This window comes from Anolis sagrei, chromosome 2, assembly GCF_037176765.1.
Source record: "Anolis sagrei isolate rAnoSag1 chromosome 2, rAnoSag1.mat, whole genome shotgun sequence".
NCBI lineage: Eukaryota > Metazoa > Chordata > Lepidosauria > Squamata > Dactyloidae > Anolis > Anolis sagrei.
In genome coordinates this window covers 275,090,191-275,234,369 of record NC_090022.1, presented here as the reverse complement: position 1 = coordinate 275,234,369, position 144,179 = coordinate 275,090,191, and the positions used below count along the sequence as shown (strand labels likewise).

The 144,179-nt window shown below is 39.5% G+C and overlaps 1 protein-coding gene and 1 pseudogene across 1 annotated transcript; one reads left to right on the top strand and one right to left on the bottom strand.

Annotated features, from left to right (window-relative positions):
• Positions 1–62,255: 62,255 nt before the first annotated feature.
• EMB (embigin) lies at positions 62,256–101,006 on the bottom strand. The gene is given in 11 exon segments (XM_060761467.2): positions 62,256–62,931; positions 66,380–66,452; positions 67,287–67,320; positions 69,004–69,289; positions 70,524–70,663; positions 75,646–75,734; positions 76,853–77,048; positions 79,374–79,457; positions 82,874–82,963; positions 100,782–100,970; positions 100,973–101,006. Coding segments are annotated over 10 exon segments (1,197 nt in total). The 3' UTR covers positions 62,256–62,931; positions 66,380–66,397.
• On the top strand, positions 83,338–90,696 carry LOC137096461 (ER membrane protein complex subunit 10 pseudogene; annotated as a pseudogene).
• Positions 101,007–144,179: the final 43,173 nt, after the last annotated feature.

Genomic DNA, 144,179 nt, shown 5'->3' with positions numbered 1-144,179 from the left:
ACGACTAGTCCCTACTTATAAATGCCCAGTCCCTAGTTTGCCATACAGTACTCTTTTCTCTGCACTTCTTCCAATCCCTCAGCCCTATACTACACTGTTTTGCACTATATCATGCCCTTCATGCATAGATCACACATGCCAGCCAACATGTGTATCCAGCTGCTGAAGAGCAACTCTCCCTTGGGGAGATGGTAGCGGGGTATAAATAAAGTTATTATTATTATTATTATTATTATTATTATTATTATTATTATTATATGCTAGTGAGCAAAAGTAGGTCTTCAGTCGTTTTTTAAAGGAGAGGAAGGAGGGGCCCAGCTTTATTTCTTTAGGGAGGGAGTTCCAGAGGTGAGGGGTGAACACAGAAAAGGCCCTCTCTCTCGTTCCCACCAGCTGTGCTTGGGATGGGGATGGGACCGAGAGCAGGGCCTCCTCCGATGATCACATTGCCCAGGCTGGTTTGTAAGAGGAGATGCAATTGGTCAAATAGTCTGGTCCTGAGCCATTTAGGGCTTTAAAGGTAATGACCAGCACTTTGTATTTTGCCTGGAAACAGACCGGTAGCAAGTGGAGCTGCCGCAACATGGGAGTGGATCTCTCCCTGTATGGAACTCTTGTTAACAATCTGGCTGCCGATCTCTGAAACAGTTGAAGCTTCCAAACTATCTTCAAAGGCAGCCCCACGTAGAGAGTGTTGCAATACTTGAAGCAGGATGTGACTAAGGCATGAACTACTATGGCCAGATCTGGCATCTCAAGGTATAGGCGCAGCTGGTGCACAAGTTTTAATTGTGCAAAGGCACTCCTGGCCATTGCTAACACCTGGGGTTCCAGGGTAAGCGATGAATCCAGGAGCACCTCCAGACTGCGACCCTGTGTCTTCAGGGGGAGTGTGACCCCATTCAACACGGGCTGTAATCCCACACTTTGAGCCGCCTTCTGACTAACCAGGAGTACCTCTGTCTTGTTTGGACTTAATTTCAACTTATTAGCCCTCATCCAGTCCATCTCAGCTGACAGGCATCAGTTTAGGGGCAGGACAGCATCCTTGGTATTAGGTGGAAAATAATAATAGAATTGGGTGTCATCCACATAAATTCGATGGGGAAGACCACTTTCAATTTGCTCTGTCTGATGAATTCCAAACTTCTGTATACATCCTTATATTGACTTCCCATCTATTGGAGAAGATAAGAGATCCAGGAGTGACAAATTGTGCCCCCTTCTCATGTTCACACATACATGTATCCACTGCCATTGTTGCTATTATCTAGAACTGCTCAGATTTGAAATGCCAGAGACCATGCATAGGATACTTGTGGCAACTTCCTATGTTTCTGTACTTCTTTCCTTTCAGCTTGCACTGTTAGTATTTTGAGGTGTGCATTTGACAGCAATTGCAAGATACATTGATAAAAAAGCATATGAGCTGCACAGGATACAGGAGACAAAATTTATACTTTTGCTAAGCATAGAACATTTCTGTTGCTCTTGGCCAAACATGTGAGCACTTACAGGTTTTTCTTTCCCCCCCCTCTCTCTCCTACCCTCTCTCCCTCTCTCTCTATTTCTTTCTTTCTTTCTTTCTTTCTTCTTTCTTTTTTTTTTTTTTTGCAGTGTTGGTACCAGCACCCAGCTGTATCAAACAGAACATCTGAAACTTGGCACAAATTTGACATATCTTTCTTTTCCACACTTGCACACTATTGTAAAGCATTCGAAGCTGGCATTTCCAGCAAAACTCCTTGCGTCAGAAAAAAATGTCATGGAAATTATTTTCTCAGTGCTTTCCACAAGGGAAAGTGTGCAGATTAATGATTTCCAGCTTTCTTTATGTTCATGCTTTCCCCCCTGCCTTTTTATGTGTATTTTATGCACTTATTATTATTAATTTTTGAAACAATACCAGACAATTTCTTCCATAGGACCCTTCATCCAACCCCCAAAAGTATTGTATGTTGGCAAAAAAAAGTACATGATCTTGGCTTTGTTGTTGCTGCTGGTGCTGCTGTATGCCTTCAAGTAGTTGCCGTTTAATGATAACCTTCAGGGAAATTTATCATGGGGGTCTAAAGTGTATTTCTAGGGTTGAGAGTGTATTTTCATAGCTATACAGGGAACTGAATCTTGGCCTCCAGACACATAATCCAATGCTCAAAACCACTACACTACTGGTTTATCATGGAGCAAAGTCAATTTTGTTCCTTTTGAGGAAAACCCCAACCCTAATAAAGTACTTCTGTGTGGTTTAACCAGTTTTTTTAAAATCATGGCCTCATAATACTCATTTTGTAGCTATGGTGCCTGGATTTTGAGGGTAGGAATGACAGTTCTGGAGCAGAACATAATCCTTGCATGTAGAGATGCAAGGTGTAATCTCCAGAAAGGGTTGCAAAAAGACCTCTGCCAAAAACTGTCAAAAGATCCTGACAGGCAGTGTCGCATACTTTCCAGCACTTCATATGTGAAAATCAGAACATGTTATGCCAAACAGCATAATTGTGTAGTCAAGATAACAAAGGTTCAGGAGGAGAAATGCACAAGCTAGGAGAAGCTGCAACAGTTTGCTTTTGCCTGATTACACTGCGAATGACAAGTTTCTGACTCGGCTTCACCTTGCTAGGAAGGGCAGACTCAATCTAAGAAGCCACAGTGCTAGGCTTGAAAGATCCGAGTCAGGTTGTTGATGACAGGGTGGCTTAAAGGTCTGTTATTCATAGGATTGCTGTAAATTAAATTTGACTTGACAACAACAAATAGAAGGAACTGGGTAGGGCATTATTTTGCTTCATCCTCTCATCTCCCATCACTATGATAATTGAATGCAAAACTATTTTTGTACTTTGAACTTAGTTTGTAACAGCAGAAGTAATCTGAGGACAAAGGGGGAAAGTAGGAGGAGGAGGAGAGACAAACTGGGACATTTTACAAGCAGTGTTTGTTTTTGCCACCTTATAAGGGCAGCCTGGGTGAAATATTTTTTGATTTTACTAAGGCTGAAATGAGTTTGAACTACATCAGAATGTTCAGTAAAAAGCATTTCCATCATGTGAGAAATCTGAATACTTTTTTGTGCTTTGGGTAAAACCCAAGTGAAGGAGTCTATGGACCCTGGTTTGAGAACTCCTCCATTGGATAAATATTTTAAACAAACAAGCGTAAGTGCCAGAATACCACTCCATCTCATATTTTAGTACATGTTTTAGCACATGTTAAAAAATTAAAATTAAAAAAAATCTGGCCACCACTGACTGTACTAAAATAATATGCTCTATTTCATGCATCCAACAATATCTCTAAAAGCAATTCAACAAATGTTTGGAATGAACCTTCTGCAACTGGAGTAGGTGAGGGAATTTGGAGAGAGAGCGAGAGAAAGAAAGAGAGACCAGGTAATGAAACGAATGTGTGTATTGTATTCCCTATGACTTGTTGCAAACATGACAGGCTGTAAATAATCACAAAATGTGCAGCAGAAACCCTGGATGTCACTTTCAATCACATCAAACTCACAGCAGTAACATCTGAATTCACAGGCAACATATTTCACCACCTGTTTTGCTGAAGCATATTTGCATGCAGCCAATTTGGCTTTCCTGGGTTCCCAACCTCTGGGAACAAACACATATGTAAAAATACATGCAAACACACACACATTACATTACATTATTGCTATTGCTATATGTAATTGCTATATGTAAATTAAATATTCTTTCTTCAGAAGAGCTATGAGAAAGGACAGCTCTTAATACAAAATTAATTACTTCAAGTAGCTTTCTTAAACCAAGATGAAAAAGCTGACACTGTATTTCACTCATGTAAACACTGAGATCCTTTCCAAATATATCCTCTATTTGGCATAGAATCCATGCTCCTACTTGATGTATATCTTGTTGGTATATTTTACATATTCTATTAATACCACTAGTGTGTGTGGGATTTTGCAGAGAGCAAATGCTTGCTCCTTGGGAGTTTACAGTCTAAAATCTGGCACAATGGAAATATAGGAACTTCACTTGTCAATTCTACAAACACTATTACTCATATGGCACAAGAAGTTAATTTTATATTAAAAAATCTAATACTGGTAAACCATTAAGGATTTTGGACACATTGAGATGCTGCAGAATTCTGATTAAATTGAAGAATGTCAATAAAAATTCTTGACTGTCAAAATGAAGCTGCTAGGAGCTTTGGTTAATTTTTTTCAAACCCTGTTACACGTCCCATTGCTGGAGAAATGAGGTTCATGGAGACTTGATCTTTTATGTAGTAGAACTCAAAACTCTTAACACTACTTCACAAACTTCAAATTCATTCAGTTGCCACTGGCCTTAAAGTTTTATTAAGCCATAATCCAATGCTCATGGCAATCTCATATAAATAGGGAGATTGGAGGAGCAGCATAAGAAGGATGTAAGTTTTGGTTATCCCTGGGCTTCCTGCAGCATGTCATCCTGTTCTGAAGAGTTTGACAACTTTTGGAAGCAGATTGGGGAAATTATCAATCTCTTTCCTCTGTGTTTCCCCAAATTAACCTTTTTTTCGATCAATGACCTTTTGGTTATTAGAAGAACACCACTGAAAGAAACCAAAGGTGATAGAAATATCTATATTGCATTGTTGTAGTTTGACATTTGAAGATGTGATTATTCACAAGTTCGCCATTGCACCACCATGGCTGCTTCCCTCCCACTTGTCAGGATGGAAGTGTTGCTTTGCTTGATATCATAGTCTATAGAGCAGTATATCCAAACCTTTGGTCCTTCAGTTGTTTTGAATATCCGCTCCCACAATTCCTAACAGCTGGTAATATGGCTGGGATTTCTGGGAATTGAAGTCCAAAATACCCAGATGACCAAAGTTTGGAAACCACTACTATGGAGATAACAGTATAGACTGAGTTAAAGCCCTCCAAACCCTGGCTCAGTTTGTATTACCTATATCTATGTGCTATAAAGGATGAGGAGCATGCTCCTGATGGCCAAGTGCCACCTTCTCTCTGTTCATACACTCATCAGAGAGAGGATGAGTGCTTGTTGCTACCACAACCCTCCCAACTCCACAGCTGCCATGTGCACATTCACCAGGGGGAGGGAGGATGAACAATCTCCACTACCATCCTGAAACTGACACCATCGTGTACACATTCATAAGTCTAAGAACCCCTCTGCACCTTGCCCCTGCCTTTTCCATTTTCATGTGGTCCTGCACCCTTAATCCCCTCACATATGGGAACCTACTGTGCTTTAATAGCCATGGCTCCATCTTGAGATCTACTCTTCATTCATTCCTCAAACCTACAGCACTGGTGTGTTCTAACATATATTTGTTTAATAGTACAAATCCCAGGATTCCATAGAGTAGAGCAGAGACCATTAATATGGTATCAAACTGCTATATCTGGAGACTAAAAGTCAACAAAGCACAGTCAGAATCTACCATCACTATCTATGTTACATACATTACGTAGAGTTAGCTATGTTGCAGAGGCACTAAGAAACCTGTTAGTGCATTATGAAAATTCATAAGAGAACACTGGCAAGAGTACCTGAAGGGCATCAAGCTCTAAGGATGCACATTGATACTCCCTAGCTGGTGTCCCAATCATTTTGCTGGCTTCCCTATGTAGTAATGTAGCAACATTTTTCCTAATTCTCATAAATATAAATCCTCTTATAAAGATATACATTCCTAACAGGAATCTGGTCTGCATCTTTACAGATGCTGGAATTAACTTTTGATGGTTTTTGGCTTATAAAAGCCTCTGTTTAAAAGCTTCCAAAGGTAGAGGCTCATTCTTTGGAAGCATTTAAACAGAGGCTGGATGGCCATCTGTCAGGGGTGCTTTGAATGCACTTTTCCTGCTTCTTGACAGGGGGTTGGACTGGATGGCCCATGAGGTCTCTTCCAGCTCTATGATTCTATAACTTAAAAGATCTTTATTTATTTTTCTTAATGACAGAAAGGTTTAATTGATGCATACAGTGGACTCTGGGGTTTGGTTCCAGGACCCCTTGTGGGTACCAAAAACCCTAAATAATCAAGCCCCCATTATATATGATGTAGTAAAATGGTGATCCTTATTTAAAATGGCAAAATAAAGGTTTGTTTTTTAGATTTTTGTTTTGTCTTGCTGGGGGAGAATATTTTCAAGCAGTGGATGGTTGATGTTGTGGATACAGAGAGAGGGGACCTTCTTAGTAGTGGCTCCCCAGCTCTAGAATACCCTCCCTAAAGATATTAGATTGCCCCCACTCTTCCAGCCTTTCGGTCGAGTTTAAAAACATGACTCTTCAGACAGGCCTTCGACCCTGTGTAATCTATGGTCAGCTCAATGATCCACTGATCTGCACCTTGATTTGTTACTGCAGATAGCCAGAGAGTTATTCGCAGGTTCTACTATGTTAGGAAATTTTATATATTTTAAAATTTTTACAATTCTTACAAATTTATTAGTTGGTATTTTATGTGTGTTGTCATTTTTTTATTTATGCCACTGTGTATATACATATGTATATATATGCGTATATGTGGCACTCGGAGTGCTTGTGTGAGCCTCCCCAAGTCCCTTCAGGGATATGGTGGTGGGGTATAAAGATTTATTATTATATTATTATTATAAAGAATCTGTAGATAGTGTGGGCTAACAGTATATGCATTAAGATATAAAAATGATACAAAGACAAGGAACAAAATCTGTGGATATGTTGGGCAGATTACATTAATAAAGAAATGAAAACATAATGCAGGAATAAGGAGCATGTGGCCATCTGTATGCAATTGGACTGCAGCTCCCATCAGCCTTAGCCAGCATGTCCAATGGCAAGAGCTAAAATTAGTTTCCAGCAAACATCTGGACTCAAATGAAATAAAATATTTTCCACAGAAACCTTGTTACCCTTTATTCAATCCTATTTATATAATCTTTTCCAACAAAAATGTGTTTTCTGTGATAGGTCTGGGTGATTATAATTTTGTTTCCTTTTATTCTTGAAATGGGAAGAAACAATTTGACACTGACAGAAATGTGTGGAAACAAATGAATCAACTTTAAAACTGTGCTTCTATTTGGGACAGCAAAAATAATCTGTAATCTTTTAACGGATTGCTGCTGCTTCTTCTTTTTTAAAAAGCATGCCCAATGTAGCTCTATTTTCTATCCCAAAGCCTCTGAGCAATTTTTAGATCCCCTCATCCTAAACAATAGAATGCTTGAAATGAAAGGATGTCATGTTTTATTTGGCTGATTAGTGGATGAGAAACCAGTAAACTGAGCTGGGAAGACTGTGCTGAAAAGAAGACATAATATTTTTCACAGCTGTTCTGACTAACATTTGGAGCTGATCGTAAGAGAGCTGGCAGACTTTTATCCAAGTGTAATGTTTCATTTTATTTTTCACATCCAAATGCCACTGATGAAATGCAAAAGTTTAGCAAGAGTTTGGAAACATTACTTTTTGGGAATACAGTTCTCAGAATCCTCCAGTCAGCAGGGCTGGTGGTATTGCTGTCTAGAGAACTTGGAAAGATTTAGAGCGTGCCCAGGGGATAGTTAGCCTGGTGTAAATCTGCCATAGGTTTAGTACTTACACTCTGAATCGGGGGCAATTATCCAGATGACCCAGGACTGCTTTGCTTTCCTGTGCTGTTTCTTTCTCTGTGTCATGAGGGCTTCTGCTGATGTCAGAACAGGATGTCCATGAAACTAGCAAGAAGAAGCGGGGAGGGCAATCCCACCTCCTTCTAGCTGGTTAAGCAGGTGTCCCATTCTAAGTTCAGCAGAGGAACCCACAGAAGATGGGATGGAGCTCTATGGCATCTAGCAATGGTGGTGGTGGTGACACAGGCATGAACCTTTATATGGATTTAACAATATGTAATTCTAAAATAACCAGGAAACTTTAGAATGTTGCTGTGGATTTGTCCAAAGCATTTAGAGCACTAATACAAAGTGTGTAGAATTAAACTGTATTCGCTGCACATGGTGGGGGGAACTCAAAATGGTGGTGGCTGCATCACTGCCTTATGCAGTAACTGTATGAAAGCATTAAGGGTGACGCTGTACAAGTATGGTAGAAGAAAATCCATTCATCAGGATTCGTGGACTTAATGCGGTCCCAATGGTGAGGTAAAGGTGTGCCTCACCGGGAAGGTGTAAGTAAAGGGCGGAGCAAGCAGCAGGCGCCCGGGGCGCCCGGGGCGCCCGGGGTATGGCCCGCCCTTGTATCCTATCACCATGCCTCCTCCTCTGCCTCTCAGATATCGCTCCTGAAGACTGCAGTGAACCGGTGCAGGTGTGCATGTGCGAGATCTGAGAGGCAGAGAAGGAGGTACAACAATAGGAAAATTACCATATTGAAATCAAATCTGATACTTTTTAAATTTTTATTTAGTGTGCATTGGAAGAGGGGTAGTCTTATATGGCGAGTATATCCCAAACTCTATATTTTAACTGGAAAAGTTGGGGGTCTTATACGCCCAGTCGTCTTATATGCCAGAAAATATGGTAATCCAATAATGTGTGCTAGTCTAGAGGTCTAGAACTGAAATAAATCCACAAGCACCAAAACCACCAAAAACCAGTCAGAAAGAACTGTTCTTTCAGCAGCTGCTAGGAGATGAACAACCTGACCTGGAGAGACAAGACGATTAATTTCCCAGCATTTTCCATTGATCTCATTCCACAAGGGTTTGATTGCATGCTGGTTTGAGAGAACCAGCCATCTACAAAGATGTTACCCAGGGGATGCCTGGATGTGTTATTCTTCTGAGGGAAGGCTACTCTAATATCTGGCCCATCATCTGTTCGGATATCAGATTTAAGCCAATGCCCTGAATCAAGAAATGGCTTCCTAAGATCTACAGAGATACTCACAGGAACACCTAAACAAGTGAGAGTCCAAAAATGGCAGGTTAAATGCTGAAACCTCGATCAGTGACTGATACCAGATGAGGAACTCCACCTTGGGCACACAGAAGACTGGGCGACTTGGAAGGTGCAGAACAGACTGCGCTCTGGCACCACGAGATGCAGAGCAAACCTTAAGAATTGGGGCTAAAAAGCAGAGTCCACTACATGCAAGTGTGGAGAAGAGCAAACTACAGTCAACTTACTACAATGCAGTCTGAGCCCTACCACATGCATAATGGAGGACCTTCTTACAGCAACACCAGAGGCATTCAAAGTGGCCAGATACTGATGAAAGAAAATTTAGTATAATGCCAAGTTTTTAACTTTGATGGTGGTTTTTCTATACAACTGTATTCTCAATTCGCTTCTGGCATGATCAATAAAATAAAATTCCACAAGGGGAGAAAGCGAGGGGAATCTTTTTGTTCTTATTCACTTTAAAGATAGAGTCCCATAAAGCCCATCAAACTGAGCCCCACAGAGCCTGTGGGATTTACACTTTAAAGTGTATGGAAATGGGAGGATTGTGAAGTTGGGAAGGAATTAACTCAATTGTTTTTCCTGCACATAGAGATGGTTAAAACCAGGTATTTTACAGTGGGATGGAAACTGTTGGATTTTAAGAAGAGATGGGAACTATTGTTAAATTCCCCATTTCCTTTGGAAATGGAAGGCCACTGAATGCCACACCAAGGACCTCATCAGACAGGGTTTTTGAAAGGGAAAATAATGCTGGGCTCCATTTTTTAAAACTTTATTTTACGGCCTCGCACACTGTCCATCAGACGATGTGGGCCATGGCCACACCCCGTCTGCAAAGCCCCAGCATCATGAGGAAAGGAATAATGAATCTGAGGAAATGTGGTCATCACAGGCAGTGTCCATGACATACATAGGCTTTGCACTATTTTTTTCTTTTTAGTGCAGTTTTGATGCTTTCCCCCATCTGCTGAGGACCCCATAGCGATTGCTCTACCCTTCCTTTCCCATCACACAGGAAGGAGGAGGGTAGACACGTGGCTTGTGGGGTGACTGGAATTGACCTGTGGCCTTCCTCTCCCTACTGTAGCATTATGGAGATGGGGGATAGGCACATCTGATCTTAAGAAGGCAATCCCCCTGCTTTCCCCATCTTGTGGGATGAGGTCCTAAGTTTCTGAAAGAGGAGTTGTTTCTAGTGATGCTGGTCTTTCTCCCTGGAGTTGTTTCTCCCTGGAGTTTCTATTGATATTGCTCTTTGTCCATCAAAATGGAGGTAGTTCTTGGTATCCATCAGTTCTGAATATTATACCTTACCAAACTATAAACCCCAGGGTTCTATAGTTCTTCCAAAAAGCCCAGTTGTCTAATGGGCTTCCTCCCCCTCCCCTGCCATTTCCTGGCTTCTCTCTTTTTCTCCCACTTGCCACGTGGGCTTCCTCCCTATCTCCCAAGCCATCTCCTGGCTTCTCTCTCCCACTAGGCTTCCTCTTTGCCTCACAAATCTTGCCAGTTGGGTGCTCCTGAAGTCGTTTCTCATTTTGCTTTACCTATTATGTGAATGTAATGTACATGCTGATTTGGGCAACATAATTTAGCCAAAAAAGGTGTGTATTATATTCAAGTAAACATGGTAATAATGTTATGCCTTCCAGCTTGCTTCATTTTTGCTCTCAGCTGTTTCAGCTCAACTTAGCAAGACAATAGGATTGCTGTTCTGCTAAACTTTGCTGTCCTTTCCTGCTTCTCTTGACTCAATTTAAATTTTAATTGTGTTTTCCTGCATTTTGCCTCAATGATAAAGTGCTCACACTGTCAGTTGAAACAAACAAAGAAGTCTTCTATAATATTCCTTTTGATTTTGATTTAAGATCAAAGGTTCTTCTTTACTGCTTCTAGAGACATATGCAAAGAGAAATTTGTTTGGGCTATTTTTATAGAGAAAAATCTACACTATGGTGATAAATATGTGAGTGATGTTGTTTCTCCTGCCATATTTTGAGATGAAGTGAATACTATCTGGGATTTTATAACTTACATTAGATAATTGTAAAGCTATCACAATACTACATGGTAACTCAAATCATTATAGGCTAGATACTCTCCTTTTTGCTGATTGTGTGGGTGCCTTGTTTTGACATCAGCAGAAGTGGCCACAGAGACCAGAAGCTCAGAAGGAGCTTCATGGCCATCTGGGAGCAATGGCAATGACAAAGAGTCTGAGACAATAGTCCTGCAGGTCCAATGTGGTCTCAGCCTGTCTGGACCAGCTGGACACTAATGTGGCACCACAGTAGGTTTGGCCACTGTGGCCACCCCCGAAACCAGTCCAAAGCATGAAGGCTCCTGTCAGGGCCTAGCTTTAGCAGCCAATGTAGACTCGCCCCTAGTTCCAGTGATGTAGCGACCCACTGAATTAATAGGATTTTCAGAAGTGTTTTTTTTAATCATTTAGTGATTGCTTCAGTTGGATTTGGGCCTTTATATTATTAAGTTCAAACTAGGCGATCTTCCCTGTTTTCAGCCTTACAGTTCTTATAACACAGAGAAGAAATTCTCCTGTATGTCGGGAAATCTCTCTTTAAAAACCTGCAATCCAACCAAAACTTGTGGGTGTTTGCAAATACACCACTCTTTTATTGATATGAAAGACAAAAAAGAGAGGAAATTGATAAGAGAAAGTCATGTTTGCAGCTTCAGTAGGCAAACACATTATGGAGAATTGAGCTTCTGAATTATTAAAGATGATGATGATGTCTCTCTCTCTCTCTGTGTGTGTGTTTTCTCACATGGCATCCCAAGTTCACTTCTTAAGCTCCATCAAAAACAGTTCTTTGAATGTGAAGGCGGCATTTTTGCTTTTATGACTCATTAAAAAATCTTCCCATCAAATCCATTATGATATTATATAGTATAATATGATTCCTTCTCCTCCACTGATAAGCTCATTAACTCTGCTATAAGACTGAGTGACTGCACCTTTTTAATGCATGACCATCACAACTAGTAGCCTTATGAAGGATTATGTAGCAGAGGCATTAGATAAAACCAATGGAAAACTATGTGGATTTACATGCAATGCACATTGCGTTTAATTGTCATTTTAAGGATATGCCAGCATGGGTGGGCACAAAAAGAAGATTTGGGTTAGGTTGTTGTTGTTCATTCGTTCAGTCTCCGACTCTTCGTGACCTCATGGACCAGCCCACGCCAGAGCTCCCTGTCGGCCGTTACCACCCCCAGCTCCCTCAAGGTCAGTCCAGTCACTTCAAGGATGCCATCCATCCATCTTGGGTTAGGTAACAACAGTTTAAACAGTGATGAGATAAACTCAGTAATTATTGCTTATTAACAAATAAAGGATACAAAAATTCAGTAAAAAAAAGTATAGTAAATGGCAGATGCTATAGAATGGAATTCCAGGAACATAACTAATTTCTGCTCATTCCAAATGAGTGACATTAGAAGGTTCAACTGTACCTTTCATGAAAATCTTCTCCAGAACTGAGTGTTGCACCTCAGGGTAAAATCACCTTGCTTAAGACACCAAAGAACACACCAGCAGTAGTCTTTATGGTTTATTAAAGTAAAAGATAAAAAGTTCAAAAGGCAAAAGTATATTTCAAAAGATCAATCCAAAGTAACATAGGCAAACAAGATCCATGAAGACACAAGCAAGGCAAAGTCCCATGAGAACATGACAAAGTCTTGAAACATGAACATGAAAGCTGCAAGATAAATCCAAAGTCTCTTAGTTGAAGCGGGAAGTTGCTCTGACCCTGAGGCATATTCAAACAGCCTGTTTAATACTCTTTGGACAACATGAAGGCATCCTATGGCCCCGAGCCTCCCTCTCTCACCTGCTAGTGATCCTGACACTCCTTCGAACCTTAAATTCCATCCAATCAAGTCAATCTAAACCTCCGGCTTCATCAAGGTCAATTCCCTCGTTAGTGCTTTTTCCCTCATTATCAGGCTGAGAACTATATGGCTGAGAACTGTCCTCCCTTCCTGAATCATGCACCTGGCTCTCAGTAGTTTCACTTTCAACAGCATCATCTCTTGCTGTGGGAAATAACTGAACTTCTGCCCCCTGTTCCTGGTCTTTGTCTAACACAGGGATATCATTGCTTTGCACCTGACTGTGAATCTGAATCCCATCAGAATCATTGACACTGTCACTCTGAGATACCAGCTGAGTGACAACACTGAGGCCATGGTATCAAAATTATTATTTATTTATTTATGCCATTTCTACTTGCCTTTCTCCCGGAGGGGTCTCAACATGGCTTTACAACGCCATTAAAACAATATACAATTACAATAAACATTTTAAAATATAATTATAAAATACATAAGAGCAATTAAAACATTAATCAATATCATCACTGTTAAACATTTATATACTCTGTTTAGAAAAAAGGGTGGATGTAATTAAAGGTTACTTTTTGCTTTGGAAAGGACAAGTTCACTTTTTTGGATTACAGCTAGGCATCAGTCTCTCCTAGCATAGAGAGCAGAAAGAAATAATGGAACAAAAAATCCCAAATTCTGGGGGGCCAAGAATGATCCAGCAATCAAGCAACACATGCCACTATAAGGTTGCGTGTGCATGAGTGATACACCTCCCTCCATTTTACCAAGAAGACACATTCACAAATCATTTGGAGTAGAAAATGGCCACAACTCATTTATTGAAAACCGGAACAAGGATTGGCAGCCATGCATGGGTCCTGGATCAGAGGTCAGGCAGTGTTGGGGTTCAGCCTGAGTTTGAACTTGAACCTGATTCTCTGTTTGTTCCTCCTGATGCTAATGAAAGTATATTTACTGATGCTAGTGGAAATGTACCTTTTGATGCCAATGCTCCTGAAATTAGTGAGGAAGAAACTGCTGTAGGTTTGGAAAATGCCAATGTTCCTGAAATTAGTGAGGAAGGAACTTCTGTAGATTTGGAAAATGAAAGTACCAGTGTTCATGAGAATGTTTCAGAGGGAGACCTTGAACTTTCCCTCCCTTCTGCACCTGTTAACTGTAATGACAACAGAAGGGGCCAAATTTGGGAAGACAGAAGTAAATCACTCAGTTTGCATCGATCCCCCCGAATTCAAGAATTAAAAACATTGGCTTCAAAACAGAAGGGCGGTTCACGGAACCAATTCTTGAGTTTTAATTGCAATACGCCGAGCTGATTGTCTCAGTTCAGGCATCGTTTCAGAATTGATGAAGACCTTGGCAGTTCTCCCGGTTCCCTGGCCATAGTTTGGGAAGATTTCTAGGATATCAAGTACGGTTAGTGGATTGCTAACAGATTCCAGTATTTCCCAGTGAGGCTTTTGGTTTTGCTTTGTCCATTTAAATTCATGTTTGCTGATTTTGCTGTGGCTTTTGACTTGCATTTTTCCTTTATTTTGTAACCATTTTTCTTCAATAAAAAAGGATTGTTTTTCACAGCCAAGTGTGGTGGATAGTTATCTTAGGGCCTCGTTCCCTGCTCTGGATTGCAATAGGCAGCCCGCTGCTGTCTGATGATGCCACCTCACCTGAGTGCCGCTGGCACAATACCGGTCAACAGAAACTTGGCACCGCAGGGCCCACATGCATTATCCCCCCTTCCGACAAGGGAAAAGAAGCCCCCAGGCAACAATGGCAATGAGGACACCCTGCACCGCAACCTCCTCGGCCCGGTAAGTTGGGCCAAGCCCTATATGCAAGACCAGATGTCTGTTGGCTGGGAATGGGGAGAATAGCCAATGAAGGAACAAACATTTCCTCTGAAAATGAAATTGAAAACTTGATGGATCAGATCCTGGAGGGAGAAAAGGAAGGACCTCCATGAACATCTCTAGCTTTTGCAGATATGCTGCAGTTTGGCATAATATTTGTATGAACAGAGCAGCAAACGTTACTTTATCACAGTCTTCCAAGACAAAATATCCCCTCCTTTCATATACTACCCATTACAATGACAGACAGTTTTCTACTTAGCTATAATCATCAAGATCTCTGAGTAACAGAAGCAGCTAAAGTATCTAGCTGAGGTGTCACTCATACAAAGTTGTTTCTGGGTCTGGAAAAAAAAATAGAGTTGACAGGAGTGAAAAAGCCAACTTATATCTTAGCACCTTGAATGTATTCATAAAGCTATTCCAGGACTCTGTCTCTGCAACGGTGGATGCTCTATTTAAATCAATCCAATAAATAAATAACTCTTCACATAAAGGCATCTGCATTTCCTCTCCACAAGAGATTGTGTTTCTCACCGGCCTAGTCATGTCTCACACTTAATGTACTGCTTTGCAGAGCAAGTTACAAAACTAAATGATTTTGTCTGTACAGGGCATGCAAAGGGAGAGAATCGCAGCAGCCTGTAATCAAAGCTGAAGTGTTCGGGGAAAATAATTCCAGGAAATAAAACAAATGCAGTTAGGAAGAGCAACAAAATTGAAAAGAGAGGAAGTGAGCACAAGATACAGCTGAGAATGCATATTTTGCAGTGAAAGATCTGCATGGGAAGCAGATTCTTTGATTCAAATCACATTTAATCAAGTAAAAATCACACATTACAGAAATATGCCATTTATTTATGAGTGAGGCAAGACTAAGAGAAAGGAATTGTTTATTTGGTGTATAGGGACATTCTTTATTGTTGTCAAATAACAGGTTTGAACCATCTCTCCTTCTCCATGGGCTTCATAGCAAGATTATTTCTATGTTATGCTTAAAAGTAGGATACAATCATCTCTCCACATTCACAGGAGTTAGGAGTTCAGGATCCCTGTGAAAGTAGATTTTTTTTTAATCTGAAAGAACATCTTTCTAAAAATCTGACTGTATTGACAACTTCCACCCATCAGACAATCATAGAGGATCCTTCCAGACAGGTTCAAAACTGTGGAACCTGTTGCGCTTTTACCTGAGCATCCAAACAACGCCTCAGGTAAAAGTGGATTGATTAGACACGTGGTAAGACCCAGTTCTAAGGTAAGATCCAGGACTTACCAGATATGGACCCAGTGTGGATTGGGCCCAGGGATCGCATGACAGGTATTTGAGATGGTACCTGGGGGGGAGGGAGGTGAGAGAAACCCCCCATCCCCACTCCCATCTTCTCAGGTGCCATTCTGGCATGCCAGGAGAACTTTGCAAGCAGACCTCATGTCTGACAGCCACTTTTAGGGCTTAAATTTGGGGTTTTGGAGGTGGCTGTCTGCTATTCCGATTGTATCAGGATAGCATCTAGCCACCCAGGAAAGAAAAAAACTGGGTTTTGGGGTGGGAACTCCAATGAGGGTGAAAACGGGTTATTTTAATCCATTTTTACCCACATCTGGTAGTGCCTAGAGTTGTGCTGGAAAATCCTAGAAATAATATAGTAAACAAATCCATGAATAATCAAATCTGCAACCATCAAACCTGCAAATGTGAAGTGATGACTGTAAGTCACTAGATTTATTTTTTCATTATATTAAATTCAGGAAGGGCAATGACTTTCTTTAGAGCACTGCATTCCCAGGAGAAGTAATCTGTCGAGGGTTGCATGTAGGCAGTGGATATTTCTGAAATTGAGGGCACTTTCTGGGCTTTTCTAGATTAAGTGAAAGTAATGCAAGTTCCCTAAGTATCACTGTAAACCCATTGGAACCAACTGCTGAGTGGTAAATCATGAAAATCTCATTGATTAAATGAATTTTGTCAGTGGTACTACCATTGATTTATGCCATTGCATGAAGTTAGATAACTGCAACACCTTTCTCAACAAGCAGAAAGTTAAATCATGAGAATAATATTGGCAAGTCTATGTTTAAAAAAATAGTGTAACTGAGTAGATTATGCATTTTAAATGTGCTTCATATCTAATTTCAGGTCAGGCTCTTTTAACCTTTTCTTAATTAGTTTCCTAGATGTCTTAATGTTTCTCAGTTCATGTGGAACCAACAAACAACTAAACACTGATTCAAAATTCTTGAAACAATTATTTTCAGAGATGTCTTTGCTCCTTTGATCCAATAGAAGTCTAATAAAACTTTATTTATACCCCGCTACCATCTCCCCAAGGGACTCGGTGCGGCTTACATGAGGCCGAAGTCTATAGCCTGGGCATGCTGGTTCAGGGATTCTAGGTATTATTTACCTGCATCTGACAAATATGTCCTCACTAAGCAGTTGACAAATTACTTCTGGGGGAACTTAACCACAGAATAGAAGAGGACTTAGCGATACCTAGAGAAATACCCTCCTTATGCACTTCCTAGTTCTCCCACCAGAAGTCATTTGTTCAATACTGTTCACTATAGAACAAATGCTAACCACAGAAAGTTTGAGAATGTATCTGGTATGGATTACACAGTATGTCCAGGTTTTAACATTACCTGATTCCCACAAACTATATCACAACAATACTTATAACTCCCAAAGCCAAATTTATATTAGTACTTTCCAGGACTTATTTACACCAAATTAATCCAATAGTGATTTAAAATATTCCACCCCAGATTTAGCCTGTTACCTATAGTGTACTGCACTGTCCACAACCCAAATTAGAAGTTATTTCTTTGCTGCTGCCTTCCCAGCAGAGATCTGCTGTGAATGTCAGAATGAGACACCTAGTAATGCAATCAGTAGTGAGGAGGTAGCCAACTTCACACACACCCTCACACACACACAATGCTAGGAAGCAATAGAGGGAGGTGGTTCTTGATTCTTCTGATCTGCTAATGTCTGTTGATTCTGCTCAGAAAAAATGAGTTACTTTTCATGGTAAAATAAAGAGATCTTTCATGTAAGACAATATATACAGCAAATCGAAGTGAACATATAAAAATGGCAAAGATTTCTACCGGCCAACATGTCCCCCTCCCCTGCATGCTATCCAATCTAGATGTAACGCTGCATAGCAAAACACTACAGCATACCAGATTTTCCTGTAAACCGTGGAACAAGACATTTTTATATATTACATTAAAACCCCAAAGAAGCACTTTTGCTGCTAATAGGGTTGTATACAGTATGTCAGGATCAAGGTATCTATGACAGGAATAGGTTTTTTTAATTGTGTGTAGACATGTACTTTATCACAGATCGTAAGAGAAGAAAACTTATATAAGCCTATCCAGTTGAACTCAAAGCTGACTCGAGGTCTCCACTGGCATTACTAAAGGGTCAAATCAAGAGTGCTTTTTAAAAGACCCCAAAGCTATACTATTGAACATGGAGGTATAAGCTCAACTAGGAAATGACATATGATCTGTTCAATTAAGGTCAGTTATGGATCAACTGGAAGCCACATGCTGTCATGTTTATTTGTTTTTAAATGCATTGCATGGTATAATGCGTCCATTAAGTAACAAAGTAACAGGCTTTTCAATGCTGCTTTGACTCATAGCTTCTGCAATCATTTGCACCCTGTTAACCTAAAACTCCCATAGGGCATTGTCTGTGATTTTCTGTGTTCCTTGAAGCGACAATTTTCATTGATTAACTATTAAGCACTGGAGTAAAAAATGTTCATTTGTCATGCAGTGATGCTACAGAAGTAGCAGAACAATTATAGCAGACTACATGCCAATTATACACCTTGGAAGTACACAAAGTTAGTAAGAGATTCAGCATGGATTAAAGCATACTTTCACATGCTTCCCATTTCTCAGCACTAGCCTTGCCCGAGCCTGCCCAAAAAGTCTAGGCCCTTTATCGACATTTTGGCCCCTGGTAACTTACCTTGCACAAAAGAAGAGAGCTGAACTGGTTTTTAAATTGGTTTTAATATATATGTTGTGTTAATAGTATAACCTAAATGTTTGGGGTGGGTTGTATGGGAGAAGGTGATCCTGTATGTAACCTGGACCCAAACTATGTAGGGCTTTAAAAGGTCAAAGCCAACACTTTGTACTTTACCTGAAAACTCATTGGCAGCCAGTGGAGTCACTTTACTATAGGTGTAATATGCTCACTCCTGGATGTTCCTATAACCTTGAGGTTGCCAGTGTGTGCACTGCCATCTTTAGATCCTCCAAATCTAGGAACTACTACACGTTGTTAAACTATCAAATTCCTTACTTCAGGATGTAGTGATAACCACTGATTGGGACAGCTTTAAAGAAAATTAGACAAATCTGCAACATGAGCACATCATAGACTACTAGCAAAGTAATCTCCAGTATTAGAGGCTTCATATCATTTTCTGAAGAAGGCAAAATGGAAGGTAAAGCTGTAGTCACATCCTGCACCAATAGGCAACTTGTTGGTCACCGTGTCACTATGATGTTCACCCTCAATGGATCTTTGGTCTGATCCAATATGAAGTTTATGAATTTTTTATCCACTCCATCCCTGTTGCATAGTATTGAAGAGAATGTAATAAATGGCTTTTCAGGGCTTCCCAAAACAGATAAGACAGAGAGAAGACTGTTCTGAGCAACATCATTGCACATTTTATATTAAGGCTGGGAGTAAAATTAATTAATTTTTCTGACCTTGAGTGAAGCAAGTATTCTCAGTTACTTGAAAATGTAGACAGGGAGAAAAAACCAGAATTTCCCATAATTTTGCAGGAACTTTTGTTTGTCTCAACATAAGAAAATTGAATTATTTTGTGAAATTAGACTATGTTAAGGAGGAATTGCACACCTTTCCAGGAGAGAGAAAAACAGTACTTCTTCTTCTTCCTCTTCTTCTCTTTCTTCTTCCTCTTCCTTCTATATATTTATACCCGACTTTTTTCTACCAAAGAAGATTCAAAGAAGCTAACACTAAAAACTCTTCACAATGTGTGAATTAAAACCTTGTGCATATAAAAAAATTAAAAAATTAAACATAGAAATATTTAAAAATACATAGTTAAAAGCAATAAAACCATTAGACAAATCTATAAAATTACATAAAACGCATAATGTATTTGATTGATTTCAAAGCATGTGTCTGGTATGGACTAGTTTGGCTGAAAAGAAAATCAGAGTAGTATTGTTTTGAGAGAGAGAAAAAACAAACAAATAATATGTTCTAGTTTGCCAGTCTTGTGATTTTAATTCTCTTTAGTCTATCCTGAAAATTTTAATTTGGATTTGTAATAATGTGTGTGCATGCATGCATGTGTGCATGATGCTGTCCGATCTCTTCCCAATGATTGGAAAAATGGCTCAGTGGTGGCAGGAAGGAAATTATCAGTGAAAAGGAAAAAAAATCATGGGAGAAAGAAATTTCTTGCTCAATTTAAGGAGCCAGAACTCTCTTGTTTTGTGTAGTCGTGAGTGAGGGGGAAAAAGAGAGTCTTCATTCAGCATAATAATGAATGAGGAAAAATAGAGTGTGCATTTTATTTATGTATTTATCTTTAAAAGAAGTGTGCGGATGTGAAAACAGGAAGGGGGAACCTATAGTGACATTAAATGGAGCTGTTTCAATCAGCACTAGTTGCCAGTTTGAATAAGGCCATACATAAATCAGCCATCTGGAAAACGCAATGCATGTGAAGTAAACACTATAACTTTTGTTTAGTAATAAAGTAACTCATTTTATGCTGACATTTTTTCCCTCTAGCGAGCCTGGATTATAATAGTTGCAAATACATCACATGTATTCACAAAGCTTTCAGAAGGAAACCACCCTTTTCTCACTGCAAAGAGTCACAATGTTATTTCCCTTTTCTGTTTGGTTTAGCTCCCTGAGTCCCAAGAACAATTATGAAGATCTAAAAAGCTGCAAATGAATGTCTAAAAAATTATTTTCTGAGCTGTCAACAAAATTCAGCATTTGAATGTTAATTTCATTTTGATCAAACATTATAGCAAAAGATGGCAATTCAGTTTCTCCAAAGCAGCTATGTCCGCCTGATTACCATCTGCAGCCGACACAATTTCAAATCAATCCCATTCTTTTATATTATCTTTGTTGAAAAGGGAAAAAGCCTTTGTTAATCTTGCACTGGATTGGCAGGAGAATAATCACAAAGGGTAGAAATCTGTATGAGCACAAGGCAACATGAAATTGCTTATTGTGGCATTCATAAGCAAAATATCATATGTGACCAAAAAAATGTGATTCTACCATGGGAATGATTTTATAGGTATTGACATGATTCAGGGCAGCATGTAGCTCTAAATTCAAAAAATTAGGTTTCTTCATTGGATGTGAATGAAGGAAGGTCAGTTCCATACAATCCTCTCTATACTTTGAAAATATCCACATCATGTTCGATAACTCCTGAGGGAAGGGGGGATTATGGAAGTTGCCATCTAAAAAGTAAATAAAGACAGACTATTCAATCATCTAGTGACAGCAGCCAGAATAATATATGCTCAATATTGGCAAACAAATGAAACACCCACAAAAGAACAATGGATCTTGAAAATAATTGATAAAATGAATATGGACAAACAAACTTAAATATTAAACAACCATATTAAACAAACTTAAATATTAAACAACTAGATTAAATGGATTGGACACCAATAAGGGACTGTATGAAACAAGAAAAAATAAAATTGATAATAGAACAAAATTGAAATTAAAGAGGAAAATTGTTACCCAATGGACAACATTGAAGAGGATGGGTGACCATATAAAGAAATTAAAAAGGAAATTGCAGACAATGGTGGAGAAGATTGGAAGTTGATTTTTTCCTGCTACCCCCTTTCCTTGCCTAGATCCCTAGAACTTCAGGACTTTAACCCTCTTTTTTTCTTTTTCTCTTATTATTCTAACATCTACTAGTTGTTCACTTGTGATAGTTTCTCCCTATCCCCACTGCCAATACTCCACTTTTTAAGATATTATAAATATTTTTTCAATAAAAATACTTTTAAAAATAAAAAGTAACTTTTCCCTGATCTGCTTATCTTCGCAATCTATGAGGAAAGATATTGATGAAATCCAAGATCCCTCCAAGACAAGCTTTTATAGTTTTGCAGAGAGTTTGTGTGAATTTCTATCTCTTAGTGTTTATTTATATTGTAGAATTTCAACTTCATCACACAGGCATTCTTACCCATCCAAGAATGCTTCCAGCACAGTCGTCCTGTGTTTCCCAGGCTTGGGCAGCCCAGGGGCACAGGGTGACACTTAATGCCACCGCCCGTTTTCCTTTTTGCAACAGTCTCAGGGTGTGACATGAGCCATCATCTGATGGAATGTGGTGGCTGTGTAATCCATACTGGGGCTGATCCAACATATGTCATCCCAGATCAATCGTGGGATAAGGGATCAGTGTAGATCCACTCCTCTTCTGCTTAGTAGACCCACTTTTTCAGATGTTAGTCTGATCTCAAGCATTGCAGCAGATTAGTCTTATATGGTTCTGAACATAGCTTATATGAGCAAGGAGATGAACAAGCATGCTTTTAAAATCTAGAATTGATACAAAGCTCTTACATGAGAACGGCCATGTATACATTTCTCAAAACTTTGATTCTCCTGATGGTTTGTGCATCGCTTCCCAGAAGCCTACATCGATGGCTAATTGTGATTTTTTCATGAAGAGTGAGAATAACATGGTATTGCTATATTTTTGCCACATGTGCATATTGAGATAATTCCTCCTATTATCTCTGTGGAGATGAAATCTTGCATGAACATCTCACAAGAACAAACGTGTCTTCTCTCCCCTGGAGACTGTACCTGTTCGCTGTGTAAAGAAAATGAACACGGACATCCTGCTCTTGCTTCACTTCAGAAAGTAAAACACTCCTAAGTCATATCAACAGTTCCTTCTTTGCTATGACAACTAATGAACACATTGTTAAATGCATTAGTAAAGCTTGCTAATTCTCTAAATCAGCCAATTCTCAAAGCAACTTACATATCAAAATAATAGAGTGTCAACATTTTAAATTAACAATGCACTAAAAAAAAAAAGAAGAAGTTTAAATCCGATGTTATGTAAGATTTCTGGACAGTTATGAGAAACCATTTAATTACTGTACTGGATGTGCTCCTAAAAAGATGGCTTTCCGATCTCATTTTGAAGAGATCCAAAGAAGTATATTTCATTCTTTGTTGTCAAAAGTTTTCATGGCTGGAATTGCTGGGTTGCTGTGAGTTTTCCAGGCTGTATGTTTATGTTCTAGAAGCATTCTCTCCTGACTTTTGCCCACATCTATGGCAGACATCCTCAGAGGTGAGGTCTGATGGAACCTAGGCAAGTGAGGTTTATATATCTGTGGAATGTCCAGGGTGGGGGAAAGGACTCTTGTCTGTTTGAGGCAAGTGTGAATGTAGCAATTGGCCACCTTGATTATCATTGAATGGCCTTGCAGCTTCAAAGCCTGGCTGCTTCTTGCCTGGGAAAAAATCCTTTCTTTTTTCCTCATGTTTAGACAGAATCTTTTTTGACCCCATTTTAACTGTCATGGTTCAATGCTATGGAATCATGGTAGTTGTCATTTCATAAGAGCTTTAATATTTTACCAAGTGTGCTGATGCCTCACCAATCTACAGCTCCCCTGATTCCATAGTATTGAGCCATGGGAATTAAAGTGGGGTCAAAATGTATTAATTCTACAGTGTAGAAGCACCTTCAATATAGGACAGTATTCTGTACTTAGTATACAATGAACTGTTGTTATTATACTGTAGATTTAATCTTGTTTGGCCCCATCTTAATTGCCATGGCTCAATGCTATGGAATCATGGGAGATGTATTTTTTCAATGTCTTTAGCCTTCTCTGCCCAAGTGCTAGTGCCTCAACAAATTGCAATGCCCAGAATTCCATTGCATTGAGCCATGGAAATCAAAGCTGGTCAAACTGGATTAAATCTACAATGTAGACGTGCCCTAAGCCTTTGAGGATGTCTAGTGCAAAACTCCTCTGAATACAGTTTTGCCAGGAAATCTCCATTTTTCCATTCACTTTGCAGTCACCATAACTGTGAATCAACTTGAAGGCACAAAAGAAGAACAATCTTAGCTGCAACATGATTCACTTATATTTCATTAAATGTCCTATAGCTTAGGTAGCTAGACACTGCTGCTGGGAATTATCATTACTAGAATAACTATAATGCAATACAAGTTCTCTATACACTTAGTATGCCACTTTTTAAACAGGATTTTTCCTATATTGACATTCTCTTGAAATCTGTTAAAAATAACATCTTGCATTCTCTAACATGCTCAAAGTCCAAAAGATATCTGCTGGCTTTCTAGGTAGGTCAGTTATATAACAAGTACATTTGAGAGAAAAGAAACATCTCAGCATGGCTATTTCTCTTCTCCCAAAGATTCCACTGTTTTCTTCTCTCTTTTTTTGATAGTCATATCTGTGGTTTGCAGAGACAGGTGGAACACCTCCAAGGCCAAATAAATGAACCAGGAAAATGGTGTTGGCAGATTTTTACTTCTCTCGGCAAATTGTAATGCTGTGTTCCTTCACAGCCTACAGCTTGTGGGTCTTGTAGGTCATCTACTTCTCACTGAGGGCTGAGCTACAAAATGGCTTTCTTCATACGTTTCTGAGATCTTCTTCCTTGTTAGTGACACAAGGCATAGGCAAACTTCGCCCTTCAGGGCATTTAGAACTTCAACTTCCAGACATCCCAGCCAGCTTACCAGCTGTTTGGAATTGTGGGAGTTGAAGTCCAAAACACCTAAAGAGCTGAAGTTTGCCCATGTCTGCACTCATCACTTCTTTTGTCCCTGTGCCCCACAGTCATGTTCACTAATAAAAAATGAATATGATATGATCCCTCTTTTTCCCTGGTCTAGAATTAAAACTGACTTAATGAAACATACTGGAAAATATAAAAATACACAGAAGGCCCCTTGAGCTGTTAGTCATCGGAGGTCTGATGAAGAAAAGAACTCTAAAGTCTTGACCTGCCTTCAAAAAGACAAGAGGGAGGGGTTCTTGTTTCCAGAAATTGTGAGCATTCACCAAGAAGACCGTCTCCCATTTCCCCATTAAATATAATGAGCGAGAAGGATCATATGCGAAGTAGGGGTTAGGCAGTTGGATTTGGATGGAAATTATATATGAGGGTTATCTAGAAAGTAAGGTTACAAGGCATATAGCTCTCGTGTGCAATCAATGCCATGGAAAGTGCCACCTTAAGAAAAATGCCTTAAATCTGCTTCAGTGGAAGGGTCTTGAAGACATGCCTTAAAGGATACCTGTTTTAAAAAGTGTGCTGGTATCCTTGAAATGGGAGGAGTCGTTGTATGCCCATGTGATGGGAATTAAGCAGATGGTTGAGTTAGAAGCTGGAGGAGGTGATCTTGTGTGATGGAAGTGAGTAAAATCCCACAAAACTCCACCCTTTCCCTCATTTTATCCAATTCCTTGTGAAGGAGTCAGACAAGATGTTGCCAAAGGCAAAGGAGGGAGATGGTTTCATGTGATATCTTTCTGAGATGGAGTGAGTGAGGATGGGGCATCTGGATGGGGCTCCAGGTGGGATGTGGTGGTTTTGGGCTTTCACTTTCAACGTGGATGATCAAATGTTTCAGATGTATACATGGCTACAATAATCTTATCCCAGTGCTTTTAACATTTGTTTCTAATGCTTTATCCTTTCGAAAAAGGCATTAATCAATTCTGCTGCAATTTTGCGACCAGTGTCCAAAACCATCTGAAGTGCCACCAAGTCCTCTAGTGCACTGCACATTCTGATTTAGGACATAATATGAGCTTGTCTACCCTTACAACCTTCACCAGTACCCATACTTACACTGGCTGTATCCATGATTGTATCCAGTATTGTGACTGTATCCATGGCTGTATCCATGACTGTATCCAGTATTGTGGGTGGGTAAAGTAAAAAAAAATATGCTAGAGTTTACTGGAAACCCTGGAGAATCCTGGGCTTCAGGGCAATCTGGACAGTGGAACTGCATCCAGTTTGGCCTGATCCATTATATAGAATGGACATTGGAGCAACCATCCTTTACATTCATTCATCAGCACACAAAAAAGGGGATAGATTGTGCCCATGCCACTGCTTTCACTCCTATCCAACCACAGATTTCTGTCTGAGTTGGCCATCTCATAACATGGTGTCCATGTAACCAGCAAGGAGAAGGGGGCACTGCCCTTCTCCTTGCTGCTGGTTGTATAAGCATCTCTTTCTGACAGAGGCACCTGCAATGGCCAGGAATTCACATTACAATTTTATGTTTAGATAGGGCAATGGTGACACGGAGGTGAGATGTGAGGCAGATGGCTGTGGATTCCCCACAAATGTGCCAGATCTGGGGATTCTCCAGTACATATTTACACCAGCTTAAACTGCCTGAGCCCCTAGACTCTCTGTGTTGGGTAAGTGGACTAAACTGTGTGTGTGTGTGTGTGTGTGTGTGTGTACATAGGTGCATATTATGGGATCTGCAGATCTCAAAAACTCTCCTTCCTGGCACAACTCCTAGCTAAACTACAAATAAAGTATTTTTTTGGAAATACTTAGATACCAGTTCTAGCAGCATGCTCTATTGTTCTTTTTCTTGCATCATGGGTAATCGGTTTGTTTAAGCTTCCAAGCAAAGAACAAATAGAATAACTCCTGCCAACAACAGATGGACTTGAATGAAAATTCAGAAATTACAGCACCAGCTTATGTGTTTATTTATTAGTTAGACTATTACACTGAAAATAGTTTTGAGTAAAACATTTCCTTTGGGAATAATTTTAAAATAAATCCTGCAGCTTAGTAAAATGTGAGGGGGTGGAGGTTGAAACAATTTAAAGTTTCTGTGAATTATGGATTTTGAGAGGAGTGGGAAAATACTCATTTTACATTTATTTAATACACAAACATTGATTTATATTTAATTTCAGAAGGGTTTTATCTAGGACATCTTGTAGATTCTGCTGGTCCTCTTTAAATAGATAGAATCATAGAGTAATACATTTGGAAAAGATCATATGGGCCACCCAATCCAACCCCCTGCCATGCAGGAAAAGCACAATCAAAGCACCCCTGATAAATGACCATCCAGCCTCTGTTTAAAAACCTCCAGAGAAGGAGACTCCACCAAATGTGAGGTAGCATATTCCATTGCCAGATAGCTCTTACCATCAAGCAGTTCTTCCTAATGTTTAAGTGGAATCGTTTCCCCTGCAATTTGAATCTATTGCTCTGTATTCTAGTCTCCAGAGCACCAGAAAACAAACTCCCCCCCCCCCCTTAATGTGAAATCCTTTAAAATATTTAAACAGCCTTCTTTTCTCTAAGCTCCTTCAGCTGTTCCTGTAGGGCTTGGTTTCCAAACCTTTGATCATTTTTGTTCATCCTTCTCTGGACATCTTCCAGCTTGTCAATATCCTTCTTGAATTGTAATGCTCAGAACTGGTCACAGTGTCTTAGATGAGGTCTGATCAAAGCAGAATACAGGGGGACAATGACTTTCCTTGATCCTGTCACTCTTTACCTATTGATGCAACCTAGAGTTGCATTGACTTTTTAAAGCTGCTGCATCATACTGTTGACTCATGTTTAGATTGTGGTCTACTAAGACTCCTAGATCCCTTTCATATGCATTGTTTTCAAGTCTGGCATTACTCATTCTATATCTGTGCATTTCATTTGTATAGGTAACGTGTAGTACCATACATTTCTCCCTGTTGAAATTCATTGTGTTAGTTCTCTGTCATGATCTCTAAGGCTATTTTCTTTGGAAGATTTACACTGGGACACAGGGATCCTGGGATTTGTAATGGGATGAGGCACCAATGAGGCACCAATGCTCTTTAGCATCTAAAACAACAACTCCCATAATTCCATATCATTGAGGCATAGCAGTAACGGTGTTGTCAAACTGCATTAATTCTATAGTATAGTTGTATGCTTAGGTTCTTCCTCTTTCTCATCTTCTTCACAAGAGATGAAATTTGGTTTGATTTATCCATTTCAGCTTGTCTTGGATTCATTCTCTTCCCATCTACTCCTACTTTAGATCCAAACACATTTTTTTTTTGGAGAACATGTTGATATCTAACTATGCATGTCCTTTTGATCAGACTACTGATTACAAATTAATAACAAAAAGGAGCCCATTTGTGATAGTAAAGATGCTTTGGCTGATTGTAAGAACTATAAATATGCCCTAACCTTATTATTCATTCATTGCTAGAAATTCTCAAATTACAGTCATTGAACATGCGATTGTCTGTCAGACTGCCTAATGAAAGCATATTTTGGGTGTGGAATGAAAGGTGAATGCTCACTAATCTTTGCTTAGTTGACTGGCATAAAGACAGTTTATCTAGTTTCCTTATCTTACCCACTGGAAAACCTGCATAATGTTCAAGATAAGGTTTAGTTCCTTAGCATTCACTTTGACCTTTTTTGACAGTGGCTTTTCCTCAGTCCAAACAATGTTATATGAAAAAGGGATATCTAGTTCCTTCTTTCAGTATAAAAGATAATTAGGACACTACATGGATTGAGTGTGCTTTCTTTTTAGACATACTTAACTTTAATGAATGTCTTGATTATTCTAAAGGCACCAGGTCCTATTTGATCTTGGATGCTAAGAGAGTTGCCCTCGGTCAATACTTGCATGGGAGACAGCCAATAATTCCAGATGTTATAGGCTATTATTCAGAGCCTGAAGAAGTGTGAGACAGCAGAAGCAATGGTTTTAAACTATCAGTAAAGGAAATATGGAAAAAAATAGTATTTCTTTTCAACATTGTGAGTGTATATGTGAGTGTGTGTGTGTACACAAACACACACACACATTTTTTAAAAAAACATTATTCACACTGAAATTTGAGAAGGCAAGGTCACATCTGCAGGGGTCCCAATATTCAGAAGCCTAATTCTCGAGTCCCGTGTTCACTTTGCCTGTGATTGCATGCAATTTAGGAACAGGACCAATAAGTAGGTTGGGAGTTGTAGTTCCAAACTTCTATGGATCCTTCAGCACAGCCATATAAGGCAGAAAATCCCACAATATCTGCTTTGAATTGTGATGTCTGAGTTCATACTGCCTTATATTCAGGTTCAAAGCAGGTAATGTGGAATTTTATTCAGCTGTGTGGAAGGAGCCTAAGGGCCCATCCAGACAGGACCTTTATTGTGGGAACACCTGCAATAAAGGAGGGGCTGTCCAGACAACATTCTGGACAGACAACATTCTTGGAAGGCGCTAAATAAATGCACTATTTTCAGGTCTGGACATACATTTCTCCCCGTTGAAATTCTGCAGTCTAGATATTATTCCCACAATCTACCAGACTAAATAATCCCGATAAACTGTGGGAATATCCACCCCATCTCCCCAAGTCCCTACATCCCTTGGAAAACTAAGAAAATCTTATTGTGCCCTCCATTTGAAGCCCCGGCGGGCTCTCCCGGCATGTAGAAATGATGCGCCAGGAGAGCGGGGGGGGGGGGGGGAGGAAAATCACACACACACACACACACCCCGCTCTCCTGGCACATCACATCATTTCTATGCACCAGGAGAGCTCATCAGAAACATCCACGTTATTTTAACACCGATGCTTCTGGGACAAGGGCCTGTCTGGATCTATCCTGAGTCTAAAGGTTCCCTTTCACTTGTTTATAGAGTTTTAGGTAAAAGAGTTCCCTGGTTTGGTCCAATCTTATGAATGTTTACTCAGAAGAAAATCATTGAAGATCAGTGGGACTGACTGTCAGGTAAGGGAAAACAATTCCAAATAGGGTTTGGTGTTTTGTTGAGCATACACACACACACACAATAGTATGACTGCTGTAATGATTAACATTAGAGTAAATGTAATTTATTGTCAAAAGTAATTTGATTAAAATAATGGTTTCAATTTGCAGGGTTAATAAGAGAGACTGCATCACATAGAAATCAGGCTAGGGTTTACAAAGTCATCAAAGATAGGCTAGATAGTGATAGTACCTCTTTTCTCACTTTTTTTTGCTTCAGTTGTCAAAACAGAGAACAAAGAGTCTGTCACTTGTTCATTGCGTATGAATAAAATAAATCTGGCAGTTCCAGAACCTGCTGTCTAGTGAAAACTTTTAATGTATATGCACAGATTTATATAAAATGCTTTTCTACTTCATTTTCCTTGGATCCATATATTTGTGAACAATCCTCTCAAGAAACAGATTTCACACCATGCAGCCATATATATCATAAAGTCGCCAGGTGAAATAAAGGAAAGGTTCCTGTTCCTTTAATAGTTGTGTAGCAGAGGTAATTTCAGCCAGTGTGTCTTGTTATGTAAGCAGCACCTCCTGACATTTTCCCTTCTATATACCTATTTAAACCACAAGTGCCCTGTTCCTTATTGCACCTGGCAGCACTAATATAGCAACTGCTTCCCACAGGTAGAGGAAAAAATCAAAGAAATCTTACATGTCAGGAGTGACTTGAGAAACTGCAAGTCACTTCTGGTGTGAGAGAATTGGCTGTCTGCATGGACATTGTCCAGGGGACATCGGATGTTTGATGTTTTGCCATCTTTGTGGGAGGCTTCTCTCATGTCCCTGAATGGGAAGCTGCAGCTGACAGAGGGAGCTCAACCCACTCTCTCTCGGTTTGAACCGCTGACCAAATCACGACTTTGGTCCCATCTACATTGCCATATAATGCAAAGTTTAAAAATGTACAAAGATAAAAACTGACTACAGTTTACAATGCTAAATGCAATTAAACGAAAGCCAGTGTTGGAAGAGTAAGAAGCAAATTAAAATCATTTTCAAAAATTCAATACCTATCTATAAACTCCTTTTTGTCATCTGTATGAGAGTGGGACATCTATGGAAAAACATCTTTAGATAGGGAGTTAATGGTAAAAACTAAAAGTACTTGGCAAGACCATATAATGAGTAAATTTCCATGTAAGTGGGGCTCATGAATAATTTCAGTTGGCTTCTGAGTGATTCATCAGCGACTCTTATTCAGTTCATAGGGAAAGAAAGGATTTTGTAGAAAACAAAAAGCTTCATATCCCCAAATTCCAGCTTCCAATGGAAGGGCAGCTAAAAATAAACATCAAAGAAGCTGGGATGATTTTTTGCTATTGTATCTGCCTCACCCAGTTTGTCTTGGTAGGGTTTGGTGTGCATTGTGTATTTTGTAAGCAGCACTGACATGACGTTTGTAGCAAATGTAGAATTCATCAAGAATTGGCTCACAGCCACATCTGCTTTCTATTTGAAATGACTTCAGTCTGCGGTTTTTAGTGGTACAGTCAGGGCCCTAGTGGAGACTTGACAGTGATACCATGCAAAAAAAAAAAAAAGCAGACAACTTCCTTTCATGGACAATTAGCTCTTATCCACAGAATGAGTTGGTACACTGAAGTGGTAGAATTTTGTATTGTGGAAGGAAAGAAATTAGGTCATCAGTACAAAAACAAAACAAAAGATTCTACAAGATCAACTAGGACTGTTCCCTAAATAGTTTCATGTTCTAGCTATACAGGCAAGATGATTATGAAGTCCTCTTTGCTTGAGTGTTAGAGTTGATGGCAGTAGTGACAATGCACAGAGAAATGGACAGACAACTACAGATAGCCCTCGTTGCCTCTGAGCAAAAGATAGCCTTATCAGATAATGATCATCATCATCATCATCATCATCATCATCATCATCATCTTTATAGACCACCCTATCTCCCCAGAGTCACCCAGGGCAGTTTCCAAGAAATATGGTAAACATTCAGTACCAAAAGAAAAAAAGGTTTACATCAGGACAAGACACATTAGACAATATAAAACAATGTAACTGTAACTTAACAAACAAAATAGTGAAAAATAAAAATAGAATAAAAACATCATAAATACAAAAACCCTCATCAAGAGGTATCTAGTACTTTATTATTCTGGTTGGTCCTCAGGCTGGGACTAGAAGTCCATTTGCACAATTAAAGCTTGTGTGCTAGCTGCACCCATTCCTTGAGATGTCAGATCTGGCCATAGTTATGCACTCCCTATTGATATCCTGCTTGGATTATTGCAATGAGCTCTATGTAGAGTTGTTGAAAAACCGACCCGCCCCCTTAAAAGATGAATTAACTTCATGGTTTTTATTAAATATATTTTTATTAATTTATATGAGGTCCACATTTGTGAAACTGTTCCATCCCAGTCCTTCGAAAATGTACATTAACCCACAGCTGCCCAGAGCTTGGACATTCCAAGAAGGATTAATCAATCATTGGCCTATTCCAGTGGTTCTAAACCTGTGGGTCCCCAGGTGTTTTGGCCTTCAATTCCCCAAAATCCTAACGGTAAACTAGCTGGGATTTCTGGGAGTTGTAGGCCAAAACACCTGGGGATCCACAAGCGGAGAACCACTGGCCTAACCCAAAGCCCCAGAGGAGGTGGAGGGGAAATATGCCTAAACAATAGATCAATCCCCTCACAAAGGGGATTATGAACTATACACAATCAGTTTTCCCCTTTGTTTGATTTATGATTTATGGTGTACAGATAGTTATGAACAAAGAGGGATTCTTACATATATGCTTCATATTAAAGGGGACTAGAATACACTGAAATGGATATGTGCAGATACAGTCTAGAGCACATGGGAAAGTCTTAAAATATAATATCATGTTTGTGTTTGTGGAACTATTCCAATGCCCTGCGCTGTAGGGTGAGCTCCCTCAGGGAAACAGAGTGAACAGGAAAGGCCTCATTTAAAATCAATCTCCTGAGGTAAACCAGGTGGTGTGAGATGCCAGATACAAACAGTACCTTGATGAAATCTGTATTAATCTGTATGCTTTCCATTGAATTGTTTATGCTTGCATAGCTTCCTCATTGTCTTAGAGGCTTGCTTTTTTGTGTAAACTGGACGTGACCTATAATCCCATCCTGGACTAGTTACATACAGCTTCCAACCATTTAATTATTCCAGCTTGAACAGGCTCTCTGAACAGTTCCTGTTTCAAATGGGCATATACCAGCTCTTATTTTTTCCTTGTCATAGGACTCCATTTATCTCTGATGTCGGTGAGATTCCCCAGCTAACGAGGACACGGATCCTAACTTGACTGCTTTTCAGCCAATCAGAGGAGGGAGCAGGAACTTTGAATTGCTGAAGAAAGGAGGAAGGAGCTGAGACATTTTAAAAGCAGCCAAAATTGGGATCATAGAGGATTAATCAAGACTAATCTTGACAGTGGAAGAGCAATGCAATTCCTCAAATAGTTTCTTCTTCCTTTCAGATACCAAATGTGTGGACAAATCTTACACTTCTATCCAAGTGCTTTTTGTTCAGTGCTGCAGGAGAGAGTGAGGCAAGATGGGGGAGCACACTGGGAGAACTTTTTTTCCAGATCATGAGCAGTAACATCATCCATGCCAGGGTTATAGGGAATTTTCTTTTGCTTTCCTAAAAACAAGCTGATAGCAAGCTTCCAGGTTTTAGTACAGGGTGAGGCAGCATAACTTCCTTTTTTAAAATGCGCACCATTCAGTCGGTTGAAGACGGAGCGGAGCGCTAGTGGTCTTGTTCGAGAGGCGGGAGTATAAAGTTTTGTCCTGACACAGTTCAGTCACCATCATGCGTTGGAACAGTGAGGAGTGTGCTTTTGCCGTTGAGGCCTACTTTTCAAGTGGATTTGGAGTGGCTGGCCCGCTCTCCAGATTTGGCCCCTTGTGATTTTTTTCTACGGGGTTTTTGAAATCCCGTGTTTATGTGAACTATTCAAGGACCCTGCGAGATTTGAAGACCAACATCCAGGAAGAAATTGCCAACATGATGTCTGCTATGCTGCAAGAGTCATGGCAAACGCCAGAAATCGGTTTACTCAGTGAATGGAGAATGGAGAATGGGGGACTTCACCTACCTAATTTGATCTTCAAAACTGCATAAAACAAAACTTTAGGTATATATTATATTATAAAAATAAAAAATTCTGATTCATACAATGGGTTTATTAAGTTTTGAAAAAAGGAAGTTATGCTGCCTCACCCTGTATTAAGAGTGATTAGTGTCAAGGTATTCTGATATTTGAGGGAAAATCCAAGTAGATGGTAGATATTTCTTTCTTTCATTCATTTAGAAGTAGAAGTGACAATCTTTCTCTATAAAATTCTTTTTATTTCTAATTAAAAGCTTAAGGTTGCATTTTAGCAGAACCAGGGTCTTTTGTTATAACTTGATGGGTTTTTGCAGTTGAATCTATGAAGGCAAGCACACTGTTTTCAATTACCATACTTTCTAGTAATTGTTTATAGAATTGCATTCATACCCGGTAATTGCATTTGTTATTAATTATGTGGGTGCTTTGTTTTTGTTGTATTACACATGTCAGTGTTTCACAATGAAGTTTTTAATAAAAGCGTTTGTTTTCCTCAACCCACCCCTCTCAGAGAGCGGTTCGTGATAAAGTGGGTCACATGGGTTTTCATAGCTGATCTGTTGAGTTGCCTACAGTTCTTCCAATTATTCTTTTTTTTTCATTCTTCCATGTGTCTTTAAAGACTTCCTCTATTTCAATACAATCGGGAAGTCAACTTCCCCATCTATGCAGTCTAGTTAACTCAGTTCTCTTCAGATCTCTTCAGTTCACTTTAGGCATGCTAAAATCACTCCTCACCTAATGATGTGGGAATATGCTTTGTTCCTTCGCCTGCTGTGACAACTGCTGATTAAGTTCGGCAGCCACTTTTCCTGGTTTGCGCAGACAGAAGATTTGCTCATATCAGCAAACTACCAATTGCAGCTGTATGAATAGTGTCAGCTGACATTGTTTTTTAAACCATTTCCACCTGATCTAAAAGGAGAAACATATTTATGTTGTTAGGCCAAAAGAAATAATGGATTCTTAGTGTTTAAACTTCCTACTTTCTAGATAAATTTAGGCTGCCCTGTCTTATTGTCATTGCGAGTTTGAAATACTTGAATTCCAAACACTGTTGTTTTGAAACTTCATTTCCTGAATTATTTATATGTTGTTTTGTTTTTAATGAACACAGAGTGTGAAGTAAGGTGAAAAAGGAAGAACGAATTCTTATGGATTAGACATCTTGTGGTTCTTAAGTGTAAGTTAAGTGACTTAGGATGAACCTATGGTGTTTTATTGATAAGATTTATTCTAATGAGATTTGCCATTTTGCCAGTGCGTACAGCTGAAAGAAGGGATTGCCCAAGGTCATCCAATTGGTTTTCATGGCTGAATGATGATTCAAATCCTGATCTCCCAGAGACTTACTCCAACACTCAAGCTGGCTCTCATACATAAAAGCTGGTATCATAATAGAGCTGAAAGAGTAGGCAAAGACTATGTATCCCATCTGAAATCCATTTTGAACTGCTATAGCTGCAGTTCGAATGATGTGCACTCTAGATATTGTTGAGTCCAGCACATAACCAATGGTGACAAAAAGTGGAAAATTGTGGTGGTTGCATTTCAGGATCTGAAATGTTGCATGGTTTCCACCCTAATACTGTATGTGCATGCCTCTAGAAGGATTTCAGAGAGGTGTAAAAGAAGGAAGAAAAGGAAAGCTAAAGTAATCTATATATAAGTCAAAATATGTAGGTTTGTTTGTTTGTTTGATCTACAAATGCTCCTACATGGCATGATGGGCCAAACTTGGCACACATATAATTTAATAAAGACTTATATTTTGAAGGTGGGGAGGGTGATTGCATCTTTCTCTGATGCTGCAAAACTGTGACAAGGCCAGGTGAAGGAAAACAAAGGAAAGGGGGAAAGGTATGAGGGAAGGGAAGGAAAGAAAGACAAATAAGGGAAAGAAAAAAAGGGGGGAAGGGGCCCAAAAATGAGGAAAGAAAGAAAATGAACAAAACAGAAAGGAATACAAAGTAATGAAAATATGATGATGATGTTGATGATGATGATGATGATGATGATTATTATTATTATTAGGTTTATCACACTTTTTCTCTCCATAAGGAAACTCAAAGTGGCTAACATTATAAAAGCTTTACAATACAATTTATTTTGTGATTAATATGTTTTTATTTTCAATTCACATATTCATAAAAACAGTGAAACAAATTATGAAGCCTTCTATAAAGACTTTTTTTCTTTTTTTTTCTTTTGGCATAGTTTAGAAATTGTTACCAGTCCTTGATGAAGTTTTTTGTGATTTTTCTTTGTTTATCATTGCTAATTTGACTATTTCTGCTATTTTAAAGATTTTCACTATCCTTTTTTTATTTTTGGGAGGTCTGTCTTCTTCCAGGACTGTACATATACTGTTCTTGCTGCTATGATCATGTAGTGTAATACTTTCTAGCTTAGTGATTTTGTTTGGTTATTTGACATTCCCAATAAAAATATTCGGGCTCCAATTGTATCTTTGAATGAAAAAAAATATTGCAGTGTTTTTGTACATTGCCCTAGAATTCTCTTGCTTTTTACAGGACCACTACAGTTCCTTCCTGTTTCCTGCATTTGTTGTTTCTTCCCTTATACATTTTAGCTAGTTTGCTGGGTTCAGGTACCACCTGTTCATCATTTAATTAAAAAAAAGCTCCAAGAGCATAACACGGAATTTTCTTTAAGCCAATAGTCAACATTTTTCCCATTTATCTAGTTCTATGTTGTGCCCAACATTTTGTGCCCATTTAATCATTTAATCTTTTATCAATTCTGTTTACATTTCCATCTTCAATAATATATATTTTTCCAATAAGGTCTTCTTCATTAGTTTAGTATACAGTTCATTTTCAAATTCCAATCTTTCTTTCAGTTGTCTATATCTGTATGTACGTTTGCCTTTTGATACCATGTATAGGAATGCCATACAAAATGTAGATTTTTTTATCGTGTCAGGAGCGACTTGAGAAACTGCAAGTCACTTCTGGTGTGAGAGAATTGGCTGTCTGCAAGGACATTGCCCAGGGGATGCCTGGATGATTTGATGTTTTTATCATCCTTGTGGGAGGCTTCTCTCATGTCCCCACATGAGGAGCTGGAGCTGATAGAGGGAGCTCATCCACCTCTCCCTGGATTCGAATCTGCAACCTGTCGGTTTTCAGTCCTGCCAGCACAGGCGTTTAACCCACTGCGCCACTGGGCCATCTAACTTTAACAGTCTCATTTCTTAAGATTAGCCAATCTTTCATCCAAACTAAATATGCATGCTTTGAAGTACAATTTCAGGTCTGGTAACCCAATCCTGCTTTTTATTCTGAAGAATCTTGGTTTTAATTCTGGGCCTCATGTCTTGCCATATGTATTTGGTTAGGTCTTTTTCCCATTGTTTAAAAGGTGCATCATTTATTAAATTTGGAATGTTGTGAAAAAGAAATAGCAGTTTTGGTAGTACATTCATTTTGATAGCAGCAGATATTCTTAACAATATTGACAACTTTACTGTGCTCCATCTTTGTAAATATGATTTTATTTCTTTCCATGTCTTGAAATAATGTTATATTCTTATTTGAGAGTGTTATTCCTAAATATTGTACTTTTTTCAATTTGTAAGCCTAATATTTCTTTTACCTTTTTCTTCTCTTCTCCTGATATTTTTTGTTTGTTTATTTTAAAATCTGCTTTTTCCAAATTCTTTTAATGTATGTAGTAAATTCTCTTTTTTCTGTTGGGTCTTCTATTATAACCACTAGATCATCTGCAAATAGTCTCTGTTTGAATGTTTAATTCTTAATTTTTAGCCCTTTGATTTCTCCCTCCTCTCTTATCTTCCTTAATATCACTTCAAATGCCAAGATGAAGAACAATGGAGACAATGAGCATCCTTGCCCTGTGCCCTTTTGTATTTTACATTCTTTAGACAATTCTCCATTGGTATTCACTAAAAAATTTGGAGGTTTGTGTTTTGTAAAATGCTCTAATCAATTTTGTTATGTTAGTTACAAATTCCATTTTTTCTAGTTGCAAATAAAAACTCCCAGTTTAAATTATCAAATGTTTTTTCTGCATCTATGACCACCAGTGCTGCTTTTCCTTCCTTATGTTTCTCCAGGTATTCAGTCATGTCCAAAGCTGCTCTCAGATTGTCCCAAATCATATGAATTTTATAATCATTATTTAATGGGATTTGGTCTATAATTACTTGGATCTGTCAAATATTGTCCTTCTTTTGGTATAAGTGTAATTATGGCCATTTCCCATGTATCTGGAATTTTATTTGTTTCTAAAATTGAGTTGAATAACTCCTGAATGGGCCTTATTCATTTTACACTTGATCTTAGCCAAAAGGCTGAGAAATGCTTCTCGGCCTTTTGGCTAAGATCAAGTGTAGTTCATTTTCAAATTTCTTATAATATATTGCTGAGAATTTCAGTTGTAATGTTATTGGGTCATGGTCAGAATAAATTCTTGGGTAATTATCTTTTATTTTTGTTGCTAGTGTTTTTGAATCTAAAAATACATATCAATTCTTGACAAAGATTTGTGGCTTTCTGAGAAAAATATGTACTTTAGGGCATTTCCATGTTTGGTTCTCCAGGCATCTTCTAGTCCTACGTTGTCCATCATTTCAAAAAGAAAAAAAAACTTTTTTGAAGTTTTCCTTTTTCTTCTTTGATTATTTTATCCAATTCACCATATTTGGTGAAATTACTCCATTCTAATTTCTCATCATTACCAAATTTTCACAGGAGGTTTCTAAAATATATCAAAAAACACTGTCTTATTTCAGGTTGGTGCATATAACAGTATTAAATATCATTAGTATTAAAAACCATTCAGATTAAATCCATAAAAACATATAGCACACAGCTCCTGACATGATCTTAAAAGCCCTCTTCTTTAAAAGCCTACCTGAATAAAAAGGTTTTAACCTGCTGCTGGAAGGACAGCAGGGAGGGTGCCATTCTGGCTTCCCTGGGCAGGGAGTTTCAGTGTTGAGGGGCAGCCACTGAAAAGGAAGGCCCAGTAACCGAGATTAAGATGGAGGTGGGACTGAGAAAAGAGCCTCTTCTGAAGATCTCAGGGCCCAGAAAGATTCATACAAGGAAACACCATCAGCCAAATAGCCAGGACCTGAACCATCTAGGGCTTTAAAGGTCATAACCGGAATGAACAGAATTCAGATTTGCTTAGCTATTGTGGGACACTGCCTCAGCACATAACCCTTAACAGTTTTCTAAAATGGCATAATGTGGGAAAAGTGCAGAGAGATATGCCTGCTCCTCTTTCACAGAACTAGATAAACTGAAGATGTAGGTCAAACGAAGTATTCCTTTACCCAACACATAATTCATTGGTGGATTTTGGTGATTGTCTTTAAGGGGATGAATCAAGTTCATGCAGGAGAAATTTACCAACAGCTGCTAGTTACAAATGGAATATCTACATTTCAATGCACTAGATATGTAAAAAGTTGCTGGAAAGCAGCAAAAAAAAAAAAACAAACCACGCCATTGTCTTCATGGCTAGACTTTCTATATGCATATATTTACTTTGGAAGCAAGGTACTGGGCAAAATAGACCTTTGGACTTTTCTTTTGTTCTCAGAAGCTGACTTCTCAGGAAATCATCTTGGTTAGATGAAAGATTTTAGACATCAATGAATGCTGCACATAATGATCCCCCCTCAACAGTCATTAACCAAAGAACTCCAAGAGCCATAAAACAGCATAGAGGAGCACACACTCAGATTAATAGGTATACATTGGTACCAAGTTCATGTGACAGACTTTGACATGTGCAAGCTACCATTTGGTTGAATACTAAATTCTTCTCTGCTTTAGCTTTGATTTTTGTTTTCACTGAATGATATTAACTACATTTAAAGAATATATTTGCCAATGTGTATCCTATTCTGTTGTCATTCAAACAGCTCACACAAACAGAGCATTGTTAGCTAACTTTCTTAGGTAAGTTATTTAAAATGCTTTGATGGATGGGAGGGGAGGCTTATTAGAAGCATTTTGCTAGAATGTTTTTTTTTTCATTCATTCTCTTTATAAGACCTAAATTCTTGCAAGTTAACATTTTTAGAACAGATGGTTGATTTTTAATACTGTTTTTTGATCAGGTCTTATTTTACCTGTTGACCCATCAATTCCCAGCAGCAGATGGTTGAATGATTTAATTTGTTTCACTTTTTTTAAAAAAAATGGTCTCCTAGGTGGCTTCTAGACTTGAAAAGAATGCTGAGCTTCATGTTGGTCTGAGCATCTGCTCAAAACCAGGCATACAATTACACAGTTTACAGTATAATTGTGGACTTATGGAAGAACCATTAGGAGAGGAGAACAATCCATATATCAATGCAGCACTTAATGTTAGACTAACACTCAACGCTATAGAATCCTGGGATTTGTACTTTGTTGAGGCACCAGCACTCTGGCAAAGAAGGCTAAAGACCTTGTAAAACTACAACTCGCATGACTGGTGATATGGCCTAAGGGCTAATCAATAAAATGTATTTATTTATTTGCAACTCCCATTATTCTGTAGCATTAAGCCATGGCAATTAAAGCGATGTCAAACTGTGGTCCCTCCATTTTGTCGAGGTTAATGGCAAAGGACCTTGACCAAGTGGAAAAACTTAATTAAAAAGTTATTTTCTTTTACCTGAGATAACATCTCTCTAGGAATATTTAGATCTTCCAGCAAGACCCTATGATCAACATCTTCCAGAAGCTGACCATAAAATACTGGAGAATCTAAAATGTGCAGGGAATTGCTAAATGTTCCAATGCAACTCAATGGCCAATTTCCTCCTGAAGCTGATGAAATAATTGCGCTGGGAGACCTAGAGATTCCAAGAGAAAACATATTAATCAAATATATGAATAATTGAACACACAAAAGTCAAATCTGCATATATAGTGCTGTACACGACCAAATTATAGATCCAAGAATTCCAAATGCCAGACCCATGACAACTAAAGTGAGATTGAATAGCCATAATGGAATATTGTAGCTTCAAGGGTCAAGGTTCCATAAATATGGAAAGCAAGAAAGGACAGCTTTACCTATTAGAGAAGTAAAGAAATGTTATTGTGGGGTAAGAGGTAGAGAAATGTTATTTTGTCATATGGGGTATAGCAAAATCCAGAACTCATCATGTAGGGTTAAATCAGTGTTTGCTTTTTGTTTTAATGATACTTTGCAGTAAATCATAGCTTCTAGCAGAAACTTTTAAGAAGCGAGGAAGACATGTTTCAATTTTGAAATCCAAGCCAAAAGGTTCACAGTTGCGTGCCTGCAATTAAGCTCTTTTCTCCATTCCAAAGGCAGGCAAATGAAAAGGAAGGCCTCCCCCCGTTTTCTGGCAACAGTGGAACATATGCAGATCCAGTCTGCTTTGGTGGGATTTGTGAGAGCCTGCCTGGTCACTTTTATGTAATACTTCAGCATGGAATTAAGTAAGGCACCCGGATTAGAGAATGTGCAGGCTCAAAGCTTTCACAACTCATAACTGTCACATACCCTCAGGGCAGATTCAAGAATTTCGAATTGCCTACAATGCTGGACAAATGATTTCAGAGAAGGGACAATGAAAGGATAATGGTATCAAAGATAGACCGTGGTAAATGACTCTATCAAGAGAAATGTCTTTACCCTTCCTGTTCGGGCTTGTCTTAGGATGAAAGATGCAGCAGTACTGTAGAATTAATGCAGTTTGACATTACTTTAACTACTATGGCTGAATGCTATGGAATCCAGCACTCTTTGCCAGAGAAGGCTAAAGATCTTACAAGAATAAAACTCCCATAATTCCATTACATTGGAAAATGGTAATTAAAGTGGTGTCAAACCACATTCACTCTTCAGTGCAGGTGCACCTAGGGGACTGCCTCAATTCACAGCTTCAGACTGATAAAACTCTTCACCAAAGACCTAAGCAAACCCCCTCCTGATAAATCTTGCCAAGAAAGCTCCAGTACTAAGTCTTCCTTAGGGTTGCCATAAGTGAAAAATGATTTGAAGGCATACAACAATGACCTATTTGTTCTGTATTCAAACCGAGAACTCATATAAGAAATTCATTCTTTCTAACAATTTATTGCAAAGGGTTGTTGTTGTTGCTGTTGTTGTTTTTGTGTGCCTTTATATCATTTCTCAATTATGGCATCCATAAGGAGAACCTATCATGGGTTATTCTTGCCAAGATTTATTCAAAGGGGTCTTTACCTTTCTCTGAGGCTGAGAGAATATGACTTGCTTAAGGTCATCCTGTAGGTTTCCAAGTCTGAGCAGGAATCTGGAGCCTGGTTTCCGGAACCATAATCCAATGCTCAAACGACCATGCCACACCGTTTCTGATATGAAGATACATTTCATGCTCAAATGGTGGCTCAATAACAACAGCAACAACAACAGCAACAACTTTATTTTTGTACCTCACCTCCATCTCCCCAAAAGGACTCAGGGTGGCTTACATGGGGACAAGCCCGGTCCACATAGTTTAAAAAAGCACGTTAAAATTAATAAAACAACAACATAAAACAAAATGAAAACAAAACTATAAGCCAAGCGCATAACACAATATAAAAACAAAGAAACATCACTATCTCATTAAAATCAAGAGGAGAAAATTGTGTATTTCATCTTCAAGCCCAGCATTTATTTATTTCTGTGTTGAGTGTCTGGTATGACCAGGAAAAAAAATGTCAGTCACAGACAAGATACGCTTCCAGTGCATTTGTTGATTTTTCTGCAGGTGCAATCTTTTTTCATTTCCTACACCACAGGTCAAATTCTTTCATTGCTGTGTCATATCTTGAAGGCATTTGCTGTAAAGTTTTGTGCACTTGTTCAAGTTGGATTTTAAATGGCTGCAATTAATAGTGAGGAACACTTGCAGTTCCTGAACTACTTCTCTGTGCTGAACTACTTTCCTCTGTGGCATAGCATTCATGACTTGAGAAACTGTGACTCATCCAGGCAACAACTTATTAAGAGTTTATTCTAAAGCCGGTGGGGGGGGGGGGGGGGACCTCTGCTACAGGATGGGCCTTCCTTGAGATAACCCAGGAGGGGAACTCTGCTTAGTGCAGCCACTCAAATCTCCAGGCCTTATGTTCTGTTGGAAAATCCCTGCTAAATAATGCCAAGGGCAGAAACTGTCCAAATTATAGGCTGAATCCCTAAGGCAAAGGCATACAAATGGGAACCCTACTATCGTCTGGAAAAGGATAGTAGGGTTCCCCCTTTCCAGAGAATAATAGGGTTCCCATTTGTATGTTTCCAATTAGGAACCTGCCTCCTACCTCAAGCTGAAGCAAAGAGCACAGCAGGGTGGAGTGGCGCTTAAAATAGCCTGCAGCTCCGGCCCTGTCAACCAGCCCCATCAAGTCTGGTCTCCTTCATAAGGGTCTTCAAATTCTCCATGTGCCTTAGGTTTTGCCTGCCAGTTGTGGGTGTGCCAACTTGGTTGCTTCCACCATATTGGCTCTTGCTTCTATAGCTATATTATTATTATTATTATTAATCGATGGAATAGTAGGTAATGACAGTGTGAATAAATTATCAAAATTTGGTTGAGATACAGCTTGCAGTTCTGGAGGAACTTTTATTTTTTTCTTCTCATAGGCAGCATGGGGATTTGGTTAATCAGATAAAATTCATGAGTAATTAAAAAAAAAACCTGAAAAATTCGGGGGGGGGGGTGGTGGTGGTTAGGGTTAGGGTTAGGATAACTACAGGCTTGCATCTACCATGATAATAGTATTGCTGATTGCCATACACATAAATTTTCTATGTGAAATGATGAACTAAATTTCTTCAACTGAATCTGGGAGGATATTTATGACATTTCTTGTTTCAAGACTAGATGAAAATAGAAAACACTAGAAATGTCAAGTGTCAACAGAAGAAGAAAAAACCTAACAAAAATACCAGAATGAAAGTCAGAACGGGAGAGAAATTCTTCTTTTCTAGAAAGGTTGAGCTCAATGATGCCATCACACAAAGCACAATATTCTTAAAGAAATGAATTTGTGGAGAAGGAAGATCCAGTAATTTTTTATTTCACATGCTGTTTGTTATGCTGTTGTTTGCACAATTGTTCCATCATCACAGAGTTTATTTGTTCAGGTAGCATCACAATGAATCTAGGCCTTAATGTTTAATTGATGTGACATTTATTCTAATGGATTTTTGAGACTAGTTTTTATTTTAAAAACTATAAAAGAAAAAAAGCAGTAATATTTAAGGCACAGATCCAGAAGTGAAGAAAAAAACAACAAAAAACAAAGAGCAGCTTTTCTTTAATTTTCTTTAAATTAATTTGTGGTGGCAATGAAAAATCTGAAAAAGGTTGGAAATATAATAATGGCTTCCTGCTGGTGTACATAGAATCATACAGCTGGAAGAGACCCCCCCCCCCCCCCCTGCCAAGAAGTCGGAAAATCTAATCCCCTGACAGATAGCCATCCAGCCTCTGTTTAAAAGCTTCTAAAGATGGACCTTCCATCACACTCTGGGGCAGAGAGTTCCACTGCTGAACAGCTCTCACATTCAGGAAGGGTTTCCTAATATTCAGGTAGAATCTCCATTCCTGTAATTGGAAGCCATTATTCTGTATCCTCAGCAGAAAACAAACATGGCCATCATGTCTCCTCTCAGCCTTCTCTTCTGAAGGCTAAAAATGCACAGCTCTTTAAGCCACTCCTCATAGAGCATGTGCTCCAAACCCTTGATCATTTTAATCTTGCAGTTTCTCAAGTCACTCCTGACATGACAAAAAAATAATAATCACCTTCCTCTGGACATATTCCAGCTTGTCAATATCTTCCTTCAATTGTGGTGCCCACAATTGGACACAGTTTTCCAGGTGTGGTTTCACCAGGCAGAATAGAGGGGTAGCATGACTTCACTGGATCTAGACATTAGATCAAAATCCCATTGGCTTTTTTCAGCTGCTACATCACATTGTTGGCTCACGTTTAACTTGTCCACTAACAGAATGACAAAACAAGACAGATGGTTGCACTTAGCACTGCATCCTATACCCTTTCCACCCATGCCCATGCTCTGGTTTATCAATAAAGCTTGGGAAAATTACTTTTTGGATTACAATTATAGATATTCATGGAGACAGGCAGAGGCTGTGAAGTGGATTATTTAAGTTCTGATTGATTCCTTAAAGCTTTACCCAGACTTCAAACTTGGCATGAGAAATGTCCCTCATATGAAAAGGAGATAATTTAAAACCTGTTCTTGTATAGACAGCTATCTCACCCATGTTGCCAAAACAAAAGAAAACAAAAGCTTGTTTCATTTTTCATCCTTTATCTATCCATCTGATATTTTGTCTGTTTCCTCTGAGATGTATAATAATTGCATACAATTCCCTTCCCCACAAAACATTTGTGACCTTCATGACAGGTTGAGTACTTAAACACAGTGCATGTCTGCACAGGTCCATTATCCTGAAAGAGGTGTGTGTGTTGGGGGGGGGGGGTACCAATCAGCTCCATGATGGCTCCATAGTGCACAGAGCTGATTTGGGTTAATGTGAGCCAAGGCCATGTAATGCGGTCTTCAACCACATTTTAAAAAGTCATATGTTGTTTCAAAATTTCCCTGAGAATCCAGAGCCGACTATGACTTCACACTTGGACCGGCTCTGAGTTAGGATTGGCTGCAAGTGTTTACACAGCCGTCCCGTATACTCTGAGCTCAGGTATCTTGGTGACATAGAATGGCACTTAGCGCCCCTTCTTTTCACATTGTAGCAATGGTCACTGGGCATGAAATGGCAGGTGTCCATTGCTCATCACCTAGTAGAAGGGGTGCAAAAGTGATTGAAGAAGGGAGGATGGAAAGGGAGGGGTCAACTCCTCCTTTCCCCCTTTCTTCCTCTCACATTGCTCTGGCACTCAGGCTGACATCAGTCCAGTGATGGACACCAGCCATTTTTCTCCCAGTGGCCACCAATATTAGTAAGAAAGGAGGAAGGCTGTAAAGGTGGCCATCCAGCAGCACCAAACTGGGCTCAGTAGTACTGGATGATCAGGACTCTCCACAGCAGCCTGGGGACTGGCAGTAAAAACCATCCCAGAACCAATTTGGTATTTGACATTCCATATTATTCCCAGGAGAAGGTGTCCATGTAGAACTGTTCACAGAGCTCAGTGTTCATTCTCTTTTACACTGCATAACGGTGTCTCTTTGATACCACTTTAATTCCCATAGCTAGGTGGAAATTTTGTGAGGCATTTAAAATGCTCATCTGGATAACTTTAGTGCCTCACCAGGTTACAAATGACAAGATTGTATAGCATGTGCCCATTGATGAGAGTTGAGGTGGAATCAAAGTATTATAACTGAGTAAACTCCTTAGTCCAGATGTGGGCAAAATGTGATCAAAAGGTAGCCTCTAGCCCCTAAACCTTACTTTTGTGACCCCTGAAGCTTCCAGTCCTTCCCTTCAATTTTTAAAATTAAACACTTCAGCACAATTTTTGAATGTAAATACAATTTATAATGTGATAATTTATCTCATCCTCTTCAAATGGAGAAGAGAGTGATTGCAATCCAATACATCATGAAGATTCTTGGTTGTAGAAAGTTGACACACAATGTAAAAATCTATGTCCTGATTTTCACCTTTAAAAAATGGCACCAGAGCATCTTGTAAAACAGAAATACTGATTTTGGCTCTCCATGAAGAATAGCTGATGATAATAAAATGCCATCTCGCTTTTACAGGGGCACTATATTTCTTTCAAAGGAGTTAAAAGACCTCAGCTGCTGTTACCGTTAATACAAATCTGTGAGCCTAGGGTGGCTGCAGAATGATTTATTATCAGAGATAATCTGTCAGATCTTTGGAGTTTTCCTATGGAAGCTATCAAATGTGATCAGGATTTTGTTTTCTTTCCATACTGAATATTTTCTCTTTAATACAGGAGATACAGGGGAGATGATGCCAAAGATATGATGCAGGAAAACATAGAAACTTTATTAGAATGTTGGAATTATTTATGTCCAAAGACAGGAAACTCTCCACCTTATCTCTCATTTGCCCTGGAATGTTCCACAGCACCTCATAGAACATAGCCTGGCAACGACTCCAGATTACTGACTTTAAGAATACCAGCAGTAAACATATACTCCAGAAATAATACTTTTGAGATGAACAAATATTCCCCCAAGCATCAAGATGGTGGAATGTTTAAACAGAGAAAGGACTCAGAATTCCTGACTCTTGGACAAGCTTAATAGGGTTTCTGAGAGTTAGAGTCCCAAACACCTGGAGGGCCACAGGTCCACTGGCCTACAGCATTGTAATGTACAGCGGTTTCTTCATTGTGGTTAGGAGTATAGAGGAGAAAATCTCTGGTGGGGTTGGAGAACGGAGGCACTTAAGTAAAGGAGGCTACCTGCCATGGACTTGGGTGAGGAGGAGCTGGCCTTGTTAGTCATTTCACTTACCAGTGGATCCAGGTCCTTTTCCTCTGCTTGCATGCTGCAAGTGTCTGTTTTGCTTGGGCAAAGGAAGGAAAAAATACACAACTATGCATTTGCCATACAATGATGGTTGGCAACTGTATGGGGATGTGAGCAATTTTTCTCTCCAAGCACCTTCATGAGGTGGGCACACACACACACATGCACAGAGCAAGTGCAAATAGTGATACCTTAACTTACGAGTTATTCAATTTAAGGGTTTTTGAGATACGAACCATCAATAGGATTTTTTTTTGCTTCAAGATATGAACAGACATTTGAGTTATGAGTTAGATATTCTGTTTTGAAGCCTCTTCCTCCATCTCCCCTTTCACAAGTCCCTCTCAGACCCTCCTGCCACTTGAGACACTTCTGGTCTCAGGACTTCTGGATGGGGAAACACAACCTTTACGTGGTTCTAGGGTGCTTAGGGGAATAGGATGGGGCATATTTGAATGTCTTCACATGTTTTGGGGTCTTCCTCTGTAGGCTGGGGACAAAATTGCTTTTTAAAAAAAGGGGTTGGGATGCTTGGGGGGGGGGGAGTTTTGTGTGTATGTATGTATCTTCAAGTTCCTTGTTAATGTGTGGTACAGTATGGTGACCACATAAATGTCTAAGATATTCTTAGGCAAGGAATACTGAAAGCTGGTTTTGCCAGTTTCTTTCTTGAAATGTAACCTACAACACTTTTTATTCATTGTTAGTTTCCCATCCAAACACTTACAAGGGCTAACTGTACTTTTTTTTCCCAAAATGAGACAAAGGTTGGTACCTTTAGGGTATTTAGGCTGTGGATAGTGAAGAACTTTAAGGGCACCAAAAATAGAGTCCAGTCCATGGGTTGCACTTTCCCCCTCTGCACTCTATTGTGTAAAATAAATTCAGTTATGTTTTAGCCTTGTAAATATTGCTCAGACTCTTCCCAATTGTTTCTGGACAAGGGATTCTCAGCCCCTACAAAATATGAACTATTTATGTAAATCCCTCAAACAAATGACAAATAGTAAGCTATTTTGTCTATTTTAGTAATGTTTTGATATCCTCTGGGGCTTTATATCCTGATTTTTTTTAAAAAAATAATCTTCCTAGTGCTCCTCTGAAAACCATTTCTGCCTTGAGAAAAAAAATAGATGCTGTAGCAAGAATTTGACTTGCAGATATTGGAGATTTACTGCCCCCAGGTGTTCACATATGAATTTATTAGATTAGAAGAGATAATTTCCTCTTTGTTATCCTGAGGCTCAAAAAAATCTTCCTTTTTAAAATTCCCCATGTCATACAAACTATCACTCGCTTCTGTTCAAAGCAACGCAAAGCTTTTCAACTTTGTTTTAAAACCGGTGGCACAAAAGGACATAATTAAGGAGTATGGGCACAAAACACTGGCACTCTGTTCGCTGAAACAGGTCTGACTAAAGAAATCAAATTGGCTTGAAGCTTGGATCAAAATTAAAAATGAGGAGGTGGGGATTAAGAGTCTTCAGAGGGGCTTTGCAGAAAAGAAAACCAAGAGGGAAAGGTAAAGGAGACCTGCTGGTTGTTTTTCAGGATTGGGATAAACAGAATTTTGAAATACTGAGCCAGGCAGAAAGTGGGTTCAAATGAGGTTTTCCTCACCTGCCTCATTTACCCAGTTTTAGAGGGACTTGAGTAGATGTCATCCTTTATTTATAGCTCTTCATGTCAGTCTCTTGCAGCATAAAAGGGGTTGGCTTTAATTCTAAAGGAAAAGAAAAAAGGCAAACTTTTTCTTTTACTTCAGGCACCAATGGTCTACAACAGAAACATCATCAACTTGAACAATAATATTGTAAAAGTTTCCATCCACACACAAAGACATGCAGAGGAGGTTGTCCTTTCATGAGGCCTTCCTGCCTTTTGAAACCACACACATGATTCAGTTTTGTGATGACTTGTAGAATGTCTTCCACCATCTACAGCTCAAGGAATATTTGAAGAAGAGTGTGACACCAGCCAAGATGACAGCTCATAAGCATCAGTCTGCATCACATGGCAATGGTAACTGCACCAACACACAATAACATATTCCCAAGTGCTATAAAAAGAGCTCTAGATGCTATCATCCACATGCTCAATATGAGCTACTTTTCAAGAGAGACAATTTATCACACAGTGTCAACTAAGGGTGTGAAAATCTTCATTTTTAAATAATAAGTCATATCTAATTTGCAAGTTTTGTATATAGAAAAAGATTTCTATATACAAAAGAATTCTCTAATGCTCAGAAGTTAGTTTCATTTTCAGAGGAAGTGAGGCGAAGCCAAAAAGGCTGCCATCCGTCTCCATGAGGAGATGAAGGTGCAGGGTGGGATGAGCTGAGTGAGCTGGGAGAAAGACTGAGAGAGCACAAAATTCTGGGAAATGTAGTTTGGGAAGGCGAGAAGCCCTAGTCCAACCTTGTAGGGGGTTGGACTAGATGGCCCATTTGGTCTCTTCCAACTCTATTATTCTATTATTCTAAACTATATTTCCCAGAATTCTGCTCAGAATCAGAAAGCCTGAATTAGGATAGGGAAGAAATTTGTGCCTCCTAGTAGCAGCTGGAGTTCCAATAAATTGGTGAATCTGCAAAGAGGAGAACTGACTGATACTTCAATACTAGTCAGTAAATTTGTGCTGTTATGTCAGCTCCATTGGTTGTCAATTTGCAATTGAGCTGACGTTGGCTGATAAAGCCCTAAATGGCCCCGGCCCAATCTACCTGCCTGAACGCATCCCCCTCTATGAATCATTGCGGAGCTTAAGATCCCCCTAGGAGGCCCTGCTCTCCATCCCGCCATTGTCATGGGCGTGGTTGGTGGGGATGAGAGAGAGAGCCTTCTCAGTGATTGCTCCCTTCCTGTTGGTATTAGAGCAGCCCTCTCCCTCCTGTCCTTCAGAAAGATGGTAAAAACTTGACTGTGGGACCAAGCCTTTGGGACAGTGCAATATGGCAGCAATAGGAAACCTTACTATGCCAACCGGATTTGATGCGGATTATTGAGACAGTTTTAAACATTGTATTTTATCATCAAGATATTTGGTTTTAATGTTTATATATGTGTATAGTTTATGTCCTGGCATTAAATGTTTGCCATTTATATGTTGTGCTCCGCCCTGAGTCCCCTTCAGGGTGAGAAGGGCAGAATATAAATGTTTTAAATAAATAAATATTCCTGAAAATATTTATTTCAAGAAGAAATTTCAAGAAGATAGATCTTGTAGGTTTTTTTTAAATGTTGTTTGTAAAACTTTGAAAATTCCCTAAAACTCAGTGGATAAGTGAAACATTCTGAAACTTGATGGGCTAATAGTGGTAAATGTGTTCTATAATTGTAGCAAGTTTTATGCAAATAGCTCTAACAATGAGGGAGAAAGGAGCCCCTGAAGTTTCCCCATTGACACAATTACTTAAGGAAGAGTAACAAAAAGCAGTTATGATATGGACCCCGTCCAATTTTGGAAACACTTTAGAAATGATTTTTCCCCACCCCCTAATTTCATAATTAGTATTGAAACATTTTTTCCATTGATCACACAGGCCTAGTGTAAACTGTTTCGAATGTGATATCATGCATAGTGTTTTTTTTGCCTGAGTCCTCAATACCACTTGTTACTGCAGCCAAATAAATTGGTTTATATCCTTGAAATCTCATAAGAAAAAAACAGTTTTAAAGGTGTTACCACATATCTCCCTCCTCCTCAAATCCTCCAATTTCCACCAGATTTTCCATCTTTTTCCCCACTGCAGAAAATTTCTTTCTAACTACCTTCAGGTAACTCTAGCTTCTTTTCAATAAATAATGGTCAGTTTGATACCTTCCTCCCACCTCCTATAATTGCTAATGAGGGAAGTCATGGGTGTCTTGTTTTGTAATTTTATGTATATAATGTGATTGGGTATGGCATTTAATATTTTCAAGATGACTTAGACTTATAGTGAACCTAAGAATTTGAGACATCCAATCCAGATCATACTATCATCTACAAGGTTTCTTGCTGGAGTCTATTTACTGGCACTGCAGTGCAGTCTTCCTCATGTCCTAATGACATCTACCTTACCAAGTAGTATTTCCTTTTCCAGTGAGTCATGTCTTCTCACCTCTGAAGTAAGACTGTTTCAGTTAGTCATCTTGGCTTCCAGGGAGAGTTCAGGCTTGATTTGCTCTAGGACACATTTATTTGTCTTTTCAGCAGCAGTTCGTGATATCTGTAACTCTCTTTTCCAGGGCCATGTTTCAACTGAGTTGATTTTCTTCACTATCCAGCTTTTACAACCATACATAGAAATTGGAAACATTCTCAAATCCTGCCAGACACATGTAAAGCACAAAATTGTTGGGCAGGAAGGATTCAGAGGCGATATGGGTTTGAGTACTGCAGAGAGGGGAAGGAAATACAGCTTCAGCACCCTCAAAATAAAGAAACTTAAGCATGCATGTGACATTAAAAGAATGTCAATTAATGTGGCCAGTGGTCAAGAATTGTGAAATCTGTCATTATTCAACTGTAAGCTAGCAGACTTCTTACCAGTTCTTCAACACCACTTCTGAAACCCTACATTTCTAATTAAGTCTTATGTTAACTGGCATATTAATGCCAATACAACAGCATTTTAGGGAAATTTGTACTACTGATCTAACCTATAACATATGCATTCATTTTGCAAGGTGATCTGAAAAACTGGATGTTTTTAAATATCTCATGACCTATTTCTTTTGTTCTGGGACCACATCCTCTGCCTTACTGGTCCCAATAAGCATCAGCTGCCACTTCTTTTAAAAAGTAAGCTTAAACATTAACTGGAAGACATGATTTCCATGGTCTGAAAGGATATGTATGAAGGGTTCAGCTATGCAATTCCTCAGTATTCTGTGATTCACTGGTGTCTTTGTTACCATCTAAAGGTTGGAAGGTGGCACTTTGAATTCTCATTATATACATAGTTTCATTATATGCATAACATTACAACCTCATACATGTGTATCCAATACAATACAAAGTTAGCTCTCTCCTCTTTTGCCCTCATGAGCAATGTCAGGAGAGAAAGAAACAGTTGTGAGTAATGGGAAGAAATCGGGAGGGGGGGGGGGAGTCATTACTGATCACCCATATCAGTTAGCCTCAGAAGCATTGCTATGGAGGACATCAGATTTTTCATGTGTTAAAAAATATTCAGCAAATGCATTGAATTGTCTCAAAGTACCCTTTTATTGATGCCTAAATATCATAAAGGCATCAGATCCTGCCTGATATTGGAAGCCAAGCAGAGTCATCTCTGGTTAGTAACTGAATGGAAGACTATCAATGAATACCAGGTACTATAGACTATATTTCAGAGGAGGAAACAAATAAAACTACCTCTGAATATTCCTTATTTAATAAAAAAAACCTTATGAAATTAATGGGTCTTCACAACAAAAGATAAACATTGTTTGAGTTGGATTATCTGCAGGATGGAACCTTCTTGGGGGTCATTTCCATTGCGGGGGGAGGTTGTTACTCCTGCAGTGCAATTGCTGAATACATTGCTATTAGTAATGGTGAATACTAACAAAAATGCCTCATGACAGTCTTTGAATACATAATATGATACCTAACAGAGACTTTTGAAATGAGATACGAGGCATTATAATCAACAAGAGTGTTCCCTTCCATGATAGGACTGCAAATGGGCCATTAATCATTGTCTAGTTTCTTGTTCATCAGAAACCCAAACAATGGTACAGAGTTAATACAGATGATCCAAGCTCTCAGGTAACTCCAGCTTCTTTTCAATAAATGATGATCAGTTTGATACCTCCCTCTCACCTCCTGTAATTGCTAATGAGGGAAATCAAATATTCATGGGTCTTTTTGGGATAGTCACAAAGGGAAGAAGGCCCATCCAAACATGTGTTGGCAAGATTCCAGCTCATTTTGCAAAGCAATCTTTAGGGACTCCACTTGCATTCTGTAGGTTTTCTGGGCAAATGGGATAAGACAGCAGAAATTGAAGTGATTTCATTGGTTAAGGCAGCTTTGTGAGGTGGCTTGTAGAATATGCACAGTTTTGTGCTGCCTTCAGGTCTGTCACATAAAATTAATGACTCACTCTGAAAATGACAAAGGACTATTGTGGATTGCTATTGGACAAAAAGAGTCCTCCAAGGTCACTAAGAGTCTGTACGACATATACTTGATTAACCTCTGGCTTGGACTAATCGGAGGGACCAAGTAAATGTCAGTGGCAGACATTTGGCAGAGCTTCCGCAGTATTAAATTATTTTTTGCAGAGCAGAGCAGGCTTAGGGCTGATTTCTTGAAATTATAATAACAACCATAAATAAAGTTTTCAGTTATGTAATCAGATTTTTACCCTCCAAAAATGTGGAGACAAAGGAATTAGGACACCTCCCCCTACACCAACATACATACTGGAGGGAAGCATTAGCCCTATACTAGCCCTATATTAGTAACATGCAATGTGATGTCTTTGGGACAGGAATCTAAAATAGATTTCGTATAGAAAAACAAATGAAAACAATGCTCACTCGTTGTTTTTTAAAATGAGCAATATTGTCTATGATGCTTGTAAAGTAATATCAAGGCTCACTCATTAATTTTAGTTAATTAATGCTGTGGTACATCAAATACTTGGCTGAGAGCAGGAACGGCTTGAAGAAATAGCCAGGATTTCTGAATGCTTCCACAAGATATTTCCCGCTGCTTTTTATTTTTCCTGAGCTCCTGTGAAGTGTAGTTATAGTACTTATTAAAATTTCCATCCTGCTGCTGAACCAAAATGATTCCTACAGAGGCATAACATACTATTCTTACCTGTAGTCAAACACTGCCAAAACACAACCACAAAAGGAATAAAAAATGAAGAGGATGTATTTCAATACATGATTATTGTCATTAAACACATATACCTTCTGTCTTCATAAAGAGTTGGAAGGCAAAGATGGCACAGTTGTTTAAGGACTTGCTTTCCTATTCAGCAGAGATCAGTTCCATCACCACTCAGATGGTACAATACCATTGACTTTTGGTGGCCAACCCACCTGATATCTTGATGCTGCCTCCCTAACTATGCCAGTCTGGGGCTCTCAAAAAGAAGACATCATCTAGATGGTTGTGCCCTCAAGGTCATGTTTGGTTACTCCCCTCTCACAGTGGCTGGACATTCTAGACACACTTTCACAACATTCCGGCCATGCCAAGTAGCTACAAAGCAGCTGGGTGGACAGCACAGGGGACAGAAGCAAGTTGGTGATGTGCTCTTTGTGGTCGGTCATCTTTGGGAAGTGACTAGATCAGCACTGTTCATTGGCTGCTTCCATCTACATAGCTGGGAAAGTATTGCCACCTTGTTGGCTGCCTTTTTCTCCAAATCATGTGTGGTTGGTTCCATTGCAAACTGATATGTGTGCAGAGTTTGTTAGTCATATCATCATTTCCTTATAATTAAGGTATTTATTAAAACAGCATTACTACCTTCATATGCTAGGCTGAGCTGGGATGGAGTGGTGCCTATGTGTCTGATGGTGTGCCTGTGACCCAACACAAATGAGCAAAGGATCATTATGTCACTATGCATAGAACTGTGTTGCCATTTCTGTTAAGACTAGGTACCTTAAGACCTATCCACACAGTTCATGTTCCTGTGATGATGTAACAGGTTAATGCTAGATATTTATTTGTGTGATGTCTCTCTTTTGTCATTAATATCTCACCTTTTTAGAATGGTGCACTTGTGTGCGGGCACATATAAGAGAGAGAGAGAAAGAGATTCAGAGTTACCAAATCATAATAAGAAGGCGACATCTTCTGTTCATGGAGGAAACTACACTGCACTTTTAAGACTATAGCAAAAGGACACATTATTAGTAGGCCTGGGTAACAACGGAAAAATTTGTTTCTAAAATCGATTCGTTTTTTTTGGGGGGGGGGTTGCGTTTCGATATTTAAAAGAATTCCAAAAATTTTCTTTGAAAAAGTTTGATATTTATGAAATTTCGTAAATGTTAAAAAATTATGAAACATTAACGAAACAAATACGAAACAATAACGAATCAATTCGTTAATGGCGGACGCGACCACGCAATATGCTAAAAAACCTCCAAATGGGACAGGGGGAACTTCTGAAGCTTCCCTCTCCCTCTGTTGTTGACTGTTGGTGTGATATTATAATTTTTTTTCACTAATTAAACAAAAAACAACTATAAAACTTGCCCCATACATGCGGAAATAATAACGAAACGACCTCAAACCGATAATGAAACGAATACATAATGAATCCGAAGCATTTACAAAATGAATTTAAAAATTCGTTTCGTTTTTAAGTTGCTCCAGAATGGTTCGTTATCGCTTCGTTATAAAAAAAAATAACGAATCTTTAATGAATTACGAATTAACGAAACGAAACCGCCCAGCCCTAATTATTAGCCTATGCAGACTCAAAGGTGTTTTCTGTCATGCTCCCTACTTAAAAAAAAATATTGGCCGAGATGCTATATTGAGATGGATGGTAACTTCATTCACTAATGTGTGTAACAACTGTGCAACACTGTCTTATTTGTGAGCAATACTAATAAGACAGTGATGAGAGCTGCAACTCAACTTTTATGTGGCCACATCTTCTCCTTCATTGTTGTACATTTAAGAGATGTTCTCTTTATGAATTGTAAGTAGAACTTCTCTTAAATGTATAACAAGGAGATGTGACCACATAAATGTTGACTTGAAATTTGCATTATCCCCCCATCTCCAGAAAGCAATGAGTCTGAATGGGAAATGTTCCTTTATTCCCTCTGTGAGATGAGAAACAAAAACAAAAATTTAGGACCCTTGGTTGTGTACACATACCAGTGAAGCTTTCTTGTTAAGACTAACCCCTTTCCGGGTAAAGGGAGTGATGTGATGGTACTAGGGATGGAGCAGGCAGGTTTATCCTTCTCCCCTCTTTGCATGCCTCCTTGTATAATGAGTGACCAGGGCTTTAAAACTTTAGTCAACAAAAGATAGTTTCTGTTTGGAGAATATCAGTTTCATGGTTGGGGTAGAGATTAAAAACAAGGGACAATGGCTTGGATCAACCTGTAAGTAGCACAGGTGTTTGGCATTAGCATTAGTAGAGATTTCACAATGCTGCTTTTTAAAGCTACTGATTAAAGATAAAGGAGAAGATGCAAAAGCCGCTACAGGTCAAATATTAAGAAGACAGCAATAATGACCACAGATAATTTCCACAATGGAGTTGGCAATGAAGGTGCTGAAATAAAGGGACCAGTTTATTTCAGAAGACTATAGTCAAGAAACAAGAAGTTATTTAAGACTTGGGTATTATATAAGATCCTAAGGTGTAAAGACATACTATTAAATATCAAAGTCAGAAGTATCTGGGCCATAGTATTTCCTATTTCTTATGTATAGATGTTTCATCTATGCTGATGATTGTGCCATTACCACTCAAGCAGGGAGCTTTGAGATGGTTGAAAAGAAGCTCTCCGAAGCTCTAGGTGCTCTTCCTGCCTATTACAGGGAAAACCAACTGATCCCTAATCCATCTAAAACACAGACATGCGCCTTTCACCTTAAGAACAGACAAGCATCCCGAGCTCTGAGGATTACCTGGGAAGGGATCCCATTGGAGCATTGCAACACACCCAAATACCTGAGAGTCACTTTGGACCGTGCTCTGAACTACAAGAAGCACTGCCTGAACATCAAGCAAAAGTGGGCGCTAGACACAACATCATACGAAAGCTGACTGGCACAACCTGGGGATCACAACCAGACAGAGTGAAGACATCTGCCCTTGCACTATGCTACTCTGCTGATGAGTATGCATGCCCAGTGTGGAACACATCTCACCACACTAAAACAGTAGATGTGGCTCTACATGCCGCATTATCACAGGGTGTCTGCGCCCCACACCACTGAAGAAATTACACTGCTTAGCCGGTATTGCACCACCTGACATCCGCCGGGAAGTAGCAACCAATAGTGAAAGGACCAAGGCAGAGACATCTCCAGCTCATCCCCTGTTTGGGTATCAGCCAGCACGTCAACGACTTAAATCAAGACATAGTTTTCTTAGATCTACAGAGACACTCGCTGGAACACCCCAGGAAGCGAGAGTCCAAAAATGGCAGGCCCAAACCCAGCACCTCAATCCATGGGTGATACCAGATGAGAGACTCCCCCCTGGGCACACAGAAGACTGGGCGACTTGGAAGGCGCTGAACAGACTGCGCTCTAGCACCACGAGATGCAGAGCCAATCTTAAGAAATGGGGCTACAGGGTGGAATCCTCGGCATGCGAGTGCGGAGAAGAACAAACCACAGACCACCTGCTGCAATGCATGCTGAGCCCTGCCACAAGCACAATGGAGGACCTTCTTGCGGCAAAGGACATTTAACCAACTACCAAGTTTGCAAAATCTGTATTTTTTTTCTTTTTCTTTTTAATTTGTGTGTTTGTTTTGTTCTGTTAGAATTGTAACACAATGGTATGGTTGCTGATGACACGATAAATAAATGTATAGATGTGGAAGACAAATAGTTTTAAAAGGAGACAGGAAGAAAAATCAACTCATTTAAAATATGGTGGTTGAGAAGAGTTCTATGGAATGCTACCAGGGAATACATAAAGGACAGATAAGGCCCCTTCTACACTGCCATATAAAATCCAGATTATCTGCTTTGAACTGAACTCATATAATCCAGTTCAAGGTGGATTGTCTGCTTTGATAATCTGGATTATATGGCAGTGTAGATCCAGCCTCACGCTAGATTGACACTGCCCTATATCCCAGGATCTGATCCTAGATTATCTGCTTATTCCAGATTATCTGGCAGTGTAGACTCATATAACCCAGTTCAAAGCAGATAATCTGGGATCAGATCCTGGGATATATGGCAGTGTATAATGGGCCTGAAATGAGTACATGTTTCTCTGGGCATATAAAGCTGGATTTACAGCTCCCTGTATCTTAGGGAAAGATATTAGAGGCAAAGATGAAGTAGTGTACTTTGGCTACATCATGAGAAAACAGGAAAGCTTAGAGAAGACAATGATGCTTGGGAAAATGGAAGAAAAAAGGAAGAGGGGATGACCAAGAGCAAGATGGATGGATGGTATCCTTGAAGTGACTGACTTGACTCTGAAGGAGCTGGGGGTGATGGTGGCTGACAGGGAGCTCTGGTGTGGGCTGGTCCATGAGGTCATGAAGAGTCGGAAGCGACAATGAATAAACAACAAGAACATCCTAGGATCTGATCCCAGTCCCCTTCCACGCAGATTTATAAAATAGCAAGAAGAACTACATACCTGCATATAGTGTACAATTGCTTGTAAGGTTGTACAAAATTTGAAGTTTATTGAGGAGTTTACTGTACATTTAAGAGAACAAAATTCTCCGCATTGACAACTAGTTAACAAGATAATGTGACTTCATCTAGTAAATTTAGGTAAAGGTAAATTTATTTATTATTTACTGTCCTTGTATACCGCCGTTTCTCAGCCTAATTGGCGACTCAACGCGGTTTACAACAAAATATACAGTAAAGGTTATCTCCTGACATTAAGTCCAGTTGTGTCCGACTCTGGAGGTTGCTGCTCATCTCCATTTCTAAGCCGAAGAGCTGGCGTTGTCTGTAGACACCTCCAAGGTCATGTGGCTGGCATGAATACATGGAGTGCCATTACCTTCCTGCTGGAGCGGTACCTATTGATCTACTCACATTTGCATGTTTTTTAACTAATAGGTTGGCAGAAGCTGGAGCTAACAGTGGGAGCTCATGCCGCTCCATGGATTCAAACCTGCAATCTTTCAGTCAGCAAGTTCAGCAGCACAGTGCTTTAACCCACTGCACCCCCAGGGGCTCCTATTCAAAGAGTTCTATGGGTGAAACATATCTCATTCCTTTAGTAGTGATGCCTCAGTTTGTAGCTTGCATTTTTTAAAAATAATTAGTTACGTTCCAAGTTTCAAAGCTAAAAAGTGATTAATTAAGATTATAGTTCTACTGTTTTTAAAAGTAATGCTTTGCTTTGCTGTTTCTCAAAAGTAACTGAAATAAAAACTTTTATATATATATATATATATATATAAAAATAGCTGTTGCAAGAAAATTCAGCCTCTGTCCAATCTGCTTAATGATGCTTCAGTATTTATAGCAGAGCATTAAAGAAGAAGCAGCACTGATCGCAACATGAACCAGCATTTGAACCTTGTGCCAGACCCATGCAAGTACAAGAAACTAAAACATAGGAGTGAAGTTAAGTTACTTATAGCTTTGATTTGTTGTCAGAGGCAAGCTGGATGCTGTAAAAAACATTTGATGAAGGACATTACCATAAATCAAATAAATGCCTGGGATAGTATCCAAATATTTGACACATTTGTTATCTTTATTGCTGTTTTACTTATCTCACAATCTAGTGCCAGTTAATTAGCAATCATTAAAGTCATTTCCTTGTTCTTTATTAAAACTTGGTCAGACAGGGATATTGATTTTTTCCTGCCTATAACACAATCAACGCTCTTCTAACCTTGTTCAGCATGACATGAGTTATAAATGAAATCCCCTTTGGGTTATTCACTTTCTTCCTGAAACAGAAGGACAAAATAGTCATTTCGGTTTCACCATGATCTGCCCCGATTGATTACTCTCTCCTTACAGCTGAAGTTCTAAGTTTAATAAGTGGAGTTTTGTTGTTCTGAATGGAGTTTTGTTGCTCTTTATGTGTGATGTGACTGAATGAAAAGGACGCCACCACTGATTATCTTTATATTAGGTTATGATACCTCTCACCAGGAGCTGTGGTGGCACAATGTGTTAAACACTTGTGCCAGCTGAACTGCCGACCTGAAGGCCGGCGGTTCAAATCCATGAGACAAGATGAGCTCCCGTCTGTCAGCCCCAGCTTCCCATGTGGGGACCTGAGAAAAGCCTCCCACAGGATGATAACACATCTGGACATCCACTGGGCAAAGTCTTTGCAGATGGCCAATTCTTTCACACCAGAAGCGACTTGCAGTTTCTCAAGTCGCTTCTGATATGATAAAAATACCTGTCACTAACACTAATTTGGTGGAGAAAAGGGTTAAATGTAATGTAACACACTGTGAGACTTCCTTCCTTTTCCCTGCTGCTGTTGGTTATGGAGCTGCTTAAAAGCCATCACCAGAGGAAATGGGGTGTTAAGGGAAGTGGTAATGTAGAGATTACCATCATCCATCTCCACTGGATTCTACTGTTGCATGAGATGTCCAGGGATGGATACAGTTTAGGCAGGGCCTTTTAAAAGTGCTGAGCAGGCCAGGACAGGCTATTTGATGATCATGTGTCAGAATCACTGTGGTGTTGAGGTTAAGAGTGTTGGACACATTTGTTCCTGAATTCTCACTACACTCTAGCCTAAATCCTATTGTTTATACAACTAACATAGAGCCATTGAATCAATACCTACATGTCAATTCCCCACTCATGTAGATTTATTCTAATGGACTAACCAACAAGATTCCTGACCATAAATATTATAATATGGATAGTTTTAAAGAGAATTGTGCATGTTCAATAACACTCTGATGTATATTTCCAGTTTGGTTCATCTGTTAAGGAAGACTAAAAAAATAAGAAGACATTTTCCTCTGCTGTGAAATCTGGAAGTAGTGAAGTTGGACATATAAATTTCAGACAATGAGACCCACAACCCTGTTGGCTTCCTTCTCCAGATGATGCCATATTTACTTACATGCCAAGAAAGTATAGATTAGTGTTCTCTAACATGTTCTATAGATATACTGGATGGTTAATTCCATCCTGAGGTGAACAACCTTTTCCACACTCAATGCTATTTCTGGTGTTGCCTGAAGGACCACACCTACACACACATGCCATACAACCATGTAAACACACATTCTGCACACAGACACTTTCCCATATCTTAGGGTGTTCCCATCATCCAATCATCTGTACTGGCCTGTGGATAGATTGCCACTTCCACCCAAATAGTGGGGTTGCACACAAGAAATAACCAAGGGACACAGATTATGAACTCTTAAGTGTACAAAAAATATTTTGATTATTTAAAAAATTGGAAATGACACATGTTTTAAAATGGGATTTCTGAACCATAATCATAACTGGCAGATTTCCATTGAGGCGAATGAAGAATACAGTTAGCCTCTTCTCACCTGAATGCAGTTAAAGGGGGTGTCATATGATTTCTAGAGGATCACCCAGCCCGTGCTCCTAATATCTGTGTGATACAGTGTGAGAACAGTGTGCATGGAGGAAATCTATGCATAAGGAGCTACTCATGGCTATTGGTAAGGCTTCCTCCATGCAAATAGTCAGTGGTAAGGTGGAGGAAGCAATGAGATGTAATTCATGCCTATGAAGGTTTTTTTTTTGTTGTGTCAGAAGCAACTTGAGAAACTGCAAGTCGCTTCTGGTGTGAGAGAATTGTCCGTCTGCAAGGACGTTGCCCAGGAGACACCCGGATGATTTGATGTTTTTTATCATCCTTGTGGGAGGCTTCTCTCATGTCCCCGCATGAGGAGCTGGAGCTGATAGAGGGAGCTCATCCGCCTCTCCCCGGATTCGAACCTGCAACCTGTCGGTCTTCAGTCCTGCCGGCACAGGGGTTTAACCCACTGTGCCACCGGGGGCTCTTGCCTATGAAGGGTAAATATCCCTTATAAATCTTAACTTATAAAGCTTATAAAGTCTTTCTGATATGCTAAACTTCTTTGCATATTTTTACTGAAATACAAAATTAACTAAAACATTTTGAACATCTAAAGACAAATCGTACAAGTTGCTGATTAATAAAAAATGTTCTATTATATCTTCAATGTGAGTATTTAAGATTATAATTTCATGGTACAGAGATTTTGAGCGATGATAGGAAATAGGGCAGACCTGCAGTTCAACATGTTAGAACAATGAAATGTGGATCTTCTAGTATTTTGCACAGAATATTTGATAAAGTTTCATTCCTTTGGTCCATCCATGAGCATTACAGCTGTGTTTAGCTCTTTATGTATAGATTAGATATACCCTTTTTGTCTCAAAGGAAAACATTTCTAGCTACATGAGCAAGAATTTATGCATACCAATAAAGCAATTCAACTGGGTTTAATAATACAGCTTAACCGTCCAAAGGCAGAAACTGTTGTTTTCTAATGTTCAATTGCTATCCTAATATTCCAGTGAGCTTTTCAAACATGAGTGTTAGCAATTTATTTCCTTACAAAAAGCAAAATTCAAAGAAAAAGAAAGAGAAGATACTGGAGACTCTAATAAAAGCCCCACCAGCTAACAAAATATTTTCAACAGCTGGAGCATTTTTGAATAAATTGCTGCTATGTTAAATATCAAAAAATACAGATTCAAGACTCATACAGATTAATCTGTTGCTGCCCTAATTTCTTTGAATAAAAAAGTAGCCTGGGGTAAGGTCTTTGACTGCAGTTGGGCATCATATACAATAAAACATAGTAAAGCAAAATAAATGTCTCCATATATACAAATCCAGACTAATGGCTAAACAATTAAGGCTGGGTTATTTCTAATTGAAGCCAAAAGGCTCCAATAGATAGAACCATGGGAACACTGACAACACCATGGGTTCATACAGTACATGTACACTGATGTGCATAACAGTAGCATCATTGCATAAATTCATTTCTAAAAAGGCATTTTAAGCATATTTTTTTCTTAAGACATATAAGCTGAATTCTTTCCTCGAGTAACTTCTGGCTGAACTTTTCTTCTGCCATGGATATTCATCTGTTGCCTAGATTGAAAAAAAAAGCAAATTATCAATATATATTCAGCAGTACCAATTGATCCATAATAGCATTATTTCTATTCATTGATGAGTGCCTCTTATGGAGATGGGAACACAGAAATAATGGCACTGCCTGACTGAGAAGAATAAGCTTCACCCATCACTTGTATTTGGGTCTTGATGCTGTCATACCCACAGATATACTTTACCCTGTAGAGCAGTGGTTCTCAACCTTCCTAATGTCGTGACCCCTTAATATAGTTCATCAGGTTGTGGTGACCCTCAACCATAAGATTATTTTCTTTGCTACTTCATAACTGTAATTTTGCTACTGTTATGAACTGTAATGTAAATATCTGATAAGGTAAAGGTAGTCCCCTGACATTAGGTCCAGTCATGTCTGACTCTGGGATGAGGTGCTCATCTCCATTTCTAAGCTGAAGAGCCAGCGTTGTCCGTAGACACCTCCAAGGTCATGTGGCCGGCATGACTGCATGGAGGTTGTATTTTCATTCACTGGATCAAATTTGGCACAAATACCCAATACGCCCAAATTTGAATATTGGTGGGGTTGGGAGGGGATTGATTTTGTCATTTGGGAGTTGTAGTTGCTGGGATGTATAGGTCACCTTCTATCAAAGAGGATTCTGAACTCCACCACCAATGGAATTGAACCAAACTTGGCACAAACATGACAAACAGAAAATACTGGAAGGGTTTGCTGGACATTGACTTTGAGTTTTGGAGTGTGTGTGTGTGTGTGTGTGTGTGTGATGGGTGCCTGCCCACTAAAACTACCTCCTCATGTCTAAGATTCTCAGCTCTCAGGAGGTGAGTATGTTGCCTTGAAAAGTGTGCAATATGTATTCATTCTTCAACTGTTAGACTTGTTTGTTGTTATTATTGGGGCTGGTCTTGGAGCATCACCCTTTTTATGTCAGCAGGAATCATTGTTAACATTACAAGGCATCATCAGAGTTTGATCATGATATGTTAGGACTTGGTACAATTACCCACATCAACTTTACCCACAGCACAACAAAGTCAACCTATATAATTTGAAGCTTTTATAGGTTGAGCCAAAAGCAGTGTGCACACAGCACATGTTCTTTAGGGACATATTTTGCAGCACTGCAGGGCAACTAAAAAGGACCTCATGGTTTTCTCCTCACCCAAACTCCCCAGAGTCTCCAGGAGTAGTCAACAACTCATCTTAAAAGATTTTCCCAGACTCAGGCAGACCTTCAAATGCTAATGAAGGTGATCAGCTAAACATTAACACCTAACTGCAGCAGGGAAGAGCTCCTTGCCCCACCCCAGCCATTCCACAGATATATAAACCCATTTTTCCTACTTCCAACAGACCTTCTCAACCTCTGAGGATGCTTGCCATAGATGCAGGCGAAATGTCAGGAGAAATGCCTCTAGAACATGGCTCCATAGCCCGAAAAAACCCACAAGAACCTAGTGATTCCAGCCATGAAAGCCTTCGACAATACATCTTAAAAGATTCTGTATTCTCAACTTCATATTTAAATTTCAGTGTTTCGATTTAGCATTTTCTTTCTATACTATGGTTGCATTTGTTTATGAAATATTTTCAGAAGAAATCCCACAAAATGTGTACTTATAGTCTGGAATAAGACACACATTAACATTTAACAGAATAATAACATTTATTCCAGCATACATCTGTCTGAAACAGAATCAGAGATTTTCAAGGAAAATAATAAGAATATTATAATACGAGTTTTTAAGGCCATTTTAGTTTATCTACTGTATTTTTATTCTGTTTTTACCTTTTGTATTGTACCCTTTAAACTTGTTTAGTGTGGAATGTTAGCCACCTTGAGTCCCCACAGGGAGAAAGGCGGAGTATAAATAATGATGATAATGTGTTGTCAAAGACTTCCATGGCCGGTATCACTGGATTGCTGTGAATTTTCTGTGTTGTATGGCCACGTTCCAGAAGCATTCTCTCCTGACGTTTCACCCACATCTATGGAAGGCATCCTCAGTGGTTGTGAGGTCTGTTGGAAACTAGGAAAGTGATGTCTATATATCTGTGGAATGTTCAGATGCCTGCCACAGATCCGATCAGAATGGATGGGAGACCGCTCAAGACCGATAAGCAGGGACAGCCATGGTTCAGACTTGTATGAGAGAATGCCAATGGGTTCTATGCAAGGCCATCCCAGGCTCTGTTTCCAACAGCAACAACAGAGAGAGGGGGCCAGGGGACAGTTCCTTCTTGTCTCCTGCATATGTCATCATTTGGGGACATATGCAGCAGCAATTGCTGCTCTGGGCCAGAGTGAAGTGAGAGGGGGCCAGGGGACAGTCCCACCTTGTCTCCTGTGTTATGCTAATAATATAATATAATATGATATGATATAATATAATATAATATAATATAATATATTGTATATACATAAAATATTTAAAATATTATAATGTAATACAATATAATACTACCACTAATAATATGATATTATAATTATATATTTTATATTACATGTAATATTACTAATAATATTACAATATAATGGAATAGTACAATATAGTAATATATAATACTGATATTGTACTATGCTAATAATATCATATATTGTATGTATATATATCTTGTAAGCCGCTCTGAGTCCCTTTCGGGATGAGAAGGGCAGCATATAAGTGTTGTAAATAAGTAAATAAATAATAGATGTAGGTGAAACATCAGGGGAGAATGCTTCTGGAACCTGGACATACAGCCCAGAAAACTCACAGTAACCCAAGGATGATAATAATAATAAAGCCTCCAATCCCCAGATAAACCTGGATGTGGTTGTCTTACAACTTCCTGTTTTAATTTGTTCTGTACTTTAACATTTTGGGCAGATGCAGAATATAGTAAATCATAAGAGCAGAAAACTGGTCCCTAGATCAGCAAACTCTGACTACACTGGCCTTAGAACTATCCTGCAGTTGTAAGGTATCAATTTTTCAAAAAAGGAAATGGGAACGTGTGTGACCAAATAATGGTGTTTGCTTAAAAGGGCAAAAGTTATTAGTGGGTAAAAAAAATGCAAGCTTCCTCATTAATATGCTTTTGCCTAAACCTACAGAGAAAGACAACCTTCTCCCCCCCTCGCCCCCCAACTCTTGTCCATTCAATGCACTTTGCAGCAACTAAAGTAAACAATGCAAAAACTGGAAAGGGGAATAAGTAAAGACTAACTAGTACATTTTAAAAGCAGCTCAAACAGTGGTATGACTAAAGAGAAATGGGGAGTGTTTCTGCCAAATCAGAACATTAGAGGAATATGGTATCAACAAATGTCCTCAAAAAGCAGAAGTTTGTCTTTTTTTGTGAGCTGCTTGTCAAGGTTGAGTTGTTTGTTATAAAACTATCATAAGAACCACAGTCCTCATCCATTCATAACCTCAGAATCTCTGAAATATATTTTGCACTCACCTTCCATCTCCAAAGCACTCAGTTTTTTCTTTGCCTTGTATTGTTTTCCAAACCGTTGCTGTCTTCTGATTTTCTGCATAGAAAAAGTGGAGTGCATTGAAAGATCACAAATTCTGATTTTATTTGCATTTAGTACTGTCTTCTCTGTTTCCCACCAACTATTAACTCTCATACTGTTAATTTGCTTTGCCAAGCAGGGTTACCAATTCAAGATCGTGCCAGTCTTTGGGATTTCCAGGCCAGGACCTGAGTCCTAAGGACAGCAGCAATGATGTCATTGAGCATTAGGCATTAAGTACCAAACCACAGTTGCTCACAGCTTGTCATTCAATCACAAACATGCACACACAGAACATATTTTCCTGTTTGGCATTTCAGGTAGAAATCTTAGCTAAAGTGGCTAGTCTAAGATCAATGTGACATAAGGAGATTATTCCTTCTCATTTATTTAGAGAGACAAGATAAACAACATTTAATTTAGCCCGCATCCTTCTAGCCAGAAGGTACATAAGGAGCAATATAGAGGGTGAACCCTGATACTACCAGAATGGAGAGGAAAGTGGGAATTTAACTAGGTCAACACATTGGGGGTCTGCTCCTAGCTGCTCTCCTAGCTGAGTTGGGGACTTGCTGAATCAGGACAATTGGAGAAGTAATGGCCACACTTGAACTTTAAAGAAACTGATGTTCATCTCCCACTGTTTAATACAGAATTGAGAAATATTTGCTAATTCCAATATTTTAGATCGCAATACCCATTATGGACAATGGAAAAGAATTCAGTATTATTTGAAAACACCACGGATGGAAAAATAATATCCCCACTGCTGGTGTGAACTTTAGACCATTTCCTATAAAAGTACAGATTACAAAAACACCACATATAGAATAAAAGGAGATTACTTACAGTGTTTCTGCTTGTTCAAATTCCTTTTCGACTTCTGTGAGACAAAGAGAAACTCTATATTATGTTTTTTATTATATAATGTATCAATAAATCAGAGATCACTGTCAAGTAAAGAAGAATATCTGCAATATGTTAAAGTAATAGGACATCAGTACATTTCTTAGTGACTGCCACATGCAGAAAGCAAAAGCTGACTGTCTATGACATAACTCAGAGCTGGATTGCAGGATTGGTCATCTAGACAGTGAAATGTAGAACCGGAGGATAATCCTCTCTAACCAGATGTTGTCTTGAAATGTCTTAGAAGGAACACAAGCCCTCCAGGCATTAAATAATGCTGTCAAATTTGGCTTCTTGTGGTTATTCACCTAGAGTGTCATCTAGAATTATGCTCCAGATTAATAAGTGTGAAGAATATTGCAAAGAATACTGGTACTGGAGCCTCAAGGAACAGTCAAAGATTTTTGTAATTCCTGAATCTTCCAGATTCTACCCACCCTTACCAATCAAAGAAAAAGACTGAATTGCTTTTCCAATAAATAGACCACTTTTAAACAGGTTAGTGTGTGTGTGCTGTTTAAAATCCATGTCCAAAATATTTTTTTTGAAATCAGCATTAGATGTCTGATTTAGTGGCTCCACTCTATATGAGATTATTGATAGGATTCAAGTCCTTGATATTATTGTTTGATATTTTGCCATGAGAATGTGGTTGTTCATTCCATCTGAAGGGTTTTATTACATTTGCCTCTCCACATTTGTTAACTTTGATTCTTCATGAACTTGAGTAATATTTTACCTCTAAGAGTCTGTAGGCCCTCCATTATGACCCTATGCTCACGTTCCACTGGAGGACCTACAGATTCTCAGAGAAGCACTTCTTTGTGCATTTGTTGGTCCTCCAGCATAATTCTGTGGTCAACATGTGGAGAAAGGTGAGTTCTGAGTTATTCTGGAGAACTTAGAGATTCCTAGAAGATTGAAATGGTTTTGATTTGTGGTTTTCCCACTTTTGTGAGGACCCATGAAAGTGGAATGCACACTGCAATTAAGGTTCATATAATTCAGCCTCAATCACATTCACTGTGAAGAAAGTTCCACTAATCTTGATAAGGCAAGATCTAAGGGAAGACTGCATAACAATGCTGGGCAACATTAATCTCTTTAGTGGCTCATCAAACCACCTCCACCCCTAATGAAATTGCTGCTATGATGGTTAAAGTAACTGCATTTCACTTTGAGGTCAAGACATGTAAGGGAAGAATTGTGTTTCAATGTGAATGCAATTGGACAACTATATCCGATAGCTACAACTCCCTGCCTTTCTGGCTAACATAAACCGTCACCATGTAGGCTAGGAATGATGGGGCTGACAGTTCAAAATGCCAGGTTGGGGAAGGTTGGAATAAATGAAACTATGCTGGAAAGTCTATCAGTCTAATTTTCCATAAAGCAGGTGTGGGTAGAAATACAAGATCTACAAGATCTTAGAAAGCCTATATTTGGGTGGATACTCTTTAAAGTTTCCATTAGTAGTTGAGGGCTGTTGGAACTGTAGTCCCACTCCTCCCCCCCCAAAAAAAAGTGGTAGCTGAGGGGTGTGGGAAATGTGGCCCCAAAAACGGAGTAATTTTCCCAAATTCTGTAATTTACAAATATTAAATACATGCTTACTTTTTAATAAGTATGTATCACAAAATATACTTCTGTATCTTACCAACTTGAACTTCCTTCCTTTTGGTGCATACTTCATACATAAAAATGGCAGCAACTAAAACAATAACTTCAGCGGTGACAGCAAGAAAGGGTTTAAGTGGTGCCAGATAGGTGAGGACTGTCAAAGACACCTTCCCTTTGCTTTTGCCTAAAGGAAAGGTGGCTTCACACCAGTAAGAACCACTGTCTTTCTCCGTAAGAGTCATGATCTTCAGTTTGGTTACATTATTAGCATGATTATTGATGATGGTGTATTTCTCTGGCATGGCAGTAGCATTAATAAACTCCTGGAAAGACAAGTTTGAACAATTTAGTAGGATGATAGACACTGAAGTATTCCATCATTATAAAATCTAGAAAAAGAAATTAGGCATGCGAGTGAAAAATACAATCAAGAAAATAGTATAGGGAAGCTATTGAAAAGGAAAATGAATACCTGACCCATAGGGATATTGTTTCATGCAATGTTCAATCAAATATGTTGAAGAAAATGGTATGTGGTTGAGAGAATGTTTCACTCTCCTTCAAATGAGTGTGTGTCTTTAAGACGGACAGAGAACTTAGAGAGCCCTTCAAATAAAGAATTCTTCAAAGTCTCCACATGACCATCCTAATAATGGTTCCCAGTCTTTTAGCAAACAGCATGTTTCCTTCACCCCATTTAAATTAGGATTGTAAAATGAAGAAAATGGAATTAAGGGGGCTCAAAGATAAAGGACTAAAAACTCAGTCCAGTCCTGGGACAGCAAACAAATTCTTCAGCTCAATTGTCTTAGCTTAGTGCCCAAAGAAAGGGGAAATGATGAAACTTCTTTGTTCCATGGACCCTCAGTTGTGGTATTTACCCTCTCAGGGCATTTTGGGAGTGTCTCTTGAAATATGGTAGAGATTGACTTGCTACTGCTGGAATCTGGGAACCATATTCCCACATTCCATATGAGAAGGGACAAATCAGCATTGGCAGTGGAGTTTCCAGCGACAAGAAGGTGGAACAGCATGGGTGGAATGTGAGGCCTAAGTTTGGAATGTGGTCCTATCTTTGATATAGCCCCTGTAGCCTCTCAAGACATCCCACAAACTCCAGAACACCTGCAACCATTTGTTTAAAAATTCAACTAAAAAATCACCTTACAAAACACTGAAAAATACACTAGCCCTCCATCTCTCCCTTCCCAAAGCCTCCAAAATATTTTCTAAGCAAATCAATTTATGGATAATAAAACCAGAATACACTTTGATGTGGTGGTGTGTGATGCTGCCAGAGCTGTAAGAAGTGGGATGAAATACCAATCTTAATGGTGGTTCAGCTTAGTTGTAAGTTTTTCGGGCTGTATGGCCATAATCCAGAAACATCCTTTCCTGATGTTTCACCTGCATCTATGGCAGGCATTCTCAGAGGTTGTGATTCCAGCCATGAACACCTTTGATGGTCCAGATTAGTTTTAATTCAGAAATGTACAACTTATGTAAAAATAATGTGGAAGAATATTTTTTTCAATAATGAATGAAGCAGAAATTTACCTCATTACTTCCGTTGGTTGCATACCAGGCCCAAGAAGAAGGGGTATAATGCTTTGCATCCTTGCCAACTGTACATGTTTGGACCACATAATCACCTACATAACTGGTGATTTTCTTGGATTTTATGTGTATCTCGGGCACTAAGAAAAAACATAAGACACTTCTGTAGTGACTATACAAGTGTCAGCAGTTTATGCACATTTCTTATGTCATATACTGTACTGCTATTTTGTCGTATTTGCAGAGTTAGCTGGTGTATTCTCTCTGTCACATCTTTAGAGAACTTGCAATTAGGAACGTGATTTCTAATGTTTGCATATTACCAGGGAGAACAAAAAATATGGCTAGATTATCAAGTATAAAATTAGTAACACTTTAAAAGCGTCATCCAGTGTTCACACAATCCTCCTAAATCACAATGGAAATAACCTTTCAAAGTCTGAATGCAAAAAGAACTGAATGTGTGAGTACTTAATGCACATGAAATGTTTGAGATCAACAGTAGTCCAACAGACTGAAATAACTATGCTTGAGAAGTTCTTACAATAACACAATTTTTTGATTACAGCTCACAAAATTTCCCAACCAGCATGGTCTCTGAGATTCTTTAAAAGTAAACAATTCTGACCTTTGATAGACCTGTTTTTTAAAGTAAACCTTTTAAACCTTTGATGGACCTACTAGAAGCCTCTTAACACAAAGTCACTGTTAGGAAAAAGTGGTGCAACTTTTTCAGAACAATTGAGATTTATTTCATGGCCTCCTCAGAGGTAAGTAGTCTTTTCTGAATTGTACTCGCATTGCACCCCTTATTTTCAGTGGCAGGTTTGTCACATATGCACAGGAAAAAGTCCTATGCATACAGTCCTAAGCCTACTTTTATGGACATCAAATGTCACTAAAATCAACATGATCAGCTTCTTAGAATCAAATTTAGCTCTGATGCATATCTGTGCTTAAACCAAACTGCCCCTGAAAACTCATATGTACTGTAATTTCCAACCAAAAATTGAATATACTATCTTTTCTTCTTTCTTTTTCAACTGAATGGAGCACATCTATATGTTATGTCCTGATGCAGAATTCAGTTTTGGATGACACTGCATTTGCATTGAGAATAAGTGACACTCAACTCTTCTCATTGCTATAGAAGTGTCATTCCGGTTCTCCGTGTGATCACCCCTTCACACAGAGGCCTGACTTGCAATATTTCCCTCCTTCAACAAAGAAGTTAGGGAAATCGTATAACATAAGCAGTCATGCAGATAACTTGATTTCCAGAGTAGAAAAATGAATATTTTAAAAAGACGTTGGTATTCCCTTCTTCCTTCTACAGTGTCCAAGTATCCCCTGCTTCAGCATAATATATGTATGGCTACTTGTATGGCCTTCTGTGCATTGTGGGAAGTGGGTAGGATTATAGACACTTTAGGATATGTCATCATAGCCAGATGCGAAATAATTACAGCAGTGGAAGACCCTTGCAGGTCTCAGATCTTATGCCATCATTTTGCTTCTGACTACAGATGCTACACTCACCACAACACACAATGGCATTAAAAGGGGCTTCAGAGGCTTTTCAGGAAGTCAGGGTGGTGGTTTAAGGTCCAACCTGACATAGGTCCACATGTCAACCTACTCTACTATGTTGAGGAATGCTGGATTGCAGTCATAAAGTTAGTTGGTGCTTCCACACTATCTCTGTTGCAAAATGGAATGTGCAACAAATGTGCATTGTACAATGTGTATCACATGCATAACCCCATTTCTACTACCTTTATTGAATCCACATCACACAAAAATCCTACCCACTTCCAGAGAATCCAGTGAGATTCTATAACTCTGAGAATGACCCAACCAACATGGTCCATGGCTGTGCTGGCTAAGGAATTCTGGGAATTGCAGCCAAAGAAGTAACTCCTTTAAATTCTATTCAGCCAACACTGTGCATTATGTATGCCTGTTTGGAGGCCTAGTGTCACTTTTTCCTATGCAATATCAGCTCCATTCCCTGTTTAAATGTATGAAAAAGGAAGGCAAAAACAAAAGCAAATCAGGCTCTATAAAGCCAAGGAACAGCAACATATTCAGAATGTCCCTATCACACATTCTTAACTCACATAACTGAAAACCCAGCCAACTGAAAAGTAGAAAAATGTTAAACATACTGCTTGCATCGCACAAATCAATTATGGCTAAGCAAATAAACCATGAAATAAAATATATCTGATTATTATCACCACATCTCTATTTGATTAATATTTTTCAGCCAAGCATGGTCTCTTTTGTCATGGTCTTTTATTTTAATGGAATTTCCTACAGATAGCACACACTAGGGTTTTAGAGATGGAAGAGACCACAGGAACCATCTACGTCAACCCCATGCCATGCAGGAATACACAACTGAATTGCTCTTGAAATGTCCATTTATCATCTTGTTGTTAAAGATGTTAAAGGTGGAGTGTCCACCACCTTCCAAAGCAATCTATCTCACCACTGAACCATTCTTATAATAACCCCCCCCCCTTTTTTTTTTTTTTTTTTGACGTTGAGGTAGAATCTTTTTTCTTGTAATTTGATTCTAATTACTCGTATTCTAGTCTCGGGAGCAAAAGGAAATAAGCTAGCTCCATCTTCTACATGACATTTCTCCAGCCATGAGTATAATGATGCATCTCAGTTTTTTTCCAAGCTAAACATATACAGCTCATGAAGTCTGTATAAAGCTTGGCTTCCAGACCTTTGATCATCCTGGTGATCATTTTCTGATCATGTTGCAAGTTGTCTATATCTTTTGTAAACTTTGATACCCAGAACTGGACACAGCATTCCAGGTGAAAATACTGGGTCTTCTGTTTAGTTGCAAGATTTTGGTAACATCAGCATTGAAAGGATGGTAAAAAACAAAACAAAACAAAACAAAAAACCAAAAAACAGGGATGGAGAAACACAAGCTTTTGGTGTTGAGTTAAGGCAATATGCCCTCAGTAAGTAGTGCAATAATATATAAGCTGGGAAAAAATGGGATTATACTTTAGCCAATACAATTTTAGCTGGGTATGCCTGCCTCCATCCAACAAGCAAGGTAAATAGTAGCAACCTCCAGAATCCTGAGTATGCATCAAAAGCAAAACAGAGAAATGGGGACAGTAGATAGGTTCACCTTACCAGAGAAATGGGGACAGTAGATAGGTTCACCTTGCCCCATTGTGTATTTTAAAAGCCTAAACTAATACATTTGGCACAAAATGGAAATCATAACAAAAACAGAGAGGAGTGAAAGAAATAGTAATACTTGGGTGCATTTTCTATAAAGACTTCAGTTGTCTCTAAAACAGCATTTATCAACCTGGGGGTGGGACCCAGGGGGAGATCACTAGGGGCGGGGTGTCAGAGGGGTCACCAAAGACCATCAGAAAACACAGTATTTTCTATTGGTCATGGGGGTTCTGTGTGGGAAGTTTGGCCCAATTCTATTGTTGCTGGGGTTCAGAATACTCTTTAATTTTAGGTGAACTATAAATCCCACCAACTACAGCCCCCAAATGTCAAGGTCTATTTTCCCCAAACTCCACTAGAGTTCACATTTAACTTTATTTTTCATTTAAATAAAATTGTTATTATTCACATTTGGGCATATTGAGTATTTGTGCCAATTTTGGTCCAGATGTATCACTGTTTGAGTCCACTGTGTGCTCTATATGTAGGTGAACTACAACTCTAAAACTCAAGGTCAATTCCCACCAAACCCTTCCAATATACTGTTGGTCATGGTAGTTCTGTGTGCCAAGTTTGGTTCAATTCCATCATTGGTGAAGTTCAGAATGCTCTTTGATTGTAGGTTAACTATACATCCCAGCAACTGCAAATCCCAAATGACAAAATCAGCCCCCTACCCCCAATCACATCAGTATTCAAATTTGGCCGTATCGAGTATTGTTGCCAAATTTGAATGAAAATATATCCTGCATATCTGATATTTACATTATGATTCATAAAAGTAGAAAAATTACAAGTATGAAGTAGCAACGAAAATAATGTTATGGTTGGGGGTCCCCACAACGTGAGGAACTGTATTAAGAGGTTGCAGCATTAGGAAGGTTGAGAACCAATGCTCTAAAAGGTTCACAGTGTTTTAGTTTACCTGTTTGTTTCATTCCACTGGTGCAAATTGTTTGCTTTAAAATACTCAAATATACCTCAGTTAATACTGTTAACTGAGGTATATCTATATCGTTGCTGGTAATAAAAAGCAATTCCTTGCTCTTACATTCATCCAGATAGTCCAAAGGTTTCAGTTAAACTCAGGAAAACCTGTGGCATGTGAAAAATATTGCCATTGGCCCTACTAATGAAAAAGACCTAGTCCTCCAAATCTGTGATCCCTTGTTTCACCATACCATTGGAACCTATTGTTGTCTGTCATTTTGTTGCAGCTTAAATGGAGAATTTGACAGTGTAACAGTGCGATTCTAGTACAGGAAAGGTTTGGCATTTCATAGAGAAAATCAGGGTGTTGTTATTTTCTTTTATAAGTAAGCATACAATGAAAAGGACAATGGCTCTATTCATAGTCAGGAGATAGTTCTTCTAAACATTCTTGCTCAGATCTAAAACTGTAACTATATATAAGGCAACAAATAATTAATGGCGTATCACTATTCTATATTTAGACACATTTTAATAATTCATCAACTTGTATCTTCAGTAAAATATAATCTTATATCTGGATACCTTTAATTACATCTGGATACCTTTTATTTCAGTAAAATAGACAGCATCAGTAAAAACTGTACAAATGTACAAAAGACAGAAAAATCGTCAGAACTAGAAGATTTAACACATTTTTTAAAATAAAAAGCTATTTATGTTCCCTCCACCCCACCCTAAAACGGCTAAAATAATATATCCTTTGCACAGCAGATTTTCTCGTGCATTTATCACTTACATAAATGTTCTAGCTATGGCTATAAAATAACAGTTCTATACGACTGCATTTATTTATAAGATCATGTTCTATACTCTCATCCACAAACATCAGCTAACTATTAACAAAATTTAGTCATATTACTTTACTATATATTAATTTGATCATCACAGAAGCAAAATTTTGGAATCTTACCTTGTAAATTAAATGTTGCATTTATTTCTGGGGTAGTTTTGTAAATGCAAGTGTAACTTTTCATTTGGTCCTCCTTTTCAACGTTTATCCTGAAAAGATTGGTTAAATAATACTTTGTAAAAAGGATGGATTTGTTCTAATGGGATAATAATTTCAAGGATTTAATTCTGAGAGTTAAAAAACTGCAATTAACATGGGAGAACAATTGCTGAAAGAATGATAAAGTATCGTGATTTTATGGAGGAATCATCCCTGTTGTACTGCTTAAGACAAAATACAAGTTCATCAGCTGATGGAAGAAAGGTTTTACATGATGGGTCATCAGGATGAAATCTTACAGACTTAGTGTGGGTTTAATAAGGGAATTTCTTATTAATGGAGAACATGGCATCCCTAGACTGAATTTTCTGCTTGCACAGAGTTAAAAATATAGTAATACATATGCTGTCAGAACATGGTGTTCAAATGTAATGAAATATTGTTTGTAGTTTAAACTGTGTGATGTAGCAATGTAATGCAAGAATTAAATCATAGAGCTCTGATTGATTGCTAGAGGGTAACTTTGGAAAGTTCCTGTGATGTATATGTGTGCCAGAAGATCTGATAAGCACGTGCTTCCAACAATGTATGGCTAAATGATCAGATGTGTTTTCTCTGCTCCTTTATATAGTATATAGTTTATAGTTTAGATTGCAATAAAGTTGTGCCGCTCCAGGCTTTGGAGCTGACTTAAGTAGCATGCTTCGTTTATTTCCCTTGTGCTTTCCAAGTGGACACTGGAGAATTGAGAAGTATTGAGATAAGAGAGAAAGGTGATTTATCTCAATAAATCAATATATGATGTGGCACATCACAATGGCTGCTATATCACTAACTGCCACAAGTGTAAAATATTTATTTATTTATTATTTACTGTATTTGTATACCGCCTTTCTCAGCCTATCGGCGACTCAAGATAGCTTCCAACAAAACAGTATACATAATATCATAGTACAAATTAGACATTAAAACAACATAAAACACAACAAGCAATAAGCAACACATCTTTATAACATGATGTAATTATTTATTCTACAACTGGACTATCAATTGATGCAATATAGCAAGCAATACAGATCGACGTTTTCTGTATGCGATTTCCTTCTTTGCCTTGTTCATATACATATGTTTAAAACCATTCCAATCAAATTTCATGGAAGCCACTCACGTATGTCGAGTGCACCACTTAGTATGGGTTTCTGTCCTGTTGAGGATTTCCTCTTGTATTGTTGCATCACCTGTCTTCCATGAAACCTCCATGATTTCCCTTTCTGTAGAAGGCTTGATAACCAAACTACACAACAGTTCAAGTTCAGTTGGCTTCTCTAATGTGATGTTTGTTGTTAATGTAGTGTCAGGAAATCCTGTTGGAAATAATTCGAAAACAGTTTTCTAATTAAAAAAAAGTAACTTAAAATACAGAATCTATCCCTTGGTTCACCTCTCTTCACTAAATTATAGTTTGACTTACATCTACATTAATTTTGCAATTAAGATGACAGAACAATGACACATTCCTGAAACACTTCAGTCATCATGCCTAATATTCCTATACTGTTCTAAGCTTCATGTCATTTACAGATGTTTGCATCGAAGTAAATGTTACTAATCCATAAACAATCTATCACAAGAAAGTGTCATATCAGCCTTCAAAAGATGGGCATCAGACTTTATTGACAAAAGTTTGGGCATAAGATTCATCAAGCCAATGCAATATGAAGCTGGAAAGACCAAGAGAACCCTGTGCTGTTGACCTATATTTAACAATGTTTCCCAAATACTTAAACCAAACTGTATCATTGAGTAATGTAGAGAAAACTGGGTTTTCCCAGTTTACTTCACATTAAATAAATACCTGAGAAAATCAGGACCTTAAGCTAATGTCCAGATCTTTCGCAGTATGGGCCCTGTGGGGACTGATTCCCAAGGCTGCATTCCACAATCCCAGGGGTCAATCCCCACAGGTATCCCAGTTCTTCAGGTTCCTGGAGCAGGAGGGTTCCCTCCTCCCCATCATTAATCCCCCAAAAAAACAAACTTTAGGGGTGTTCAGACCACATAGGCCCCTCTGCATAGTCCTCCTGATGCTGGAAAATGAGTGTCAGGAGGGATTTCTCTCCTCCTCCCCACCTTCTCATGAGTTTTCAAGCATCAGAAGGACTGTACAGAAGAGCTTGCACTGTTGACTGGCCCCTTCGGTAAAATTTTTTGGGGGGGATGGGGGATGGCTGGATGCATCCAGACCACCCCCACGGGAAAGCCCAGGGTTCTGGAAGGGGGCAAGGACTGATACCCAGGAGAAAGCAGGTTATTAGAGCTCACTTGGGTTTTATGTTAGTGTAGAAGGGCCCTTTAGTAAGTGGAAGCTAGGTACTTTGTTTTCTTCACCTGGGGATGGGTTACTGTCAGACTGGAAACAGATGCAAGTCTATATTGTATTCCTGAACAAATAATAGTTTCCAAACCTGCAGATATCCATATTATGCTCTACTGAATCCTCTTATCTAGCACTGGGAAATATAGAGTGTCAAGTTAGATGTGGCCTGTTTTCGAACTGACATGAGAAAGGAGAAATACTTCAAAAACAAAATAAACAATGCTCCCATTTCTCCCTAAACTATATGTAATAAATAAGAGCTTGAAAGTGTTACTTTTGAGGACTAAAATTCCCAAAATCCACTGGTCATGTTGGCTGGAAGGTTTTGGGAATTGAGGTACAAAAGTCTGACCTTTCCAAGCTGTGAAACAGTTCCCCACTGTTATGATTTTGACTGTAGCATAGTTTTCATTAGTTCCCCCCCCCCCCCTTAATGCATGGTTTATATCTGTTTTGCAGTTCCATTACAATTAACTTCTGGGTGGAAAACACATCTTTCAACAAAGAGAAATCTGTTCAGAAAATAATCAGTCGGGTGGGCTATGAACATTTTCCACATTTTTTCTGTCTAAGAGAAAGAAAAAACACTCTCCAAGTCCTCAAAATGACAAGAAAACTACCTGGTACGGCTGAAAAAGGAAACTTGACAAACTGGTTTAGGAAAAGTATTTCTTGAAGTGACCCAGATAAAAAACAAAACCATGAATCTTGTAGCTGGTATCAAATAAAAGGCTTGTACAGCTGCCTATAAGCAGTTAGTTATTTGCAGACAAAAGCTAGTCTTAGACAAGTAAAGCAAAATATAATTTGCCTCTCTGTACAGTATAAACAGTTATCTTATGCCAAAATGCACACCTGTGGTTCAATATCAGTACTGTAACTTAACTCTTATCAAAATGACTCATCTGCTTCTCTGAGCAGAATGGCAAATGGCATCTCTACTGTCCCCACTTTGACACTGTTTCTGGTCTTTTTGAATGCCTGGGTGGGAAAATGGCTGCAGTGTAACTTTCCTCTCTCAGCTTGGTTGGCCTCCGGAGGTAGTATTGACAATTTTCCCTCTCTGTTGAATGGCCCTGAAATTATCCATGAGTCATATCAAATTCCATACTTTTGGGCCCCAAACTTGCCCTTGATTTACACACGAGGTTGACTTATACATGAGTATATATAGAACCTCTGTTTTTGTTAGATGCTTTAAGTTTCAAAGCATTCATAGTACTTAAGAAACTTACTAGTAATTTGTTTTTAAAAGAAAGGGATTAGTTTATCTACTGCTAGCCAAAGTTCGTAATGGAGATGAAAAACTTACCACTTATGGTAATATTCTCTCGTCTGAATACAAGGGCAGGAGTCTTCTCAGTTTGACTAAGATGTTGTGTGCTGCTGGATGATTCTATCAAAAGGAAAAAATGAGACTGGATTTTTTTTTTCAAGCTATGATTTAGTGAAACATTAATTTGAAATCTTCTCAGTAAGTTGAAGTGAAAGCATAAGGGCCACAAGGTTAGAAATTCATTTTATAAAGAAGATGGATCTGTCACTCAGTGTATGACTTATGTATGATCCCACACTTATGACCTCATCATAAATGTCCTAGGATGCTTCTGCCCTGGTTTACTCATGGAGCCCCACGCCACCCATCAGATGATGTAGGCTGACTTCTGATGGGACTCAGTGGGTGAACTGGGGCAGTAGCATGATAAAACGTTGCATGACCAACACTATGGTCTCTCTGTGCTCCATTAGGAACAGTGGGGCTACTGCGGAATTAAGCTTGGTGGTAAAACTTCCCCATGTATAATGGGGAAGTGTCAGCTGACAGCTGGGGCACTGGGATTGCTCTGCTGCCACCCCGATTCACAACGAAGGCTGCCAAATTGCAACACTGGGCCTCATCCATGTGATGAGGTCCCTAGAACACCAGCTTCATTTCTGCCACAATCCTCTTCAGACATTGAGATTGTTCTCTTTGTGGACAAATATTGGGGACATGCAACATCATCACAAAAGTCACTGGAATTGTCATGGATCATGTCAATTCTGGTGGTTCCCATCCAGGTGCATGGGAACCTGTCGCCCCATGCCCCACGCTGCCCAACTCACCACTCCGGGGGGAAGCGTCCATTGCCCGGCTTCCCCTCATTGATCCAAGACAACATGGGAAGTTCCTCATGTTGCCATGGTTTTGCCTACCCTTTTATGATGGAGCCCCACTGGAAGTTGCAGTGCATTATGGCATGGGAGCTGGAGGGCTCGGTCATAAAACGATGGGTGAACTGGTGCATGCCCCTGAATTTGCCCTAATGTGATGGAGCACATCCATGACTGCTGCCAGAGTTTAGGAAAAGTTACTTTTTGAATTCAAAGCTCACATCCAGCACAATCATTAGCCAACTTCCAGGAGTTATAGATCAAACAAGTAAATTCATCATGCTCTGGACACTGCTATGCACTCTGTCACAAATGTAGAAAAGGTTCAGCCTTATCAGGAAAGGACTAAGTTTATATCTGCTCTTTGTTTAAGAAAACTGAAACGGGATCAGGCAGACCAACATTTAAATCAAGGACCTCCCCAGTAGCAAATGGAAGCACTTATGTTATGGAGGTGGAAAATCATTCTGAGCACTAGTCTGAACTTTGAAGGAATAAAGCCAAGTATTGAATCTAGGCTCCAAAACAACTTTCCCATTTTGGATTATGGAGTAAAGCTCAAAACAGATTCACAATCTTCCTGACAGAGCAACCAGACACTGCTGATTCAACTTACTACTATCCTTCGACCTTTCAATCTCATTTCCTTCACATGTTTCTTGTGAGCATAGTATTGGCAGTGGGGAAAATCTTTTGGCAAAGGAAAGAGGAGAAATGGGCTTGATAACACAAACACAGGTGCCAGCATCATATAGTAATTTTAATGTTGGACTATAACTCTGGAGATCAGTGTTTGAATCCTTGCTTAGCCATGGAAATCCATCAGGTGACCTTGGGCATGTCATACTCTCTCAGCTTCAGCAGAAAGCAAAGCAAAATCCCCTCTGAATCTCCCCCCCTCAAAAAAACTCACCTTGAGTTGGAAACAATTCGAAGGCTCACATCAACTATAATGAAGCTACCCCATATGTTTGGGTTTTTCTACCCAACTGTCTATTTTTTACTGTGACAGCCACTTGTTTTCCAGCAGAGATCTTTCCCATTAGGGTCTACCAGATTTCTGTCTCCAACAGAAATATCAAGAGTGGAATGGACATTATGCATACAAATCCATGTTCAACTCTATCAAGTTAATGGGAAGCACGATGATTATTCAGTGAGCTATGACTTCTGGCTGCAAAGGGGTCTTTAATTGAGAATCTAGCAGAGTAGAAAAAGTTAACCATCTCTTCTTTTCCTCTTTTCTAGAAACCCCAAACCAATTTGCAGTCCTTTCACCTGTAACCACATATGCAAAAAAATAATGTATGTTTATGTACATATTAAAACTCATGTTTACTTTGGGCTTGTATCTGTCTTCATAGTGAGAAGCTATGTTTAAGGGACTAGATCTAAGCTGTTAAAATTGGTAACACCCTTATTCAGAAAAATAGATTTTGATATAACCAAAAACAACTTCCAGTCTTATAGGCAGACTTCCAGTCTTGTAGGACAATTGTTTTGTTCTAAGGCTGGGTTTCATATAATATTTCAGTTCCTGTTTTGAGAAAGTTCCTCCCTTCCTGTAAGTGAGTATAAATGTTTGGTAGCTAGGAAGACACTTTGTTCCAAGCAATCTTTTGCTGACCTCCTGTGGATGATGGTTTTCCAAGGGAAAGAGAAGCCCAATAGCTTGGAGAATGAAACCTCTGAACTTCAGAAGCATCCTGCTGGGTTACAACAAAGCCACATTTGCTCCTTTGTCCTGTTTCCCTGAAGTGACAAACCTGAAAGAACTCAGTTACACTACAGGAAATCTGTACCAGAAGTTTCTAAACTGAGAAGTAAACATCTAAACTTTTCTTAGCTGAAGTCATGTTACACAAAAAACACAACCAACTCTAAAAGCATTTCCTACAGTCACTGAACATTCAAAAGGAGACTAAACTAATTTTGTGTTTAGAAGGGCCATTAGTCTAAGAATGTGGAAGCCTCTCAGTCTTGATTTTGTCAAGTTTCTTCAAATTTCGTGAAGTTTCATCTTGTCCTTGTTTCATAACAGATTATGAGAGATTATGTCAGCTGTGTGTCTGTCATTAGTATAAATGGACTATGAGTTGCAGTCTTAGGAATTTTGCTTTTTGAAGTTTCTGCTTCATTAACAAATGCCTTATTTACTGCCTTACATACATATCATTAACAGCAAAACTACCAATATCTGGTCCAGTGGTCTATACTGAAAAAAAAAAATTCATCACTGAAGAACAAGGTGGACACTTTTCCTTTATGAATGACAATACTGTTAGATGCAAAGTCACACACATAACATAAAGCATTCCTCAGGCTTATCTTTTTTTTCTCAGGAGTACAGAGTGTACACTCCTGTTGAGTGAGATTATTTTGACAAGGGCATGAATCCTGTGGCCCTGTAATTGTTGTCGTTACTGCTCCCATGAGAAGAGCCATGCCTGATCAGAGCAAAAGCCTTGCTAATCAATCACTGTGTTCCCGCAGAGTCCAACTACATGCTTACAGGAAACCCACAACCAGATCACGACTCTTACTTCCATCAACCCCTGTCAACAAAGGAAAATACAGTGCAATTTCTGCAGGATCAGAACATCTGTAAGATGTGAAAAGTAGTCATAGCTCACCAGACAAAAAGGAATAGATTATTACCTGAGGTGGATTTTCCTGGAAGTGATGCTGCATTATCAGAAGTGCTGTCTGAAGTTTGCTGTCTGGCACTTTGTGCTTCCAAAGTGGTAGCTATTTTAAAGGGGAGAAAGAATAACAATATTTGACAATATCTTGTAACAATACAGGTTATAAAATTCTGCTTATCATTATTTCTATTTGTATAAATAAAAAACAATCAATATAAAAAAATACCAACACCCTGGTAACAAAGTGGCCTCTTCAACCAAATATAATAAGCAAACCTCAAAATCTTTGATGAGCAATTATGGATAACAGCCATTTAATTATCAAATGCTGAAGTGTTTAGTATATGAGATCAAAGGAAATGAGATTTCAATTACCATTCAGTTGTGAAACATAGCCTCAATTGTAGAGGTAAAAAAAAAACATTGCAAGGATCACCTATGACCTTATCACATGGTGGTTGAGAAGTCCATCAGATGATGCAGGCTACTTCCAGCAGGGCTCTGTTGGGCTTCGTGCTAGCAGCATGTAGGCAGCACAGAGCCCTGAGGATTCAGATGTACACCCAACTTCTCTTAGAAGAAGATGTGGAGGTTGTGGGAGGAAGCCAGGAACAGCGGGGGAACATTGTGGGATGGGATATCACAACCAATCATGTAAGGGGACAAATTGGTATGTTGCCCCACAGTTTCCCCTGATGTCCTTCAGCTTCCTTAGTCTTACATTTGCCAAAGTACACAGCCAAAGTACTTCTGGGAGATGGCCATTCAGTCTCTGTTTCAAAACCTCAAAAAAAAAAAAAGGTAAAAAGAAGATAGTCTCACTCCGAGGATATCTATTGCTCTGACAACCATAAAACAACAAGTGGTCTGGACTCTTCCACATATTTACTGTTTTCATTTGTTCCTAGGCTCTGCTGCAGCATGAAACAAGGTTACTCCATTTTCTATTTTAAATCCCTACAGATATTTAAAGATGGTTATCATGTCACCTCTGTCTTCAATAAGCTATACATCCCCAGTCCCAAACCATTCTTCACAGGATTTTGTTCCTAGGTCTTTTATCATCTTGGTTGGCCTTCTATAACCACATCTTGCTTCCTGTTACCATCATAAAGCACACCTATAACTGAAAGCAATGGAATACAAGTGTTCTTTCTCCAATGACTCAAGAAAAAACACTTGTATTCCATGGATTTCACATGATTAAACCTGTTACTGCAACTTTATAATATTATAATCTAGAAACCTATTAAGTCATGTGTAGATTAATACTTTTGAAAGAAAATGAAGATAGACGCAATTAGAATTCTCAAAGGGATCAAATGTCTTGGTGGCTTTACATGGGATACCAATTACACTAACTGAAAATGCATTTTTCACTCCAGCGTAATGGGTGATTTTTAACTTGAAAAGCAGAGCTAGAAATCATGTTGGCCATGGACTATACGTGGTCTTTTCCTCCCATATTCAAACCAGTAGCATCCCCACAAAACAAGACTGGAAATCATCTGGAACCACACAAAAACACAAAACACACTTCTGGGGGACCAATTTAAAAACAGTGGGGAAACGTATTGTCAAAGTCTTTCATGGCCAGAATCACTGGGTTGTTGTATGTTTTTTGGATTGTATAGCCATGTTCTAGAAGCATTCTTTTTAGAAGAGTTCTTTCTCCCACCCGGGACCTTCAAAAGATATATAAAACCAGTTTCCAGTTTCCAACAAATCTCACAACCTCTGAGGATGCTTGCCACAGATGTAGGTGAAACGTCAGGAAAGAATGCTTCTAGAACATGGCCACAAAATCCAAAAACCTACAACCACCCAGTGGGGAAGACATGCCCAAAAGCTCCCTGAAATGGCCAGGAAGGATGAAATATAATTTCTGGTAATTCAGATTCAAAATAGTGACCTCATCAGTTGTGTTCTTTTCAAAGATTTAGACTCACTTGGATTTGCTGGCCCTTCCTTAATTGTGTGAGTATGTGTACTAGTCTGAACTTTAAAACAGCTCCTGTGAATGCTTTCTCAAGTGCAGAACTTTAAGTTGTTGTGTTAAAGTTCTAAAGTCACAAGTGCTGTTGTTCATTCGTTCAGTCGTCTCCGACTCTTCGTGACCTCATGGACCAGCCCACGCCAGAGCTCCCTGTCGGCCGTTACCACCCCCAGCTCCCTCAAGGTCAGTCCAGTCACTTCAAGGATGCCATCCATCCATCTTGCCCTTGGTCGGCCCCTCTTCCTTTTGCCTTCCACTTTCCCCAGCATAATTGTCTTCTCTAGGCTTTCCTGTCTCCTCATGATGTGGCCAAAATACTTCAACTTTGTCTCTAGTATCTTTCCCTCCAGTGAGCAGTCGGGCTTTATTTCCTGGAGGATGGACTGGTTGGATCTTCTCGCAGTCCAAGGCACTCTCAGCACTTTCCTCCAACACCACAGCTCAAAAGCATCGATCTTCCTTCGCTCAGCCTTCCCTAAGGTCCAGCTCTCACATCCGTAGGTGACTACAGGGAAGACCATGGCTTTGACTAGGTGGATCTTTGTTGTCAGTCTGATGTCTCTACTCTTCACTATTTTATCGAGACTGGACATTGCTCTCCTCCCAAGAAGTAAGCGTCTTCTGATTTCCTGGCTACAGTCTGCATCTGCAGTAATCTTTGCACATAGAAATACAAAGTCTGTCACGGCCTCCACGGTTTCTCCTTCTATTTTCCAGTTGTCAATCATTCTTGTTTCCATAATCTTGGTTTTTTTGACGTTTAGCTGCAACCCGGCTTTTGCGCTTTCTTCTTTCACCTTGATTAGAAGGCTCCTCAGCTCCTCCTCGCTTTCGGCCATCAGGGTGGTGTCATCTGCATATCTGAGGTTGTTAATGTTTCTTCCAGCAATTTTCACCCCAGCCTTGCATTCATCAAGCCCCGCACATCGCATGATGTGTTCTGCATACAAGTTAAAAAGGTTGGGTGAGAGGATGCAGCCTTGCTGTACGCCTTTCCCAATCTTGAACCAGTCTGTTGTTCCGTGGTCAGTTCTTACTGTTGCTACTTGGTCCTTGTACAGATTCCTCAGGAGAGAGACAAGGTGGCTTGGGATGCCCATCCCACTAAGAACTTGCCACAATTTATTATGATCCACACAGTCAAAGGCTTTAGAATAGTCAATGAAGCAGAAGTAGATGTTTTTCTGAAACTCCCTGCCTTTCTCCATTATCCAGCGGATATTGGCAATCTGGTCTCTCGTTCCTCTGCCTTTTCTGAACCCAGCTTGAACATCTGGCAACTCTCGCTCCATGTATTGCTGGATTCTTCCTTGAAGGATCTTGAGCATTACCTTACTGGCATGAGAAATAAGGGCCACTGTACGGAAGTTTGAGCAGTCTTTCGCATTTCCCTTTTTTGGTATGGGGATATAAGTTGATTTTTTCCAGTCTGATGGCCATTCTTGTGTTTTCCATATTTGCTGGCAAATGGCATGCATCACCTTGACAGCATCATCTTTTAAGATTTTAAACAGTTCAGCTGGGATCCCGTCGTCTCCTGCTGCCTTGTTGTTAGCAATGCTTCTTAAGGCCCATTCAACCTCACTCCTCAGGATGTCTGGTTCTAATTCATTCACCACACCGTCAAAACTATCCTCAATATTATTATCCTTCCTATACAGATCTTCTGTATAGTCTCGCCACAAGTGCTACCGCTATAGAAAAAGCCCTCAGTTTTGCTGTTCATGAAAATGTCAGTCATAGGGCATGGGCAGTTTGAGTCTTTGTGCCATGCCAGTATCAGGTCAGTTCACCTCACTTCTTCTAGGTTCTACAAGGCAAAGTATAGGGGAACTATTTATTCTGTCCTGAACTCCATGGAGGAAAGTCTGGATAAGAATGAATCAAGGAAGTAATATCTATATTGAGCTCTAATTTTATGTTACTCTTTGAAATTTAGTCCTGATCCAGTACTTAGTCCTGGCTAAAAATAAAACTGCTGAATCTCCATTGATTCAGTGGGTCTACTTTACTTGGAATTAACAACTGGATTTAGGCCACAGGCTGCTTAATATTCATGCTCTTCTTTCTCTCTAGCTCCACTTTGTGTCAGTCTCCTGAAATGCTGCTGGAAGATGCTTTACATGCAACAAGATCTGGGTCAAGCAGGTGTCCATAATTTAACAGAGACGAAAATACTCTCTCCTCCTTTTTTTTTTTGCTTTGCTTCCTTTTCTTGCATAGTCACTGAAAAAATAATAAAACATTGTTCTGAATTTGCATGGGACAGTGTCTGGATGGTACAAAGTTTTGGATGCCATTCTTGGATTTTGGAGTCACACAGCTGCTGCAATTCACCTCCATATGATGTCCAGAATCACTGCTCCTCTTTTTCTTCTGGCAGTTGGCAAAGTACATTTTGTGCCAGTACCAGACTAATGAAATCATCCCAGTGAGCTTCCCAAAGTAGAAAGAAGACAGAATGTCTTATCTGAGATCATAATTGCTAATGATGTCTTTCTCAATAACTCACTTGGAAATTAAATTAGTTTAATACTCTTCTCTGAACTATTTCATGCATGTATGCATCTGGGGTTGACAACTGTGTGAGGAATAGGGAACAATTTACACCCCAGACTCTCCCATTGCAGATTGCACTGCAACAGCAAGCGGAAATGCCTTCATTTCCCTTTACAGTCTCTCAAAATAACAATGGATGGGACAATATTTGCTGCTGCCGTTTTGAGACTGCAAAGGAAAATGTACCGTAGTTATAGAGTGTGCCACAGGTCCTGGACTGAATGTGGGAGTGGGAGTATTTTTTTGTGTTTCCATGCATTTGGGGGGCTTTCTTGGTAGTTTTATGTATTAAGCACTTTGGGAAACAAGTAGGGGGCTTCAGAAATCACGGAAATGGGGTCCAAATGAAGCTCACAGACCATTATTTGCTTTTCCCTGATGAGAATGAAGAAGCCCTGGGTCTAGAGTGTTTATTTACCACATTTCTCAGATTTTTAACCCATTGTTCATTCCAAAAGTCTCCCTGAGAGCCTCACAGATGTCAAAAATCACACCGTTCTTGCCTGTAGGGTTATAATGCAAAAGGCACAAAACAAAGGGACTGAGAGATGGAGGGGGAGGAGGAGAATAAGTAAACTTTGGGACTAAATTATTGGTTTCACTTTCAGGAGGCCATTTAAGTGGGCAGGAGTGTGGCTCAGGGAATGTGTACAATGTCCACAAGACATTTTGAGGCCCTCATTGACCCCAGAGACCAAATAATGTATTCTAAATGCCCTCTAAGATCCTTGTGGGCATATTTTACACCTCCCCCCCCCCCGAATGTTTTAGGCCCAGAATAGTCATTTTTTAACAAAAAAACAAAAAACACTAAGAGATTCCAAGGTACAAGAGCACAATAAAGGCGATATGAAAGAAATAACATCCAGCACTTGATTTGAAGTCAGCATGGACAAATATACAAGATTTATCTTGGTCTCACCACTGACACAAGCCCATCTGCTGAGGACATGCGATAGGGTCTTTTTAGTGGCTGCCCTCATACTCTGAAATCCTCAAAGAAGGCTACGCCCATACCCTCATTGTCTTGCTTCCACCAACATGTAAAGCTCATTTTATTTAAATACTAGTAGACATTTGGTGAGTTACCTGGTTATACAGCAGAAGGGATTTTTCAAAGGGTATGTATGTTGATGTTTTATTGGTATAATGCTTTTAAAATGCTTTTATACAGGATAAACATGATGGGTAACCCCCCCCCCCCCCACACACACACATACATTTGATGATAAGGTATTCAGATGTATTTTGTTTTAACCTTGTCATAAGTCACCCTCAGAGAGGTAGGAGAATTAAATTAAACCAATCAGTACTTCAATGCTAATCTCACTTGCAGTACTATACTAAAAAAAACCCAGAAGTTTGTGGTTTCCTGCATGTTTCAGCTTTTTTTATTCACAGGAAGAATTGCCAAAGTTGGACAGTGCCATCTGCAAAAGAATAGTGAATAATGTAATATATCAACCTTTCTCAAATTGATATTTTTCAGATGTGTAGTGCTATAGATCCCATTATCCTAAGCACCAAAGTCACAGTTGTACTCACATAACAATAGTGGAAATCCACACTTAAAATAGCTGGCTCTGCTTTACTGCTAACTTTGGATAAAGGCAAAAAGAACATAAAACATTTCAAAATCAGGGGATACTTTAGACTTGATTTACAGTATTCACTCCAAATGAAGTATTGGAGGACCAATTTTCTGTTTAAAAATACCAAGTTTTTAGCAGAAGCTGGGTGTGTCAGCACTGATTGGCTGGTGACCATAACGTTTCCAAGCAACTTTCTCCTGCAATTTTTACATCAGTTTCATAATTTTATGGTTTTGTATGTATGGATTAATGTCTGTAAGGTTGCAAACCTGTTCTGAAAATAAGGAAGAAAAACAATTGGTTTGGCATGTGATAAGTAAGGGATTTGCAATGGATACCTTAGACTGCCAAAAAGATAAATGAGCACTAGATCTGATCTTAACTCTTCCTAGAAAGCAAGATGACTAAATTGAGGCTGTTGTATTTTGAGCATATCATGACAAGACATCATTCATTAGAAAAGACAAGAATGCTCAGTAAAGGGGAAGACAGTAGGAAGAGACGAAATGAAGAAGACCACATTACAGATGGATTAAATCGATCAGTGAAATCATAGCCCTGAGTTTGCAAAATAAAAGCAGAAAAATTAATGACTAGGAGTTTTCTCAATTGTTGTGTGGTCATATATTAAGGTGGATGACAAATAACAGTAACGAAGACATGGCCAAATAGATAATTCCAAATAATAAAGTGGAAGGTAGTCCTTATAAAGTATTAAAGGATGAGTAAACCTAAAAGGTTCACAGGAATGAACATCACTGGAAAAAAATGGGAAAAATCATCAGTTCTCTTCATAGCAGAATGTTTAGTCAAGACTTCCAAAGGTTATGGCTCTAGATCAGATATGCACACCAAACTTTTATTTTAACATTTTATGAAGCAACTACATTTCACATATAACCTATGAATCATTTATGGGGGTGGGGGATGAGTAATTAAAAGAGAATCAAGTCAAAGGATGTATGAGACTAGTTCATATACTGTTTTCTTAAAAGAGTTATGTGGATTATTAGAAGAACTAGAGGCTTTCAATGTACAGATACATTCAGATATATTCAATTGAATATGTTGTGTTTCGGGAGGTTTGTTTGTCTGTTCTCATTGACCAAACTCTTGCATCAGGAATGGAAAACTGTGATCCCCAAGGGATGCCGTGGAATCCGCACACGATAAAGTGCACCCTCAGCAGCCACTTCCCTAAGTGATCACTGAAGAGAGTAGTGTTGAATATGTCACCTCTTTTGTCCGAGCATGCTCTATGGTGGAGTCCCATCTGTCAGATAGGCTGACGGTTCACACAGACATTGCTGGGAATATAATTGGCCTTTCCATCGTCACTGTGCCAGGCTCTTGCCATGGGGCAGAGGTGGAGGATGTGGACCTGGAACTATTTAATACCACTGTCCTCCTTCAGCAGCCCATCCCAGCAGCAGTACCAGAGACAGCAGCATTTATTGAGCGTATGGAACAAGAGCAGGCCCAGAAAGCCAAGAATCCACAGGAGCAGAAATCCTTCTTTGCTAAATATTGGATGTACATTATTCCCATTGTCCTTTTCCTGATGATGTCTGGAGCACCCGATGCAGGGGGGCAAGGAGGGGGCAATGGAGGCAGTGCTGGGGGAGGGGGCCGGTGAGTGGGGATTGCATCTTTTCCTGGGTTGTGGAAAGGCATGGTGTAAATAAATATTACCAAGGGAAAAAAAAAGGAATGGAAAACTGTGATCATCCAGATACTGTAGCTCCTATTATTGCACTGCAATGACAGTAGTGGTAACTAGGACTGATGGGAATGCTAGGACTGATGGAGAGCCACATACTTCCTGATCTATAGATAAGATGATGATAATGATGACAAGTGGGGAGTTGTGGATGGTAGAAAGATAGTTACATGGATCGTAGAGATCTGGTTTAAGGGAACTGATTTGACTACACAGCATTACCCTCTCTCTCATTTTCTCTCTCTCCTTCTCACTCTCACCATCTCTCTCTCTCTTGTCTGTCTGGTTATGATAAATGTTAACAAGGTACAGATTTCGTGTATACTGGAACAAAGAAGTAAACATACTCCCCAAACTCATCTTTTCAGTGATATCTCTGTGTCTAAATGTATCCCCAGTACTAGCTTTGGATGAAAATGGACCAAAATGGATACATACAATTTAATCAGTGAACCAAGAAACACAAATTAAGATTACTGGAAAACTGACTAGTAGTTATGAAATTTCACTGAAATTGAATACCGTCACAAAAATGCAGAGATACCTCTCATTCTTAGGGTTTTAAGAAATCACCAGCTTTAGCAAACAGCAACTTCTTAGCTAACTGTCTCCATATAATGTGAAATGAAAAGGGAACATTGTGTATGTTCAAAGGTCAGAGCTTAATTCCTAAAGAAAATGCCAGAACTCAGACATGTAAAGCTGTCTAAACTTCATGACATCTACCCTGGAAATCCCGCTACGTATTTGGATCTTGTGCACAACTCTACAGCTCTCTGTTCCAGTAAGGGAGTGCCCTGTTCTCCAAATAAGGGTAGCAGATTAAAAAAATGAAATGTTCCTATACATGTAATAATTATATAAGAAGGGATTTCAGCTTGTTACCTGATGCAGTTTCTGCTGAACTTCTCCCTTCTCCACAATCATTGAAAGCAGTGGAGACCTCTCAACTTTTCAATCTGGTGGCCCTATTCCAAATATACTCAGATCAGAGGTTGGGCCCAGGTGCCACATTTCCTCTCTAGATTCTCACCCCTGCCTCAGGAGGCCTAGAGGGAGTTTATTTTTAGTGATTCAATTTGCTTGTGGAAATCACGTTGCTCCAGCAGTAAAACCTACCACAAATTAAGCCTGAGCATGTCCTGAGGAAACTGGGGCACAGTCACTGTGTTTATGTGTGTACACATGGGAACCAGGGCAGGGGGAGGGAGACATGCATCTTCACATGCAAAGCATTGTTGGGATGGGGACAAATAGGTAAAGTATTGCTCTGGCTGCAGTGTGTAGAGATGAAACACATATTAGTTCTCACAATGTTGCTTATCCTACCACGATCCTTATGTAATCTGCTGGCATTAAAAGGTTCAGTTATTGTGCAGTATTATTTTAATACCATATTGCATTTAGTGAATAATAATGCTTCATAAAATGTTAATAATAAGACAAATAATAAATGATAATTATGATGTTCTAGGATATTTGCATTTTAACTATTTTTTCTAAAGTCTGAGGATTAGGGGCTATTTTCCTTTGAATTCATCTATTAACTGGAATGGGGAAGTGAGGAGGTTCCATAGTTTCCTTTTTACGTAGTATCATTAGTGTATCAATACTTGAAAGTCCATGATTCATTCCTACCTCCAGGCTGCTGTTTTTATACCCCTATGTTTTATTTAATTGAGTTTTATCTGATTGATATGTTTTGCTAGGTTTTATTTTAATCATATTTTTTGTTTTAATTTATTGTTTTTGCTTTGCTGTTTTTTGCTTTGATGTTCTGTGGACATTTTGTCCCATGTGTAAGCCGTCCCAAGTTCCAAGTTTGGGAGATGGAGGTGAGGTATAAAAATTAAGTTATTATTATTAACTCCAGCCTTGATAAGTATATAAAAATATACATGCTATCAAAATTAATTCAAAATTGTTTTGAAAGACTAGACTACATGGCATTTAGACAACTGAAATATCTAGACAAAAATTTTCAATTTGTTTCTACATGTTGTAATTCAACTTGGACACTCTTATTAGACCTACAGATGGCAGTGGTGGCTGTTTGCTTCCACTGTAATGGAAATTCTGAGTTTTAGTTCAGTTTTTAAAGGAGTTATTGTCAATGGCAATAACTCTGATTTGTCAATGGCATTCAGTATCTTGGATAGCGTCCTGAAAATTCAGACTAAACCCAGGAGTGAATTCACCAGTCCAGTAACATGGAAACTGCTGATACCACCGATACATGGAGTATGGGGCTGTGAATGTGCATTCAGAGGCAGTATGCAAAGGGAAAGAAAGCAGGACTTACCGGTACCTCTTTGCCATCATTTTCAGTAACTTGGAAATAAAGACACAACAGCAACCTTCACATTTTATTGGTCTTGATTTTCCATAAAGATGCATATAAAAATGTGTAGTGTTTTGCTTGTATTTTCATTGGCTCTTGCTCTCCACACTCCAGCTCAACATGTAGCACAAAATAATAAATCAGAGTGTTGTCCTTCCCTTGGCAGGCAATGGCATTCAGGCAGACTTTCGGCAAATGACTGGCTGCCAAAGAAGAGTGGTGTGTGTATGCTGTACTTCTGACCTTGATCCATGTGTTTCCCAATTGTTTTCCCTTTGTCTCTTGTGTTAATATCCTAACCCGTTTAACTATATTTTAATAATCCAAATTGTATTTGTTTTTAATCATGTTGTGAGCTGTTTAGGATCAAACTAATTTGGAAAATGTAGAATAATACTAATTCCTTCTCTTTTAATGTTCTGAATCAAAGTGTTAATGCTATATATAGTACACCCATTGCATTAAAAGGAACCAGGTAAATCAACACCTATAAAATCTTCAGGGTGTAATCTGACAAAGTCCACCTGCCTTGTTTCTAAATACTTGTAATGCAGTAATTTAACAGTGTATAATGGACATGAAGCATGGGGACTTCCTCCCCGAGTCCATCATGTCTTGTTAATAAATTGTTTCTGAAATATCTGGAAATTGGGGGGGGGGGGGGAGAGAGATGGTCTTCTGATCTCAAGAATTGCTATACAATTGGAGAAAACTGCAAAAACAAAACAAAACACCTGGGATGGGATCTTTCAGGTTCCCCGCATTGAATTGAATTGATGATGTGGAGTAAGGACCATTCCTATGGGCAGTCTCCTACCAAACACTGACATTTCTCTTCCATAATCCTGCTTCATGAGACTGGCATGGCAATTTTGAAAAATTATTTTACTCATGAAAAATACCAAAATTTCAAAATATCACCACTTTTTTCCTGTCATTTCTCCTTCATAGTAATCCTGGTTTTTGAAATTTCTCTGTGGCTAGCTTGTAAGCTTGGGAGGGAGGAGAGGAGCCCAGAGAATGGGATGCAGATCAATAACTCCTGTCTACTCAAGAGTTGCAGGATTGGAAGTAAAATCTACTATCTCTCAAGTAGTGTGTGTATGTGTGTGTGTAATAATAATAATAATAAGTGCGGCTTACATGGGGCCAAGCCCAGACAACATATTATAGCAATAAAATCAGAGCATAAATGACAAATAACTACAACATCCAAAAAAAAAGTCATAAAATAACATTCTAATAAGCACAATAACGATAACAATGGGCGGGCCACATATACAGGATAAAACAATTAAAAGACTGTAATGAGATAAAATAGGAGCAGGACATTAACGGGGAACTCATAAAACACATAGAGTTGTGAGGCTAAACTTCCAATTTGGGGGACGCGAGCTTCAGTGGCAAAAAATGTTGAGGGGTGCAAAATTTCATAATGTGCACCAAAGGCGCAGTGGAAGAGCCAGGTTTTAAGCGGGTTTTTTTCTTTTGAGTGTAGTGGGTTGGAACAGCACTTGCTCATGTAATAAATCTGAAAATGGATGATTTCAGGAGAAAAGGCAAGAAAGAACAATGTGTGATGAGACCTGATAAGTGATACGATTTGCTTTCTAATACAACTGGACATAATGCCACAGATAAATAATGCTTGACCCCCATCCACCCCCCCCCCCCCCCACACACACATACATGGGATAACATCTTCAATAGGACCAAGAACAGGAGTTAGGGGAAAATATTTGTGGAAGGATAGTGTTCACATCGAAAAAATTGGAATGGGATTATGATGCTTTAAAATCAAATAGTTTGTTCGTTGGTTTACTGGTTGCAGTTTAGTTCAAAACAAAGACCTTTCGACACCATGGTGGCTGCTATTTCTCAAGAGTGTTTTGGACACACTAAAGCTGATGAAATAAATGCGTCATTAGAGGCAAAAACACAGCCTATGCACATTGGATTTTATTTCATGAGTTTTAAAATACATTATTTGGGGGAAAGGAAGAAAATGCACTGTTTCAAAACAAATGACTAGAAAAAAGCACCACTGTAACAAAGACAAAACCATCACTAGTGATTTTGAATAGTAGTTGCTGAGTGGGCGGATGCTGTAATGCTCATGACCTATTTGTGGGATCCCCATAGGCCAAAGTGAAAATAGAATCGTAAACATAAGCCTTTGGTCTGATCCAGCAAAGCTTTTCTTGTTCTCTTAATGGAGGTGGGTGTGGTAATGATGGGGATCCTATTGGATCAAGCCAAAGGCTGTAACTGAATGACTTGTGTAGGGAAGGAGGAGTTTAGATCCTTTGTTTACTATGACTCACTTTCTCCCTCAGGAGTTTTACATTAAGTAAACCAGAGCTTCAAAAAGATAAGTTGGTGAGTTAGTATATATAATGTCCAACTATCATTGAGTTAGACCTAAATCCAGTTATTATCTTCAAGTTGAATAAACCAATCAAACAAATGAGTTCTTGGTAAGTCATTATGTTAGCTGTATGAATTGAATGTCTCCATTTTGGGTGGGTATAATTGGATTTAGGCCTAAGTCTAGTCTCAGCCATATGTTTTTAATGACACTGGTATTCCAGCGATTTCAAATCTAGTTTCTGTTTGTCATCTGCCACCTGTTTTACAAAGCATTTACAGAAAGAGGATTATCATATGTAGAATGAAACTTTAAAAGCCTTCAACCTGAAGTCTAAATCCAACCATTTATCTCAACCAGCAGTAGCTAGCAGCTTTCATGACAGTGAATCGACATACATTTAGATGATCTAGCCAATGTGCTGAATACGATCCCCAAAATACGTTTAGCATCTTGGCTAGATCATTTAAACTGCAGACTAAAAACAGGAATGGATACACAATATTACTGATATGAAAGTCACTATCCATGGTTTGTCCCAACTAGAGTAAGATTTAATAAAACTTATCAAGTTCCCATTAAGATAGTCAGCCTACTTTATGTAGAGAGAACTCTTGGATTTATGTCCTAGTTCATCCTAATGAATGTTTATCCATTTAAAAAGTCATTTTTCCAATCCATATGATCTAATGATATGGCTTCTCAATTCACTTTCAGACAGGAAACCTGATAATTCATGGAGCAGCTCCTAGATATGATGATTGTATATTATCTCATCTATTAGAGGAAATATATTTCCAGTTAACAGATGGTAGGGAACATAAGTGCATGGCAGGGTTAATGTTATATTGATTTTCTCCATGTGGGTTGAGCATGCTGTGAGCTGAATGCCAGTCTAGATAGTCTTTTATCAGATCCAGTATAGTTCTTCCTATGTTCTTAGGTGACCATCCAATCTCTGATTGAAAATATCAGAGGAATGAGAGTCTGCCATCTTATGACACTGTTCATCTGCTGAAAAGATTGTTCCCTTGAAATGTAGTTAAAGTGCCACTCTCATGAAAAGGTGCAAAAGAAAACAAGTTTGTTCCATTGTCTTTGACAGTGATTCCTAAAATTTAGTGCTCCGGGTATTTTGGGCTTTAGCTCCCAGAATCACTAACCATTAAGCCAGGAAGGCTGGGGTTCCTACAAGCAATTTATTTATCGAGTCATAAGAAAATTGAGGGTACAGTTGTATTTATAAAGACAAACCAAGTTAAAAACTTGGCATTATTCTAAATGTCCTTCGATCAGTAGCTGGCCATGGAGTGCATCTGGTATTGCTGTAAGAAGGTCCTCGATTGAGCATGTGGCAGGGCTCAGACTGCATTGTAGTAGGTGGTCTGTGGTTTGCTCTTCTCCACACTCACATGTCATGGACTCCACTTTGTAGCCTTATTTCTTAAGGTTGTCTCTGCACCTCATGGTGCAAGAGCTCAGTCTGTTCAGTGCCTTCCAAGTCACCCACCCTTCTTTGTGCCCAGGAGGGTGTCTCTCATCAGCCACTGATTGAGGTTCTGGGTTTAAGCCTACCACTTTTGGACTTTTGCTTGCTGAGGTGTTCCTGTGAGTACCTCTGTAGATCTTAGAAAGCTATTTCTTGATTTAAGGCATTGGTGTGCTGGCTGATATCCAAACAGAGGATGGGCTGGAGTGTCCATGCCTTGGTCCTTTCATTATTGGCTGCTACTTCCCATCAGGTCGTGCAATACCACCTAAACAGTATAATTTCTCCAGTGGTGTGGTGCATATACATCCTGTGATAATGCAGCATGTCTCATTAAGAGCCACATCCACTGTTTTAATGTGATGAAATGTGTTCCACACTGGGAATGCGTATTCATCATTGTGCCTCTTAAATGTCTTTTCTCTAAGCTAAATATGGACAGTAATTCAAGCTTTCCTCATAGGCTGGAGGTAAACAATTTTAACAAGGGAGCAATCTTTGCCTCCATTTGAATCTTCAGGAGTGATAACTGACCAATGTTGGGTTCTTTCCCTCAAATGGGGGAATGCGGAACATTTGGAGGTTGTCTCCTTACCCATTATGGTCCATGGTCCATAGTCCAAAGGAGTGGTTGCCTCTAGACTGTTATCTCTCCTATTTGTTTCTCTGGTAAGCTTCAGTAAAAAGGTTAATATTTCCCTGTGTCCCAGTAATGGAGCAGACAGGAATCATAGGTGACGTTTCCTAAACATCTTCCACCCTCACATATGTATAAATATCTGCTTCCTGGGCCTACTCTACAGGAATGTAATGGATTCACAAAAGTTTATACCAAATGACACTTTTAGGTTTTTAAGGTGCTGTGAGGTCTCTTGGTTGTTTTGTCTGCAAGGCACTAACCCAGCTCCTCCACTGGGAATGAAAAAAATCCTGAGTCTTTATTACTACAGGGGTGTAAGACAAAGAGAAAGAAAAATAAAGAATCCACTTTGAAGGAAATAATAAAGAATCTTCTGGCATTATGAAGACTATCAGAATGTATAGGACACAAGATTTGAGAGGTTAGAGATCACCCAAGCTGATACATACTTTCCACCCTTATCCCCCCCCCCCCAGCTGAAACTGTGAGGCCAAACATACATTTATTAGTTATATTTATGTCCTGCCCCCCCCCCCCCCCCAAAGTGTTTGATTAACTTTATCCACACAACAACCTGTAAGGCAGATCGGCCTAAAAGAATGAATGTCTAGCTCAATATGACCCTGTAAGATACCAACATTTTCCACGTCCCTTGTCTAACACTCTGTCCATTACACCATGTTGACCCTGAACAACTCAGAGGACTCAGGATTTCCTATAAATAATTCAACTGCCATTTCTATAGAAATTTGCAGAAAAGCTGAGTGTGTTGTACTGACTGCCAAAATCCAGCTGCAGACCAAGCATTTAAAGAAGAAACAACAGCCTGTGAATAACTACTGCACCACGCTGGTTTTGATGCCAATAACAGGAAAAGGGTTACCCAATCACAGAGTGACATTGGGTCAGAATGTGTGTGCCTTGAGAACATTGAGAGCAAGGTTTTGTGGTTTGAACATTGGTTGATGACTATGGCCCCTTCCACACAGTTGAAGAAAATCACAGATTATCTGCTTTGAACTGAATTATATGGCAGTGTGGGCTCGAATATCCCAGTTCAAAGCAGATAGTGTGGGATTTTCTGCCTTGATATTCTTGTTTATATGGCTGTGTGAAAGGGCCCTACAGGGTTCAAATCCCCACTTGGCCATAGAAACCTACAAGTTGACCTTTGGCAAGTTACACTCTCTCGACCTCAGAGGGAGGCAAAGGGGAATATCATCTGAACAAATATTAACCCAAACTCCCAGGGTAGGGCTGCCTTAGGGACTCCAAAGTGGGAAATGACTTGAAGGCACACAACAACAAACATCATGAATTCTGCTCCCCATAAGACAGGAGAAGAATTCAAACTATCATAACAGATTAGAGAGATGGGCCAAAAATAACAAAATTAAATTCAACAGGGACAAATGCAAGAAACTCCATTTAGACAGAAAAAGTGAAATACAAAGATACAGAATGGAGGACACCTGGCTTGACAGCAGTACGTGTGAAAAAGATCTTGGAGTCCTCATGGACAACAAGTTAAACATGAGCCAACAATGTCATGCAATGGCAAAAAAAAGCCAATGGGATTTTGGCCTGCATAAATAGTATAGTGTCTAGATCCAGGGAAGTCAAAGCACTTCTCTATTCTGCCTTGGTTAGACCACACTTGGAATCACATTGTGTCCAATTCTAGGCACCAGAATTGAAGGGAGATGTTGACAAGCTGGAATATGTCCAGAGGAGGGCAGCCAAAATGATCAAGGGTCTGGAGAACAAGCCCTATGAGGAGCAACTTAAAGAGCTGGGCATGTTTAGCCTGCAGAAGAGAAGGCTGAGAGGAGACATTATGTTCATGTATAAATATGTGAAGGAAAGTCATAGGGAGGAGGGAGCAAGCTTGTTTTCTGCTTCCCTGGAGACTAGGAAAAGGGGCTTCAAACTGCAGGAATGGAGATTCCACCTGAACATCAGGAAGAACTTCCTAACAGTGAGAGCTGTGCAGCAGTGGAACTCCCTGCCCCAGGGTATGGTAGAGGCTCCTTCTTCGGAGGCTTTTAAATGGAGGCTGAATGGCCATCTGTCAGGGGTGCTTTGAATGCGATTTTCCTGCTTCTTGGTAGAATGGGGTTAGACTCTATGATTCTATGAAGATATTGGCCTAAATGAATTTTTCTTTCAGTCTGCTAATTTCCAGCATTGCGGTAACTTAAAACTATAGATGGGCTTTTAGTATCATAATTCAGGTTTGGTAACCAAAGTTACCAGAAGGCAAATAAAGGAGAATGAAGAGTTCTAGATGTGGACAATTTTTAGTGTCAGAAATCTGGGGGAACTAAAGGAAACATTGGGTGGAGGAGAATTTGTATTTGAAGGGAACAATGCCTTCATTGTGCCTCTCTCTCTCCCATTCTCGCTCTCTTCTCAGGTAGATTTCAGAGTAATGAGGATCAAGAGAGTAAAGTAAGGCTTGAGGCGGCCGTCCTGCACACTCATCTTTGGCACCGAATGCACCTGACACTGCTTATTGCTGAGTAGTCACGAGAGACTCCTGTTGCCAATGGGGTCACAGGAAGCCAACTAAGGTTGCTTCCAATCAAGTTCCTCTGCTACGTTAATTCCATAGGAAATGGTGCCTCCAAAGCCTCCTCTTCAAGTTACCTAAACAACCAGTCAGGCCATCATTAATTATTTAATATGGGGTTTGAAAACTAATGGATGTGTGTGTGTATGTGTGTGTGTGTGTGTGTGTGTGAAATTTATGCTTAGTTAGGAGTAAAATTATGTGTTAAGAGATAGAACTATAGTTATTTCGTTGTTCGGGTATGTTCTGTTTCTGTTTGTATAGGCATTGTTTTTTTTATTTGTATCTTTTCTTGTAAAGAGTTAAATTAAAAAATAAACAAAGATAGGAAAGGCTCTCTATCACAAAGTAGGAATTAATTTGGGGGTGTTTTTGGGGGGATTTGGAGATTGACAAATGGGCAACTGCAATTGATGCAAGCCCTGAACCTCACTTCACCAAAGCACACAGACCCATATTAAATAATTTGTCTCTGTTTGGGATGAATGTCCACACGATGAGGTTGGATTCCTCCCCTCCTTGGACCAAACCTTCTCAAGGTGACTGATCGTCTTTGAAGGAGAACCAGGCATGATGCCCATCCGGCTCGGTGCCGCACAACCCCCGGTCGAAAGAGGAAGGGAAGGGGGGTTAAAGGTATTTACCTGTAGTGCTGCCGGCATCGGAGTAACCCAAGGCGGCGAGGAGGAGGAGGAGGAGGATGAGCCGCAGGTCGCTCATGGTCGCTGCAGGGACGGGGCTGCAAATGATGAAGGGTGGCACCTCGCTCTGCAGCGCCTCTAGTGGCCACTCGCGGAACACACCCGGGCGTCTCTGCCTGGCTCTCTCGCTCTCTCTGAAAGGCCGCTCTGCTGGGACGCCAGGCTCATCGCTGGGATCCTGACGTCAGCAGCCTCCGCCAGCCAATCGCCTGCCTTTGCTCCCGCTGCTTCGCATCTACACTGCAGAATGAATCCAGTTTGAGCCCACTGTGCTATGGAAATGTAGGAGCTGCCCTTTGTGGAGGCTCCAGCACACTTTGGGGGAGAAGTCTACAGTCTTGTGATTTCATAGCATTGAGCCATGGCAGTTCAAGTGGTGTCAATTCACTTTAGGCCAGACCTTAGCAAACTTTGGCCCTCTAGGTATTTTGGACTTCAACTCCCACAATTCCTAAAGTCTACCGGCCCCCTTGTTGACCAAAAGGTCGCAGGTTCGATTCCAGGGAGCAGCGTGAGCTTCCGCTGTCAGCCCTAGCTTCTGCCAACCTAGCAGTTCAAAAACATGCAAATGTGAGTAGATCAATAGGTACCGCTCTGGCAGGAAGGTAACAGCGCTCTATGCAGTAATGCTGGCCACATGACCTTGGAGGTGTCTATGGACAACACCGGCTCTTCGGTTTTGAAATGGAGATGAGCACCGCACCCCAGAGTCAGACATGACTGGACTTAATGTCAGGGGACAACCTTTACCTTTACCTACTGGCTGTTAGGAATTATGGGAGTTGAAGTCCAAGACACCTGGAGGGCCGAAATTTGCCCATGCCTACACAAGCATTTGGTGTAGCCAAGGCATGGGAAAACTTTGGCCCTCCAAGTGTTTTGGGCTTCAACTCTCACAATTCCTAAAGTCTACCAGCTGTTAGGAATTGTGGGAGTTGAAGTCCAGGACACCTGGAGGGCTAAAGTTTGCTCATGCCTGCTTTAGGCCATTGGATGGGCAAGCGTTTGGTATAGCCCAGACATGGGAAAACTTCGGCCCTTAAGTGGCTGAGGTGAAAAAGGAAAGGGCCTGAGGCTGTTAGGAATTGTTGGAGCTGAAGTCCAAGACACCTGGAGGGCCGAAATTTGCCCATGCCTGCACAAGCATTTGGTGTAGCCAAGGCATGGGAAAACTTGGGCCCTCTAAGTGTTTTGGGCTTCAACTCCCACAATTCCTAAAGTCCTAAAGGGTTAAAGATCACTCATGTCTGCTTTAGGCCATTGGATGGGCAAGTGTTTAGTATAGCCCAGGCATGGGAAAACTTCGGCCCTTAAGCGGCTGAGGTGAAAAAGGAAAGGGCCTGAGGCTGTTAGGAATTGTGGGAGTTGAAGTCCAAAACACCTGGAGGGCTGAAGTTTGATGGATGAAAGCGAGGAGAAGCTGAGGAACCTTCTAACCAAAGTGAAAGAAAAATGTGCAAAAGCTGGGTTGCAGTTAAACATAAAAAACCCAAGATTATGGCAACCAGACTATTTGCGAACTGGCAAATAGTGGGAGAAAATGTGGAGACAGTGACAGACGTTGTATTTCTAGGTGCGAATATTACTGCAGACACATATTGCAGCCAGGAAATCTGAAGACATTTACTTCTTGGGAAGAGAGTAATGTCCAATCTCGATAAAATAGAGAAGAGTAGAGACATCACACTGGCAACGAAGATCCACATAGTTAAAGCAATAGTATTTCCTATAGTAACCTATGGATGTGAGAGCTGGACCATAAGGAAGGCTGAGCAAAGGAAGATAGATGCTTTGGGCGAAAATTCTGACAGTGCCTTGGAATGCAAGAAGATCAAATCAGTCCATACTCCAAGAAATAAAACCGACTGCTCACTGGAGGGAAGGATATTAGAGGCAAAAATGAAGTACTTTGGCCACATAATGAGAAGACAGGAAAGCTTAGAGAAGACAATGATGCTTGGGAAAATGGAAGTAAAAAGGAAGAGGGGCTGACCAAGGGCAAGATGGATGGATGGATGTTATCCTTGAAGTGACTGGCTTGACCTTGAAGGAGTGGGGGTGGTGACAGCTGGCAGGGAGCTCTGGCATGGGCTGGTCCATGAGGTCACAAAGAGTTGGAAGTGACTGAACAAATAAACAACAAACAACAAGTTTGCCCATGCCTGGTTTAACCACACCTCTAAGGAATAAAGTTTGGAAATGTTACTTTTTGAACTAAAATTCTCAGAATGTCCTCTTGTAGATGACCTCTCTTCACACCAGTTCCAGGATTCTGGGGTTTTTCCAGGAAAAATGAGTGTTTCCAAATCAACCTTTGCCATTACACCAGTAAGTAATGTTTATAAGTTAATCTGGAATTGTGCAAAGAAATGCTTCTTTCCTTTGTAATAAGGCAACCTTATGTTGTGACAAAAGGAGGGGAAAATTAATGACAGTGCTATCACTGTCTCTATCTCTTCAAAGGATTTTTCCACATCTTATTCATCATTTATATTTCCTGTCTGGCACTGGCCAACCATCTTTTCCTCGAACACAGAAATCCCCAATCCATGTACCTTTCCATGTACTATGCCTCCTGTCCTTTAGTGGACTTACCAGCTTTGTGACCTTCAATGGCATCTTCTGGCTTCTGTCTCACTGTGGCAATGTGTCCACTCTGGGTTTGAATCTAAACATTAAAGGAACGATCTAAGGTGCTGAACCTATTTCAGTAATTAATTCAGCATCTTTAAAATTCAGGTGAAAATGTGGAGCACATTCTCTGACCCAGTAACATGGAAGCCACCAGTCACCGTAGGGCAGGCATGGGAAAACTTCAGCACTCCAGGCGTTTTAGACTTCAACTTCCAGTACGTTGTTAGGAATCGTGGGAGTTAAAGTCCAAAACACCTGGAGGGCTGAAGTTTGCTCATGCCTGCCATAGAACCTACCAGATGTTTCAGATTATAATTCCTAAAAGAAATTGGGGAAGGGACTTTTTTCTTAACCTTGCCATGGATTACTGAGAATGAGAGTAGACCAATATCAGTGTTGTTTGGCCACCTGAGGACCTTGCTGTTAAACTATGCATTTTCCTATTTTTTTGTTTTAATTGATTATATTGCTGTTATTGAGCTACTGATTCTGCTACTGAATGACATTTTTATTGTAAACTAGCCTGGGTCCTCAGTGATGCCCAGGTTACTTGAAAAAGGCATTGTTTATTATTGGATGTTAGGCAATTTTGGTTAGGTAATTTTAATGCTATTTATTAGAAAAAGAAGTCAGTCTTTACTTTTGTTTTTTTAATAAATTCTCCCAATAGAGTGAACTGCAATTCTCAGAACCATGGGTTAATTCTCCCCAAACACTGCCACTATTCAAAGTAGGCCATGTGGAGTCTGTGTGCCAATTTGGTCCAAATCCATGGTCGGCTGGTTTCAATGCTCTCTGGAGGTGGGTGAACTACAACTCCCAGAATGCAAGGTCAACTTACCCCCCCCCCCCAAAAAAAACCCCTACAATATATTCAGGTCATGGGGGTCCATATTCAAAGTTTGGTCCCGGTCCATCATTGGTGGGGGTTGCAGTGGTATTTGGAAATGGGTGAAGGTCTGCAAATCTTATCGTCCATGGTCCATTGTCCCCCAAACTTCACCGGGACATAAAGTGGTTGATGGGGGGGGGGGGGCGTCTGTGTCCCAGGCTTGGTGCAGATCCATGTCTGATTGGCTTAGCAGTAGTCTCTGGAAGTGGGTGAAGGGACTGTAAATCCCATTGTCCATGGTCCATCCTCTCCCAAACCTCACTAAGATGTAAAGCGGCTCATGGGGAGGGCGTATGTGCCCCAAGTTTGGTCCAGGTCCATCATTTGTGGGGATCACAGTGGTCTGTTGTAGTGGGTGAAGGGATTGCAAATCCCATCATCTACAGTGCATCCTTCCCAAATCTCGCCAGGACAAAAAGTGGGTTGTTGTTGTTGTTGTTGTTGTTGTTGTGTGTGTGTGTGTGTGTGTGTGTGCGGGGGGGGGGGGGTCCTGTGTCCCAAGATTGGTCCAGGTCCATGTGAGAGCTATTCAGCAGTGGAGCTCTCTGCCTTGGAGTGTGGTGGAGGCTCCTTCTTTGAAGGCTTTTAAACAGAAGCTGTATGGCCATCTGTCAGAGCTGCTTTGAATGTGAATTTCCTGCTTCTTGGCAGGGGGTTGGACTGGATGGCCCACAAGGTCTCTTCCAACTCTATGATTTTTTGATTCTAAGTTAAAAAGACTGCTTTGTCTGAATTGGTTATGGCTGCTTGATGCCGATTCCTTTGAGATGTAGATTGCTAATTAACAGCCCAGATGCAGATGTGGTTGTGGTTGATTTTCCATCAGTGGAAGCTAATGATGTGGTGATGGTCTCCTTAAAAGCTAAGCAATGGCATGCCTATGACAGTTTACCAATGAGACACCCAGCAGAGCTTGGAGGAAGTAACTCCCTGCCTACTGAGGGGAAGCAGCAGATGTGTGAACAACAAAGAAAGGGGAAGGATGGGGCAAAGGAAGTTCTGATAAGATGTAACTCCAAGAGGAGCCTCTTTGAGCTTCTCTTGCAAAAATTCACTTTTTACTCCTATCTCATCCAGGGTTTTATCATTTTATCTTGTGCATTTGGTCCACTCACTGTGTTCTACTTTTATTATGTTATTTTGCACTGTTTATCTTATTTTGTTAATTCATGTATCCTTTTGTGATGTAATTGTTGTTGTTTTTGTATTTCATTTTGCTGTGTTGTATCTTCGGACTTGGCCTCATGTTAACCACTCCGAGTCCCCTTTGGGGAGATGGTGGCGGGGTATAAATTATTATTATTATTATTATTATTATTATTATTATTATTATCATCATCATCATCATCAATATAGCTGAAACTAGGTTTTGAGATCACATTGAAGGGTGCTTCTACACTATAGAATTAACACAATTTGACACCACTGCAACAGCTGTGGCTCAATGCTATGGAATCACAGGAGTTGTAGTTTGGTGAGGCAACCAGCACTATTTGGCAAAGAAGGTAAAGACCTTAGAAAATGACAACACCCATGATTCCATAGCATTGAGCCATCACAGTTCAAGCGGTATCAAACTGCATTAATTTTACAGTGTAGATGCACTCTTAGACTACTGTTCCCATTGCTGGGGGAGCTGGGGAGCTGGAGACACAAAACAAAAACAAAAATGCATTGCTAAGGTCTAGCTAAAACTAGGACAGAGCCTTGGGGAACTGTCTAAGATACTCTGAGGAATCTTTTGCTTTGTACAAGGTTCTTGTCTCTGCTCTGTTTGTATATTTGCAGTAAGCCATATATTAGGACAGTTTAATTGTGTAGTTCTGGTGCTCCACATTCCACGGTTCTGTCTCTTTCAAAGGAAATGAAACCTGAAGGCAATGTCTCTAGAATGCCTTTCAGCCCAGAGAAGTAAAAAGTAAACAGATAACAGCTTATTTGTTGTTGCCGTCTGTTACGTGACCTCAAGTTTGCTCAAACTTTTAGCTACCTTCTCCTAGGGCTTCCTTGGCATGAGGGTTTGTTGAAAGTCTTCTCTGCTGTGGCCCTTCGGCTCTGGAACTCACTGCCTGGTGAAATTAGGCAGGCCCCTACATTGGCAGCTTTTAAGAAAGATCTAAAAACTTGGCTCTTCTGATGTGCCTTTGGCGAGTGAATATATTTCCAATATGCAGTCTGTTCCAACTACTGCTCCATCCTCATGAGGCACTTTCCCCCTCCCACCCTTAATTAAGGCCTAACTCTACTGTTCTGGTCCTTTTGTGTTCCTCCCTCAGAAATCCATTCTCCCGCAGAAACACGTTCTACATATCTCATCCAGGGTTTTATCAATTTTTTTCAATTTTATTGCTAATACTTTTGGCCTGTCCACTGTGTTCTATTTCTCTATCATGTTATTTTGAAACTGTTTATTTTATTTTGTTACTTCATGTATTTGTTTTGATGGTATTTTGCTTCTTGCATTTTATTTTGCTATACTGTAATTTTGCCTCATGTTAGCTGCCCCGAGTCCCCTTTGGGGAGATGCTGGTGGGGTATAAATAAAGTTGATGATGATGATGATTATTATTATTATTATTTGTCCTGCTTTCTCCTAAAGCTGAGAAAGTGTGACTTGTCCAAAGTCACCCAGTGGGTTTCCATAGATGAGCAGGGTTTCGAACCCTAATATACGGTTCTGGCCCAGCTTACTTGTCCGAACACATCTGCCTCTACATCCCACCTCATAACATAAGATCATCTGGGGAGGCCCTGCTCTCGCTCCTGCCAAGATCGCAAATGCAGCTGGTGGGGATGAGAGACAGGGCCTTCTTGGCTGTAGCCCCCAGCCTGAGGAATATGCTTCCAAATGAAATACAATCTACCCCATCCCTCCTGGCGTTCAGGAAAAAATTAAAATCTTGGTTTTGGGACCAGGCTTTCGTACAATAAACATAAAACAGCACTTTGACTGGAAATGGATTGGCAAGACGATATGTATGAGGATACGGTTTTATGGTTTTATCAATGGGTTTATGAACTGAATATTGTTTTAATGACTGTTATGATAATTGGTTATAATTAATTGCTATTGTTTTAACTCTGCATGTATTTATGGTTTTAATACTGTGTTATTGATTGTGGCATCGAATTGCTGCCTTTGTTAGCCATTCTTAGTCGTCGTCCCCCCCCCCCCCCCGGGGGGAGGTTGAGAAGGGCGGGGTAAAAATGCTGTAAATAAATAAATAATAAATAAATAAATATTCCTGAATTCTACTCCACCACTCAAGCCACTGTAATATGCTGACTTGCTTAATCTTGATTATATTGTGGAAACAGCAAATTACATGACTATCACAAAATATAACTCAAGCTTTCCAAGAGGGAAGCTGTGCTAGGAGAGGAATGCCATGAGTGTTAGACTACAATTCTAAATACAAGGGTTTGAATCCCTGATTGGCCATGAAAGCCCACGGGGTGACTTTGGACAAATGACATACTTTCACCCACCCATGATAATTTTTTCTTAGTATCTCTGTAAGTTGAAAGTGAAATAAATTGGAAGCAACTGTGTTAATTCATATCTACCAACCAGTTATTACTAGTTTAATCTCCACTCAGAGCCAATATATGACAAAGTCAGTGCATCGTAATTGTCCCTCCAAGATCAAACTACTCCATGATGGCATTGGCCTGGCCTTGTTGACTAGGGGATGCTGAGTGTTGTAGGCAAAGAGTATCTTTTTCTGAGTCATGGAATTAGATACACATTAGAAGCAATAATTGGGAGACCAGAGAACCAAATAATAAAAATAACTGATATTATTAGTGAAAACCAAAATATGGGAATGCATCCATCAAAATCCTCAAGGTCAAGAACTTTAAAGATGAGCCAATGTCCATGTTTAAAGATTTCTCTGAAGAACATTAGATTGTAAAGCTTTATTACTTACTGACAGGAGTGTTTTTAGAATTTCATTTATCACTCAGTAAATGACTGGGTGCAACAAAACACAGTGAGTGAATCCAGGAATCATCCAGCAAGAAGGGGGTAGAAAAATGCTATATGTGTCACCTCCATATCACTTTATCAGTTCTCAGAGTTCAACCCTTGCCCTTCACGTTCTTTTGAGAATCAGGTCCCCTTGCTGAGTGGAATGGATGTTGCAATAGAGCAAAAGAAAAGAGCTGTATTTCTGACATTGCAGCCCCATCTCAAAGTAGATAAAGTTTATACAGTGGGTCTTTGGTTTCCACTGGGGACCCTCTATGGAGATCAAAATCTGTGGATACTCATATTCCATTATAAGCATTGGTGTCGTAAAATGTTGTTCCTGACATAAAATGCCAAAATGAAGGTTTGTTTTTCTGACTTTTTAAATAAAATATTTTAAAGCTGTGAATCATTGACTCTATGGATTGAGAAGACAAGGATACAGAGGGCTGTATCCTTGTTTTACTATGACAACAAAATTTCCATGGGTCCATTCAAAGGTATGATTTGAATCTAAAATCAGTTCAGCAGAGTTTTATGTTGTTAGAGGAAGCCTTATCCAACATTCAAAGGCCTGAACTATAAACAGATAAAACAAACACTGTCAAAGTCACAGCATATCATTCTCAGCAGGTTGCAGCGCCAAATGTACTCCACCCAGCAGCTTAGAAAGCTTAAGAATTTTTCTTGATTCTGGCCATGTCTCTGCAGTAGGGCTTGATCAGCAGATAAGGCTGCCTTGTTTGTTTATTTCAAGAAATCTGCATAACACATGCTTCATCGGAGTGTTTAAAATATGTGGACCTCGAACCCTTTAGTCTTCTTTTTCTAACAAAAAAGGTAGAGGTGGATTACATCTTTTAGATACAGCTAGGAATGGCAATTCACTTTTTAAACCTGTCACAGCTTGCTTTTGTACTCTTTGAAGTCAAGTGTTAATGAGGTCAAAACTAAAAATGATATTTCCAGCACATCCTGTTGATTCCTGCCCCATCATTGCAGTTTTACCAAGTCTCCGCAGTGACCCAGTCCTGGTTTACAATGAAAGGAATAAAATAAACTGAAATCTTATAATTGCTTGTAGAGCAGCCTTTGGATAGATCAAAACACTTGAAATATTGTATTTACTTATATGAATTTGCCGGAGTCTTTACACTTTGATCAGAGGGCTTTCTTCAAGTCCCACCACTGCCACGAGCTGATCTAAGAAGGACATGTGCAAAGACTTCTTGGTGGTTGCTTCCAACTCAAGGAATCCCCTCTCACATGAAACTGGACCATCCCCCTCACTCTCCTTTTGCCAGCAGGCAAAGATCTTTATATTCAAATATATGAATTGGTTACACAGAGTCTTTTTGAGGGCCATGTATGTGATCTCCTTAACTATATTGCTATATTTTTAAGGACCTTGCCATTTTCCTAGAATGAGAAGATATGGGTTCTGTGGTTAAAGGAGTCTTCTTGAAAACACATAAAGAAATAAAACCTCATCCAGAGTTGGACACAGAGCTCAGCTGCCTTTCTCAGTTCTCCCATTGCCAAAAGATCTGAACCTCTCAACTCTCTGGCATCAGTGGGGGGAGAGGTGATTTTTGGGGGGAATGTTAAAACATTTGGGCACTGGATATTCTTACTTCCCTGCAGCAATTTCTTAAAACAATCTTCTTCAATGATGTACTAAGGTTTTTTAGTGCTGAAGAAAGAAGGGAAATCCCTTTGTTCCACCTATCAGCAACAGTGGTGGGTCTGATGGGAATCTCCTGCAGGCTGTATCTGGCCCTCTGGACAAAAGTTATGATTCCTGTCTTATATTCTTACACACACATACATGCTCACACTTCCAGTTATGCATTTTAATGCTCTTACCATCGACACAGCTCCATATGAATAATTGTTTAGCTGTTTATTCGTTCAGTCATTCCATCTCTTCATGAGCTCATGGACCAGTGCATGCTAGAGCTCCCTGTCAGCTGTCACCACCCCCATCTCCTTCAAGGTCAAGCCAGTCACTTCAAGGATAACATACACCCATCTTGCCCTTGATCAGCCCCTCTTTCTTTTTCCTTCCATTTTCCGCAGCATCATTATCTTCTCCAAGATTTCCTATCTTCTCATTATGTGGCCAAAGTACTTCATCTTTGCACCTAATATGCTTCCCTTCAGTGAGCAACTGGGCTTTATTTCCTGGATTATGGACTGGTTTGATCTTCTTGCAGTCCAAGACACTCTCAGGATTTTCCTCCATCACCACAGTTCAAAAGCATCTATTTTCCTTCACTCAGCCTTCCTTATGGTCCAGCTCTCATATCCATAAGTTACTACAGGGAATACAATTGCTTTAACTATGCAGATCTTTGTTGCCAGTGTGATGTCCCTATTTTATCAAGTTTGGTCATTGCTCTCTTCCCAAGAAGTCTTCTGATTTCCTGGCTGCAGTCTGCATCTATAATAATCTTTGTGCCTAGAAATAGAAAGTCTGTCACTGCCTCCACATTTTCTCCCTTAGCAATGCTTCTTAAGGCTTATTCAACCTCACTCCTCAGGATGTCTTATTATTCAGAATATGAATAATACCTCCCATCATTTCACAGATAAAAACCAGGACACATGTTGCCAAGTAACATCAGTGTAGTCACAATGACAAATAAATACTAATGAGGGAGAATATACAACTATTAAAGCAGTTTCCTTCCCCCCGTGCTTCCTAGGAAGTGGAAGACTACCCTAATCCTCTATGATTTTACTGAGTAAAAAAACCTGTACTGAACTCACCCTGTAACAATTGATTTAAAATGAGGGAGAAAAGGCCAATGGGAAGAGAAAAGAGAAACTGGTACTGAAATTTTGAAATGGGAAGATAGAGGATTTATCAGGTTTGCCCTTGCCAGAATGAGACAGTTGGAAATATACATGCACATGCACACAGAAAGACTGGTTGAAGATCTTATAGCTTGGTGGTTTGTGTACATTTCAAGGCAATATGAAAGCATTAAGACATTAATTTATAAGCACGATGTATTAAACCACTCATTTTCAATTTTTTGGGATTTAGATTCTGATGAGATCAAATGTATGTGGGATACAGTAGAGACTACAGAAGAAAGCAACTTGAAAAACAAAGGATTAGCAATAAAAGAGGAGCAATTAAAAAGCTCTAAACCAGAGATTTAAAATGGCTCATGCCCAAATTTGAAAGCTTGTTAAAATGTCCAGGAAGCCTTCCTGTGCAGTCCCTGAGAGCTTAAAACATCAATAGAAGTTTTAAAGGAAATTGTCTTGTAAACTTAATACACAAATATGTGCAAAACAACCTAGGAAGGCAGAGAGGATCAATGGAATTTAATCATGAATCTTGATATTGATATAAATCCCTCTCCTTGAATAAAATTTACTCTGTCCCCAAGAACATCCTTGTAAGCTTCAAAGGGGCATGTTGAATCTTGCCTTTTACCAAGCATTTAGGATCAAGGGCTGTGTATGAAATGTTCAAAGGGAAGGCAGAGACAGGATGGATAAAAGTCTTCTTCTGATTTTATTCATGGCAGAAACAAAATTTGAGCCTTCGACAATACAACAAAATTTGACTTTTTGATGTGTCTGCCACCTTGTGGCCAATATAAAAAATTAGACTAAACATGATTCAAGATACAGAGAATGAGCTAGTGTTCCAAAAATAATTGGGGGGGGGGGTGCATTTGGGAGGTTGAAAGCCAAACTTTTATCTTCCACGTATTTTTCACTTCAACTCTCATAATTCCTGATTATTGGCTATGCTGGCTGGAGCCTCTGGGAGTTCAAGTCCCAAATAATTAGAATTCTAAAGCTGAAGCGCTACTGCTCTAACCACTACCCTACCCTGACTCTCAAAACATTACCAACAAATGCAAGGTGATGCCTCAGCGATGCCTGCCCACAATATTATCTTTACCTTATGGAGCACATAACATATAAACTGGACTAAACACTAACAGTGTGCATTGTGTAGCCTACCAGATATTGTTGAATTGCAACTCTCATCACCCCAACCATTGGCTATGATAGTGAACACTGATGGAAATTGTAAACTGAGTACATCTGATGGGCTACAATTTGTTTTCTGCATAGGACTGACTCAATGCTCATCAAATATATAGAAACTGCTTTTAAGTATCTGTTCTGGAGAGTGTCACTCTAAGCAATGACTGGAATGTATGTACTTCAGATTCCAAAGGTCTTAGCTGCAGATGCTGATGATTGGATTTGTTGCAAAATAGCACGTTGGCTGAGGGTACAGGTGGAGAGAGTATAAGCTGGGGGTCATATACAGCTCTAGCAACCTTTTTATGAGCCCAAGACATTTCAATAGTCCATAGTCCCCATTTTAAGAAATATGAAAAACACAGAAGTGGCTGGAGTAAACACACCAAAATGCAGAAACTGGACTTTATCTGTCCTCACAATTCCATGGGTCAACTCTGAAAATTAGTCCCTATCTCAGATCCTTAAGGCTGACCCCCTTCACACACATTTTAGGATTTAGGAATCACAACTCTGATAATTTTCTGCCATTAATGAATGGCCAGTTTATCCAGTAGACGTAATTCAGAGTGGAAGAATCAAATGTTAGACATTCCTTTATAGCTACTGGCCAATGATCTCCTCGGAATCAAATCACTCACTTCTTAGATGATTAACATTATAGATAACCAAGCCATATTTACAGGCAATAGGTCCTTAAGTAACAACCAAGGCAATGCTTTAACCTAATCCAAATATCTATTAGTAGGTCCTTCCTTGCCTAGTTAGGGAGACAATAGTCAATTAACAAAGCAGAACCCTGAACAATGTTTTCTGCTGACTAGTAACTTTATATATTAACTTGAGGAGACAGTGGAACAGTTCTCCAATTCTTTAATTAGCCAAAATAATCCTTTCAGGAGACTCCATAGAGTTTCAAAACTCAAACATACCTTTGATCTGTGCATGAGCTAAGCTAATCTCAGCTTCCTCACAACAATAACGTCTGCAAAAACAGCTCTGGTAATCTCTCCGGCAATCAGGATCCTTTGGGTAAATCACAGAACACCACTGCTTAAAGCCTAAGCCTTTGTGCATGCAAGACTGGAAGTCTGGTTTTAGGTCAGATTGAAATCAGGAGGTGGCACATCTGTAGCACACAATGTAATTAATGCATACTGGGAGAGGAATATCAGTCCAGATACGGCAAGGGCACAAACACATAGCTGCTATCAGTTCATTGCAGTCAGTTGACCCAGTTTCAACCTGCTGCTAACTCTAGGAGGATTTTGCAGGGAAGTTTTCAGACTGGTAATAGCAACATAGAGGTGTTTACATGTTATGTGCCAACCCACAGTGATAGTAGGTCAAAGGGTTCCCAGTCCAGCTGGGAAGAAACTAATTCAGTCCAGCTGCATTGTCATTTTACCATCCCTGTCACCCTCAACACTGCCGGATGACTGCAGAGCTCCAGGTGAGATCCTGACCTTTGCAGGTGCTCTATTCTGATGTCAACAGAGGTACTTGACTGTCAGGGAGAAGGAGGAGGGCATTTAAGAGTATTTATGGGGACTAATAGCAAGACATGACCCATTTTAAGTAGCTAGCTATGTCCACTGCAGGAAAGGATCCACAACACACACTCATTTGCAGTCAGTTTCATAAGATCAGATGGCAGAGATGTAACAAGCCATGAAAAAGAGGAAGGAGGAGTAATAGTAGTAGTAATGGAGAGGCTGTCCTAGTTTTGAACTTCCCCCCATGTAAACCACTAAGCACAGCAAAAAACAGTAAAAATGCTTCCTGAACCTCTGTATGGAAGACTTTTACAAGGAAGAAACATGGAAGCATCAGGCATAGGTCATGCACACTGTTGGTGGACACTGAGAAATAGCATAATAGAACATTAAGGAATTTCTATATACTGTCCTTCTATATTAAGCTCATTCCATAGAAACGTGCCTCAAAGGTGGTATATCTAGTGAAGTCTGTGGGTGCATCTTCATGGCAGAATTAAAGCACTTTGGTGTCACTTTAACTGCTATGGCTCAATGCTATGAAATCATAGAATTTGTAGTTTGGTGAGGCACCAGCATTCTTTGGCAAAGAGGTTGAAGAGCTTGTAAAACTACAGCTCCCAGGATCCCACAACATGGAGCCATGGAAGTTAATGTGGTGTCAAACTATTTTAATTCTACAGATCTCTTTCACAAGTCCCAATATCCTGTAATGCCACATTAGTGTACTGTATACACTTAACAGAGCTTTCTCTATAGCAGCACCCACACTGTGGAACTTCCTTCCAATGGGATGTGAAACTGGTTTTGGCTCTTCTCAGTTTCCAATGGGCAGGTAAGACAGTGCTTTTCTTCATGGGCGTTGACCCACAAATTTATCTGACAATTACTACTATCTGATTTTAAATTATTTTAGTTCAAGAGCTTTTCTCTATTTATTTGACTTGGGATGGGGCATGGGAAACAATCCCATTCTGAACATAAGACCTCCCCCCCCCCCCCACACACACACATGCATACCTGATTTCAGAAGCTAAGCAAATTTAGTTCTGCTAATGTTTGGAGGAAAGACCATCAGGAATACTAGTAATCCCCAAATAGGGTTAAGAAAGAATCCTGCTTGAAAACTTGGAGATCTGCTGCAAGTCCAAGTTGACATCTACACTGGATAATGATCTAGATGGAGCAATGCCATCTATGGTGCAACCTCTTACATTCCTATAACATTCCTCCTTTAGCAAGTTTTGTACTGGGTCCAGCAACAGCAGAATCAGTCATTTGCACTGCTGTATAATCTATAATGCATTGGGATAATTTTAGACTCTGGACCAAAGTATCACTGAACTCTCTTCCCCACCCCTTTATTCTAAGCACCTGATTTTACTTTGGGTTATTTTGTCTGTGCTGCTTTATTATTCCTTCATAGGGATTTATATGTTATCAATTTTAATTAACTTGCCACACCACACGGGGAAACTCTGGTTACCAATGCTCATTCATGGCTATCTTAATGTCTGCTATTGACTTGAAAAGGTAGAAACCCTGCTGTGTTGGAGGACTTTCTTGCTCATTGCCATGTTGGCTGCAGAAGACTGGGAACTATAGTCCAAATAATTTTTCCAGAGCTCCACATTATGAAAAAGAGTACTTGGAGAAGTACTTACTTGCTTAGGCAATCCCTCGTTGGCCGAGTAGGATAGTCTTCCAGGATTAGTATTTTTGTGGGTCTGTAGATGACTGTGGAGCCCTATTCTTGACCTACATCTTCTACCACAGTGAGGACATTGGTTTCCAGGTGGAAGGCAATCTCGGTCGGGGTTGGCTTGATGCGCCTTCCTCTTGGCACATTTCTCTCTTTCACCCTCCATTCATGCCTCTTCAAATTCTGCAGTACTGCTGATCACAGCTGACCTCCAGCTGGAGTGCTCAAGGGCCAGGGCTTCCCAGTTCTCAGTGTCTATGCCAGAGTTTTTAAAGTTGGCTTTGAGCCTGTCTTTAAATCTTTTTTCCTGTCCACCAATATTCCGTTTTCCGTTCTTGAGTTCGGAGTAGAACAACTGCTTTGGGAGATGGTGGCCGGGCATCCGGACAACGTGGCTGGTCCAGCGGAGTTGATAGTGGAGGACCATCGCTTCAATGCTGGTGGTCTTTGCTTCTTCCAGCACGCTGACGTTTGTCCACTTGTCTTCCCATGAGATTTGCAGAATTTTCTGGAGGCAGCGCTGATGGAATCGTTCCAGGAGTTGCATGTGTCATCTGTAGACAGGTCACATTTTGCAGGCATATAGCAGGGTTGGGAGGACAATAGCTTTATAAACAAGCACTTTGGTATCCCTACGGATGTCTCGGTCCTCAAAAACTCTCTGCTTCTTTCGGAAAAATGCTGCACTCGCAGAAATCAGGCGGTGTTGTATTTCGGTGTCGATGTTGACTTTGGTGGAGAGGTGGTTGCCAAGGTAGCGGAAATGGTCAACATTTTCTAATGTTGCACCATTAAGCTGTATCTCTGACATTGGAGAGGGATTGGCTGGTGACTGCTGGAACAGCACTTTGGTTTTCTCGATGTTCAATGACAGGCCGAGCTTCTCGTATGCTTCTGTGAAGTGTTTAGAGTGACTTGTAGATCTTCTTCTGAATGCACACAGATGATGTTGTCATCAGCATACTGGAGTTCTATAACAGATGTTGTTGTAACTTTGGTTTTGACTTTCAGTTTGCTGAGGTTAAACAGCTTGCCATATGTCCGATAGATGATTTCCACTCCGGTGGGAAGCTTCCCATCAACAAGGTGAAGTATCATAGCGATGAAGATGGAGAATAAAGTTGGGGCAATAACACTGTTGGAGAAGTAATGTGACCTGATCCTTGATAGTCCTGTGGTAGGAAAAGGGGACAGATTATTTAAAAAAAGGAATGGTGCCTGACTATAAGAGATACACAAAGAGAAATCTGTGGCAGTTCCTTCTTCACACCTATGTACCCCATTTACTATGTTTCTCTGGTGCTTCTTTGGACATCTTCCTGTTGTACAGTCTGCAGCCAGCAGAGTGCCTCCGTGCACTAAAAGGATTGCATGCGTGGGCTATGATGTCCTGGAAAGGCCTTTCCTCCTTTACCTAAAATGACTTGCTCATCGGTGAAATCACCACATGGTGGCAATGTACAGGCACCAATTGAGCAGGCATGAAGTAAGTCTCCTTTAGAATTGCTTGGCTGAAAGCCTCACTTCTTCTTTTCCACACGTTTTCAACCTATCCTCCCACTCTTTACATGGTGGATTGCACAGTTTGTAAACAACAAGTTTGGAACAACAATTTGTGCCCAATTTAGAATCGCAATGGTAAAATAATAGAAACAGAGCTGCAAAGGACAGTGGGGTCATCTCACCATGCATGAAATCATAACTAAATCACTCCTGAAATATGCACAACTTACTTCAATTGAAAAACACCCAAATAAGAGTTTTCCACCCTCTGAGGCAGTCCATCCACTGTTGAACAACTCTTACAGTCAAGAAGTTCTTTCTAATGTTAATTGAGTCTTTTTTTCCCCTTGTAATTTAAATCAGTTGGTTCATTTTTGAATGTCTGGAATAGCAGGAAACAACTTCTCTCTATCGTCTTCTACACAACATCCCTTCAGGTATTTAAACATTGCTGTCACATCTGAATATTCTCGTCTCCAAGCTAAAGAAATACAACTTCATAAGACATTCCTTACAGGGTTTAGATTCCAGGTCTTTAATCATTTTTATTATTCTCTTCTGGTCTGAATGTCATGGTACTTTGTTTCATTCATATCCTGCCCTTCTCTCCAATAATCTAAAGAGGGAAGGTTTGGCATTTCTCTTCCCTTTTCTTCCTGTATCATCATAACAACCCTATGAAATAGGTCAAACTGAGAGAGAATGCATGGCCCAGATCACCCAATAAATTTTACCACACAATAGGAATTAGTTTTTGGCTTGTCCAAGTCCCAATCCAATCCTCAAAATCCCATTCCTATGTCTGTGAAAGTACTTATGGAAGTGACGTGTTCTGTTGAGAGGGAGAAGAGAGCTCAAGACCAAGCACAATCCTTTTATGAGAGAAGTAATTTGGAAAGATGTTTGGCATGCACTAACAATAGCTTTAAAAAATAAAGTAAAACTAATTTTACTCTAATTACTATTGATCAGTTTGTTTTACAGTCTCTATGTGACCTGTTAATTGTTGATGTCAATAATAGCTATACTTTCCCTTAAAGCATGACCACAAGGAATTATTGCTTAGATTCATTTCATGGCTGATTCATAGTTGAGGGAGCTCTTGGCAAAATACATCTACATATTGGCAGTGTGCTTACCAGCTTGGAGCAAGTGTTGGCTTGAAGTCTACTGCAGATCCATGAAATTGCTAAAAACAGCTCACAAAAAGAATGGAATGAGTGGACCAGGAGGCAAGAACTGCTGGCAAAATCTAATAAAACGTTAGGAGCTATGTTGCAAGATTCATGCTTCTTTAGGTTAATCTGGAAGAACCTTTACTCAATATTGAAATCTTAGTAGATCTGCCAGGCCCAAGAAACTTGGCTGCTTGAAGAGAAGGAGAAAATTATTTTCCCTACTCCTCAACCAGGAGCTCGCTGGATGGGCATAATAATCTTCACTATCATTGGAATAGTATCTTCTAAGGCAGCAAACTAGTTTAGGAGGCCTTGGAGACACTGGGAGGCAGACTCATCTCTATCCTTCAGAAGTGGTCAAGGACAGAGTTTAGGAGAAGAAATCTGGTGGCAGCTATTATTCTCCCTCCTCCAACATCTGTTGACTGAGATCACTGCTCAATCTGTGTAATGGTTGAACTGATCCTATTGTAAATGTAAGTGGTTGTTGCATTCCTAGAGTTTGGAAAAATTATTTTTGGAATTACAATTCATGGCAGGGATATTCTTGGAATTGTAGTACAAATAATCTTCACAAGATTATGTCCTTGCAGCTCCAAAAACTCACAGCAACCCAATCTTCACAACTTCATTTGCTTAGATTTATTACAGGACTATATACTAGGCATGTGTAAAGATATTGGAAGTTTCAAAAATTGTAAGAAAATTGGAAGTTATGTAAGTCAGAAGCCATATTTGAAGTATTTGCATGGCCCACATCAAATATTTTAGAATTAAACTTACTCCATACTTTCATTTTTGTTTTGTAAATCTTGGAAGGTTCCCAGCAAACAGTGGTAAAAGTCTGATTCATATTCAATGCAAGGCAGGGAAATAAAGCCAAAGGCTGCCTTAGTGCCCTGCCATTCCTCTGTGAAGTAAATGCAGCCTTGTCATTAGCAACAGGCAAAAGAGAGAGCAGTGCATTTTAAGAACAGCACTGAACTTTGGGAAATGTAGCTTGGGAAGGGAGGAGCCCAATGCCAGAGAATTCAAAAGCCCCTGCCCTAAACTACATTTCCCAGACAGCATCAGCATCAGAAAGCACTAATCAGTTCATTACTTTGAACTGCTTTCAAAGTAAAGTCCACACAATTAAAAAGGAATTAACACTTTCAAACAGTTTATTAATTAAAACATTTTTAATAAAAATTTTGAAAATTTGCCAAAAATCTATCGATAAGTGAAACGGTCAGAAATTTGGTGGGCAAACAGTGGTAAATGTGTACTACCATTGTAGCAAGTTTCACCTCAATAGCTTTAAAATGATGGCGATAGGGGCCCCTGTTTTCCCAATTATTGTCATTTAATTATGTGCAATTACTATGACAAAATAGTAACAAAATTTTGTACTTTTGTTATAGTAATGAAATTTTCACTAATTATACTTTAGAAACAGTTTAGAAACAAAGTGCCAGCACATCCCAGTTTTGCAATGACTTTTTAACCATTTTTATGGATATCACATCTCTACTATATACATAAAACAACAGCAATTATTAATGTAATTGTTATGTTGGCACCAGTTCTCAAATTAGAATGCTTGTTTCAGGGTACATAGAATGGCCTCTCTCTCTCTCTCTTTCTCTCTTTTCTTCTTCTTTTCACATATCCTTTGGGAGTCTCTTATACATTTACTAAGAGTAATTTAGATTTAATAGCCTTTTGTGGAAGACTTCCCCTTTTTGGTAATGCACCTTAGGGCATGATTTGGTATAGCTATTAACAACATAATAATACCTTGGGAGGCACAAGAGTTAATTATATCATTAGTAAGTACTTGTGGAATTTTATACTTAAGGGAGATCTTGAAATGTCATATTGTACAGTTAAACATTACAGGGATAAATGAATTTGCTTAAATAGCCCAATGCAATAGGGGTGAAATTACACATGCTTATCCATCCATTGTTGTTGCTGTTGTTGCTGCTTTGAATGGCTTGCTTCTTAGGATGTTTGGGGTAGATTTTCATATCTCACTCAGATATTAAGTAGATTTTCATGGAGATAGCTAATTAATTACTGTTGTGCCTGCAATGCCCATCTTGACATTCAAGGCTAGCTTTTTTTTACTAGGCAGAGTGTGGGATCTGTCTTAAGAGGAGGAACACAGGAAGTGGTGAACCATATGTCTTCGATCTGGAGAATTGTGCTATTGGGTTCTCTCTGGCTACAGCAAACATTGTAGTCAAGGGGCATCCTACTCAGCAATCCAGAGTGGGATATAGATTGGCTCCTGACCATCCAGGTGACAATACCTGTCTCACAATGCACTGTTCTGAGTAGTCTTATGTTTGCATGGATCCCACCATCCAAATGGCTGTGCATTCTTATATCCATGGCTTGTAATCATCCAGTTTCAGAGGAAAGAGATCCTATGTGCAGAAACCAGTGCACATTCAGGTGGATGTGTACAAGGTCTACATAAACATGAACCCGGAACATATGTGATTTAGGATTAGAACCAGTGATTGCAACCACACTTTCCTCATTTGAAAGTTTTGAATATGCTTTTATTTGAGCTTTTGAAGCAGAAGCTGGACCTCACACCTCTGAGGATGCTTGCCATAGATGCAGGTGAAATGTCAGGAGAAATGCCTCTAGAACATGGCTCTATAGCCCGAAAAAACCCACAAGAAACTAGAAGCTGGGCATTGGACAAACACCCAGAAGGAATGCTGTAGCATTGTCAAGTGATGGAACAATTCTGTCAGTGAAGACTTGAACAGATATACAGTGAGCTGGAGCAAAAAGTGAGTACTACCACTAACTATATTCAAACTGAGGTCTGGCCTTTGGTCTGCAGTATGTTTCTCACCTCTGAATTAATTATTTGGTCCCAAATTCCCCAAAATGTTCATTCAGAGTACCTTAGCTTTAATAAGTGTATAACCAAAGACACCAAATCCCATATAATCTTGGAAGCTAAGTGGGGGTCAATTTTGGAGGCCACCAATGAATATGACATAAGTTTTATTTCCACCTGGAAGCTGATGTCTTTACTGCAGGAGAATATGCAGATCAAGAATAGGGCTCCATAGCCATCTACACATCTACTGCCAAGACACTGCACTTGGAGGGCCATCATCCTTGGGCTATGAGGGATCACCTAATCAGGTTATATTTGAGAGGAAGGAACTGACAAAATCTTCTCTGAGTATTCCTTGCCTAAGAAAATGCTATGAAGTTCATCAGGTCTTCATAAGTCCACTGATTACTTGAGGGCATACACACACTGTAGAGAACAAATGTGAATGTTTCGACTAAATTATTACCATTGTTTGATAACTGCAGAACCATGGGCAACTCTTATGAGTTGTCCCAGATCAAGCACTGGAGATATGACATTTGTATTATACCATCTTCACAAAAGAATCAGTTAATAGATTAAGGTTATAATTAGATACTACACAAGAAGACATACTCTGTGATTTATTATGATTACTAGTGTTTGTGGTTTGACCAAATAAGTATCTCATCCCATATTTTAGGTTGAGGTTTGCCCTTGCTCAAACCACCAATTGCATTGGATTATTACTTTTAATTATCAGTGCAAAACACCATCTCCCTTTTCTGCCAACAACTAATAACTTTTTCTCTTGTATTGCAGAATCCTTTTGTCTTTTCCCATAAAAATCAATGAACACTCATGTCATCTTCCCTCTTTCTTGTATAGGAAAAATGGCTGACACAAAAACTTTTGTATTAATTAATGGACCAAATCTGCAGAACACAAAGCCAGGGGCATGATTGTCAGCTTTTTTTCTTTTTCTACTTTTTCTTTTCCTCTTATTCCCAAACTTCATGAAGAGTAAAAGGGACTGTTAAGAGCAACTGAGCACATCTTACTCAGTTTTACTTCATGAAACTCAGTAACAGTATATGAAGAAGTGCAGAGCCACTTAGAAAAGATCTGAGCATATAAATCAGATTTTCGTTTTGCCTGAATGCATCTCCCTTTTCATTAAATGTGTGCCATAAAGTAAGATACATGAGATTTTTTTCACAAGTACAATGTTAAGGCTGCACTCCTGATCCCCCTTCATTTAGTAAACACAGGAAGCACAGTGGAATTGATTTTTGACATGCAAAGATTTATGATGAAAATGTGCCTTTAGTTCCTTTACATGGCACCTGTGCACAAGTGTGAATATTAATAACTGCATGTTAGAGCAGGCAAAACAGAGCCAATTTAGTACCCATTGTAAGTATCACAAAAGACTTGGAAGTAGAATAAATGACAAATCCATTCGTTTTCTCGGTTTAAATTGGAGATTTAATTTGGATATTCCTGGAGCTATCCAAAGTGCTGACCTCATCACCAAAATAGATTCAGGACCTTGGATAATTATTTGAAAATTCAGATTAAAATATTATCAATGCAGAAGGAAGAATTTTCATCATAAATTTTTGCATGTCCTTATTCCTGAGATACATCTCTTAATTTCATTGAGGGGGAAAGTATTTTTGTGACTCCTTTCATGGGATGATGCCTCAAAACCTTCTTTACCTTTTTCCTGCTTCACCACAGTCTTTTTGGAATGAGGGGAAAATATCCAAAATAACAACCAGACTTATAATCATTTTTTTAAAATAATCTTTATTGAAGTTTTTTTTATAAAAGATAAAAGAAGAAGTAGTAGTATGGGTAAAGAGAAAAAAGAAAAGGAAAAAGGGGAAAAAAAAACAACAACCAGACTTATAATCATGTGCATTGATAGGTCAACTGTTAGAATCTTTTAAAACAAGAGTGGGCAATGTGCCTATTGTCAGGAATTCTTGCACACTACACAATTATACCACTATGATTCCAATTTAACTGTTATAACTATATCCTATGAAATTTTGTGAGTCAGTAGAATCCCCTGGCAGAAAATTCTAAATATTCTTCCATAAATTCCAAATTTTAGAATTCTATAAGGTGGGACCATAGAAGTTGACTTTTAGTCAAAATGTGTAGGGTGAAAGGACCTCAGATGCTGATGGATCATGACTCCCATTACTCCAATCCAGCATATCTAATGGTGAAGTATGACAAGGCTTGTAGTCTAGCAACATCCATAAGTTATCTGCCCCTAAATAATTTATAGAATATGTCAGTATGCAATATAATATGCAGGTGATTCTCCAAATTTGCAGATTTTACTTTTGCAGATTTGATTATTCAGATTTGAATAAAATATGTTCTCCAGGAATCTCTAGATTCTTCAGTGCAACTCTGTAGACAGCTTTTACTGAAAATCAATCATAGATCTATGCTGGAGAACCTAGCAGTCCTTTAATACAATCTGGTTGAAGTTGACCACAGACTCATGCTGAAGAAAGTAAATAATCCTGGAGAGGCTTTTTCTCAAGTCAAAAAGTAGTAATTGTATCATTTGTAGATTTTCACTTTTGCATTTGTGGCATGAAACCCCCCTGGGCAAAATTATTATTTGTTCCTTTTGTGCCTGCAGCAGAGAGTTCCAAAGGCTGCAGATACTTAAAGTGTACTGGTTTAGCTCTGTGCAGGAAACTAATTACAGACTGCTTATGATCCCTTAATAAATTGGTTACCTTGAACTCTGTGCTTCTCTTGCCCTTTCCTTGCTGTAAAGTACCTTTCCCAGCCATCATGTATCTTTCCTCTTCTCTTCTCTTTCTGGATAGCTGGTTCCCCCATTAGAAAGCCTCTGATAGTTTAAGCTCTCTCTGCTCAATATATTTCTCTCCTGCCACCCTCCCTGTCTCAGAGCAAACTCTCTGGCCTCTTCTGGGGTGTAACTCAACCCAGGGATTTTGAAGACTATGTTTTCCAAGCCTGAGAAACTATGTCTCCCAGGACTGCTGTTAAAAAGAACTCTTTACCTGCTGAATATCCATATCTTCTAAAGTTGTTTTTCTTATCTGTTCCCATCCTTGCAATGTGTAACCATCCTGCCTTTTTGTTCCAAAGTCCCCCTAAAAGCCCATTCTGCATGCTTCCCTTTCCCCAGTATGGAATTGTTTTATTTTTATGTATTTTCCCTTCCTCATGCCTTATCTGCATACAAGGGAGCCTGGCTTGGATATCTGTGTGTACTTGGAAAACTATGTCTCTCATGTGCATGAAAAATGCCTTAAAAATTCCCTGCCTTTTCCTATGTTTTGTTAATAATAAATTTTGTGCTTCTGAGATTTTCTGTTCCTTTACCTGGGTGGAAAACTGTATTGGTGACCCCAAAAGGAATTCCTGCATCTCATATTATCATGCGGTGTGTGAGAAGAGACTCCAAGCTGGGGATTTCCTCAATCAATTACCGGCCTCGCCCATCTTATGGACATTATCTGGACATATGTAACACATTAGGCCAACAGATAGGACAAGATGGCCCATTGCCTTTTCCTGCCTGCCTCAAGGGAAGTAGCTAGTCTTCACAATGCACCTTTGTGTGCAGGACCTCTTGCCACGTAAGGAACCTGATTGTCTTTTTCTATGCCCCTCTCCTCTGCCATTGCATGATTGTACCAATATATCCTGCTTTTTACTACCATGATCCAGAACCGCTGGGTCACCCCCCCCCCCCCCCCTTGGTAGGGTTCTGCCATGACCATCCTGCACACAACAAACTTTTCCTGGGTAGGGCTAAGTGCCCTCAATCATTTTTATTATTTTTCCTGTTGAATAAAGGGAAACCCATTCACTGCCACTCAATGCCCTTTTTCTCTTCACAAGCCAACTGCTCAGCAAATCCCCCTTTCTGTGATTGGTCAGAATTGGGACACTCGTCCAATGGGCTTCGCTACAGCTAATATTGCTGCAGTGGGAAATGTGAAATTATTGTGTATAAAAAAGGCTGTATTTCTGTTTTCTGGCTATTCTAGATTTTTTGTGAATGTATCTCAAACTAGGATCTTATCTGCAGATAATAAAATCTTCCTTGGCTGAAATCACCTTCTCAACTTGCTGTTGAATAATTTTAATTGGGGCTGATCTGTATGCTTGCCACAGCAAGGACTCACAGAAAAGGGGCAGCTCAGACTTATCACTTGTCTGGGTTTCTGCCAACAGGCTTCTTCTGGTCTCACTGCCAGGGGTTGCCTCCTAAATTGGGGCCAACACATATGTCCTATGTCCCTAACCTCAACAAATATGGAGGTCTGGGTGTATATAGGCAGTGAATGAGTTTATACAAAATTTGAAAATAATTCTGAAATGATCTGCACAGTTTTCAGTATATTTAAGTGGGAGTGAGGTTGAACAGAAGCGTCTCATGGTTTTCTATTTTTTGCATGTGCAATGGAGGCTATAAAAATCAAAGATGGGGCATCAGAAAGGTCAAGCTCTTAAACTGGCAACATGCACCTAACTTTGGAATGCAAGTGGCTCAGAAAATCTCTTTTCTGCCAACAGCACAGCTTTTCTGACTCAGTTTCAGTTAGTGAAAAACAAGAGTTCCATTTTCCCTAGTTATTTTTAGAATTAAGCACTTTAAAGAGAACCACAGTTCTATCAGAAAAGGCAAATATATTTTGATTCATCTAAACTGTGGCTCCTGAAGAATGCCTAAATATGAATCACATCAAACTGCTATATATGAAGATCAATTGTTTTTCTCAGCTTTCCCCAGTCTATCAACTTCCAGGTATGCTAGAGAACGAGTCATATCATGGGAGTTGTAGTTCAACACATCAGATAGGGGTTCTCCAGCCACCATTAACTTAACTTTCTTGTAATTAACAGTAGTTACCAGGGGGAGAACCAGATGATACAGTGGTCTAAATTTTGAACTATTATTATATTATATTATTATAACTTTATTTGTACCCCGCTAGCATCTCCCGAAGGATTCGATGCGGCTCACAATAGGGCGAAGCCCAACACAATACAACAATACAATATCTAGCAAATAAAAACAGTTAAGCAGAAAAACAATAACAATAGCAATACGACAAGACATTATTAAAAACTGAGTCAGCCGGAGTAGGATTATGATTATGACTATGATTATGGAGACCATGATTTGGGTCAGACATGGAAATCTAGTGAATGATCTTGACCAAGTCACATGCTCTCAAATTCAAAGGAGGGCAATTAATACACTCTGAAAAAATCTTGCCAAGAAAACCCTGGTATCGGTTTGTCTTAGATCATCTTAACTTGAAGGCCGCTAAGAAGATGTAGCTGGCAGCTGCACCTTATGCATGGGGTGCAAGACCAAAGAATGAACACAGTTTAATATCACTTTAATTGTAATCTCAGCCTATGTGATCATGAGAGTTGTATTTTTAAAGGATTTTAGGCTTTTCAAAAAATGTTTTTGCCTCACTAAACTACAAATTCCAGGATTCCATAGCAGTTAATGTGTTTCAAAACTGCATTAATTCCACAGTGTAGATGCACCCATGTAGTGTCTATCTGCTACCATTAAGCTTATGTTATGTCTTCATAGTACAAGTTTTGTTTATAGAGTATGCATCTTTAGACTGTATATTCTAGCATTCTGTTTATAGTTTTTGTCATGATTTTTGCTGTTACAAAAATGGCTGAAACAAATGGCTTCTATTTACTATTAGGTTACTTATTTATTTATCGTGTTAGGGGCAAACCAAAACAGTTGTATTGCATTAAAATCAATCAAGCAAACAAACAAACAAACAAAACACAAAGTTTGCAGACTTGGTATTCTGTTAAATGTCATTTGACCAGTAGCTGGTCACTTGGAGTGCCTCTGGTGTTGCTGCAAGAAGGTTTTCCATTGTGCATGTGGCAGGGCTCAGGTTGCATTGCAGTAGGTGTTCTGTGGTTTGCTCTTCTCCACACTCGCATGTTGTGGATTCCACTTTGTAGCCCCATTTCTTAAGGTTGGCTCTGCATCTCATGGTGCCAGAGCGCAGTCTGTTCAGCGCCTTCCAAGTCGCCCAGTTTTCTGTCTGCCCAGGAGGGTATCAGTCATTGATTGAGGCTATGGGTTTTAGGTTACTAATACTACAGCAAAAGTGGAGTTTTAGTGCACTATGAAGTAGACTGCTACTACAATTAGATAGTCTCTTGGTTTACTGAAATCTTATCTAGGGTGGCCATGCAAGCTATTTTACATTGAACAGGATCCTAGAAACCTCATTTTTTGTTTTTGCATTTTAAGGGATAACAAAAAATGGATGGGATGCATATGGCTCCTCTAAATGCTGTTGGACTAGCATCCCTTCCCTTTGGCTATGCTGACTAGGGCCGATAGGAGATGAAGTCCAACCACTGCTTTATGCAACTGTCAGAGTCCTACAATTACTCATGCAACTTTTCATTTTCTTAATATCATCTTCTGTTTGCTTCTCTACCTTGCTCAAGAGCTTCCTCAAAAGGATCTAGATCTGGCATGGGCAAACTTCAGCCCTCCAGGTGTTTTGGACTTCAACTCCCATAATGCCTAACAAATTTGCATGTTGTCATTTAGTCCTGGAATGTCTATTCTGACTCCAGGGTCTAAGATTTTTCTTTCAATCTATTACCTTATATTGAAACCTGGAGATTTTAGAGTAGGAGAGGGATCTTAGCACCCTCTACATGTTAAACATGCACTCTTCCCACCCTCCCCAGTGATGGTGTTTCTTCTGGAAATTCTTCCCATTAATTTTTCTGTATTCAGAGACTGTGCAATCTGGAAGTCTTAAATATACCCCAAACAGCTATAAATATGGCAGTAAACCTCTTGTTTGAGCACAGAGTGTAGTATCTTTTGTTTAGGTGAAAGGTACATTTTTTTTCAAAGGTAACCCATAGCAGGCTATATCTCAGCTATTGGTTTGGAAACTATTGGTTTGGAAAAACTACTTTTGAGACTAAGCATCCTGGAATCTATAAGCAGCAAGACCATTAATATGCTATTTGGGATTCTGAGAGTAGTACTCCAAAACATAATGTAAATATGTGGCCTACATAGGGTCAGACCTGGCTGTTCTTGGATGGGAGATTGCCAATGAATATCAGGTGCCGTAGGCCATATTTCAGAGGAAGGAACTGGCAAAACCTTACCTAAGAAAATTCTTCTATGAAATCAATGGGGTTGCCATAACTCAACAGGTGACTTGAAGAAGACACATGCGTACACAGGTAACTTTTTGCAATTCATAACATGGCTACATATTTTGGATGCTGATTTCTTGCATACTTTTTGTTACCCCACCACTCCACCTATTTTCCTCTCTCTACTTAACAATTTGCTAAGGGAATACCAGGCTACTTTTTCTAGACATCTGAAATTATTCTTTGCAACCCACCCTTGCCAAAGGACAAAGGGTGTGAGAAATTTATGATTTTCTGCTCCCCAGACAGCCCTATGGTACTATTGTGGGTAATACGTAAATGCTTTGGAAGGAGAGTAGGTTTGAGATTATTGTCTTCAGTTTCACAATAGGCAAGGCAAGGGAAGGGCAGTGCCTGGTCATCTAAGCTGATGTACAATAAACTCAATTGCGCATGTGATGCACCACAATTATTTATAGCAGCATTATAATACTTAGAGAAATGTGCCTACTTTTGAATGGGGATGCATAATTTGCAATTCTGCCAACTGTGAGACACAAAAAACAGGTGCTGTGCAACAACAGAATGAATCTGAACCAAAGAGATTGGAAATCAGTGTACTGTATGTTTGATGCCAGTGGGCAGGAAGGTGGAAAGATATCTGAGAAGGGACAGATTTTTCGCACATCTGTGCATGTCTCTTTTGGAATAGCCTCTGCTTGCTCTGGTGCTCAGACAGGAAATTTGGATTGACAGGGGAAAGTCCATTGTTGTTTAAGAGAATGGGAAGAGAAACATCAGTTACCAGTGTTCTGAATATTTAACACAATTGTTCACTGTTGAATGTGCTTACTGTCTTCTGCCTCATTTTCTGGAAATGTAGAGCTTGTTTGACAATCTTTTGTATAAACATATAAAAATGTGGCTGGAAGTACCACATTCTATTCTGGGGCATTGGCATTTTTTTCCTTTATTTTAGATCTTACAAACCCCCCCCCCCCCCCAAAAAAAAAACCAAAGCTGAAAAAAGCATCCATATATGGTATCCTCCACCCACAGTCTGAAGATAACCAAGGTATTTTGGTTGTTGTTGTTTTTCTCCTTCTCCTTCGTCTTCAAGTCATTTCTGGTATATAGTGACCCTATCAAGGGCTTTTCTTTGGAAGATTTCTTCAGAGTGCAATTGTCTTTGCCTTTTTTTTGAGGCTGACAGCGATAGCTTCCAAGGTTGAGCAGGATCTGAATTCTTGTTTCCCAGTGTCTTGGGCCCCTTCTACACTGCAATATAATCCAGATTATCAAAGCAGAAAATCCACATTATCTGTTTTGGATGATATGAGTCAACACCGCCACATAATCAAGTTCAAAGCAGATAATCTGGATTTTTATGGCAGTGTAGAATGGGCCTTACTCCAACACTCAAATCACTACACTATGCTGGCTCTCAGAATTCTACTGGTTCTGCTCCATGCAGTACTAACCCTATAACTGGGCAGAACAAAAAAAGCTATGGTAAGCCAAAAGATCAAATGGAGGGGAGGGGGTTAAGGAAGACCATGATAGCAGTGCTCCTGTCCATTTTTCATGCATTCTTTTTTATGATGGCTGAAAAACTCTGTAGTGCTGCATAGTCTGTTCTACATTCCCAACCCATCCTGCTTCTCTCAAGTGTGGTGAAGGATATCCAATGGTTTAAGGAAAATCCAAATACCACATGAGAAGGCTACCATAAGTTGAGTGGGGTGGATGGGCAGAGAAAGTTCTTGTCCTTTAAGCAACAAAACATCTCAGTCCAAACACATAGGGCTGAGCTTCTTGAATCTTTACTTGGGCTTTATCACTGAAACCATTCCTTGTCTTGATGGAAGCCATCAAGTTTACTACATAAAATATTGCTAAAATCTATAGAAAGTAACACATATTTTGGTTTCTTCTTTAAAGAGATTATTTTCAGACCAAATGGCAGGCTAATTCTTTAATCTTCTTTGATGATGTTAGTTCTGCGAAGGGATCTTGTAATACCTTTGAGAATCAGAGAAAGAAGTTGTAGCATAAATGTTTGTAGCTTAAGTCATATCTACATCAGCAAAAAAAAAAAAAAAAAACCAAAGTGGACTCACTCTAAAACTGATGCTGGTAGTCCAGAGGATGTGTGGCTTCATCCTTTTTTGTCCTTACCTTTGCTCAGAGCAAGCATAGTTAGAAAAATTCTAGTGTTTTCTGGAAATTCTGGCATGTGGTCAACATGGGGAGGGGAGAGTGTGCCCTTCTTGTCAATCACATGTCCAGAGGTCCATTTCAGACCTCAGCAGAACCAACAGCTTGATGAACAGACTTGCCCTGGACATCCTAGGTGGACAAAGAAATGGCTAAAGAAATGCCAAAAATGGGGGAGGGGCCTGTGTGGAGTCGCCATGGGGTTGGCCAAGCTGGTCTGTGTGGACATAAATGTAGTGTCTCACAGCATTCAGTCTAGTGCGTGTGCCCACCATCATAGCATAATGCTCCTTACTGCTCCTGGATTAAGCAATTAATATAGATACAACTTCAGTATAACCTTCAGTGTGAGTAGTCTATTAAGTCTCCAAAAGTTTATGCTACAATTTCTTTCTCCCAGTCTCAAAAGTGCCACAAGATCCCTTTGCATACTGATATTCCAGACTGACACACCTATGTCTTTAAATTCTACCCCCATATTAGTTCTGCTCCACAAATGACAAGAGTACGGTAGTTGCAAACACCCACCAAAGTGCTGACAGGAAATGTAAAACAATACTATGGAAAACTGGGATGTTGAGATGGTTTGTAGAGCAAAATAACACCTGCATCTAGAATTCTGCTCACTAACTGTTTTTAAGCTTCACTAAAAATTGCTGAAGTGGTTTCATTGTCAGCAGTTTGCCTGAAATTTTTATGTACACAATTTGTCATCAGTTTGTTTCTCTTTTCGATTTGGCTATGATTGTTTTAAAATATTCTTTTCCAGCAGCAATGATAATTTGAAATGCACTTGTTTTTTAACAGTCTCTGGCAACTAACAGAATGAATATGGAGTGATAGTGGAGCAATTATAAACTAGGACAGGTGGCATCCCAGACGGCGTTTATAAAATGAATGTTGCATTCAGTGTCGCAAAGTTAAACTGCCCTTGTTATCCATTATGCTTCTCATTCGACACAGAAGTACTGTCGGGTCTTTCAAGGAGAGGAGGGTGGCTCTTTGCATCAGAAAATGGGCAAGTGGGCTCTCTCAAAATAGAAAGATTGAAAATGAAGAACGTTGAAGTCAGAGCAATTTATCAACCTGCTTTCTTTCATTGATGCTCAAGCTCATCTGATAACCTCCAAAAGGCACCTGGTCATCCACTGTAGCTCTAGTTATTTCATGGGACTATTGTGGAACAGGCCAATCAAACAAAGCCAAGATAATGTGTGTGGCTAATGATGCAGATTCACCAATAAAGGGATCAAAGCAGAAAGAATACTGATGCTCTGTTGTTTGCCCTTGAACTACATCCAGCTCTTTGGTTCAAATTAGTACTGTCATGAGAAAGTCTTACTAAATGTGTATTTACTTATTAGTTTAAATGACAACTGGAATCATTTAGGTATGTTGTTGTTGTTCATTCGTTCAGTCGTTTCCGACTCTTCGTGACCTCATGGACCAGCCCACATGAGAGCTCCCTGTCAGCCGTCACCACCCCCAGCTCCTTCAAGGTCAATCCAGTCACTTCAAGGATGCCGTTCTTGTTTGTTGTTTATTCATTCAGTCACTTCCAACTCTTTGTGACCTCATGGACCAGCCCATGCCAGAGTTCCCTGCCAGCTGTCATCACGTCCAACTCCTTCAAGGTCAAGCCAGTCACTTCAAGGATAGCATCCATCCATCTTGCCCTTGGTCGGCCCCTCTTCCTTTTTTCTTCCATTTTCCCCAGCATAATTGTCTTCTCTAAGCTTTCCTTTCTTCTCATGATGTGGCCAAAGTACTTCGTCTTGGCCTCTACTATCCTTCTCTCCAATGAGCAGTTCATTTAGGTATATACACGTGCATAGCAGAGCACTGATCTTGTTAGTGTAGCGAGGATATGCATAGGACTGGTAAGCATGTCCCAATGCACATCAGCATACTCTAGTTAGTGTCTCATATACAACACAAACAACACACCATAAGAATGATTTGCCTTGGTCCTGATCCACATTGGTCCTATTGTACATCTGTCACTTTGCTAGCTTCTCTACGTAGCAATATAACTCCAGTCTTTTACTGGATATGAATATTATGGAATAGTCCAATTTGAGTTCTAATAGATGTATGTCCCCAACAGGATTTGAATTGATATCTTCTGCAAGCTGGGTGAAAATTGGTCCAAGGAGAGCTCATGAAAGCAGGTTAGAGCTAGAAAAATCCATTTAATTTTGAACTCATCATGTGGCCTTGAGCAAGAAATCACTATTCTCTCACCTTCACTCTCCCAGTCTGTGATGTCAGAATAATAATTTTGATCTAGGTATTTTCTAAGAGTTGCTGAATAATATATTTCTGGAAAACAATGAAGAGAGGCGAGGGAAAATTCAAAATCCACAGTTGGGCTATATACATTTGTTAAGAACAGTAAAAATGTCAGCTAGGTTGAACACAAAGGTTCAAATGCATGTTATGTTTTTGTATTCCTGTTTTATTTCATGATTGAACTTGATGGCTTTTGGGGTCCCTTCCAACTCTATGATTGTATGACTGTTATGGGATATGTAATGGATAGAAAACATGTCTGCTAACTCCTGGGTTTAGCCTATCACAGAACCTTGAAATATTCTGAAGGGAGATGGAGACAGGTGGGAAAAGCCAAAAAAAAAAACAAAACAGATTGGTAGTTAACTAGGAAATGTGAGTTTGGGCCAGCTTGTAGTATTAGCAGAGTAGGATAGAGTTCAGGGAAAGGTTAGGAAGGATATAATTGTAATAAAGTGAACTATCTATAGTGAGCCACTCTAGTATTGTTTATGTCTAAACAGAAGCCTTGAAAATAAATCTTTTATTGTTTACTCTTAACTACGGACCGGAGCCTATTTTGTCAGATTCCAGCCACACACCACCAGAAACCCAAAGGCAGAGTTGCTTGTCCTTGTTTAGAAATACTTTATTCCTGGAGAACCTCCAGTGGTGGTTTCTTGACAAAGGATAAGTGTTTGGCAGAAGCCCAGGCTAAAAAGAAAGTAACATAATCTGGAAGTGGGTGAACCATTTATTACCCCAGAGCTAACACAGAACCACTGATGCCCCTTCTACACTACCCTATATCACAGGATCTGATCTCAGATTATTTTATTATCCCAGATTATCTGCTAATGAAGACTCATCTAATCCAGGTCAAAGCAGATAATATAGGAACCGATCTTGGAATATAGGATGGAATATAGGGCTGTGTAGATCCAGTCAGAGGCTCTCTTTCATGGTCATTTGTGGCTGGAGGATGGGGCAGGTTGTAGGATCAATTGTTTCCAGAAATCTAATCAACTGATGTAATAATTTTGCATCTAGCTACAGGGAAACAACCAGATGTTTCTGCAATCCATCCTGCTTTCCCCACAAATATTAATAGCTGTGTTGGGGAAAATGGGATGGATTGCAGACATATCTGGCTCTGTCCCTTTAGCCAGACACAAAATGATTACATCAGTTACTGTATTTTTACTATATTTTTAACTTAACACATTGTTAGGTTAAGCAATATTAGATTGTTTCATTGAGTTTTTTTAAAAAAATTGTATTTGATCACGGTGTATGACTTAGCTGCCTTGAGTGCCTTCAGGGAGGAAGGGTATGAATGAAGTAAAGAATAATAATACATAAGACAGCCAATCATGGTTCAAGGAGGCAGTGGTGTGGGGCTGGGCAGGTGGGGGAGGGCAGACTATATCAAAAGGCATAGGCTTACCTCTGAGAGAGGCTGACGGGATTTTGAACTGTCATTGACAAGTTTTGAAATTGATACAGATGGGCTTTGAGATGAAAGAGACAGGGTTGGAGATGAAACAGAAAGGTATTTAGATTTGAGGAAGAAGTGAGAACTATCTATGATTTGAGAGACCTTAAGGAAAGATCAATACATTTTTACAGTATTAAATACATGTTGTTTTAAACATGTCTATGGATCGTTGACAAGTCTAAATTGGAGTCAAGTCAGACATTACAAAGCGAAATTACCCACAAAACACAATCACAAGTCTGTATTTAAGAGATACCCCTGAGACCCAGTAAACATATGCAGCAAGGGATCAAGGGCAACATGAGTGGCAGAATTGGAGTTTTGGAGTTTTGTGGTCATCCTTGGTAGGGGGATCTGCCACAGGGGGCTTCAAGGGCTCTATGGTAGGTCCAGGATAATGGGGTCTTTGATCATTGTGGAGGGAGGAGAACACCAGTCATTGCTGCAAATAGATATAAACATAAGAAAATGTAAGGTTAACATACGCTTTTATATGTAACCACCAGGCTCGACAAGCAACACCAGGGCCTTCTCTGCCTTTCGTTCCTAGGATATAGAAAAAAACTATTTTAACCTTGCCAGATGGATGTCTAGCAGGGCATGGAAAGTTCTGTAGACACATATTTGCAAAGAGTCAGTGCATTGTAGCTGATTTAGGGCAATGGACTGGAATTTGAGAGAACATGGTTTAAATCCCCACTTAGACATTAAGCACACTGAGTGACTCTGGGCTTTTCTCTCTCTGACCCATCTCTCAGACTCATTGTGAGGATAATCTAGAGAAATGGAGAGCTATGTATGTTTCCTTGAGCTCATTAAAATCATTGTAAAGATAATGGAAAGAGAAAGGGAGATGTATATATCCTTGAGCACATCAGAGAAGCAGTAGTATATGTGTGTGAGAAAGTGGGGAGGGGGGCAATGTAAGGAATATGTCGGATCAATCAAAGTGGTTTTTAAGTAGGGAGAAAATGTTAATATTTTATTTTAGGCCAAAAAAATGTATATCAAGAAGCAGACAGAAAAGGGCAGGGTCTGCTGGTCACCTGTGAGTTCCTATCTCTACTACCCTCTGCTAATGGAAGTGTAGTTGCAGTTTTCCACTCCCATCAACAAAGATTACCAAAGGTCATACCTAAGGATGCAATTCTACATACACATCCTTGGGTGTAAGGATCACTGATTTAAGTAGAGTGTACTTTTGAATAAGCATGCGTAGGCTTGTACAAATAAAGTACTAAGTGTCTGGGGACCATTACAAAAATGCATTTATTGCAGAGAGGAAGGTTATTTTCAGCTGGGAAAAGACCATGCTCAGGATTGCCCTGCTACTTACATAATGATAGGAAAGAAACAAGTTATGAGATATTGTAAAGACAGGAGCTACAGCAGAAACACTTTGCATAAGAGTTCAAACTAAGATTCTGGGAATTGGGGTCATGGAGAAAGAATAGAGCTGCATTTTGAAATATTCTAAGAAGGCTTTCAAAACTGCAGGTTCACTCTAATGCGCATATAAAATAGATATGCCATACCAATGTTAATATTACTGTTCTGAGTAAAGCACTTATTTACTTACCTAACCATTAGGGAAAGAACTACCTATAGTACCTGGAATAGATAGATAGACACACACACACACACATTTTTCTTTTCATGATGTTCTAGAAATCAGGGGGCTTTATATTGCATTCCTGTACAGCTCCTTAAGAAAAGGCAAACAATTACATTGAGGCTCTCTAATAGATGGCAAAATCATTATCACACAGTATAACTGGTTGATCTTACTTTTCATGAAGAGTTTAGTAAACTAAAGGATAGCATTAAAACCAGGAATGTCTTGGTCTTGGTCTCCCTTACAGTAAGCAAAACAAAGTTGAAGCCTCTTGTTCAGGTCCCAGCATGCCACCACCCACCAAACTTGCTGCTACTTTTTCTTTAACATTACTATCATGATCTGGGATCCAGTCTCTATGAAAGGAAAGCTACAAAATTCCAATAAGACCATGCTGATTCTGGCAGGAAGACTAAACTCTCTGCTTCCCCCCCCCCCCCAAAGAAACAAAGTTTGTTTGTTTGTTTGCTTGCTTCGAAAAGCATTGGACTTTCAAGATAATTTGCAAAACTTGAGAATAAGTGATAAATGTTTTTTCCTCTCCCTTTTAAAAATGGTTTCTCCCTGCACTTATGTTCTTCTCTTATTCTATTTAATTCAACATGGTTGAACTATGTTTTCAAATGATGCTTTATCCAGGCATTTTGTAAGACTAGGGACCTCATCTCACTCCCTAAAACAGTGGGGAGATTTGCCACGCAGCATGGCAAATCTGGTGGACAGTGGGGGAGACTGTTGTTCTGTGCCTCGCATCATCTGCTGCACTGCTTTCCCCATCACATGAGGGAAAGCATCACCACCTGGCTCCCCCCACCTTCTTCTGAATGAGAGCACAGGAAGTCTTCTGTGTTCTCTGGGAAGGGTCCTAGTACACTGCCAGAATGCTTCCTTTATGGGGCCTTGATGGAGGTAGCCTTACGTTGTGTGATGTCATTGAGCAGGCTCTGTCAAGGAAGCATACTGGATGCGTCCTAGGACACATCTCTTTCTCTGTGCAATGAAATGGTAGGTTAGCTTTTTCCCCCCGCAAATAATATCCTCAAATTCTTTTTATTGAAGAAAAGGTGTGTTGGAATCTTGATAAAGCCATTTGATAAGTGATAAAAGTTAGGAGAGAAAATTGACTGTGAAATTGAGTTCTAAAATCCCATCAGTGGTATGATAGTCCAAGCTGCCGCTTCACTATAAAAATATCATGGGCTACTAGACCACTGGGAATTTTAGAACTACATCCAAATTATCTCCCTGACTTTAATCCCTACTAAAGTAGCATTAGTGTGGATCCAATATTACACATAAACTTTTTTGTGTGTCAGGAGCAACTTGAGAAACTGCATCTGGTATGAGAGAATTGGCCGTCTGAAAGGACATTACCCAGGAAATGCCTGGATGTTTTGATGTTTTATCATCCTTGTGGGAGACTTCCCTTATGTTCCTACATGGGGAGCTGGATCTGACAGAGAGAGCTCATCCATGGTCTCCCCGGATTCGAATCTGTGACCTGTCGGTCTTCAGTCCTGCCGGCACAAGGGTTTAACCCATTGCACCACCGGGGGCTCCTAAACTAAACATAAACATAAATTAAACCCATTGAAGTCGATGAACAAGTTAGCCTATGATTCAGCCTGGATTTAGGGCCTACCTGTTTCTTTTCTGGAATAAAAATACTCAAATCTGGTTTATATTACAGCAAAACCTTGAATCACTACTCTTCACTCCACCTTTGTTTCTCTCTCAATCATTTTTTGTTTTGTTCTTTCCCTTATTCATATTTTTCATGAAAGTTTATTTATGTAAGGCAAAAATATGGATGACAGTTGCAGTATGAAATTCATAACTAAAAAATATTATTCCAGATACACATGTACAGTTTGAGCATAAGCTGAAGAATTCATACATATTTTTCAAATCATATTTGGGAAAACAAGCATGCAGTAGTCACAAATGCCAGCAATCCCAGTCAAATTCAAGGAACAGTGTATACTAATAGATATTTATGTGTGTCCCAGGTGTTTTCAAACTGGTTTAATTTGTGTTAAAATGTAACTGATGGTTCAGGAAGAGGATTAGATCAGCATATCAAATGGGGAAAATTACCAGGATATATGGATCACAGGAATCTCATATTGATGCAGAGAAAACCATAGTGCATTTGCCCATGGTATATAATCTCCATTCTATTTGAAATTGAGAGGAACATACTCTGCCCAACTACTTTATTACATGGGGAGAAACTGTACATCAGAGCCAGGTAGCATTGAGAAATTTATATCGTCACTTTTAAAGTATCACAAAAGTGTAACTGTTACAGGCGCTATCTACATTGCCATATAATACAATTTCAAACTATAGAAAGGGTAGTCCCTGCCATATAATCCACATCAAAGCAGTTAATCTGCATTCTGAAACTGCATTATATGGCAGTGTAGATCCAGCCAACAATGCAGTTTCAAACCTACTTATATGGCAGTTTAGATGGAAACTCAGCCTCACAAATATGTCGTTTCATACCTTAAACTTCCAATTTTGTTTTTCTTTGTTTTGCTGGAAGAAGTACAACAACAACAATATTCTTATTAATTACCTTTGAAGTGGATTGCAATGTACATATACATGGCAAACATTCAATGCCATAGACACACAACATATATAGACAGAAACACAGAGACTAACATTCCAGCTTCTGTGAGGGTATTCTGGCCACCAGGGGAGCTGCCACTTCACCGTCCTCATCCTTTGCACACTTGCTGGAGATTTTATGGTGTCGTAAATTAGTTAAATTAGCCTCCTCGCATAAGCGGTACCTAAATTGCCTACTTGACAGATGCAACTGTCTTTCAGGCTGCAAAGGTCGACAGCAAGCTACACAATGGTCGGAAGCTCACACCGACCAGGCTGGCTTCGAACTCATGACCTTTTGGTCAGTAGTGATCTTAATGAAGTTGACTCCCAGCCAGCTGCACCACCGTCCCGGTTTTTGACACATGTTCCAGTTGACCCAGGATGTTCCTGGAATATAGTTCCCATCAGCTGTAACCAGCATTGCCAATGGCAGGAATACTGGCAGCTGTTTGTCTGACAACATCTGATTTGCTCATTCCTGGTGTAGTCCACAGAGGCACCCTGGTTGCTAAGAAATATCACAGAAACATCTTTAAGGCATTAAGAATATATAAGAACAACTAAAATGATAAAGTGGCTGAAAAATATGCCTCTGAAGGAAGAGAACAACATTACAGGGTGTTTTTTTAACTTTAGAAAACAAGACAAGTTGGGGGATTGCAAAAATGATTTATAAAGTAATGAAGAGTCTGGAGAGAGTCTGTATATGAAGGCATCTTTTCCCATTCTCTTACTAGAACTCAAGGTCACCCAGGGAAATTGGTTGGCAGTGAGTTCAGGCAGTAGTTGTGGAGGGAGAACACGATGGAGCACAGCTCTGGGACTTTTCTTCAGCACAGAAGCAATGACATTATCTTCCAGAGTGCCAGGGTAATTGATGGACTTCCTTGCTTTAGCAAGTGAATGAGCTGTTAACAAGGCCTTCAAGTTTTACTATTGTTTGTGTCAGATTAGCACTGGAAGATGTCCGAGAATTTGAAAAAGAATCAAGGGATTTTTTTCCTTTGCGTTCTTTAATGCTAGCAGCACAAGCAGCAACAATTCTTTGCAAGGGACTTCACATTTTCGATTAAAAGCTAAAAGGTTGCATTTCATCTAGCTGAACATTTTTTGTTAAAGCTCAGTGTGCTTTACAAGCTGTACCTGTGAGGTCATGTGGATCCCAATATATTGTGGTTGTTTGTACCTTCAAGTTCTTTCTGGCTTGTGGTGACCCAAGGTGACCCTATGACAGTGTTTTCTTGACAAGACTTGTTCAGAAGGGGTTTGCTTATGCCTTCCTTTGAGAGTGAGGACTTTCCACTTTATCACATGGGTTTTTGTAAGCATTGTAGGATGCTTGCAGCAGACTTCATCTACAGAGAATCACAACACCCATCACATGATGCCCACTGACTTCTGGCAGGGCTCCATAGATGAACTGTGGCACAAGCATCCTATGATGCTTTGGCAAGAGCATGGGAAGCTGCCCATTTTCCATAGGGAGCAATGGTGCCAGCGCAGGGGAAGCTACAGGGAGACACTTCCCCACTTATGATTGGGAAGCGTAGCTGTGGGTGAGGCAAGGTGTGGGGCACCAGGATTGTCCCAGTGCCCCGTGGATTCACCACGTTTTTGATAATGGTCCCTATCATATGAAAAGGTATGATTGAGGGATGACAAAATGATGAATCAGTGCAATTATGCTAACGAAGAGTGATGCAATATCGAAGGTGCTCAATGAGGTATGTATCCATTATCTGTGGCAACATGACAGTAGTGGAATGATGTGATGATGTAATAGAATCTTGCTAATGACTTGCCCAAGATCACGCTTCCATGCCTGGGTGGGAATTAGAACCCTGATATCCCTAGTCTTGGTTCAATGCTGAAACTGCTACACCATGCTGATTCCCTAGTCCTAATATTAATGTATATGCTACTCTTCTTTAGACCCTGTGCATAGCACAGAAAGTTGCTTTTAAACAACATTCATTATGCAACTTGCCATTATCCCCAAAATCAGCTCTCCAAAGCCCCTGCCAGATAACCCATACCTGCTTTGGAGGATGTGAGCTGCATGTGCAGAACTGCCACCTTCAGATGCACTAGAAGATTTCAGTCCATTGTCATTCCTCAAATGGCATTAGAAGAGATCATCTTTTCATCTCCTTCAGGCAGCAAAATACTGTATCTGGGGTTTGAAATCTGTCTGTTGTTGTTTGTACTCTAAGTTCTGCTGTTTCATTTTTCTAATAGTTACCATGCATTTAATAGTAATAATTTATATTAAAAAGAAGTCAAAACAGCTAAAAGCATAAATTTAATTGAAACTGGGAAGGAGGGAGAGGATCACCTGGGCAATCTCCATTGAGGCTGCGGAGATTCACTGGAGTGGACTGGCTCGAGCCAAACAGCTGAGTGGGGGGTGGTATCCATGTCTAGGGGCTCAGCCGCTATAGAGTGTGGGCTGCTGCTGGTCTTTGGGTGGTTTGAGGGAGGCTATGGGGAGGGAGGCCAGTTCCAGTTCATCTGGCCTTTCATCCTTGGGAAACTACAATTCCCATGGAGATCAAACTATGCCTTCTTTTTATTAGAGGTGGGGTTAGGGGTCTTTGATAACAATAGGAGTTGAAGAACAATGCAACTGGAGGCCAACAGGTAGAAGAAAGCCAGGATACAGCCATTCTGCTCTTTAGACAATCAAAGAACTTTAGAATTGTATTGTCTTACATAAAATTAACAAAGTACTTATGAGCATATATTTCTTTCCATCTAATATTCTGGAACTGCTTCTCAGTTTAATAAATTCATACATCATAATTATTTTCTTTGTCCTTTTAAAGATTCATGCCAGAACACAACAGAGTGCCAATTCCATGTGGTTTGGGAAATTGAGATAATTACATGGGAGGGTGGGAAATTAATTCCATATAAAAATAGAGTTTATAGCACTGAGCAGTATTTCTTGAAGCATAGCAAAATCACTAAGGTCTAATGATGGAGATTAATCTTCTTATGTAATGATGTATCATTGCTATGCATGCCACATTGTATCCCATAACCTAGAACATCTCCAAAATAAAGAAATTATTTAAAGTGACAATTGATGTATTAATAATTGATTTACAGAAATTTCAAATTTATTATGAAAAGCCTGATGAGACAATAACATTTCTAATGGAACTTTTTTTTCTCCTTAAACTTGCATGAGCAGAATAGGGTCACATAGTAATTTTGCCATCTAAAACAGAGTTAGGACAATGCAAGATGTCTTTAGCTGGATCTACACTGCCAAATAATACAGTTCAAACTGCGTTATTTGGCAGTGTAGATCCAACTTTTAAAAAATGCAAGGTGTTCATGCCACAAAGCCAGACAAGCAGGGTTTGTGTTGAAGAGAAAGTTTGGTACAGGTTAATTCTCTGTAACCAGAAGTATTTGGGGTTTTTTTTCCAGACTTTGGAATACCTGTATTTGCATATATGCACATAATGAGATATCTAGGGGATAGGATGCCAATCTAAACCTGCAATTCATTTATGTTTCATGTATACCTTATACACATCACTGGAATGTAATTTTATGCAATATTTTAAATAATTTTGTACATGAAATAAAGTTTGGGTATACTGAACCATTAGAAAACAAAGCTGTCCCTATCTCAGCAACCATATGGACAATGCTGGATTCTGGAGCATTTTGGATTTCAGAATTTTGGATAAGTGATGCTCAGCTTGTAACACCCAGTAAAAGCATGGGAAACTTTGGGCCATGGGACCAAATCTGTCTCTTACGTTGTTCCAAACTGAGCTTTGGGCCTTCCTCAGATAGCCATACCCTGTCCTACATGACTCTTCTAAGGCTTTAGTTACTGGTACTTAGAGATTTACATTAAAGTACACCAGTACAGTTGGTTTTGTCTTTCTTCTTTTCTTCTGCCATTCACAACTAAAATCTAGCCCTCAGCAGCTTCTCAGGCTTGAAGAGGTTCTCCAGGACAGATAATCATTTTACAACAAGATGGATAAAGCTGGTCGTAAGTTGTTCACTTGATCCAGGATGTGGTCTTAAACCTGATTTGATGGGATAGTTCACTCCTTGAAAGGAACCAGTGTGTAACTTGGAGGTGCTGTTAGATCAATTTCTGTTATTGGATGCCCAACTGGCATTTATGACAATAGCATGAGTGTTTTCTATCTATCTGGTTGGTGAACTGCAACATCTCTTGGAAGATATAATAATAATAATAATACTTTATTTATAACTCACCTTCTGTCCCTGAAGGAGAGATACAGATGCCTTGGTTATCTTTGTACTTGTAACCTCAGATTGGAGAAATGTAATGTATTCTACATGGAGCTGGCCTTGAAGATGACTTGGAAGCTTTGTTATCCTGGAATATATGACAGTCTGTTGATCTGGACTAACCTGATAGAACACACCAAGGTGTTTGAAATCCAGACATAGTTATATTTCAACTATCATCAGTATAGCCAGTATAGCCACCAGCATAGCCACCAGCATAGCCAATTTTGAGGAAGACTAAGAGTTGTGGTCTTCTGGAGGACTGGGTGATCCCCACAACTATGACTTAACAATTAAAACTACATAGTGTTTTGGATCTAGTATGTAAAGAATACTTTTTCCTAAAAGGACCAGTCTAAGTGTACTGACAGTTGCTAAATGTACCTTTCTAGAGGTCCTTCCCTACATCCAAAGAAAGGGCAATTTGGTATTGGAACTAACTTGTGGAAGTCACATTTTGCCTTGCTTTGACCTCAAATTGCTTCTGTTATTATTTAAGGTGATTTTAATTAACTTTTTGTTGTAAGCAAAGGCTCTGTTTTTGTGTTTTAATGAGAACATTTCCTGAGTTAAATGGATGAATGAATTAATAGTCTCAAGTTTTCATACATACTTTATTTAGATGTCTGGAGCATACGTTTTCTTTTCCCCTCTTCCTGCTCTTCATCCACTTCTTCCCCATCCTTCTTGCTGTCTGAGGTTCTTAAGAGTTTAGTCTAAAAATTAACTTTTCCAAGCACTGATTCATTATTGTTGTGATTATTGTTTTTCAGTTCAGTTTTATTGTTATTGTTCTTAACTGTAACAGCATTAAATGCAGCACCCACCAATCACTTATTGAAAAGTTAAATGCCTGCACCATAATGTGAAGAAACACAATAAATTTTTTGCTAAAGACAGAATAAATCCATAATGCTAAGGATCATTGACAACCAATGAAAACAGCAGCAGCAACTGTTTTTGAGAGCTAGAGTCATGTTCCCAATTCTTCCAAGATATTTTCCCCTCTCTCACAAACTGTGACAGTTGAGAACTCAACAAACAGAAAGAAAGATCCTTAATCTGATTATTATCACAGAAATATAGGCAAGAGTTATGTCCACAGTAAGAAGCACACTGGAACAAGAGCAAAGAAAGAAAAAAAATCAAAGAATGAAACTTTAAAAGACAACAACTTTATTAACTATAGCTTCACAAGGGCAAGAATGCACAGAGGACTTGAAAAGTTCTGCTTTGTGTAAGAAGGAGGAGTTGGGAAAAATAGAATGGCTTAATACAGTTGCCAGATGAAATGCTGTGGCCTATGCAACAGTAGTACAATGGGCCCCAGGTTTGGGGGATTCAGACACAAAGACATTGCGTGGACAAGTGCAACTAGAGCAAACCCAGAGCAAACACACACACAGAGTTGGGAT